The sequence below is a fragment of the Pongo pygmaeus genome, chromosome 19 (genome assembly GCF_028885625.2).
Source record: "Pongo pygmaeus isolate AG05252 chromosome 19, NHGRI_mPonPyg2-v2.0_pri, whole genome shotgun sequence".
NCBI lineage: Eukaryota > Metazoa > Chordata > Mammalia > Primates > Hominidae > Pongo > Pongo pygmaeus.
Window position 1 is genome coordinate 93,549,678 of NC_072392.2, and position 141,194 is coordinate 93,690,871.

General features: G+C 45.6%; 2 protein-coding genes and 1 non-coding gene across 3 annotated transcripts; 1 reads left to right on the forward strand and 2 right to left on the reverse strand.

The window, feature by feature from the left end:
- Positions 1-4,883: 4,883 nt before the first annotated feature.
- GRB2 (growth factor receptor bound protein 2) lies at positions 4,884-92,619 on the reverse strand. Its single transcript, XM_054456364.2, has 6 exons — positions 92,389-92,619; positions 80,340-80,554; positions 19,469-19,566; positions 12,733-12,855; positions 8,476-8,644; positions 4,884-7,356 (listed from the first exon to the last, which is right to left on the reverse strand). The coding sequence occupies exons 2-6, from the start codon at positions 80,415-80,417 to the stop codon at positions 7,171-7,173; spliced, it is 654 nt and encodes a 217-aa protein (XP_054312339.1). The 5' UTR covers positions 80,418-80,554; positions 92,389-92,619; the 3' UTR covers positions 4,884-7,170.
- On the forward strand, positions 25,619-25,948 carry LOC129016726 (large ribosomal subunit protein eL42-like). Its single transcript, XM_054456365.2, has one exon. The coding sequence runs from the start codon at positions 25,619-25,621 to the stop codon at positions 25,937-25,939; it is 321 nt and encodes a 106-aa protein (XP_054312340.1). The 3' UTR covers positions 25,940-25,948.
- Positions 92,620-95,993: 3,374 nt separating the features above from the next.
- LOC129018472 (U6 spliceosomal RNA) lies at positions 95,994-96,096 on the reverse strand. Its single transcript, XR_008495295.2, has one exon. It is a non-coding gene; the product is annotated as a U6 spliceosomal RNA (small nuclear RNA).
- Between the last annotated feature and the right edge of the window lie 45,098 nt (positions 96,097-141,194).

Sequence of the window (141,194 nt, forward strand, 5' to 3'; positions counted from 1 at the left end):
CAAGGCCCCCAACACACCACACCCATGTCAGGACTGGAGCACATGGCTGCTTGGAACTGCAAGGAGGTTGGGCACATGGTCCAGAAAACTGGTCAGGAGAGAGCCGGGTGAGGTCACTGCGCAGGTCTGCCGCAGAACCTGACTTCACTCAGCCAACATGACCCTAGCCTCTTCCAGGCTATCTGGATTCTGGTCTCCGCACCACTGCAAGTCAGGTGTTCCTAAAACTTATCTTTCATCGTACCGCTGATCTATAAGAGCTACAGAAGCAGCCAGGCGTGGTGGCTCACGCTTGTAATCCCAGCACTTTGGGAGGCTGAGGCAGGTGGATCACCTGAGGTCGGGAGTTTGAGACCAGCCTGGCCAACATGGCAAAACCCCATCTCTACTAAAAATACAAAAATTAGCTGGGCATGGTGGCACACACCTGTAATCCAAGCTACTGGGGAGGCTGAGGAGGGAGAATTGCTTGAGCCCAGGAGGCAGAGGTTGCAGTGAGCTGAGATGGTGCCACGGCACTCCAGCCTGGGTGAGAGTGAGGCTCTGTTTAAAAAAAAAAAAAAAAGCTACAGGAGCCTCCTGTGTCAACAGGCAGAATGGGCATCACTCAGCCTGCATTCAAGTCCCCCACAAACCCCACCTGGGCTCTTTCTTCCTCGTTGCAGGAGGCCACTCAGGCTCCCTCAAGACATCTCCAGGCAGGTGCTCGCTCCCACCGCCACGCCTCTACTAGACCACCTGCCCTGGGTGTCTACTGTCCTATTAGTAACTGCCCGAAGTCATTTCACCCAATCCCCAGGGCAAGTCCCATCTGCCTCCAAGCCTCCCTTTGGCCTGTGCTGTCTACATTTCCTCTTTGAACGTCTCTCTCATGCGAGGGCTTGCATAATACAAGAATCAGGACTGAAGAGTGTGTCTGTGTCAAGGACAGAAGGCTCCAGTGGGGCAGTTTCCAGTTTCAGGGTGACTCAGGGCAGCAATGCCACCGTGCAAGAATGGAAAGCGGTGGCTGACGGTGTGGGAAGACACAGGGGCCCTCCTCAGCCTCCAGTTAGAGGGGAGAGAAGTGCCTCCAATTCCACACGCCCCAGGAATGACGTTCACCGTCAATCCCTACAGGTGTGGACAACACATCTGTAACAGAGTAAATGAAAAAGGGTACACCCTCGCCCCTTGCTTCCCTAGCACAGCACAGGATGAGGGGTGGGGTTACAGCAGGAGGCAAACGTCCACCCTTTCACCCCAGGCTCGGGCCCTTCCACAGGCCTGCAGCACGAGGCGAGCACTCAGGACCTGGCAGCTGCTATTTTGGAGGCCAACACTGCTGTCGCCGCAACTCACACTCAGAGAATGGCTGCAATAGCCGTGCTTTCTCAACCCAAATCCAGGAATGTTAAAAAAGAAGGCTGGGGCAGGACCCAGTGGCTCACGCCTGTAATCTGAGCACTTTGGAGGCCGAGGTGGGCAGATCATGAGGTCAGGAGATCAAGACCATCCTGCCCAACATGGTGAAACCCCATCTCTACTAAAAATACAAAAATTAGCTGGGTGTGGTGGCGGGTGCCTGTAGTCCCAGCTAATCGGGAAGCTGAGGCAGCAGAATTGCTTGCACCCAGGAGGCGGAGGTTGCAATGAGCTGAGATGGCGCCACTGTACTCCAGCAACAGTGCCAGACTCCAACTGGAAAAAAAAAAAAAAAAAGAAAAAAAGAAGAAAAAAAGAAGGCTGTCCTTGGAGACCTAAGACCAGTGTTGCTCTTGGATGGCCCAGAGTTGAGACTTAAAATATGTCTTAGTAATTTCTTTTTTGGACGGGGTATAGTATGGCTTTTAGTGTTAGTTTTAAAAGTAGTGTTTGGAATGCACTAAGCAGTAAGTGGCTTAATCAATACCACTATCATGTAATATTGATCTATCAGTGCTGTTGGCACACAGAATTGTACTTTTTTTTGAGACGGAGTCTCACTCTGTTGCCCAGGCTGGAGTGTGATGGCGCGATCTCGGTTCACTATAACCTCTGCCTCCAGGGTTCAAGTGATTCTCCTGCCTCAGCCTGCTGAGTAGCTGTGATTACAGATGCCCGCCACCACGCCCACCTGATTTTTGTATTTTTAGTAGAGACGGGGTTTCACCACATTGGCCAGGCTGGTCTTGAACTCCTGACCCCAGGTACAAAAATTAGCTGGGCATGGTGGCAGGCGCTGGTTATCCCAGCTACTCAGGAGGGTGAGGCAGGAGAATCACTTGAACCCGGGAGGCGGAGGTTGCAGTGAGCCAAGATTGCGCCACTGCATTCCAGCCTGGGGGACAGATGGAGACTCTGTCTCAAAAAAAAAAAAAAAAAAGAAAAAAAAAGTATTTCCAAGACACATAAAACAGGTCCACTGTCATTTTTTCCAGTTATCCAGGAACTTCCATAAAATGAACGTTTTGGGCTGAAGGTCACCCACCCCATGAGCAGTCAGGTGGGACTAGTACCCAGGGAAGGCAGGCAGCCTGCGCCATCATGGTCTTTGGCTCAGAGGCCACCTAAGCAGCCCCGCGCTGTGGGTCACCACCATCTCCTCCACATTCAAGTCTGAAGGTGGGCCTGTCAGGGGCTCCCAGCTCAATGGGTGGAGGGAAGCGTGTCAAGGAGGGGTCGGGGGGGGTGCCTTGAAGAGCAAGGCCATCCGCCCACCTCCAGCTTTTCCTGACACACTGAGCGACTCTGGGCTGCACGCTGGCCAGAGGGCTCCTGAAAGATGCTGGCAGGCTTCCCAAGGTGCCCCGCCCAGATGCCTTCCCAGGAATCCCGGATCCCTGGGGAGGGAGATACAATCACTAAGAAATCTGTGACCAAACTGCTGATCACAGAAAAGCAGTGATTTTCCCATTAATTCTGAAACATAATGCGAGGGAGGGGACAAATTGAGCAAAAAGCCTCAAATGAGGCGAAATGAGTCACCACGCCTGGCCTTTTCAATTACATAGCTCCATTTTGTAAACTTCTGCTCAGCTTCAAGGAGGCCAGCCCAAGTGGACCACAGGACTAGCAGCCTTGACTCTTGCTGGGTCAAGATCCTTCTCATACAGGACTGCTGCAGGGGAGGGTCAAAAACGTCCCAGGCCAGGCACAGGTCACGCCTGGATTCCCAGCACTTTGAAAGGCCAAGGGTGGGGGGATCTCTTGAGCCCAGGAGTCTGAGACCAGCCTGGGCAACACAGACCCCACTGTACAAAAAAATGAAATTAGCCAGGTGCAGTAGCGTATGCCTGTAGTCCCAGCTACTTGGGTGCAGTAGCGTATGCCTGTAGTCCCAGCTACTTGGGTGCAGTAGCGTATGCCTGTAGTCCCAGCTACTTGGGTGCAGTAGCGTATGCCTGTAGTCCCAGCTACTTGGGAGACTGAGGTGATCACTTGAGCCCAGGGGATTGAGTCTGCAGTGAGCTATGATTGCACCACAGCACTCCAGCCTGGGTGGCAGATAAAGACCCTGTCACAAAACAAAACAACCCACAAGCCTCCCCTGCCCAGTGTGGCTACACCAAGAAGAATTCAAGTCGAGATTTCTTGGGTATTTTTTTTTTTTTTTGAGATAGGTCTCACTGTCTCTCAGGCTGGGGTGCAGTGGCACGATCTCAGCTCACTGCAACCTCCACTTCAGTCTCCTCAGTAGCTGGGACCACAGGTGTGCATCACCACACTCAGCTAATTTTTGGTAGAGATGGGGTTTCACTATGTTGCCCAGGCTGGTGTGGCATTCTTGAGCTCAAGCAATCCACCCACCTCAGCCTCTCAAAGTGTTGGGATTACAGGCGTAAGCCACTGAGCCTGGCCCTTATTACCTTTTTTTTTTTTTTGAGAGGGAATCTAGCTCTGTCACCCAGGCTGGAGTGCAGTGGCGCAATCTCGGCTCACTGTAACCTCCACCTCCCGGGTTCAAGCAATTCTCCTGCCTCAGCCTCCCGAGTAGCTGGGACTACAGGCGCCTGCCACCACGCCTGGCTTTTTGTATTTTTAGTAGAGATGGGGTTTCACCATGTTGGACAGGCTGGTCTTGAACTCCTGACCTTGTGATCCACCGGCCTCAGTCTCCCAAAGTGCTGGGATTACAGGCGTGAGCCACCCTGCCTGTCCCCTTTTTATTACTTTTTTGAGACAAGGCCTCTCACCCTGTTGCCCAGGCTGGAATGCAGTGGTGCAACCACAGCTCACTGTATGTAGTCTTGCCCTCCTGGGCTCAAGTGATCCACCTCAGCCTCCCAAGTAATCATAATTACAGGCGTGCGCCACTGCATCTGGCTAATTTGCTTTTTGTAGAGAGGCGGGGTCTCCCTGTGCTGCCCAGACTGGCCTCAAAACTCCTGGGCTCAAGTGATCCCCCACCTGGCCTCTCAAAAGTGCTGGGATTACAGGCATGAGCTACCATGGCCAGCCCTCATTTCTTTTTTGTTCAGTCTTCTTTGCCTCTGTAGCCAATGTGTGTGTAAACATGCCTAGTCTCACCCTAAAAGCAGCCTATTGAGCAAACAAGTATGTTTCAGTTACTTAGCATATTAAAACCGTTTCTTCATAGGTGTTTCTGTCCTCCTTCTTGTTTAACACAGAGAACAGGAGAACCAAATAAGCTGAGCTCTTTATCTTCCCAAAGCCCTTGGTCTAGACCAGAGTTCCCAAAGCGTGGTCAGTGGTTTCTCTACATCAGAAACATCGGGCGTGTCTGTGTCCTCAAACGCAATGTCCGAGGATGTGGGGCGGGGTTTGCGATTCTGTACTGTTAACAGGCTCCCCAAGGGGGATGTAAGCTGGGTGATCACGTCTGAAGTAAGGACCCAAGATTCCTGACTCCCCGATGCGGTTTTTAAATTTTTAAGGCAGGCAAGGGGAAAAAAGATACCAAGTGAAGAATTCATTGTATGTTTATTATTCACAGTTAATCACTACCTACCAAATGCTATCCGCAGAGTTAAAGGATTAAGTACATAGGTCTTTATTTAAACACTGATTTTTTTTTTAAATATATACACACAAAACTTAGTTCAGCAAGGCTTCATGATATACACCAATTCCAAAATAAAACAATCAAATGGTCCAGGTGTAGAATGCCAGATTCCTTTTATCATCAGCGAGGAAAAGAGAAGCAGAATGAGGAAGAGTGAGGAAAGGCGGGGACAGGCTCTGCCCAGAAGAGCTGCCGCCTCCTGGCACAGCAAACGCTCCAGGCCTAGGCCCCGTTCATATCCGGAGTCGGAGGGAGACTCCCATCGGCCACTTTGGGACTGAAAGGCCCAAGGCTGTCACCAACTCCCGGGAGAGAAGGAGGCAGTCTTGTTTTTGTCGTGGGGAGGGGTTTGGGTGGAGAAAAAGATTACAGGCACATCACCACAGGGGACCAGAAGTGGAGAGAAGACAGAGAGCTCTGCTGAGGCCTTGGTCTTCCTGTCTTTCCAATCTTGCCTTCCCCAACTCTCCCTGCTTCCTGGGACCATCGGTAGGGGTGGGGAGCAGCAGTAACACAGCCCACTGGGAAGGGAGGCACAAGCAGCACTCCGGCTTCCCAGTGCTGCCCTCACACTCACCTAGACAGGTCAGGGGACACAGGATGAAAGCCACAGCCCAATCTAAGAGCAAGACAAGTGAAAAGTGAGTACTCTCACTGTGTACCCCAGCATAGGAATACGGTGAAACCTGCTACAACTGGAGGCTGCATTCCCACGACTTCTTCCTCCGCTCTCCTTGTCTGGGACTTGCTGATTGCAGGCGTGCATATAGGGAGGGGGCGGGGGCCACAACCCCCGAGACGGTGAGGACAGGCTTCCGACCCCCTGTAAGCCAGATCCAGTGGGATGTGGGAGAGCTGGGCGGTCACCTTCCCTCTTGCCCCGGTGGCCCGTCACACTCACACTGCACCCTGGGCAAGCAGTTCCCTGAACCCCCAAGGGGCTCACAACCCTTAAAGCTGGAGCTTAAAGCCTCCTGGCTTAGTACAAGCAGGAGAACGCCTCACCTTCCACTCCTGCTTGTCTCCTTTGCTCTACCCTGGCTCCCCTGCCCCGAGGGAAAAATATTTACACAGAGTAGGAGACAAATTGGCTGAAAAGCTCTGGACTGTCTTTAACTTATTTTAAAACAAAACAAATTAAAAAAAAAAACACCACTCAGAAGCAACCCTTGAAATAAGGAAAAAGGCACTATGAAAAAACAACATGCTCGATAATCCCACTGGAAGGGCCAACAAAGTGGAAAGAGACAGGCTTTCAGGTGGGCTTTTTTTTTTTTTGAGACGGAATCTCGCTCTGTCACCCAGGCTGGAATAAAATGGCACGGTCCCGGCTCACTCAACCTCCACTTCCCAGGTTCAAGCGATTCTCCTGCCTCAGGCTCCCGAGTAGCTGGGACTACAGGCGCGTGCCACCACACCCGGCTAATTTTTGTATTTTTAGTAGAGACGGGGTTTCGCCATGTTGGCTAGGTTGGTCTCCAACTCCTGACCTTGTGATCCGCCCACCTTGGCCTCCCAAAGTGCTGGGATTACAGGCGTGAGCCACCGCGCCTGGCCCAGGTGGGCTTTCTCGGGAAGCCACGGAAGCAGAGACATGCTTTCCTTCTACCCCACTCTACTGCCAACTTGGACAAAATACACTGGGGGTCTGGGCTGGAAGGCAGATTCCTACAAGCCCCCTCCTCTGGAGGAAGCTAAACAGCAAAGGCGTCGAGCTGCCCTGCCCGCTCCTTTTTGTGTGTATATACGAAGAACACAGAAACAGCTGTTCTTCTTTCAGTCATTCCAACTAAAACAGACATTTTGCATAGAGAGAATACCAGCCCACTTGGTTTCTTGTCTTTTATTATTGGCGTCAGCTAGGACTATACGTGGCCTTAAACGTCATGCACTGATGGATAGAAGAGAAAAAAGGATGAAAAAAAGGACAAAGGAGGGGAAAGAGGAGCAGCAGTGAAAATTTGTAATAAAAACTCTTCTTAATTTATAGGTAAGTTTTGGCATTTTTAAATCCAACGCCCCCTCCCACCCCCTAAAGTTCCAACCAAAGTGAGAGGGTCACAGGGTGACCCGGCCAGGTGTTCTGCACTCCCTTACAGGCTGCTGTTAAGAGGCAGCTTGTGGGTTTAATTCTTTTGTATGTGTTTTACATTTTTCACTTTCTTTAAATAATTGCTTCTTGACTCTTAGACGTTCCGGTTCACAGGGGTGACGTAATTGCGGGGAAACATGCCGGTCTGCCCGTGGCAAGCTCCTTTCCACCAGTTGGGGTCTGAGTTATCCATGACATGGATAAAATCTCCCCGGCGGAAGCCCAGCTCTCCATCCTCCTGGGGATCAAAGTCAAAGAGGGCCTGGACGTATGTCGGCTGCTGCAAAACAGGAGCAGGAAAAACCAACATTGCATTCCTGGTCTGTGGCCGGCCACCTCCGAGGCCAGATGGGTTCCAGGGGGAAACGAATGCGTGCCAAATTCTCCATGTTTCCTAAACTCACCTCCCATTTCCCAACTCCCCGTTTATTCTTACCTATTCTAAGTTTACAGGCCAAGAGGGTTTAGTGTGATCTTTCCCAGTGCTCAGAAAATATTAGAGTATGTCTCCCAGAGGAGGGTGGCCAACTGTGCCATATTATCAAGTAGAGGGCAGGCAGTGCTTGGAAGGGAAAGTTCTTCGGAAACAGCCATCTGTGTTTAGGCCGCGGGCCCAGAATCTTGCAAATCCCTTCTACGACACCCTTAAGGTATTAGAGCCTGAAGTTCTGGAGCTCAAATAACATAAGGGGCTCTAACATAAGGGCTCTAACCGTAACTTAGACCAGGGCTCGAGGGACAGGAACGGGTGCTGACCCCATTCCCTCACAAGCATAGTTTTCCTCATAATTTGCTTCCAGGGACAGGATCTTTGGGTGGGTGTGTTAAAGACCAACTCCCTAGAGAGGCTGGCAAGCTGGCTACACACTGCCTCTGGAAAAGCAAAAACCTTGTATTTGAAACAACAAATCTTTCTTTCTTTTTTTTTTTTTGAGATGAAGTCTCCCTCTGTCGCCCAGGTTGGAGTGCAGTGGTGCAATCTCAGCTCACTGCAACCTCCACCTCCCAGGTTCAAGCAATTTTTCCATCTCAGCTTCCTGAGTAGCTGGGACTGCAGGTGTGCGCCACCACATCCAGCTAATTTTTGTATTTTTAGTAGAGACAGGGTTTCACCATGTTGGCCAGGCTAGTCTCAAACTCCTGACCTCAAGAGATCTGCCTGCCTCGGCCTCCCAAAGTGCTGGGATTATCGGCAGGAGCTACTACACTGGGCCAGAAACAAGAAATCTTTAGTGTGAATGGAGGGTAACATTTTCAGTAAGGAGCACAGAAACCCCAGCGGCAATCCCTGAAGGGAGCCTGCATGTTGAGGGGCGCCTCCCCTTTCCTACAGGAATGCACACTGAGGAGCTATTCTTAACTGCTAAAAATGATCCCATCTCACCCTGATGAGGCTTACCTGTGGCACCTGTTCTATGTCCCGCAGGAATATCTGCTGGTTTCTGGAGACAGATGTAGATCTGTGATAATCCACCAGCTCATTCAGAGAATTGAACTTCACCACCCAGAGGAAGTACTTCCCGGCTCCATCTCGGAGCACCTTGAAGTGCTGCACATCGTTTCCAAACCTGGGAGGGACAGAGAGCACATGTGACCGGCTAAAGGCTCTAACTTGGCAAATCGAGGGCTATCTGCCCATAAAGGAAATATCTCGAGAGAACCACTGTCCTGGCAGCACTCCTCAGGGACTGCAGAGCAACAAGTTTCCTCACTGTGTGTCCCTGGGACGGACCCCTCCCTATGACTGATGGGCACCAGGACAACATCCAGAAACCAGAGAGGGACAGGCCATCAGTCACTCTCATTCTGAAGATGTTTGTAAGATAAAGAGTCCAGGCCAGGTGCGGTGGCTCACACCACCTGTAATCCCAACACTTTGGAGGCCGAGGTGGGCAGATTACCTGAGGTCGGGAGTTCGAGACCAGCCTGGCCAACATGGAGAAACCCCATCTCTACTAAAAATACGAAAGTAGCTGGGCGTGGTGGTGCATGCCTGTAATCCCAGCTACTCGGGAGGCTGAGGCAGGAGAATCACTTGAACCCGGGAGGCCGAGGTTGTGGTGAGCTGAGATCACGCCATTGCACTCCAACCTGGGTAACAAGAGCGAAACTCCGTCTCAAAAAAAAAAAAAAAAAAAAAAAAAAAGAGTCCATGTGCTCTGAACCCTACCAAATAAAAACAGCCTTACTTAAGACAAAGGAGTGTGACTTAATGTCCTTTGAATCAAAAAATAATTAAAATCTTATATGCAGGAAGAAGGTGAGGAGGGCTGGAAATACTTTCGACAATTCTCTCGTAACTGGGAATAGTTCAAAGTAATGTTTTCCATTCAGGAATTTTAGCTCCACTGATGGGGAAAAGGTCTCCGAACAAAAGGACATACTAGGACAATAAAAGAGGCCCAGACTTCGAAACCCAAAAGCTTCTCCATCACTAGATCACACCCTTTTATACTGGCTAGCAAAACCAGCAACAGCGTGGCTGGCTGGTACTAGCTCACAGGGTCTGTCACAGGATATTTGGCTAGAATACAAGCCCAGCGAGGGCGCTTCTGCCTGTCCTGTTCACCTGGCCGGGCACTCAAAAAGGCATTCTTGGCCGGATGCAGTGGCTCACGCCTGTAATCCCAGCACTTTGGGAGGCTGAGGTGGGCAGATCATAAGGTCAGGATATCGAGACCACCATGGCTAACACGGTGAAACCCCGTCTCTACTAAAAATACAAAAAATTAGCCAGGTGTGGTGGCAGATGCCTGTAGTCACAGCTACTCGAGAGGCTGAGGCAGGAGAATGGTGTGAACCCAGGAGGAGGAGCTTGCAGTGAGCCGAGACTGGGCCACTGTACTCCAGCCTGTGTGACAGAGTGACATTCCATCTTATTTAAAAAAAAAAAAAAAAAAAAAAAAGGCGCTCTCTGAGAGTGCTTGTTCAATGAATGAATGAGTCCCTCCTCTCCTTCAGTCTTTCAGCTGATGGAAACCAAAGGCTTCAGAAAATCAATACGGCAGGTGGCAGCACTGAGCCTCAAGGAAGCCACTCAGCACAAGATGCCTTGCATTTGGAAAAATACTGCTTTACATGTAAGACAAAATGTGGAAGGTGAGAAAGCTTCATTAGCAAGGGTATATTCCACGGCACTTCTGGCCCCACAGAGGCCCACTTCCACCCATGCAATGCAGGTGGTTTCTAAAAAAGCCCAGGGCCCCAATAATGAGCAGTGTTTCAAATCACAGGCTCAAAACATAAAACTAAGAAACATCTGAAGACTGTTGATTCTTGAACGTCTTTTGCAAAGGTGTGTGTGTTGTTAAAGAGAGTCATGTCACCTGCTTTACTTCTAAAACAATAAATGCATTAAATCCTTAAAAGATTCTACTTGAGAAAATGGAAGTTTGAGAGCTTCTGCTGAGCAACAGGCAGCCTCCAGCCGAGCACGTGGCTGCCCCCGTGGTTTTGGCCACCACCCAGTGATTTACTGCTTGTTCCCCTCATCTTATACAGTTTCAGTTACACTTGGGCCAGTATAAAACTAAAGAAAGACAGGTGACACACAAGTTTTTCTTTTCTTTTCTTTTTTTTTTTTTTTTTTAAGATGGAGTCTTACTCTTTCACCCAGGCTGGAATGCAATGCCTCAATCTCGGCTCACTGCAACCTCTGCCTCCTAGGTTCAAGTGATTCTCCTGCCTCAGCCTCCTGAGTAGCTGGGAATACAGGCGTGTGCCACCATGCCCGGCTAATTTTTGTATTTTTTAGTAGAGACAGGGTTTCACCATATTGGTCAGGCTGGTCTCAAACTCCTGGCCTCATGATCGGCCCGCCTCAGCCTCCCAAAGGGCTGGGATTACAGGCGTGAGCCACCATGCCGGGCCACAACTATAAATTTAAAATCTACGTTTCAAAAAAAAAAAAAAAAAAAAATCTACATTTTAATCACACATTAAGTGGTTCTAAAACCAAATAAGATATTCAGTTTTTTTTCTTTTTTTTTTTTTGGGAGACACAGTCTTACTCTGTCACTCAGGCTGGAGCGTAGTGGCGCAATCTCGGCTCATCTGCCTCTCGGGTTCAAGTAATTCTTCTCTCTCAGCCTCCTGAGTAACTGGGATTACAGGTACACGCCACCACGCCCAGGCCACTTTTGTATTTTTTTTTTAGTAGAGACAGGGTTTTACCGTGTTGGCCAGGGTGGTCTCTAACTCCTGACCTCAGGTGATCCGCCTGCCTTGGCCTCCCGAAGTGCTGGGATTACAGGTGTGAGCCACTGCCCCCAGTCTTTTTTTTTTTTTTTTTTTTTTTTGAGACAGAGTTCTGCTCGTCGCCCAGGCTGAAGTGCAATGGCGCCATCTCGCCTCACTACAACCTCCGCCTCCTGGATTCAAATGATTCTCTGGCCTCAGCCTCCCGAGTAGCTGGGACTACAGGTGTGCGCCACTATGCCTGGGTTATTTTCTATTTTTAGTAGAAACAGGGTTTCACCATGTTGGCCAGGCTGGTCAGTTCATTTTTGAAATGGAAAAGTCTCATGCTTTACATCAGTTATAAATGGGAAATGGTGGCTGGAAGCAGTGGCTCCAGCCTATAATCCCAGCACTTTGGGAGGTCAAGGTGGGTGGATCACCTGAGGTCAGGAGTTCAAGACCAGCCTGGCCAATATGGCAAAACCCCATCTCTACTAAAAATACAAAAATAAGCCGGGCGTGGTGTCAGGCACCTGTAATCCCAGGTACTCGGAGGGTAAGGCAGGGAGAACTGCTTGAACCTGGGAGGTGGAGGTTGCAGTGAGCTGAGGCATGCCATTGGACTCCAGCCTGGGGGACAGAGCGAGACTCTGTCTCAAAAATAAATAAATAAAATAAATGGAAAATGGTTTTCTAGCCCCCATTCAAAAACAGAACAATCTTAATGTAATCTAAATTAAGTAGTGATGTGAATGTTGAATCTAATCACTTTATATATAAGTGATGAAGTGATCTGTAGGACTCCTGGGGAGGGTACTACGATAATACATTAACTAGAAAATAACTGAAAGTAAAAAACATACGGAAATAACAATTTAATTCAAAATCCTGACTTCACAGCTGAGGTGTGAATTGTTTAGAATCTTCAAGTGCTGGTTTCTATTCTCCACACTCTCCATGGCGGCAGAACTTCCTGTCTTCTCCATTCCCTGCTTACCCGCTCCCTTTCACACCTGAACTTTCCACCGGGTAAATAAATGCAAGCCCCAAATCCCCTGCAGCAGCCTTCCTAAGTGGCTGTGATGGCCTAGGATAGGGCTGGTGGATTTAAGTCAGTGGACCTGAGCAAGGCAAGCCAAGGCAGCCGACAGGCGCTCCACTATCCCATTAGAGAGAGCTGCGGGAATCCCTCGGAGGACAGAAGCTCAGGAGTGCTGGGCACTAGGGAAAACTGGCAGGCTCCAGCTGGCTGCAGGGAGCTGCTGCTCACCTCCTGAAGGCTGTGTCCACATGGGAATCCAGTGCTTCTAGAACTCATTTTGAGAGGAGCCAGAAATTAGGAATTTAATGTGAAATGAAGATACTGTTTAGGCTAAGCCTCCACCATTTTGTGTGTAGCCAGGTACCTGACCGACGGCTTCACAATTTGGATCAGTCAGAGACAGGATTCCAGGCAACTGCAGCAGGAAATACTTACTTGACAGAGAGGGAGAAGTCCCCAGGAGCGCTCTCACTCTCTCGGATAAGAAAGGCCCCATCGTGCCGCTGTTTGCTAAGCATTTCTTCTGCCTTGGCTCTGGGGATTTTGCCAAAAAACCACCTAAGGAAGGAAGGCAAGCTGGTCAACATCTGCTTCCCCACAAAGAAACGGGATATCCAGCCTTCAAAATGTGAGTAACACAACACTCCTTGCCAGAGGAAGGGGCCTCCCTCCTCATCCTCCAGCCTCACAGTGCCCAAGATCGACACTGGGTCGGGTCCCCAGAGATGGACCTTCAAAGGTCTTTAGCCTACTCCATTTCCCAGAAAGCGACTCACCAAGGCACTAACGGTGGGTCACTCTTTCTATAGAGGAAGACATTTGAAAATGGGCCCCCCAGGCCAAAGCCCACTGGACTCCCTACTGACTCATGACAAAGACGCCTGGGGAAAAGCCCAGGCCTTTGGGTTTGGTGTACGGGATGAACTGACAAGGAGAGACTGGCCCCTTCCTGCAGCCATGTGATAAGATCACAGCTTCACCACAGTGGGACTAAGGGAAAGTCGGGAGGAAACCTGGACGGCCAGGAGCTGGAGGCAGGGTTACTTTTGCTAACAGCCCAAAGGCAAAAGGTTCAGACAGTATGAGGGTGCCCCTACCCGTAACTAAGGTCAGCATTCCTCTCAAGGCGTGCCTCTGTGGCCACTGCTCAGAGTTCAGCTTTCAGAAGCCACCAGGAATATTGTAATTTACCATATGCTCAGCAGCTAGCTGCAAAATTCAGATTTTTGAGGCAAGCTGCAGACTCTTCTGCTCTCAATTGCTGATTCACCTTGGCTAGAAGAAAAAGTGGCTAAATTCATGAAAAACTGTGAAGCAACTGGCTGTGGCTTATCAAGAGGAAGAGGAGAGAACACTTCTACAAGAGCTTAAAGTCAAGCTGCCTCGCTATTTCAAATGAAAACTATAACTAATTAGGAAGAAGAAACTGTGAAAACCATGTTCTCTTCTCAAAATTGTCTTTAGTTATCATTTTTAAAAGCAAAAGTTATTCATAACAAATAAAGACCTATAAACATGGAAACTGGCATTCATTTAATATGCTAATTATAATATCAAAAGTCCTTTTAATGGACCAAATAGTCCATTGAAGTTGTAAATCTAACTTACATATCTTTTTTTTTTGAGTAGTCTCGCTCTGTTGCCGAGGCTGGAGTGCAGTGGCATGATCTCAGCTCACCTCAAGCTCCACCTCCCAGGTTCACCCCATTCTCCTGCCTCAGCCTCTCGAGTAGCTGAGTAGCTGGGACTACAGGCGCCCGCCACCATGCCCGGCCAATATTTTGTATTTTTAGTAAAGATGGGGTTTCACCATGTTAGCCAGGATGGTCTCAATCTCCTGACCTTGTTGATCCGCCTGCCTTGGCCTCCCAAAGTGCTGGGATTACAGGCATGAGCCACCGCGCCCAGCCCTTTTTTTTTCAGACAGAGTCTCACTCTGTCACCCAGGCTGGAGTGCAGTGGCAGGATCTCAGCTCACTGCAACCTTCGCCTCCTGGGTTCAAGCAATTCTCCTGCCTCAGCTTCCCTAGTAGCTGGGATTATAGGCGGCCACCACCACGCCCAGCTAATTTTTGTATTTTTAGTAGAGATGGGGTTTCACCATATTGGCCAGGCTAGTCTTGAACTCCCGACCTTGAGATCTGTCCGCCTCGGTCTCCCAAAGTGCTGGGATTACAGTCGCGAGCCACCGCGCCCGGCTCATTTACATATCTTACTTATAAGCAACCATATTGGAAGATGTCCCTAAAATAATATACTATACTCAAATTCAAACAGAAAGATGTGAACTGCTAGGAAGGATACACTTAGAAGCTGCCCTTAGTAACTCTGTCCTTGTGTGTGTGTGTCAGCCTCTAGGGACTCTTAGTAACTCTGAATAGTCCGACGTCTACCGGCTGGAGTCTTTCTCATTTTGCATACTCTACTGCCAGGCTGCTGAGGAGCTGGGACAATAGATCCTCCTGCTTCTACAAATAACTCAAGGCTAGGGCCTGCAGTGCCTGGAAATCAGGCCACACAAGAGAAATCACGTATCACTAGAATAGAATGCTCTCTAAATATAAAAGGACAGGCTGGGCCCGGTAGCTCATGCCTGTAATCCCAGCACTTTGGGAGGTTGAGGTGGGGTGAATCACTTGAGGTCAGGAGTTTGAGATCAGCCTGGCCAACATGGTGAAACCTAGTCTCTACCAAAAATACAAAAATTAGATGGGCACAGTGGCAGGCACCTGTAATCCCAGCTACTTGGGAAGCTGAGGCAGGAGAATCACTTGAACCCGGGAGGCAGAGGTTGTAGTGAACCAAGACTGTGCCACTGCACTCCAGCCTGGGTGACAGAGTGAGACTCTGTCTCAAAAAATAAATAAATAAATAAATAAAATAAAAAGGAGGCTGGGTGCGGTGGCTCATGCCTGTAATCCCAGCACTTTGGGAGGCCGAGGTGGGCGGATCACCTGAGGTCAGGAGTTCGAGACCAGCCTGACCAACATGGAGAAACTCCGTCTCTACTAAAAAATACAAAATTAGCAGGGCACGGTGGCGCATGCCTGTAATCCCAGCTACTCGGGAGGTTGAGGCAGGAGAATCGCTTGAACCTCCGGGAGGCAGAGGTTGCGGTGAGCCGAGATCATGCCATTGCACTCCAACCTGGGCAACAAGAGTAAAACTCCATCTCAAAAAAATTAAATAAATAGGCCGGGTGTGGTGGCTCACGCCTGTAATCCCAGCACTTTGGGAGGCCAAGGCGGGCAGGTCACAAAGTCAGGAGATCGAGATCAACCTGGCTAACATAGTGAAACCCTGTCTTTACTAAAAATACAAAAAAATTAGCCAGGCATGGTGGCAGATGCCTGTAGTCCCAGTTACCTGGGAGGCTGAGGCAGGAGAATGGCGTGAACCTGGGAGGCGGAGCTAGCAGTGAGCTGATCACGCCACTGCACTCCAGCCTGGGTGACAAAGCGAGACTCAGTCTCAATAAATAAATAAATAAATAAATAAATAAATAAAAAAGGACAGTTAACGGTATTGAGACCATTTAAACCTTCTCATATCGGGTGGCCTTGGGTTTCTAATGTAAGTGTATGCAGCATGCATCTGACTGGGTACAGCAGTGAAAATCCACACATGGCCTCGGCTGGCTCTCCCACACTGCTGGGTGAGGGTGAAGCTTCTCAATCAGCAAGGCTCTCTTTCCTCCTAGGCCCCCAAGATCTCTCCACTAGGGAGGTTTTTTCCCATTTGTAGGTATAAAATAATGAATATAAATTGAAATAGCCTAGAGGTACATGAAGCAAACATAAAAAGTAAGATGCTTCCCTCAAACTTCCCAGAGGCAGCACGTGTTGGCGGTTCTAACACTTAGGTTTCCAGACCTTTCTGTCTGGTGCACATAGATATGGCTGCTGTGTTTTCTTGCCCCCAGCTTAAAATTAACGCAATTTTATTTTCAATTAAAAAAATAAACTGTAGTGAAGTATAAATTATAATATTTAAAAAGTACTCTAACTGGAATTAAAAAAACAAAAAACAAAAAAACCACAACTCTGTTATAAGCACCCAGATCAAGAAATAAAAAATCTGGCACCAGGCGTGGTGGCCCACGCCTGTAATTCCAGCACTTTGGGAGGCTAAGGTGGGAGGATTCCCTAAGCCCAGTAGATCAAGACCAGCCCGGGCAACACAATGAGACCCTGTCTCTACAAAAAATAAAAAATTAGCCAGGCATAGTGGTGCACAGCTGTAGACGCAGCAACTTAGGAGACTAAGGTGGGAGGATAACTTGAGCCCAACCTGGATGACAGAGCAAGACCCTGTGAATAGCTGTCACTACTAAAACACTGAAATACCACCATTCTACATTTCTATAGCATTTTATATCATTTATAAATTTGCTTAACTTTTTAAAATGATGATATGTACATGTGACTACATGCTTACGGGTGAATGTTTTTTTTTTTTATTTTTTGAGACAGAGTCTTGCTTTGTTGAATAGGCTGGAGTGCAGTGGCGTGATCTTGGCTTGCTGCAAGCTCTAACATGCAAATGTTTTGAAAGTCTTTAAAAAGATGGGCTTTGGGCTGGGCGTGGTGGCTCACACCTGTAATCCCAGCACTTTGGGAGGCTGAGGCAGGCGGATCACGAGGTCAGGAGACTGAGACCATCCTGACCAACACAGTGAAACCCCATCTCTACTAAAAATACAAAAATTAGCTGGGCGTGGTGGCACATGCCTGTAATCCCAACTACTCAGGAGGCAGAGGCAGGAGAATCCCTTGAACCAGGGAGTTGGGGGTTGCAGTGAGCCGAGATCGTGCCACAGCACTCTAGCCTGGCGACAGAGCGAGACTCCATCTCAAACAAACAAACAAAAAAAGATGAGCTTTGGCAGGGTGCGGTGGCTCACACCTGTAATCCCAGCACTTTAGGCCAAGAGTTCGAGATCAGCTTGGCCAACACGGTGAAACCCCATCTCTACTAAAAATACAAAAATTCGACAGGAGTGGAGGCACGCACCTGTAGTCCCAGCTACTCAGGAGGCTGAGGCACAAGAATCGCTTGAACCCAGCAGGTGGAGGTTGCAGTGAGCTGAGATAGCACCACTTCACTCCAGCCTGGGCAACAGAGCAGGACTCAGTCTCATAAAAACAACAACAACAACAACAACAAAGAACAAAAAAAAATAAAGGTGGGCTTATACAACAGAAATAGCAAGGGCGAGAGCTAAGGGGGTGGGGGGAGAAGGCTAATTTTCCAATGTAATTCTTTACTACATCCCATGGGCTTCCATCCATATGCATTTAATGTGAAAAGCACATATTTGGATCCACCCCTCAAGCATATACAACTCATGCTGCAGCACTAATGCCAACGATCATTTTGCAGTCTGTGTCTAATTTGTTAACTTGAATGCTGCATTAGCTGACATGGTGCTCCATTTTATGCTTCCCTCTTCCTCCATAACCCCTGCCTCCACCCCCACAAAAAAACAAAAACAAACAAACAAAAAAAACCAGGAGGTGGCAGGATGGGGAGGAGAAGGCCTGGTACTGACCCTGACCCTATATTCATGAACATCCAGCCACAGAGCAGCCCTATACAACAGCAACTACGTCTGCAAGGCCAAACCCCTACATAGGCACAAGCATGGTCTTTGTTAGCAATATGGTAGACCTGAATAAATAAGGGTTATTAAGTTGCTAGTTGCCTTTTCAGAGCTCAGAGTGGCTGAGCACTGCCCACCCTTTGGGCAGAGTCTGCAAATAACAACACAGCTGAGCCTGTGCTGGGTGCTTCTCCATCAACTCTTCTAAAGTTCTTCATAGTGGGGACAAAAGGTCAAGGCAAGGGAGTGGCTGTCCCAGTCAGCCTGGCAGTAACTACAACTTTCCAAGGATGGTAGCCTTTCCTATCTTTCCTCAACAGTCAGACTTAAATGCCTGTGTTACCCGAAACACTGAAGAAAAATAAGAATTTCGAGCCACAGACATGTCATATAAGAAGTGTAGTATGATGTTCTGTTGAATTCCCTTTCAATCTGAAAATATGAAAATAAAAGGGAACTGAAGTCAATGTTGTGTTTGGATCTAATGAAGGAGCCAGCAAACAATAATGGCCTTTGGCCTAAATCTGCCCACAACCTAAGACTGTTTTTAAAATTTCTACTCGATTGTTAAAAGAAAATTTTTACAAGGAATATCTGACAGGATTGTATGCAGCCCACAAAGCTGAAATTACTTGCTATCAGGCTCTTCACAGAAAAAGTTTAGCCAACCCTTGACCTACAGTTTCTTTTGAGGACGACTGAAGGAAACAGAAGTACACAAATTATGTGGCTTATATGGGACCTGGGGAGGATGTGCTATGATCCAACAGGCCCCTCCTACTCAAGATTTGACAAACCACCTGAAAGGCTCCGCCACCAGCTGCTGTAAAAGCAAGGAGACAATGTCCAATGGCATTGTAGTCTGAGCGTGGAAAGCCTCGGCTCCCCTGACATACTTGCAAGGCAAGCCAACAACTGCTTCTGCGCTAGGAACAGGGCCCGTGAATGAGGGGTGGGTGAGGATGGGAGGACAGTGGTCTGCAGGGGCTCTCAGGGTTCCACTATGTTGCGTTATCAATAAAATCGTGGCAGGGGTAGCTTCTGAAAAACATTAAAAATATTCACCGCTCCCAGCAGCCTGGAGGACAGCATATTTTGTTCTCTCGTAAGTAGGAACACTGACATGGAGGGATAAACATTTATTGAGAACTATTAGATGTCAAGCACCATGCTCTGGGGATACAAAGATATTAAGATACTGTCCCACAGGATTAGCACATATAAACACAAAATCATCTAAGTACCTTTTCTAAAACTCAAAAAAAATGCAGAATTATGAAACACATCTGGCCCTGAGACATATTTAACAGAAAAAGAATTAGGGACCTGCACAACTATTGTTTTATTTTTGAAGATCACTGACAGTTATTATCAATCTCAAACATATAATATTATTGACTATGATATATTATTATATACTATTAACATGCACAATCAATATCCTTTGTTAATTCCCTAGAAACGTGAATAAAAAGTATGACATCCATCCCAGTGATCTCAATTTTAAAAAGAGTGTTTGAAAGAAGGAGGTGGGTCCAACCCTTCCAAGACTAATGGAGCTCAACTTACGGATGTGGTTTCATTTCTATGTAGTTCTTGGGAATGAAGCCGTCTTTTCCATTAAGCTCTGCCTTGTACCAGTTCTGATCACATTCTTCGTTCAAAACCTGAAAAGAAATAAGACAACAAAGAAACCCAATCATGTCCTTTTCCCTTTAAAAAGGTAGTTACAAGACAATTATGCTGTCTTTTAGGTCTGTGAACGGTTTCACTCAAAGTATTATCAGTTATACGGATATAAGACTCCTTTTAACTTCAAACAATCAGCATTATGTTAATCTCTGTTAAAATGAAATAGAAATTATCTCTGAAAATGAAAATTCAGGCTCCCAAACATCTAGAATGAAACCCTCAGTAAGGAAGGAGAAAGAAGAATGGCAAGTATTCGTTTTTTTTTTTTTTTTTTTTTTTTTTTTAACGGAGTCTTGCTCTGTCGCCCAGGCTGAAGTGCAGTGGTGCGATCTCGGCTCACTGAAACCTCCACCTCCTGGGTTCAGGCAATTCTCCTGCCACAGCCTCCTGAGTAGCTGGGATTACAGGCGCATGCCACGTTGCCCAGCTAATTTTCGTATTTTTAGTAGAGATGGGGTTTCACCATGTTGGCCAGGCTGGTCTTCAACTCCTGGCCTCAGGTGATCTGCCCCACCTTGGCCTCTCAAATTGCTGGGATTACAGGTGTGAGCCACTGTGCCCGGCCAGTTTTTTTGTTTTGTTTGGTTTTTCTAAGAGAGAAACCTGGAGAAGAGATTCTAGAAAATGGCAAACACATAGGAGAATAAGGGAGCTTGACGAAGACAAAGTCTGCTCTCTGGGAGACAGAGTTGTCACAGCAGAACTGAGCAGCAACAGAACCTTTTATTAGACTCCTCTAGAGATCTTCCAACCGACCTCCAGAATCTACAGTGATAGAGTCCTGGATTCCCTCATGGCTTCTCTGGGTTACCGCAAGTATGGGTCACCCACCAAACGGCTCCAGAACACTGCTGCTTGTGAGGACAACCATATGCCCTCGTATGGGAAAACTATTTTCAGGAAAAAGCATGGCAAATCCTACTCAGTTCAATAACCCAAATGCCACATTGTATTAAAGTTAGATAGTGCTGAAAGCATATCAACCAGCAGAATTCAGGCAGATGCCTTGGAAATCCTGGAACTGAACCACTGCATTCTACAGATGTAAAAAAACAAGACCAATGGCCACCCCAGGTTACGAGGTAGTGACCCCATAGAGCTAACATCACGCCCAGACTTTCATATTCCCAATGACCATTCTTTCCAATGCTGCCTCTTGAACTGCATGTACCAGGCCATGCATAGGCCAGGCCATGACGCTGTAATGTGTAGAGTAATACAGTAGTCCTCCTTATCATGATGGATACGTTTCAAGACCTCCAGTGGGTGCCTGAAACCGTGGATAGTACAGGACTCTAGATATGCTATGCTTTTTCCTATACTATACACATACCTATAAGTTTATTTTTTTTTTAGATTTATTTATTTTTTATTTTTATTTTTTGAGACAGAGTCTCGCTCTGTCGCCCAGGCTGGAGTGCAGTGGCGCGATCTTGCTGACTGCAAGCTCCGCCTCCCGGGTTCACACCATTCTCCTGCCTCAGCCTCCTGAGTGGCTGGGACTACAGGTGCCTGCCACCACGCCCGGCTAATTTTTTGTATTTTTTAGTAGAGATGGAGTTTCACCACATTAGCCAGGATGGTCTCGATCTCCTGACCTTGTAATACACCCGCCTCAGCCTCCCAAAATGCTGGGATTACAGGCGTGAGCCACCATGCCCGGCCGATTTATTTATTTTGCCCAGGCTAGTCTTGAACTCCTGGACTCAAGGGATTCTCCTGCCTCAGCCTCCCAAAGTGCTGAGATTACAGGTGTGAGCCACCATGCCAGTCCTACCGATAAGTTTAATTTGTAAATTAGGCACAGTAAGAGATTAATGATGACTAGTAGTAAAATAGATAAGTTTTAACAGGCCAGGTGTGCTGGCTCAAACCTGTAATCTTGGCAGTTTGGAAGGCTAAAGTGGGAAGACTGCTTTAGCCCAGGAGTTTAGGACCAGCCTGGGCAACATAGTGAGACTCTGTCTTTATATTTAAAAAGTGTAAAAGAAAAGTTATAACAATATACTGTAATAAAAATTTATGTGAATATATTATCTCTCAAAATATCTTTTTTTTTTTTTTTTGAGTCAGGGTCTTGCTCTGCTGCCCAGGCTGGAGTACAGTGACACCATCACGGCTCATGGCATCTCAACTTCCTGGGTTCAAGCAATCCTCCCATTTCAGCCTCCTGAGTACCTGGGACTATAGGCACTTGCCATGTTGCCCAGGCTGGTCTTGAACTCCTGCACTCAAGTATCCTCCTGCCTCAGCTTACCTAAGTGTTGAGATTACAGGTGTGAGCCACTGTGATTGGCCAAAATATGTTATTTATATGTTGGATTGCAACTGGCCGCAGGTAAGGGGGGACTAGTATATATGGAGCAGAACAGAATCAGGTACAGTGTGAAAGCCACCCTATGAATTCTAGACTTACAACAAAAGGCAAAGGGCAGAAGGCATAAAGTTGGTAAAAGATAAAACAAAAATGTGAATACAACCCCAAAATGGTGGGCCCAGGAAAATGTTGGCTAGTACAGTGGTAATCCACACTACATAACAAAGTTCTGAGAGGAAACTGGTAAAATTCTTTACAAAATGATTTATTCAAGATGTTGAACAATGCTGTACTCATAGCCAATCAGAAACTGGATTGCTCTAAAGTGAGTGCTGTCTGTGTACTGCCATTAAAGTGAGATGCAATAGAAAGGGTAGATAAGAATGATAGATAATCAACAACTAGCCAGGCTGCATTAATGACTATGCTTTCTTAACAGAGGGTATGCCCTGCAGAGCTTTGCAATGCTGGTGCTTATCTGCTATGCTTACCAAACTCTGGCTGCAGGTGCCAGACACTGGGTTTCAATGCTTAGGATAAGGTGGTAAATCCTGCAAGAGCCAATAAATATGTGTAGCAAACTCTCAAAAAAAATTAGCTAGTGGTAAAACCCAGTGTATTCAAAGTTTCCAAGAGTCACACAAATATTGACAGAGTATTGATGAAAACTTTCTTCTAGTCATCATTTCATTTCTTGTAAAAAAATCACATTAAAGACTGGAATGAGATAAAACAATATATGCAAGGTACACTCATAATTTTTAAGTCTTCATTTTAAAAACACTGCATTGTGCTGCGGCCAGCAGTGGTGCTGTATTGATAGACAATTATAAAGCACATACCAACGACAAGTTTGAGGAGGGAAAGTGCGCTTGAACCCCGCCGGGCCACCACCACCTGCCCCTGTACTGGCAGCACAGAAAACTCTGAATAGCCTTTGAGAAAAGGAGCTACTTTAAAAGTTATTTAAGGCCAGGATTCTGTTATCTACCAAAACTAAGGTCTAGAAGGAAAACGTGACCTAATAATGATCTTATAAAGCATTATCTTATAGTAATAATAAAAACCCCACAGGCTTATAAACAATATTTATTAGTTTATTTCAGAGACAGAGTCTCACTGTGTTGCTCAGGCTGGAGTAGCTGGGACTACAGGTGCGTGCACCCATACCAGCTATGAAGAGTTTTTGAAAATGTCTTAACTCCTGAAATGGTGAGGTGTGTCTACTTTTACCATATACACTTGTTCTTGGAAGATAGAGAGTCAGACTGACAAAGAGCTGCTTGTAACCTATTTGTGCATCAAAATAGAACAAAGTAATCATTAGAAAGGGACACTTTTGATTTGTGACCAATAACTTTGTAGAAAAAGATAACTCTATTTACCTGCCAGGAGTTCATAGAGCTACACTCTCTTCTTGTCACCTTTACCAAGACAGAGGCAAACTCCCTAAAAAGTGTCCCCTCCCCCAATAAACACAACTCCAGGGCAACTCCTAGATTTGACATCAACTTAGAACTATGGCTGTCTACAGAACAAAAATTATTACTTGGTGTTTAGTATGTTTTTCTCCCCCAGAAAGCAGGAAAATATGGAATTAATGCTTTTAAAAATGTAATTTTTTTTTTGAGAGAGTCTTGCTCTGTTGCTCTGTCACCTAGGCTGGAGTGGAGTGGCATGATCTCGGCTCACTGCAACCTTCACCTCCCGGGTTCAAGTGATTCAAGTGCCTCGGCCTCCCAAGTAGCTGGGATTACAGGCATGCACCACTACACCCAACTGATTTTTGTATTTTTAGCAGACATGGGATTTCACCATGTTGGCTAGGCTGGTCTCATATTCCTGGCCTCAAGCAATCCACCTACCTTGGCCTCTCAAAGTGCTGGGATTATAGGCGTGAGCCACCATGCTGGCCAAAAATGTAACATTTGAGTACATGAATGGTTACGATTTTGGTTATCTGGAAAATTCTAGTATCCAGAATATCACGTTACCAGATAGCCCAGGTATTGCTGCACATACCTCTAAACCTCTTCACTCTAGAATTTCAGAAAAAGCTTGGTTCTGCCGGAGGCAAAACACAGGAGGAACAATGTAGCTGCAACCCTGAGCCAGAGACCAGGCCTTTCAACCCAACTGCTCCACCTGCACTGGGAGCTTGCACACAGAAGCCCTGAAACTGGAGTGATGTAATTAGATGCCTAAAAATTAACTTTTATTCAAATGTTCAAGTATACAAAACAGCCACTGAAGTGTCAGGTTAAAAAAAAAAAAAGAAAAGAAAGAAAAAGAAAACAAAACAGCAAAGAACACAAATGAACGTTGGAGAGCCTCGAGGGGGCAAAGACCAGAAGCATCTGTGGATGAGGCTGCACCTACAAAGACTGTTTCATTTGCTGTGGCTTTAGGTGAAAGCTCACATCCTTCACAAATAATTTTTATTTTATTACTATTACTATTTTTTTTTTTTTGAGATGGAGTCTCGCTCCGTTGCCCAGGCTGGAGTGCAGTGGCGCGATCTCGGCTCACTGCAAGCTCCGCCTCCTGGGTTCAGGCCATTCTCCTGCCTCGGCCTCCCCAGTAGCTGGGACTACAGGCGTCTGCAACCACGCCCAGCTAATTTTTTGTATTTTTAGTAGACACGGGTTTCACTGTGTTAGCCAGGACGGTCTCGATCTCCTGCCTCGTGATCTGCCTGCCTCGGCCTCCCAAAGTGCTGGGATTACAGGCGTGAGCCACCGCGCCCGGTCTACTATTACTACTACTACTACTACTACTACTACTATTATTATTATTATTATTATTATTATTTTTATTGAGACAGAGTCTCACTCTGTTGCCCAGGCTGGAGTGCAGTGGCACAATCTCGGCTCACTGCAACCTCCGCCTCCCAGGTTCAAGTGATTCTCTGCCTCAGCCTCTCGAGTAGCTGGGATTACAGGCACCCGCCACCATGCCTGGCTAGTTTTTGTATTTTTAGCAGAGATGGGGTTTCACCATAGGTTTCACCATATTGGTCAGGCTGGTCTCGAACCTCTGACCTCAGGTGATTTACCTGCCTTGGCCTCCTGAGTAGCTAGGATTACAGGCGCCTATCACCATGCTCAGCTAATTTTTGTATTTTTCGTAGAGACAGGGTTTCACCATGTTGGCCAGGCTGGTCTCGAACTCTTGGCCTCAGCTGATCTGCCCACCTTGGCCTCCCAAAGTGCTGGGATTACAGGCATGAGCCACCTTGCCTGGCCACAAATAATTTTTAAAGGCCTAGTCAGACTCCTGAGCACGAGCAAGCTGCTCCCATCACTGTGTCTTCACTTGCTTATTCACTCCCTCTGCACAAATCCACGGGTGAGCTCACAAAAAAAGTTTCCTTCAGCTTTAAAATCTCCAAGGAATGTTTTTAGCTATTACCCCACAGCTGCATTTTCTATTCCGACCCCCATATTCCCTCGAGTTATGACTTTCTAGCCACACAAGACACTTTGGTTTAACGGAAGCAGATTGATCAAGAGATGAGATTATGAAAGGAGGAAGAGACAAGTTTCAGTGAAGAGAGTTCTTTTTGTTTTTTGGTTTTTTTTGCAAAGAGACTGAAAATAATGTTAAGAGCCCAAATCAGGAAGAAATTTAAGAGATGAGGAATGAGGTGAGCTTTATACAGAAGAATTAAAAATATACAAGTCCTTTCTGTGCCGATAGCACTCACGCAAATGGTCAACGTTCCTAAAACTCGCTGGACTTTCTCTAAGAAGTGCGGCAAGCACCAACCCCACAAAGTGACACAGTACGAGAAGGGTAAGGATTCTCTATATGCCCAGGGAAAGTGGCGTTACGACAGGAAACAGAGTGGCTATGGTGGGCAGACTAAGCCGATTTTCCGGAAAAAGGCTGAAACCACAAAGAAGACTGTGCTAAGGCTTGAGTGCATTGAGCCCAACTGCAGATCTAAGAGAATGCTGGCTATTAAAAGATGCAAGCATTTTGAACTGGGAGGAGATAAGAAGAGAAAGGGCCAAGTGATCCAGTTCTAAGCGTCATCTTTTGTTTTATTATGAAGACAATAAAATCTTGAGTTTATGTTTTCTTTTTCTTTTCTTTTCTTTTTTTTTTTTTTTGAGACAGAGTCTCGCTCTGTTGCCCAGGCTGGAGTGCAGTGGCGCGATCTCGGCTCACTGCAAGCTCCGCCTCCCGGGTACATGCCATTCTCCTGCCTCTGCCTCCTGAGTAGCTGGGACTACAGGCGCCCGCCACCACCCCTGGCTGTTTTTTTTTGTATTTTTAGTAGAGACGGGGTTTCACTATGTTGGCCAGGATGGTCTCGATCACTTGACCTCGTGATCCACCCGCCTCGGCCTCCCAAGAGTTTATGTTTACTTCAAAACACACACACACACACACACATACATATATGTACGAGTCAATGGAAGGGGACATGAAGGAACTCTGGAGGTGCTGTTTATCTCACATTTCCTGACCTGGGTGTGTTCTGTTTGTGAAAATTCACTGACCTATAATGATACATACATTTTTCTTTTCTTTTTTTTTTTTTTTTTTTTGAGACAGTTTCACTCTTGTTACCCAGGCTGGAGTGCAATGGCGCCATCTCAGCTCACTGCCACCTCTGCCTCCTGGGTTCAAGTGATTCTCGTGCCTCAGCCTCCCAAGCAGCTGGGATTACAGGTGTCCACCACCACACCCGGCTAATTGTTTTGTATTTTTAGTAGAGATGGAGTTTCGCCATGTTGGCCAGGGTGGTCTTGAACTCCTGACCTCAGGCAATCCGCCCGCCTCGGCCTCCCAAAGTGCTGGGATTACAGGCGTGAGCCACGGCACCCGGCCCTTGCACTTAATTTTCTATACAAATTATAGAAAAAGGTGTCATTTAGAAAAATGGCAAGTATTTTGTTTATAAATTGCTGCATTTTGAAGTAAGCGGATATTTTCTGGCCTGAACATATTCAGTCATCTGTAAATGAATAAAAAATAGAAATCATAATTTTTTTTAAAAGAAATAAGCTGTACAGTTATGGTCCCATCAAGCCTTTCAACACGCGCTCCAATTCCAACAGCTTGCAGAAAGTTCAACATTTCTTCAGGGAAAAATTATTCAAAGTTTTATCAATCTGTGAAGCAATTTGTGTGAGAACATTTGTGCATGAATGATAGGAAGAATTACATTTTAAAGCTCTTCACACGTAAAAAACCAAAAACACCATTTATAGTTGGTCCCTGCAGTGCAGAAATTCAACATAAGCCAGTGAGGTGTCCCCAGTTCTTCAAAGAACCCAGATAAAACTAGTCTAACTCTTGAGTATCACTCAGGCAATCCCAAACAAGCGATACTGAAATACTGCCATGACTTGAAGACAAATTTCAAGAATTCTAGTGACATCTACTACATAATTTCAAGTTCCTAGAAAAGAGAAAACACACATGCATGCAAGCTTTTAAAAGACTTTAGCTCCTAAGAATAAATTCTAAGCGCCCTGGCTAGGGTAACAGTAGTGGGAGAGCCACTCAAAGTCAGTTATCTTCAGGTGCCCGATTACGTATTTTATTAGACGCTATTAGAATGTTCTTCAACTTCCCTTAGTATGGATAACTGACTCAGTTTCAAGTTATAGTGATTCATTACTAACACTTTAAATAAGTGCTATACAATCACCACCTCCATCTGTTACAGTTTTTCTGCAACATGAAAAACATCTTGGCAATGCTGCCTGCTATGCTGTGTGCCAAATCATGAAAAACACCCACAGTGTAGATAAACTATTAAGAATTTTAGTGATGAGATAACCAGCAAAGGTAGTTCAATAATTAAGGTTCCTGGTCCCACAGAAAGCTTGAATTGCTCACCCAGGAACACAGAGAGAACAGTTCTCACATATGCCGAGCAGATCAGTCTCCATTTGGAATGACTGCAACTACAGCAAGGCCACGGCTCAATAAAAATCTGAAAAGCATCTTCGCCAACCAGGCCAGGTGATACGTACTTGGCTTTTAACAACCAGAAAGTTGAGAAGAAATGAAATGCATTTATGAAGTTTTGAAACTCTCCTGGCCGGGCGCGGTGCCTCACGCCTGTAATCCCAGCACTTTGGCAGGCTGAGGCGAGTGGATCACCTGAGGTCAGGAGTTTGAGATCAGCCTGGTTAACATGGTGAAACCCTGTCTCTACTAAAAATATAAAAAATTAGCTGGGCTTGGTGGCGCATGCCTGTAATCCCAGCTACTCAGGAGGCTGAGGCAGGAGAATCGCTTGGAGGCAGGAGAATCGCTTGAAGCCAGGAGGCAGAGGTTGCAGTGAGCTGAGATCACGCCATTGCACTCTAGCCTGGGTGACAGAGTGACTCCATTTAAAAAAAAAAAAAAAACAAAAAAAAACAGTCAAGTATACCTCCTGACCCCTGGTGATGGAATGGTGAGAGGTTCTGACTTAGCATCTTTCAAACGTTTTTAAAGGAAAAGAAGAAAAAAAAGGGAAGGAGGAAGGAAAGACAGGGAGGAGGACAAAGTCCCCAAACTCCAACTTTCCATGGTAAAAATCATTCATTACTTTATACTTCCCTCTGCCTATGAAGGAAGGAGTCGTGTCCCTTGAATACTGCTTTCTTTCCAACTGCCACCTTTCTGAAAAGTAGCTGCTCAAAGTGGGGATCAGTGTGACAGCGAAACATTGGTGAGTCAGGAGATGGGGACCCACCAAATGTCCAGGCAACAAGGCTTAAGTGCTCCAAAGTTAACCACCACCATTTTTCCGTTAAAAAGCCTTAAGTATCCTTCTGCAAGTGCAAATATAGTCTGGCATTCCAGTTTTCATAATTTGGCCATCACCGACTATCTGCTCTGATCACCCATTGCTTCTCCAAATGAGCCCTGCCGTGCAGTCAGCTAGTCAACTCACCGACCTCTAAACACACTGTACTCCTCCCCACCGCTTGTCTGTACTTTTCCTTGTCTATTGAAGTCTTTCAAAATTCAGTTCAGAGCTTACAACCACCCTGGTCACCTTTCCCTCTGCTTCAATCTTATAGTATTTAATGGAGAATTACTGTCAATAATATAATCCCTTACGGTATCTCGTCTATCACTACTTGTATCATGTGCTGCTATGTCTTGGCCCCCTCCCAAACTAACCCACAAGCAATGAAGCTGGCTCCATACCCAGTTCTCATTTGTCTTCCTCACAGCTCTTAGTATGGTATCTAGCATATTCTGGGGAACTGACTTATATGTGGGGGCTTTGTTCTAAGTGTTTTAAGTAATACATTTAGTGCCCTAGAGCAAGCTGGGTCTACAACAATTTATACATTCTCTCTCTTCTTTTTCAATAAAAAATTGAGACGAGGGTCTTCATATGATGCCCAGGCTGTTCTCTAATTCCTAGGCTCAAGCGATCCTCCCACCTCAGCCTCCCAAAGTGCTAGGAATACAGGCATGAGCCACCGTACCCAGTCAATTTATACATTCTTGGTGATACACAAGAACCTCTTAAATAGATCCTAGAAAGACTGTCATGAGTTTGTTGATCCAAGCAAGGAGAGGTAAAGGAGGTAAGAGAATTAAACAATCAGTCTTCCTGTAACTTAAGCACCCTGCCTGAAGGCTGCATGGAGTACCTTTCCACAAGGCCACCCACTTCTTTGTCTAAGTAGGCTGGGTGCAGTGGCTCACGCCTGTAATTTCAGCACTCCAGGAAGCCAGGGCGGGAGGATGCCTTGAGCCTCGGAGTTTGAGTCCATCCTAGAGGGTACAGGGAGACCCTGTCTCTACAAAATATTCAACAATTAGCCTGGCATGGTGGTGTGCACATATAGTCCCAACTACTCGGGAGGCTGAGGTGGGAGGATTGCTTGAGCCTGGGAGGTCGAGGCCTGCAGTGACCTGTGATTGCACCATTGCACTACAGCCTGGGTGACAGAGAGAAACCTTGTCTCAAAAAAAAAAAAAAAAAAAAAAAGTACAAGATTGCGAAGGAGTGGGGGTGGGTGGGTAGAGCAGGGAACTTTCAGTATGACAGGGATAAAGGGGGCTGGACCAGGGAGAGAGGAGGTGTAAGTCTGTTTCTACACATGTCCTATTAATCCCTCTCAGGATGGGGCGCTTCCTGGCAATGTGAGGTCTAATTCTGTTTCGGTGTGCCTGTCTGACTTGTGACAGGCTTTTGCAGGGTGGTAATTTTAATAGCTACAACTCTGCCAGCAAAATTTTTATAAAACAGTCTGCAAGACCTTGGACTTTTTGATTCACCCACTGACCAGCAACTAGGTTGACGGAGAAAAATGATCACATTAAGAGACCAGGACTATTCATGTATTAAAAAAATTTCTTTATAATGTTCACACATGTTAGAAGATGAACAATTAAGACTAACCAAATTACAGGATATTTCTTTCTCTGAGAAATATTTTAGTTCAAAAGATAACTAGGATACGCTCATCAACCTCTTCAGTTGACCTCTTATCATCAAGAGAAATTGCTCTTGATATTTTTTAACAAAACAGGAAGGTAGTTCACACTTATGTGATATTACTCCACCCAGATAAATCTGGAGGCAGTGAAACCTAAATGTATAGACAATACCCCAAAATAAACTTCTACCAAAGGGGTACAAAAAGTTTCCATTCAAAATAACTGTCTTTCGTTCTGTGACATGTGGAAGTCCTATTTGGTGGAGCTGAAATGCTATTGGAATGTCAGAATTTCAACTGCAGGAGCAGGGAGAAGAAAGGAGAGGAAGGGAGGGGGCAGAAAGAGACCGATGCAGAGATCAAGAAGTTTCAAGAAAAATCTGTGTATTTGAAAAATTCAACAATCATATGATGACCTGTACTAGATAAACACCAAGCCCTGAGCTAGGTGAACTGAGGATAAAATGGATACCCTTCCCAAGGAGCTTAGGGACTATAAAGCTGCTAGGTTCATCACAGTGTGACGGATGTCAGGAGCGGGGAGTTATGGGTACTATGTAGGCATCAATTCAATAGAAAACATCTGACTTCCAAACACCAAAGACGATGACTTAACTCCAGGTTAGGGGGTATCAGGAAAACATCCTAGATGAGTGTGAACTTGGTTATTCCCTGTCTGCATCTTTAGCTCTGCTTAGTCTGTGTGGATTGTGAGTAGAAGGAACATGGCAGACTCTGCAAGTTGCAAATAGAGGGACAGATTGTTCTCTTGGCCAGATTTGGCTGCTATTAACTAAAAGACTGGTTAAGCTTCTTTTAGCTTAGAAGTAAAATATTTATTAACGGTATCAGAACTTCTAACTGGAAATAACCCAAATAACCTCAACTGTAGCTAATTTTTTTTTTTCAGACGGAGTCTTGCTTTTGTTGCCCAGGCTGGAGTGCAATGGCGCGATCTCGGCTCACTGCAACCTCCACCTCCCGGGTTCAAGCGATTCTCCTGCCTCAACCTCCTGAGCAGCTGGGATTACAGGTGCCTGCCACCAAGCTGGCTAATTTCTATATTTTCAGTACAGACAGGGTTTCATCAAGTTGGCCAGGCTGGTGTCGAACTCCTGAGTTCAAGTGATCTGCCCGCCTCGGCCTTCCAAGATGCCATGATTTACAGGTGTTGAGCCACCGCGCTCGGCCTCAACTGTAGCTATTTCTTTACTTTAATGACACATATTTAGCAACTGTCCTTTTCATCCTTTCACTAACAGAAGGAGGCTTTTAATCTTACATGAAATCCTACACTCCTCTCTTCAAAAAATAAAACACAAAGCCCCCCCCCAACCCCCGCCACCGGCCGCTGCCCCCCCCCCCCCACCCCGGCCTGGGGGAGCAGCCGTTACTCATGTTTTGTGATGCTAACAGGTAAACCGGCTCCTGTGTGTCAGTTCCACCCTCTAAGGTCTCTACTCACTTCCCACTGCCTCAGCATAAAGCAGAAAACAGGAGCTCAAACCTCCACCCTGAAAATTAATGATAACAGAGTTTATTTATTTTATTTATTATTATTATTTTTGAGATGGAGTCTCGCTCTGCCCCCCAGGCTGGAGTGCAGTGGCACACTCTCGGCTCACTGCAACCTTCGCTCCTGGGTTCACGCCATTCTCCTGCCTCAGCCTCCCAAGTAGCTGGGACAACAGGCGCCCGCCACCATGCCCGGCTAATTTTTTTTGTATTTTTAGTAGAGATGGGGTTTCACCGTGTTAGCCAGGATGGTCTCGATCTCCTGACCTCGTGATCCGCCAACCTCGGCCTCCCAAAGTTGTGGGATTACAGGCGTGAGCCACCGAGCCCCGCCCGACAACAGAGTTTATTTAATTCCACGTAAGACTATGATTCAAGAGGTCAATGAAAGGACTGATCGATTTTCAGTCGTTCTGTGACCCAAGAGCCACCTCAGAGGATGTTATTGAAAGAAGAAAAAGCAATGTTGGTCACAGAGCTATTCGCCAGCATATGCATCAGGATACAGGACTGAAAAACTCAAGGCTGGGGTCCTCCCACCAGGACGCCGTTAATTTCCAACTCAAAAAGCTAGTTCCAAACGCATTTCTACTTCTGAAGCAGTTAATCTAGTTCCAAATCGGGAAAGGCTTGTTATAATCACATGACAGAGGAAGAGGAACTGGGGTAGAGTGGCAAGTCCCCACCCCCACCCCCACCCCCAGGTTGCAGGCGAATGCAGAGAGTTTAACAGGTAATGACAATACAAACTGCAAATGTGGATTCGAGCTAGTGGACGGGGTCAGGGAGCAGAAAACACAGGGACCTAAACTAGTCTGGGGGTGGGGGCTGTCTGAGAAAGCCTCCCCAAGTCAGTGACATTTGAAGGGAGATCAAAGGCTCTCCTGTGGGTGGTCTGGCAGAAGACCACAGTATGCAAATTAAGAAGCTCAAGCTTATATGTTACAATCATCAGAAGTCGCTGAGAGTGACATTCAGGTTTGCATTTTTCAAAAGCTCCTCTGGCTGACTGTGAGATGAACTGTAAGGAGGTGCAGGTGGTTGGGGCAGTGCGGCAGAGAGGAGAGAGTCGAGGTATTTCTGGAGGTAGAATCAAAAGGACTTGGTGATGAGATGCTGCTCAGTGGTCTTCCTCTCAGCCACTGATTTTTTTTTTCAGGCAGATCACTTGAGGTCAGGAGTTCAAGACCCACCTGGCCAACATAGTGAAACCCTGTCTCTACTACAAAATACAAAAAATTATCCGGGCATGGTGGTGGGCTCAGCTACTCGGGAGGCTGAGGCAGGAGAATCGCTTGAACCTGGGAAGCAGAAGTTGCAGGGAGCCGAGATTGCGCCACTGCATTCCAGCCTGGGCAATAGAGTGAGACTCCGTCTCCAAAAAAACAAAGACAGGTATCAATCTTGTGCTGGTATCCTCCATCTGTCTTTCCAGATCCAGCTGACACCTTGCTTTTCTTGCTTTTTTTTTTTTTTTGGAGACAGAATCACACTCTTCGCCCAGGCAGGAGTGCAGTGGCGCAATCCTGGCTCACTGCAACCTCCACCTCCCGGGTTGTTCAAGTGATTCCCCTGCCTCAGCCTCCCAAGCGGCTGGGATTACCACACCTGGCTAATTTTTGTATTTTTTAGTAGAGACGGGGTTTCATCATGTTGGCCAGGCTAGTCTTGAACTCCTAACCTCAAGTCACCTTGGCCTCTCAAAGTGCTGGGATTACAGGCATGAGCCACTGTGCCCAGCCTGCTCTGACTTTTTGGATCTGTAAGAACCACATCAACAGGCTCCCTCACTCTCTGGCTCCCAGTGCTGTTAATCAATGGGGAGGCCTGCAGAAGGTCAGAGGAAGGGAGGGTCAGGTCAGGGCGTTCATTCTCCCAGCTCCCACCCTGGGAGTGTCTGTGGACAGTCTTGGACTCTCAATTGAAAGTAAGTCCTTTCCTTCTCCAGGTTTGGGCAACTCCTCCCCCTTCCTTCTCCCTGTCGTAGGCCTCATGGTGGTAACCTGATTACCAGCTGTGGACACTGCATTATCCCTGTGGTTTCTAGAGAAACTTCGCCCACACTGATAGTGGCAGGAGGCAGACAAATGCCTCACAGGGGCGGGTCCCCAGTGAAACCCCACCTCTAAGCCAAAGACAATTGAAAGCCTGAAAGCCACATGGACCGGACTGAGAACCCATCTTCCCATTTGGTAGGTTTTCCTCTGATTGATCCCCACTCTTCACCTATTTTACATCTACCTACCCTTTCCTAATTGATTTTCTACACTGCCATGCCCACCTTTGAGTGGTGCCTTTGCTTTAGCCTTTCTTTGCATGCCCACAAACCATTCAGCATGCATGACCCTGTTCTGAGCCCATAAAAGCCCCGACCCAGCCACACTGGGAGAGAAACCACCAGACTTCAGGGGTGGGGAACCACTACCCCCTCCCCTCCTGAAAGCTGTTCACCACTCAGTAGAATTCTTCTCCTTCTCCACCCTCCTCACCCTTAAACTGCCAGTGTAACCTCATTCTTCTCAGACACTGGACAAGACCTTGGGAACTGCTGAACCTGGGTACAAGCCACACAGGCGAGCTGGGGCATACCTGGCCCAGCCATGAGCTGAGCTGGTGCGCAACCAGGACTTAGCCTGAATGGGCTGAGTGTGGAGGTCCCCGGCTGGGGTCAACACCTTGCAAATAGTCTCATTATTAAAATCCTCTCAATTTAAGTGTGTCAGGTGTTCTCTACCAGGACTCAGACTGAAATTAGCCTAAAATCAGTTGTATATGTCTTTTGGAATGCATTAAGGACATGCTCCTTTATATAAAGTGACATTTGTTATGGGGCAGAAAGTATCCAAATTCTACCAACTACTTGGGAGAAGAAAACTATAAAAGAACCAAACAATTCTGTTCTCTTAACTACTTTTTCAAAATTTGAGACAGGGTTCTTGCTCTGTGGCCCAGGCTAGAGTGCAGAGGCACAATCACAGCTCAATGCAGCCTCAACCTCCTGGGCTCAAGTGATCCTCCCACCTCAGATCTTCCCAGAAATAGCTGGGACTACAGATGCGAGCCACTACAGCTGGCTACTTTTAAAATTTTTTGTGGAGGCAGGGTCTCACCATGTTGCCAAGGCTGGTCTGGAACTCCTGGTCTCAAGGTATCCTCCCATCTCAGCCTCCCAAAGTGCTGGGCTATAGGCATGAGCCATAATGCCCAGCCCTATTCTGTTTACTATTAAAAGTTGAGAAAGGGGGTGAAGGTATAAAAACCTGAGATTTGTAATCTGACCATTACTAGACTGGCATAACGACTTGCAGTAGCTGCCCCTTTGAATTGCACTTTAGTTATTGTTCAAGTGTCTACTACACTGAAAGCATTGTGTTAGGAAGCTGAAAAGGGAATAAGAAAAGGCATGGTCCCTGCCCTCAGAAGTGTTTATGAGCTAAGGGAGCTATGTGTGTAAATAAAGAGGAAATAAGTAAAAAAGTGAGATAAGGGAAATTGCTGATTTTGAGTTGGACACAGAATTCACAGCTACATGTTTCTATTTACTTTTTAGTTTTGGAGACAGGGTCTCACTCTGTTACCCAGGCTGGACAGTGCAGTGGCACAATCCCTGCTCACTGCATTCTCTGCCTCCTAGGCCAAGTGAACTTCCCACCTCAGCCTCCTGAGTAGCTGGGACTACGGTGCACGCCGCCACGCCTGGATAATTTTTGTATTTTTTGTAGAGATGGGGTTTTGCCATGTTGTCCACGCTGGTTCAAGCAATCTGCCTGAGTTCAAGCAATCTGCCCACCTCGGCCTCCCAAAATGCTGGGATTTCAGGCATAAGCCACTGCGCCCAACCCAGCAACATGTTTCTAAATTAGCTGCATGGCTGACATGGAAAATTCAACTCATGTATGGACATTCTAGAAAAAAGGACAACTTCAAATAGTCTAGGAATAGGGCAAGAACCTAAAGGCAGAACAGCTTATAACAGGTGAGAGGGTATAGTAAGCAAAGTAATTTTCCCTCTTGTGTTTTCACTGAGTTTAAATAAAAGAAGCCATTCTTGTTTAATCCTACTGTCCTCTGCCAGACTACACATTGCCCTCTTTTGATGGAGCTGTCATATGTTTAAATGATAAATGGTAATTACCTACATTTGGACAGCTGGATGTGGCTCAATCAAGCAAGGTCCTCTCTTACAGGTAACCATGCTGGCCATGTTACTAAAACTACTGCCTAACAGATAAGACAAGCTGTCCACCCTGTTGCCTTTAGCCTGCTAAGGCTGTAAAACCTGAGAGCCCAGAAACCTTCGAGGACACATGTAGGCTTGCCTGGAATAACTAGATCAAGGGGCTTGTTCGAGCCTTCTGTTTTCATAACTCAGACTTTTTTTTTTTTTTTTTTTTTTTTGAGATGGAGTCTTACTCTGTTGCCCAGCCTGGACTGCAGTGGTGCGATCTTGGCCCACCGCAACCCCCGCAACCTCCGCCTCCCGGATTCAAGCGATTCTCCTGCCTCAGCCTCCCAAGTAGCTAGGATTGCAGGCGCCCACCACCACGCCCGGCTAATTTTTGTATTTTAAGTTAAGATGAGGTTTGACCATTTTGGCCAGGCTGGTCTTGAACTCCTGACCTCAGGTGATCCACCCGCCTTGGCCTCCCAAAGTTTGTAATCCTGGAATTACAGGCGTGAGCCACCACGCCCTGCTGACTCAGACATTTGATAGCCACCCACTGCCTCACTTTGGATGATCATATTGGCAAAGATGAAAATAAGTTAATACTCAGTGACAGGGATAGTATCGGTGGGAATATAAAAAGGTATATGGCTTTATGAAAAGTAATTTGACTGTATGTATTAAAGACCTAATGTTCATACCTATTAACCCAGTAATGCCATTCTTAGGACTCTATCCTAATAAAACAACCAAAAAAAAAAAAAAAAAAAAAAAAATAGTCAAGACTAAGGGAGCAGCCGGACACAGTGGCATGTGCCTGCAGTCCCAGCTACCTGGGAGGATCCCTTAAGCCCAGCAGTTTAAGGCTATAGTGTGCTATGATTGCACCCGTGAATAGCCACTGCACTCTGGCCCAGGCAATATAGCAAGATCTCATCTCTGAGGGGGGAAAAAAAAAAAAAAAAAAAAGACTGAGTAAACAAGTATGAGTGAGTGCCTATTTTGAGTTAGGAACTATGCTAGGTCCCGCGGACACAATTTTAAAAATGAGCCTTACTTTCAAACAGCTAACAGCAGGGGAAGCCAAGTTCACTACAACTTCAGGTGTAAGTCCTATGAGTCCAGAGTGCTCTGTATGAAAGCACATCTTGGGGAGACCAAATCTAATCAATGCAAGGAAAGCTCACTTGGGCGGTAATATTTCTTTATTTTTTTTAATTTTTTTTGAGATGGAGTCTCGCTCTGTCGCACAGGCTGGAGTGCAGTGGCGCAATCTCGGCTCACTGCAAGCTCCGCCTCCTGGGTTCATGCCATTCTCCTGCCTCAACCTCCCAAATAGCTGGAACTACAAGCACCCGCCACCACGCCCAGCTAACTTTTTTGTATTTTCAGTAGAGATGGGGTTTCACCGTGTTAGCCAGGATGGTCTTGATCTCCTGACCTTGTGATCCACCCACCTCGGCCTCCCAAAGTGCTGGGATTACAGGCGTGAAGCACCGTGCCTGGCCACTTGGGCGGTAATATTTAAATGGAAACCCTGAGTGTAAGTAGGCCGTACGTAGTGAGGCTTGAGGGCGGGCATGGAGAACACAAATGAGAGCAAGAAACATGCCAGGCAGAGGAAGGGGCAGGTGCAAAAGTTCTCAGGCAGGAAGGGATGTGGCATAGTCTAGGGGAGACAGGGACAGAGAACTGAGCCCGACTGTGCAGGATAGAATAAGGACTTGGGGAATTTGCTCATTAGGATGATGGTTCTGGCTTGTGTGTGGCACACAGCTCTGAGCGGACAAAGAGCAGCAGCAGGAAGATCAGGTGGAGAAGGGGTTACTGCAGGGAGCCAGGAGGGAGCAGACAGGAATTGAGATTAGGGTAGGGGGCTTCTGTTTTGAAGAGAATCTAAAATGAACACTGAAAAACCCATGTGCATTATTTTTAAGAATCTAAGTTTATCCCTCCCTCCCAAAAGATTCCCTCTGTACTTCTGTAGGAACAGGATGCACAGGACCACACAGGATGAGACATCAAATTCCATGTCATATCATAGGCTTCTCAAAGTGAAAAAATTAAAAATTAGAGGAAGACGGCCAAGTGCTGGTGGCTGACACCTGTAATCTAGCACTTTGAGAGGCTGAGGCGGAAGAATCACTTGAACCCAGGAGATCAAGACCAGGCTGAGGGATATAGCCAAGACCTGTCTCTACAAAAAATAGAACAAAAAAATTAGCTGGGTGTAGTGGTGTGCGGCTGTAGTCCCAGCTACTCTGAGGCTACAGTGGGAAGATCAGTTGAGTCTGGAAGGCTGAGGCTGCAGTAAGTTATGATCATGCCACCGCACCCCAATCTGGGTGACAGAGCAAGACCTACCTCCAAAAAAAAAAAAAAAAAAAAAAGTTTAATTATTCTCCACCATAAACAAAGAAAAAGAGAAAGAAAATATACGAAAAGGATAATCCCTCACCTAGAACGAATGATCCCATTCTTCGAGAATATAGATGATATCTTAATTGTTGTACAATTAAAAACAGCTACACCAAACTGCTCATAACCAATTACCAATTCAAATAAATATATAAAAAATCTTTACAATCTATGAAAATTCTAAGTAGTACACTCTGACACATTTTATTCACTTACCACGCATAGTTACTTCACTTCAAAGAGTGACATTAGGGGGCTTACAAGACCCCAAGTACAGGCCTTTGCATTAAGAAAATGGACATCAGGGTTCAGGATATAACAACCTTTTCCTAAGCATCTCTAATGGAATCGGAGGCAAATATAACTATTTTTAACAGGCAGGCTAAATTAACTACCTCCTTTTGTTGCTAGACCAGAGGCTTCTCTAGTAATTAATTACCCGGGTCCTGGCCTCCTTCAGGCAGCTGCACAGCTCAGGAGGAGCAGGTTCAGGTTCACTGTGAGGGCTGCGGGGCAGGGCAGCCGCAGCACAGCCCCTGCTCTTAGCAGGCACTATCACGAAGAGACAAGCCCAGCCTTGCTCCGCCTCTAGTTCTCTCTCTAAGCACCTACATGCTGCTCCATGTGAAAAATCAGCACTTTTGTCCCACAGAACTGTCACAACCTGCAGAGAAGAGAGGGACTAAGATGGCTAAATGATAGGATGTATTAACGCAAACAACAGGCTTGTCAGACCCGCGACTCCACGTTATAAGAACAACTTCCTGATTTCATGTTGCGCTTAAAGGAGAAACGTGTGTACCATCCCATGATTCTGGGTCAGCCCCCAGTACCAACAGAACATCCATGCTCCCTGGAAATGGAAGGGTGACCAGGCATAAACGGTTCACTCTCCTGCTCACAATAACAAGTAGTTGTTTCCCAAAGGAGAAAAGCGATCAGACATATTATGTGACAACTAAGATATCCCTATTGTTTGCAGCTACAGCCTGGTATCATTCAGCCTTTATGATCCCCTCTATGCAGTAGAAGTGTTTTAATGTCATATGTCATGAATGTCTATTATAATGATTAAGGCTGTCAACTCTGAACTGACTAGCACCAAAATTTCCAGTTTTCTCTAGTTGAATTTTCATCAAGCTCACAAGACCGTTCTCTGGGAGAAAAAGTTAACTTGTTTTTTTTTTTAAAAAAGACACAGTTGGCCAGGCACAGTGGCTCAAGCCTGTAATCCCAGCACTTTGGGAGGCCGAGGTGGGTGGACCAGGAGGTCAGGAGATCGAGACCATCCTGGCTAACATAGTGAAACCCCGTCTCTACTAAAAATACAAAAAATTAGCCGGGCGTAGTGGTGGGCACCTGTAGTCCCAGCTACTCGGGAGGCTGAGGCAAGAGAATGGCGTGAACCCGGGAGGCGGAGCTTGCAGTGAGCCGAGATCGCGCCACTGCACTCCAGCCTGGGCGACAGAGCAAGACTCCGTCTCAAAAAACAAACAAAAAAAGACACAGTTGTACCTTGTATTTGTGGGGGACTGGTTCCAGGTCCCCTGCATATACCCAAATCTGTGCATACTCAAGTCGCACAGTTGGCCCTCTGTGTAAGTGGGCTGTGCATCCTATGAATACTGTCTTTTTGACACACATGTAGACTGAAAAAAATCCGTGTATAAGCGGAACCACGCAGCTCAAACCTCTGTTGCTCAAGGGTCAACTGTACTTCCTTTACTGGTTGGCCTTCTGTATTTCCTCGAGTTTCTATGACCTTAAAAAAAACCATTTTTACCAGGCGCGGTGGCTCACACCTCTAATTCCAGCACTTCGGGAGGCTGAGGCAGGCGGATCATGAGGTCAAGGGTTCAAGACCAGCCTGACAAACATGGTGAAACTCCGCCTCTACTAAAAATACAAAAATTAGCCAGGCGTGGTGGCACATGCCTGTAATCCCAGTTACTCAGGAGGCTGAGGCAGGAGAATCACTCGAACCTGGGAGGCAGAGGTTGCGGTGAGCTGAGACTGCGCCACTGCACTCCAGCCTGGGCAACAAGAGCGAACCTCCGTCTCAGAAAAAAAAAAAAAAAAAAAAAAAAAAAAATTCTGGCCAGGTACAGTGGCTCATGCCTATAATCCCAGCACTTTGGGAGGCTGAAGCAGGCAGATCATCTGAGGTCAGGAGTTCAAGACTAGCCTGGCCAACACGGAGAAACCCCATCTCTACTAAAAATACAAAAAATTAGCCAAGCATGGTGGTGCATGCCTGTAATCCCAGCTACTTGGGAGGCTGAGGCAGGAGAATCGCTTGGACCCGGGAGGCGGAGGCTGCAGTGAGCCGAGATCACGCCATCATCATACTCCAGCCTGGGTGACAGAGCGAGACTCTGTCTCAAAAAAAAAAAAAAAACAAGAAACGGTGCTTGAAGGGCAAATGTTTTGAGTCCTTACATGTCTAGAAATGTCTTGATTCTATGTTTATACTTGAAGGCTAGTTCAGCTGGGTATAGATTTCAACAGAATCCTGGGCTGAACAGCATTTTCCCTCAGAACTTGGAAGAGACATTGTTTTCTGGTATTCAGAGTTGTACAAGCAAAGTTTATTTGCGGTCTTTTTTTTTTTGGCAGGGGGAGATGGAGTTTCACTCTTGTCTCCCAGGCTGCAGTGCAATGGCATGATCTCTGCTCACTCCAACAACCTCCACCTCCCAGGTTCAAGCGATTCTCCTGCCTCAGCCTCCTGAGTAGCTGGGATTACAGGCACCTGCCACAACTGGCTAATTTTTCTATTTTTAGTAGAGATGGGGTTTTTCACCACACTGCCAGTGCTTCTCGTAGGAGCACAAACCCTATTGTAAACTGCTCACGTGAGGGATCTAGGTTGCCCGCTCCTTGTAAGAATCTAATGCCTGATGATGTGACGTTGAACAGTCATCCCGAACCATCCCGACCCCCGACTTCCATGGAAAAATTGTCTTCCATGAAACCACTCCCTGGTAGCAAAAAGGTTGGGGACTGCTGGATTCAAGAATTGCTGGAAGAACCCGCTGCAGTCTTCCAAAAGATGTGACAGCTATTATTCAAACTTCCAGAAAGAGAACAGTGAAAATAGAAGAAAAGACACTATGAAATGTTTTTTAAAAAGGAAAAACTTAACTTCTCATAGCTGATGAATATGAATTTTCAGATAGGAAGGGCCCACTGAGAACCCAGCCATAGTGAATAAAAACAGATCTATGGCCGGGCGCAGTTCATGCTTGTAATCTCAGCACTTCGAGAGTCTCCCAAGTAGTTGGGATTACAAGCGCATGCCAAAATGCCTGGCTAATTTTTGTATTTTTAGTAGAGACAGGGTTTCACCATGTTGGCCAGGCTGGTCTCGAACTCCTGACCTCAGGTGATCCACCTGACTTGGCCTCCCAAAGTGCTGGGATTACAGGCGTGAGCCACCGCGCCTGGCCAGGACCTGTACTCGTACTTTTGTCCCTGTTCCTAGCAAAACAAAATTCTATGAAAGTGTTGAATCCCATCTCTTCTTGCCTGCTCAAGGACATTAACTCAGTTATTTTCCTTTCTTCTGCATCATCAATTTTAATTAAAATCTCTACTGGATTTTTCTAATCAACAAATAAAAATGCTGTCATTTCTCTCATCTCTGGGAGTGGGGTGAAAGCAGACTTCTTTTGACTCTACTGCCTCATCTCTCTGTTCCCCTTTAAATCAAAACTTCCTGGAACAGTTGTCTATACTCTCTGTCCCAGTTCTCTCCTCCTCCCCAAACATCTTGTTATAAAAGCTTTCAAGCATAAAGCAAAGTGAAAAGAATTTTACAATGAATAAATTTATCCATCACATAAATCAGAGATGTCCAATCTTTTGGCTTCCCTGGGCCACACTGGAAAAAAAAAAAGGTCTTGAGCCACACATAAAATACACTAACACTAATGATAGCTGATGAGCTTAAAAAAAAAAAAAAAAAAGGAAAAAAAATCTCATAATGTTTTAAGAAAGTACAAATTTGTGTTGGGCCGCCTTCAAAGCCATCCTGGACCACATGTGGCCTGCGGGCTGTGGGGTTGGACAAGTTTGACCTAAATTATTTGCTCTGTCACATATCTATCCATCTATATACATCCCTCTCTCCTATTGATCTATCTTAATTTTCCTTTTGTCTTTTTTTTTTTTTTTTTTTTTTAAAGAGACAGAGTCTTGCTCTGCTGCCTAGGTTGGAGTGTGGAGTACAGTGGCGTGATCTCGGCTCACTGCAACTTCCGCCTCCCGGGTTCAAGCAATTCTCCTGTCTCAGCCTCCCAAGTAGCTGGGACTACAGGCGCACGCTGCCACGCCCGGCTAATTTTTTTTTGTATTTTAGTAGAATCAGGGTGTCACCATGTTGCCCAGGCTGGTGTCGAACTCCTGAGCTCAGGTAATCCACCCGCCTTGGCCTCCCAAAGTGCTAAGATTACAGGCATGAGCCACCGCACCCGGCCCTATCTATCTTAATTTTTAATGCATTTCAAAGTTACAGATATGAGTACATTTCCCCCTAAATACTTCAGTATATATATTATTACCTATATTTAAATATTTGGGCCAGGTACAGCGGATCATGCCTGTAATTCCAACACTTAGGGAAGCCGAGGCAAGAGGTTCGCTGCAGCCCAGGAGCCAAGACCAGCCTAGCAACATGTTGTGAAACCCTGTTCTCTAAAAATTAGTTAGGTGTGGTGGTGTGTGCCTGTGGTCCCAGCTACTTGGGAGGCTGAGGCAGGAGGATCGCTTGAGCCCAGGAGGTCGAGGCTGCAATGAGCCATGATCACACCACTGTACTGCAGCCTAGGTGACAGGGCAAGACCCTATCATTCGTTCTTTCATAAATGCTAGTTTGCATGTATAATTTACATATCCGCTACCTTTGAGATAAAGAACACATCTATCACCACAGCAAGTTTCCTTGTGCAGCTTTCCCTGTGCATACCCATCCTCTCTGAACCAGCTTCCAAGCACGATTCCGCTCGTACCACTCTACGGAAACTACCAAAGGTCACCAACCAGCTCCTGCTGCTAAATCCAAAGGTCAATTCTGCCCTCGTCTGACTTGGCCTATAAGCAGGGTATAACAGAAGTGATCATTTCCTTCACCTTGAAGCACTTTCTTGACTTCCAAGACACATCATTTCCCAGCTTTTCTTCCTATCTAACTGGCCACTTCCTGTTGGGTCTCCTTTGTTAGTTTCTTATCTCACTTTTAAACATTCAAGTGCCCCAAGGGCTCCATCCCTGGAACTCTTTTCTTCTCCATCTATACTCATTCCTTTAGTTTCCCCATCCAGGCTAATGGCTTTTATAACATCCCCAAATGGAACACTTTTCACTTTTACCACCATCACTCTGATCCAGCCTATCATTATCTCTGCCTTGGATTACTGCAGTGGCTTCCTAATCCGTCTCACTGCTTTCACTTTGCCACCATCAGAATCTTCTGAATCCTGCAACCAGAATTAGCATCATTAAAATGTAAGGCAGAAATGTTTGAGGGTTTTTTTTTTCTTTTTAATTTTTATTTCTCACCCTACAATGATGTAGTTATGTCAGAAATGTCACAGCCAAGAGGAGTCTAGAGAGACATGATGACTAGGTATAATGTGGTATCCTGGATGGGACTGTAGAACAGAAAAGGACACTGGGAAAAACTAAGGAAATACTGAATGAAGTATGAACTTTAGTTATAATAACGTATCAATATTGGCTCATTCATAGTAAATATGCCATAATAATAGGTGTATTATAATAGTAATATGTGAAAGTGAATAGTAATAGTAATAGGTGAAAGTGAATGTGGGGCATATGATAACTCTTTGTACAACTTCTCTATCAATCTAAAATTGTTCTTTGAGAAAATAAAGTTGTCTTCTTCTTTTAAAGTTGGACTGTCAGGTCATTTGGCTTAAAAATCCTTCAATGGCCCAAATATTCCATTCCTCAAACATCTGGTGCTCCCTGACGGTCTATTCATGCTTAAAACTGAGGCAGGCCAGGAGCAGTGGGTGCACGCCTGTAATCCTAGCACTTTGGGAGGCCGAGGCGGGTAAATCACCTGAGGTCACAAGTTCGAGACCAGCGTGGCCAACATGGTGAAACTTTGTCTCTACTAAAAATACAAAAATTAGCTGGGCGTGGTGGCAGGCGCCTGTAATCCCAGCTACTCGGGAGGCTGAGGCAAGAGAACTGCTTGAATCTGGGCAGCAGAGGTTGCAGAGAGCCAAGATCGCGCCACTGCACTCCTGCCTAGGCGACACAGTGAGACATTGTCTCAAAAAAAAAAAAAAAAAAAAACACAAAAACAAAAATTAGTTGGGCGTGGTGGCGCATGCCTGTAAGTCCCAGCTACTCAGGAGGCTGAGGCAAGAGACTCACTTGAACCCCAGAGGTGGAGGTTGCAGATGACATGCATGAGCCACCATGTCTAGCCTGAAATTACTACTGATTTAATCTAAATGATGGTCTTTGCTATATTAGTCAAAGGTGAGCTCTCTGGAATTGATTTTTTTTAATCCTTTAACCTAATTATTAGGTACACTGCCCACACAAGTATAGAGGAAGAAAATAGCTAAGTAAATAAATATTTAAACCAAAAATGTGGCCACAAGCCCTGTTAAAATTATTCCAAATTGCATTTTACCTAAATTGTTAGAAAAAAATTCAAATATTTAACATTTTGACTACAGTTTTAAAACTCCAATTCATGTTACTAAATATCTCCTACACTATGGGTGGAGTGTGTTTTTGTTTCTTTTAAATTCCAATTTAAGTTGCATTCTAGCCTCTTTCCATTGTTTATCTGTGGCATGCTCATTCCCCATTACCTTTGAGTGTTTGCCGAGTGGTTAGCTCTATATATTCATGGCATTATCCTAAAACGGAGAAACATGTTAACACTGACAGAGCTGTCATTAAGATCATTAAGAGTAATAGACAGGGCCGGCCGCGGTTGGACATGCCTGTAATCCCAGCACTTTGGGAGGCTGAGGCAGGCGGATCACGAGGTCAGGAGATCAAGACCATCCTGGCCAACATGGCGAAATCCCATCTCTACTAAAAAAAAAAAAAAAAATACAAAAAATTAGCTGGGTATGGTGGCACATACCTGTAATCCCAGCTACTCAGGAGGCTGAGGCATGAGAATCACCTGAATCCAGGAGGCAGAGGTTGCAGTGAGCTGAGATTGCGCCACTGCACTCCAGCATGGCGACAGGGCAAGACTCTGTCTCAAAAAAAAAAAAAAAAAAAAATTACAATAATAGGCCAGTGGCTCACACCTGTAACCCCAGCACTTTGGGAGGCCGAGGTGGGCGGATTACCTGAGGTCAGGAATTCAAGACCAGCTTCACCAACATAGTGAAATTCTGTCTCTATTTAAAAAATGCAGAAATTAGCTGGGTGTGGTGGCACATGCCTGTAATCCCAGCTACTTGGGAGGCTGAGGCAGGAGAATCCCTTAAACCTGCAGAAGTTGCAGTGAGCAAGATTGTGCTACTGCACTCCAGCCTGGGCCACACAGCGAGACTCTATCTCAAAAAAAAAAAAAAAAAAAAGAAAGAAAAAAAAAAGGAATAATAGACAATACAACTTTGGTTAAATTGTCTCCAAATAGCTGATGGCTCATACATGTAATCTAGCACACTGGGAGGCCAAGACAGGAGGACTGCTTGAAGCCAAGGGCTCAAGACCAGCCTGGTCAACAAAAGTGAGACCCATGTCTACAAAAAATACAAAAATCAGCCAGGCACGGTGGCACATGCTTATAATCCTAGCTACTTGGGAGGCTGAGGCAGGAGGATCACTTGAGTCCAGGAGTTCGAGGTTGCAGCTAGCTACGATCGTGCCACTGCACTCCAGCCTGGGTGACAGAGTGAGGCATTGTCTCAAAATAATAATAATAGTAATTTCAGATTGGTGTAAGCACTCTCCATGGCCCAGATCTTGCCTAACTCCCCAGCCTTCACCTGCCAGTCCCTGTCATCTCCTGCCTTCCTGCCTTGAACTCCAAGTTTCAACAACACGAAAGCTACCTGCGGTTTCCCAACTGCCAGAATGTTTTATGATTTTCACACTTGTATATGTTGTTATCTCTGCCTAAAATGGCAAACTCAAGACCTAATTTAAGAATCACTTTCTTTCCACCACTGAACCTTGTATACCTGTCTCAATACACTCTTTACTAAATTGAACTACTCATGGGTAGTAGCCTCCGCTATTAATCTTGGTATATACTCAAGGGCATTCAATAAGTGTTTGACTTGTCTTGGAAAGATAAATGTTGTTGGAAAAAATGGTGTGTTACGAAGTTCTTTCTGTCTTAAAAAAAAAAAGAAAAAAAGACAGACCGGGCATGGTGGCTCATGCCTGTAATCTCAGAAATTTAGGAGGCTGAGGTGGGAGGATTGCTTGAGGCCAGGGGTTAGAGACCAGCCTGGGCAACATGGCGAGACCTTGTCTCTAATATACTTAAACAGTCAAATTAAAAAGAAATGATAAACGATCTCCCAAATGTAAACAAGGAAATGTGATTATGATTTTTTATTGTTTTCTTTTTATTCACAATAAGCAAATGCTTCAATAACTTAAATCTCAAAAATATGTTTTCAACAGATTACAAGTTTAGTCTCCCCATTACTATCTTAGAAACATAATTCTGGACAACAGGAGCTAGTTTTCTGTGTCTGGAACAATTCCTGGTAATTTTAAGCCCTTCACACACAAAAATCAAAGGACCAGATGGGATTTTAGAGTATTTTCCAATCCATATTCCTAACATAAAGCCTGGTAACTGAAGTCACAAATACAAGCAAGGTAATTATCTGATTTTAGAAGGCTTCCACAGAACTCACAGAAATGTAATCCCCTACTGATTCAACTGAGGTCAAACTCAACACTAGTTCACACAGGACAGCAAAACACCACCATTACCACATGTGTCTGTACAGTAAGGAGTGACCTAATACAAAAGCAAGGTTTGTGGGGCAAAAAGGACACACAGGGACCTTGTGGCATGGGCCCAGCTGCTCCTGCTCACCTTGCTCTCTGGCCACTTGGCTTCTCTGGGCCTCAGATAAATCCCCTTGTAAAATAAGAGTCCTACGATGCTATGTTCTTTTTTACTTTAAACTTTTTTCAATTTTTTCTGAGACAGGGTTCTTGCTCTTTCACCCAGGCTGGAGTGCAGTGGCGTGAACACAGCTCACTACAGCCTTGAACTCCCACCTCAGCTTCTAGAGCAGTTAGGACTACAGGCATGTGCTGCCACGCCCAGCTAATTTTTATTTTTATTTTGTAGAGATGGGGTCTTGCTCTATCGAACAGGCTGGTCTCAAACTCCTGGCCTCAAGCGATCCTCCCACCTTAGCCTCCCAAGTGCTGGGATTTCAGGCATCAGCCACTATGCCTGGCCTAAAGTCAAACTTTTAAAAGGTACAATATATTGTGTAACTGTTACACTTCCTTCCTGTATTACAGGCAGCTCTTCCTAGAGATAGTACTTTTATTTTACAGATGAACAAACCAGAGCTCAAAGAGGTCAGGTGTCTTGACCACAAACACAGCTAATAAAAAGAAAAATTGCAATTCAATTCAAATTCTGGTCTGTGTTGTTCTCAAAAACATTTTGCTAACCTGTCTTAAACGAGGACAAGGGAACAAACTAAACTACAGAGTGGCAAAGATCCAAATGCACATCTTTCCTTCAGGCAGTATAAGGACAGAAAAATAGGTCAAGATGGTCTCCTATGCTGTGGGAAAGACAGGGAAATCCTCAGAAAAATGGGTCTAAACACTTGACTCTTAAAAATGTCATCATAAATCCTATCATCTCCTTACCAACTAACTGCGTAATTTATCAGGAAACACTACTTCCCTCATCTATCTAGGCTTATCATATTACAAAGGTACCAAGTTATCTACTTGCAAAATACCAAATATGGTATGAGGGAAATACTCAAACACAGAGTCTGAGGAGCCATCCTTAAAAATTACAGGGTGAGGAGACGGTGATGCACGCAGGGCAATAAACTCCCCACCAAACTAGGGGGAAAAAAGCTTCCCAATTTACTTAGTTTTAATATCCCTGAAAACATTACGATTTCATGAGCAAAATATATTACGCTCATTACATGTCCATTACTAACTGAGCAACTCTATTAAAATGAGAGATGAGAGGCTTGCATGAGGCCAGGAGTTCGAGACCAGCCTGGGCAACATAGTGAGACTGTGTCTTTAAAAAAAAAAAAAAAAAAAAAAAGGGATTATTAAAATATTCATTTCTTCTCATCCTTAGTATTTTTTCAGATTTGTTCCCTCATGTTTAATGCAACCACTAGGCTCTCCAATACAAGGAAAGTATGTAAAGCACTGCTTGTATTCCTGGTAAGTGTCAGAACCACATACATTGTACCATAATAATCCTAAGAGTACCCACTGGCATTCCTGAAGCACTTCAGCTAGTGACACCATTCATCACCCTCAGGCCAGTTTTAGAGATGAGAAAAATAAAGAAGGGGCACTAGCCTCTCCAGGACACAGATACGTAGGTCCTACAGGTCCTCAAAGGGGAGAGCCCCGTATCTCAGTCTTTTTATTAATCATCATCGCCTCCGCCATGTCTTTGTAGACATTTTTTCCTTAATTACAGCTTCTCATGAAATTTCGATACCACAGATGAAATACATATATATTTATGTACTGTACTGTTTATCTGTGCTTTATGCATAAAGAGTTGAGTTTTGTTTTTTCACCCTTCAAGAACCAAATTTCAATCCTTTGAGGGAAAAATCAAGACCTAGCTCATTCACTCCACCAAATCACTCAGAACACATGTAAGTCAGAAACTATTAACAAGTTGGGAGCCAACAGATATTTTTTGATGTGTTGGTTTTACCAGTCAGCAATAGATACAAGGGCTTAATAATTTTCACTTTATCCCTGTTCTTAGCATTTTTATTGCTGGGTGTTAAACAGAAACAAAAGTTCTATCTGTTGTAAAGTTTATTCCACTGGCCTCATTAGGTACATAGCTTTTGTCTTACTTTAAAAATTCTAAAACTACACATGCTCCCACCCACAATATCATGCTTTTGTGTTCAAAATCTAGCCAACTTGCTCTGCTCCTGTGTGGGTACCTAAGTACAATGGCGTGTAGGCCAATCTTAAAAAGGGCAGAACAGCCCCCCACCTCCAGCCAAGCTCACCCAATTACTAATGTGACAAATACTGACAGCCAAATAAAGTACTACAGTTAAATGCTAAAGGCTTTCCCATTTTGGGGATAGAGGAAGGAAGAGGGCTAAGTCTAGGGAATGGAAAGGAAAAAAATTATGACTGAGGTGGGTAATAAAAGGAGACAGAAGGGAGAGTAAGTGCTCTAGGTGCCCAGCCGAAAGTATAAAACCCTTTTAAAAGCCCAGCAGACAGTTTGTTCTGGACACCATATTTCATAATCTATTCCTGTCACAAAGTATGTGTATCTGTTTGATTTGGGGGAAAGGGAAGGCTATTTTCCATCCCATAGATCTCCCGGTTTCTAATTTTAAGAGCCAAAAGTCCCATTCTCAAAGATAGGGTAGCATCTCCCCTAAATTATCTTCTTTGGTCAATGTGTGCCCTGTACCCACTCATAAATAAGGAACTGTCAGGTCACAGGTCACCTCTAAAATCAGTTACAGAGGATAGGCTACTTTTACTTCCACCTACTCTCATTTCATTTTCTGCTTCTAAACTTTCTCCATGGACTATCTTTTCTACTCTGGAAAGCTATGTGGATTGTGGGGAGGACAGTGATAGATATATTGTCTATTATTTCAGGAAACCAAAAGTACAACAAATGCAAGGAATGTTATACTCTATTTACAAAATGCTTTACTAAGTCTCACGCTTATTAAATCACAACTCTGAATTTTTGCTGAGCTTAAGAGCAAACTAGCGGGCCGGGCGCAGTGGCTCACGCCTGTAATCCCAGCACTTTGGGAGGCCGAGGCGGGTGGATCACAAAGTTAAGAGATCGAGACCATCCTGGACAACATGGTGAAACCCCATCTCTACTAAATATACAAAAAAATTAACTGGGCGTGGTGGTGGGCGCCTGTAGTCCCAGCTACTCAGGAGGCTGAGGCAGGAGAATGGCATGAACCCGGGAGGCGAAGCTTGCAGTGAGCCAAGATCGCGCCACTGCACTCCAGCCTGAGCAACAGAGCGACACTCTGTCTCAAAAAAAAAAAAGTTTGGTATTCCTCAAGGTTTGCTTTTTGATATTGTTCTAACTCGACAGTTTCACTTTAGAAAGAGCCAACCTCTGCACAAACTTCATTACTGCCTATATTCTATTTGGATATGCCCAAATCTCTGCAGCCTAAACCAACATATCTAACAGCCCAATACATCTCTTTCCCTCTATGTCTCACAAGAACCACAAACTTAACCATAACCAAATGGAACTCAGTATGTTCCAAAAAATATTCTATCTCCCATATTACCTTGCCCAATTAATAGTACGCACAGCCACCAAGCTGCCTTGTACATTGCCTCTACTAGTGAACTCAAACCAACTGGGCTTAAATAGCCAGCCCATATCCTTCACAGTAGTGGCTGTGGTTTTATTACATACCTATGTAGACACTCAACACATTTGAGAAATGAGTTAGTCTCTCCTTTAATAAGCAGCAGCTTACATTTAGTAAAGATTTATTAAGTACCAGAATTCATGACAAATTAGGCCATTTCATCCTCACAACTCTGTAAGGTGTACAGGTACTATAACCATTTTACAGATGAAGAATCTAAGGTCCACCCAGAAAAACCAGATACCTTGCCCAAGGAGACAGAGCTTACAAGTGGAAGAGGCAGGATTGGAAACCAGGTCTGACCAATTCCAGAGTCCATGTTTGTAACCACTATGTAAACTTCCCTCCCTGTGTTGTTTTATACTGTCTTTAATGGACCCCCAAAGATCACTGTCCATACTATTTCTGACCAGTACTTCCTGTAATCAGTCATCTAATAGGTTTCTATTAGGGTTGCCTATTTTCTGCAGCTGTAGGGGATGGAGGTATTTCAGATTTAAGACTGTTATGGACAATGAACTCAGAATAACAGGATTACTCTAAACTGCTTCACAGACAAGTATCTAGTCCCCAAACTAATCTCTCCATTCTATCCAAACATAAAAACCCAGCCAAGCAGAAAAAGGCAGTGTTTTGAGGTCCACTTAGGAAAAAAATCTACTAACTACTTATTTACTTAGGTCAATTCTCAAAGGGAAAAAGCATCTCTCATTTTTCAGAAGACAGAGCAGTCTGAAAACATCAAAATTGTTTTTATTTGGTAGTTTTGAGCCTAACACCCAAACTTCTAATGGCAGACCATGAAGAGCAAAATCAAATGAATCTTGTACTGGCCATCTTTATTTTTAGGACATTCTCTGGCAGTTCTAGTATCAAATGATTGCTATAATGAGAATATGTGAGCTCCACAAGCTGGCAGGTGTCCGACACCAACCCCACTGCAGCTCCATCTGCTGCCCACCCAGAGGCTTATGTTTACAGTGGGAAAAATCCATCGAGGGGGCAGAAACGAATGGCTCATCTGACACTAGATCTCCCACGGTTAACTTTCTCAAAACAAAACAAACAAAAAACAAAACCCCCGAAACCTCTAAATTAGAACTATTTAAATCTTCCTGGACAGAACTTTATATCCAAGAAATTCTAAATCCTACTTTAATGAATTCTACTTTGCTATAAATAATGGTACAGAAAAGTAAGCTATTCTTTTACTCAGAATAAATCAGTTTTGCATTTTTAATAAAAGTGAAACACAGAAGACTAGATGGGGACAGGTTATTCTGGTAAGAAGATGACTTAAAAGGTTCACCTTATACAACTGTGGTAGTAATGGATTGCTTGGTTTAACTTGAAAAGGAACATCTGGTACAATCTATACCAAAGCGAAAAAGTTCAAATTAAAGTACAACAAAGAAAAAAGAAAGTACAATGGAACTATGAGGGATAGAAAGACAATGAGTGAAAGAAAAAAAACCGCCAGTACAATGAGTCATTAAAAGATAAAACAGAAGTGATTAGAAACAATTAATAACCAGTGGGTGCCCAGGGGTTGCTCAGGAGCACCAAAAAGATGAAAAGAATGGCTAGAGGAATGGACTCAACACTCAGCATGCCCAACGCAACCCATCAGCTGCCCATGTCTCCCTTCTATTGAAATTGCCCATTTCTACCTGTAGAAATACCACTTTTCATACTATTTCTCCTCTTTCCTCTCTTTCATAGTCATACCTAATCACATATCAAGTCTTACTCCTCCTTTAAAACACATGTAAACATAACAAGGATGTTTACCTAAGCATTATTTTAATAGTGGGAGGCAGAAAGGAAACACCCTACAGTGTCCAGTAGTAGAACAGTTAAATAAATTACAGTGCATTCATATAATGAAATACCCTGCAGCCGTTACAAATTTCAGGGCAGAACTTGGAAAAAAAAAATCATGGAGATGCTGAGCTTGAGCCCTGATCAAACCTTATCTGATCTATATACTACCTTTCAACGTTTTGATTATGTGAGCCAAAACACACATAACTCGACTGTGTAGGCTAGTATAACACATTCTGTTAACTGCAAATAACAGTGGCTTAACACAATGGGAAAATGTTTATTTTTCTAAAAGGCAAGTTATATACAGTTTGATCTCTACTTTTAAAATGCCCAGGACAGGCATGGTGGTTCACACCTGTAATCCCAGCAGTTTGGGAGGCTGGCACAGGCAATCATTTGAACCCCTGAACCCAGGAGTTTGAGATCAGCTTCCAAAAATACAAAAAAAAAAAAAAAAAAAAAAAATGGCCGGGTGCAGTGGCTCACACTGTAATCTCAGCACTTTGGGAGGCTGAGGAGGGTGGATCACTTGAGCCCAGGAGTTCAAAACCAGCCTGGGCACCTGGGCAACATGACAAAACCCCACCTCTACAAAAAAACGAACAAAAATTAGCCGGTTGTGGTAGTGCATGCCTGTAGTTTCAGCTACTTAGGAGGCTGAAGTGGGAGGATCACCTCTGAGCCCAGGAGGTGGAGGTTGCAGTGAGCCATGATTGCATCACTGCACTCCAGCCTGGGTGTCGGAGTGAGACCCTGGCTCAAAAAACAAGAAAGTAATCCAACAAAATGTTTTTTTCCCTGAAATAAGCCAAAGAAAATGAAAAATACTTCTTAAATCTCTAATAACTAGATCACCAATAAGCTTAAGGTTCCCAGGTAAAATTTCCTGGGATATATACTAACAAAAATTCAAAAAAGAAAAAAAAGGAAAAAAATAATACGCAAGCCTTCAGTACATGAGGGTCTTACAATTTAGATGTGGGAATTCTCACTTGAATCTATCATTTATAGGGCCACACTATTCTTATGAGGCACAAATAAAATTAAGGCTTACTATAACCAATTCAGAAAGTCTATGGTAATGGGATCTAGTGTTTGTCACAAAGGTCATAATCGGACCCATTGCTCTTTTTTTCCCCCTATTCAGGACAGGGTCTTACTCTGTCACCCAGGCTGAAGTGCTGTAGCGTGATTATGGCTCATTGCAGCCCTGACCTCCCAGACTCAAGCAATCCTCCCACCTCAGCCTCTGGAGTAGTTGGGACTACAGGTGTGCACCACCACACCCAGCTAATTTTTTAAAAATCTTTTTGTAGAGGTAAGAGTTTTGCTGTGTTGCTCAGGCTGGTCTTGAACTCCTGGGCTCAAGTGATCCTCCCATCTCAGCCTCCCAAAGTGGTGGGATTAGAGGCATGAGCCTCTGAGCTGGGCCGTTACCCTCTTTTTAAGGGAGATCATGAGGTAGAAACTGCCTAGAGCAGTAAAGTCTCAGAAGTGACTCATGTTTCTCAAGGTTAAGGCTGCTTCTTGCTGGGAAATATGCATAAAGAAGTTACCTCGTGAGAAATGAGTTCAGCCCTTTATTCTTTACTTGATACAGCAGTGGGCAAAGATTCTAAACTATTCACAGTATTTTTAGTCAAATTTTTTCCTATGGTTTTAGCATTCAGTATCTTCCTTTCTCCAATTAGATAATTCCTAATTTACTCATTTCTGTTAATGACACCAATATTTCCTTGGCCTCAAAGCCCTGGAATCCTCTGGCTAAACAGAATGTCTCATCTAATCATTAAATCCTGTTATTTCTTCTCTTAAAATACCCTTTAGATTTTTTCGTTGTTTTTTGAGATGGAGTCTTGCTCTGTAACTGAGGCTGGAGTGCAGTGGCGCGATGTCAGCTCACTGCAACCCCTGCCTCCCAAGTTCAAGCGATTCTCATGCCTCAGCCTCCCAGGTTCAAACGATTCTCATGCCTCAGCCTCTGGAGCAGCTGGGATTACAGGCACCCGCCACCACGCCTGGCTAATTTTTGTACTTTTTGTAGAGATGGAGTTTTGCCATGTTGGCCAGGCTGGTCTCGAACCCCTGACCTCAAGTGATTCGCTCGCTTTGGCCTCTCAAAGTGCTGGGATTAAAGACAAGAGCTACTGCGCTCTTTTTTTTTTTTTTTTTTTTTTTGAGACAGAGTCTCTCGCTATGTCACCCAGGCTAGAGTGCAGTGATGCGATCTCGGCTCACTGCAAACTCCGCCTCCCATGGTCAAGCGATTCTCCTGCCTCAGCCTCCCAAGTAGGTGGGATTACAGGCGCCCGCCACTGTGCCCGGCTAATTTTTGTTTGTGTGCGTGTTCTTAGTAGAGATGGGGTTTCACCATCTTGGCCAGGCTGATCTCGAACTCTTGACCTCGTGATCCAACCGCCTCAGCCTCCAAAGTGCTGGGATTATAGGTGTGACCCACTGCGTCAGGCGTGTTTTCTTTTTTTTTTTTTTTTTTTTTTAAGATAGGATCTTGCTCTGTTACTCAGGCTGGAGTGCAGTGGTGAGATCATAGCTCACTGCAGTCTCAACCTCCCAGGCTCAAATGATCCTCCCTTAGCCTTCTGAGTAGCAGGAACTACAGGCACATGCCACCATGCCTGGCTCATTTTTTTTTTTTTTTTTTTGTAGAAACCGAGTCTCAGTGTGTTGCCCAGGCTGGTCTTGAACTCAGCTCAAATGATTCTCCTGCCTCGGTCTCCCAAAGTGCTGGGATTATAGGTGTGAGCCACTGCACCCAGATAATATGACTCTTTTCCATTTCCACTAACATACTCCATCAGCTTGCCTGAAACAAAACTGCTTCTTATATACTTGCTGTTTTAAGTGCTTCCATATTTCAGTTAGTTTAATCCTCACAATATCTAATGAGTCAAGGACCATTATTATCCCCATTTTTCCAGTGAGGAAACTGTGACACAAAGAAGTTTAAAAAAAGAACAAAACTTGCCCAACATCATGATCATGGCAAATGGCACAGCCAAAGTTTGAACCCAGATAATTTGGCTCCAGCCTAGGTCCTCTGTATCTGGCCTCTCCCCTACTTCAATCCACACTACTCAAAGTCATCTTTCTAAAACACAGCTTTGGTATATAAAAAGAACATCTTAGAAATTTAATAATTAATGATTATCCTCATTTTGCATCAACTTACCACTAGATATTCCTAACCTAGGAGTTCACGATGGGACATATCAAAAGTAACGTATTTAAATGATTTTAAGCTGGAACAGGAGTAGCAGCACAATGTTACAGGAAAATTGAAGGTTTCTTTACACCACAGTCCATGAGCCAAAGACACGAAAATTTAAGAAGGCAAAATATAAGAAGGCATAGTCAACCTTATATTGAGAAAAACTCCCATTTATTCCTTTGCTGCTCTGAGCTCAGCTGTTAAATCAGAATGTGAGACTGAGACAAGGACTTTGGATGGATGGGTATGAGTTGCACTGGTTAAAAACTGTTTCTGGGCCGGGCGCGGTAGCTCACACCTGTAATCCCAGCACTTTGGGAGGCCGAGGCGGGCTGATCACTTGACGTCAGGGGTTCAAGACCAGTCTGGGCAACACGGTGAAACCGTCTCCACCAAAAAAATATATATATATATAAGCCGGGTGTGGGGGTACGTGCCTGCAGTCCCCAGCTACTCAGGAGGCCGAGGCAGGGTAATTGCTTGAACCAGGGAGGCAGAGGCTGCAGTGAGCTGAGATCGTGCCACTGCACTCCAGCCTGGGCAACAGAGACTCTGTCTCAAAAAAAAAAAAGCTGTTTTTGACTCTGGCTGATGGTATTTAAGAACTTACTGATTCTGATGCAAATGTACCTACCAGTACTAGAAAAACAACTCAAAGCATATATGCTCCTTTGCTTGAAGGATGGCATTACTTACTCAAAACATGGACCATCACAGTACTAACTAAGAGACAGGGACACTCAATGAATGAATGCTTAAAAGTGATGCTCAGACTGACTCTCGAGGTAATGGCTAAAGCCAGGTCCCATGAGAAATGTAAATTCATTATTTTGTGGATATTATATGGTTAGCCGTTAAGAGAGGTTACTGATAAAACGTTCAAGCTCCAAGTTTGCCACTAATATTCATACACCCCAAAAGCTGGCTACTATGGGCAAATTTAAAAAGAGATATTGATGCCTTGTTGACTGAAACCCACTATTCCGGGCCTGGAAGAACTGAAATGTCAGTTGACGAAAAAAATTTTCAGAAGTGTGTCAAATCTGTCCGCATGAATTTCAATACGAAGGCTTTCCAAACTCTGACTAAGAGAGAATTTGTACCACTTGTTCCTTCTGACTTCAATATCTTGTTCGGTTTGGATACCTTCCAGGCTGGCTACAGCTATGTTTGGCACCACAAAGCATGCCAGCCAGCCCTAGCTGTGTTGCTAATAAGAGGTCAGAACGCATCCCTGGAAATACAGAGACACAATTAAGACTTCAAACAGCTGTTTGTTAAGCCAAGTGTTCTGGCAAAGCTTGAAAAAAAAACCTTCCCCTCAATCCAGCTCACTTTTTTAGCAGCAAAGTAAACTCAAGAGAGCCATCTGATACGAAGGGACTCTTCTTCCCAGGAGGACTTCAGTCCTCTGCAAAGCTGTTCTTTGGCACTTTCCCTAGGGCTATGGGTTGTGTAAACTATGTAAATTAGAATGAATCTTCACGGTTCCTTCAAACTCTCCCTGTGAGTTTTATTCTTGTTTTTTATACATCCAAAGAATAAATAACAAATTCAGGTGGGAAAGCCAATGTGTTCGACACCTCCTTTCATAGTTGATCTTTCTTACCCATGTTTGGACAATCTACTAAAATATAATGCCACCATGATGTTGGATGGAACAAATGTCCAAAAACAAAAACTGGTTGAAACTTGGAATGTTTATTGGGCAATGACTTTAAGAAATAAAAGTGAGGCCAAGTGTGGTGGCCCATGCCTGTTATGCCAGCACTTTGGGAGGCCAAGGTGGGAGGATTGCTCGAGTCCAGGAGTCCGAGACCAGTCTGGGCAACATGGTGAGACCTAATCAATACAAAAATAAAACATAAAAATAAAAAATAACACTGATTAGTATTCTTTAGATCATAAGCACAGTAAAGTGTAATTATACTTTACAAAGACTCAAGAAAAAAGTAGTTAAGAAACCTAACCAAGGTGCTGGCAAGGAAAATAAAGGAATAAGAAAAAAAATTCAAGGGTTTCTATTTCTGATCTGTTGCCTAAATAAAGGCAAAAGAGCTGCCGCAACGTAAGAACCAAGCCTGAACTCAGGCAGGACAACACTGAGTGACACAAAGAGGATATCAACTATAGACTCAGTTCACACTGAGTAGGATGAACATGGTGTGAATTTCCTCCCTTCCTGCCTCCAACACATTAAACTATGTTGCTAGGCAACTGTGCAAGATGCTGATAGAGGAACCTACTGTGAAATGGAGAAACAAAAGCACACTGTGGCAAGAGGTACACAATGGTGCTCGGGGCAGCGAAGGGGATCCCGAGGGAAAAGAAGAACACCTAGAAAACCTTCTGGAGATTGGGTCTGTTCTAAGCAACGAGAGGTGGCCAAGGCACGTAAATGCTAAAGGTTACACCAGACAAAAGGAACAACATGACTGAGGACCAGAAATACGAGATAGCCCAGTGGTCAGGGAAAACAAGCAACTAACTGAAAATTGACAAAATTTTGTTTAAATATAGAAACTAAGATCACCCAACCCATTATTTCTGACATTACTGGCAAAAATGTTGACCAATGGAACACTGTAGAGCTTTCTGGAGGAGGATAGTAAATTATGCAAAATTGTGGTGCAAGTTAACACAAAGAATTAAAATGAGTATCTACAATAAGAGTAAGACTTTGCCGAAGATTATTTGCGTAAAACAGAGTTCTGAAAAGAAAGCACAATAATTATGGTTTTGCTGAATTCAAAGAAATGCTGCCTCTGCTCTCTGGATATGTCTCAGATGCTGCTGTCTGCACATTTAGCTCAAGACCACATTACACATCCAATGACACAAGGCACCCAAATTAGAAGAGAAAGCACTAGACTCAAGAACATCTTACAGGCCACCCCCGAGCAGCAAGCCTAAGAGAAGAACTCTTTTATTTCCACTAGTGAAGATGCAGAACAAAGTGCAACAGGTCCCCAGTATCTATCTGCCTCTGCACAGGCTGGAGGTGGAAAAGGTGAAGAAGGGGTTTGGGAAATAAAGGTTGACAAGGAAAGGGAACAGTGCAGACAGGGAAAGGACTCACGAGAACGGGAACACCTCATCCCAATTCTACTTCTAGTCCACAGCAAAGCAGTTTACTTTCCACTCCCATCCCAATTCTGCTCAAAGGCTTCACCTCCAAAGACCACAATAATCACCAAGAGTTTACAATGAGAAGGGAAGACACGATTTCCTAGCATTTCAAAGTGGAGCACAAAATACTTCAAGCACGAAAACAGTGATTCCAGAAACAATGGTGACATTCTACAGCAGGGTTGTCCAATGATACTTTCTGCATATGTCCTATATCTGCACTGTCCAATACAATAGAGCCATTAGCCACTCACAGCCACTGAAAACTTGAAATATGGCTGCACTGGTGAATTTTTAGCCTAATATAAATTTAAATAGCCATATAAGCTAGGGGCTACAGTACTCAACAGTGCAGCTTAGAGTACTATGTAAATATCAGGCACATGGAAGACAAATACTTTGTGGTCTAACCTTAAAACACTATCAATACGCATTCGATGAGAAATAACATCTTCCACAGAAACACCAATTTATAAGCTTTTAGAAAATAATTTGTCACTACATAGGAACTATCAAAGAGCTAAAAGAACAGATATTTGGCTGGGCGCAGTATCTCATGCCCGTAATCCCAGCACTTTGGGAGGCCGAGGTGGGCGGATCACTTGCGGTCAGGAGTTTGAGACCAGCCTGGCCAACATGGCGTAACCAAATCCCCATCTCTACTAAAAGAACAAAAATTAGCCAGGCGTGGTGGTGGGCACCTGTAATCCCAGCTACTCGGGAGGCTGAGGAAGGAGAATCGGTTGAACCCAGGAGGTGGAGCCTGCAGTGAACCAAGATCATGCCACTGCACTCCAGCCTGGGAGACAGAGAGACTGTCTCAAAAAAGAAAGAAAATCTACTTTCAGAGTATTTCCTTAAGCAAGAGTGAGGCTGGAGGCATGAAGTTTGGAGGTACTTATCTACAGCCTTTCACAGAATGTCAAAGAAGTGTCATAAGTATTCTGAAGCTCTTCATATGCCGTGCCGCTATCAATATGGCTCATATCTACTTTTATAACTCTGCCAAACACACTGAAAGGCAATTTAACTTCCAAGTTTAAGTGTTCTAGGACAACTCCAACATCTCTTCAGAGTTGACAGTAAGCTTGGCTAATGTTAGAAACAAAAGTCCCCAGTAAGTCAGCCATATCTGCATGGACAAAGCAGTCCTGAGTGCTGCTAAATTAGCTAAGAAAACTTTTCAACACTCATGTCTTACTAAGTCTGTTTCATTCAGAACATTCTATACACGTCTTTAGCAAAGCTCTTAAAACAGGGTATTTATTAAATTTCACATCTTTAATTCTGCTCTTAGTATCAACCTTAGCACTAAACACAGAACCCTTTGCTTAGGAGACACTCAATAATTTGTTGCTATAATTCATCAAGGTACCGGTATTTTTTTTTTTTTTGAGACAGAGTCTCACTCTATCGCCCAGGCGCAATCTCGGCTCACTGCAAGCTCCGCCTCCCGGGTTCACACCATTCTCCTGCATCAGCCTCCCAAGTAGCTGGGACTACAGGCGCCCGCCACCATGCCTGGCTAATTTTTTTTTGCATTTTTAGTAGAGACAGGGTTTCACTGTGTTAGCCAGGATGGTCTCAATCTCCTGACCTCATGATCCGCCCACCTCAGCCTCCCAAAGTGCTGGGATTACAGGAGTGAGCCACCGTGCCCTGCCAGGTACTGATATTCTTAAGAATTCATCAAGGCCAGGCACAGAGGCTCATGCTTGTAATCCTAGCACTTTGGGAGGCCGAGGCAGGCGGATCATCTAAGGTCAGGAGTTTGAGACCAGCCTGGCCATTATGGTGAAACCTTCTCTACTAAAAATACAAAAATTAGCCAGGCATAGTGGCGGGCGCCTGTAATTCCAGCTAGTCAGGAGGCTGAGGCAAGAGAATCGCTGGAACCCGTGAGGCGGAGGTTGCAGTGAGCTGAGATTGCACCACTGCACCCCAGCCTGGGAGACAGAGTAAGACTCCATCCCAAAAAAAAAAAAAAGAATTCCTCAAAATGCTACATTTGGCTGGGTACAGTAGCTGATACCTGTAATCCCAGCATTCTGGGAGGCCAAGGTAGGTGGATCACTTTAGTTCAGGAGTTTGAGATTAGCCTGGCAACATGGAAAAAATCCTACACACACACACACACACACACACACACACACACACACACACACACACACACACACAAAATAGCCAAGTGTGGTGGCACATGCCTGTAGTCCCAGCTACTCGGGAGGCTGATATGGGAAGATCGCTGGAGCCCAGGAGATTGAGGCTGCAGTGAGCCATGATCAATCATGCCACTGTACTCCCAACCTGGGCAACAGAGCAAGACTCTGTCTCAAGAAAAGAAGAAAAAAAAAGCTACTACTATCATGACATTCTCATATAACTCTATATGGCATATACTCTCTGCACGGCATTCAGATTCACGCATTTAAATAATTCTGTTTCTTTTTTTTGAGATAAGGGGTCTCATTCAGTCGCTCAAGTTTACAGTACAGTCGCTCAGGTTTACAGTACAGTGGCGAGATCATGGCTTACTGCAGCCTCAAACTCCTGAACTCAAGTCATTCTCCTGCCTGAGCCTCCTGAGTAGCTGGGACTGCAGATGTGTGCCACCACGATTGGCTGATTTAAACATTTTTTTTTTTTTTTTTTTTGTAGACGGGGGGTCTCACTGTGTTGCCCAGGCTGGTCTCAAACTGCTGGCTTTAAGGGGCATTCCCGCCTCAGCCTCCCGAAGTGCTGGGAATACAGATGTGAGCCAGCTAGCCTGATCTACATAATTCTATCACTATACTTCTTATGCCAATCATCACATCACATTCTATGTCTAATCTTTCATGTTTTCAACTGGATACAAGTCCACAAAAGCTCACATTATTCTTTCCTATAATTGCTGATTATGAATTATGATGAATTTCATGGTAGTTAAATCCATTTGAACACAATCTTCAGAAAAAAAAAAGAGAAAGTAATTAACCAATAGATCTAACAACATCTATAAAAGACTCTACCCAACAACAGCAGAATAAAAATCTATCTCAAGCGCACAGGAGAACATTCTCAGGACAAACCAGATGGTAGGCCATAAAACAAGCCCCAATAAATCTGAAAGGATTAAAATCATACAAAGTATGTTCTACAACTACAATGAAAATAGAAATCAGCCGGGCACAGTGGCTCACACCTGTAAATCTCAACACTTTGGGAGGCCGAGGCAGGTAGATTAACTGAGGCTAGGAGTTTGAGACCATCTTGGCAAATATGGTGAAACCTCATCTCTACAAAAAATACAAAAATTATTGGGGACTGGCCGGGCACGGCTGCTCAAGCCTGTAATCCCAGCACTTCGGGAGGCCGAGGCGGGCGGATAACGAGGTCAGGAGATCGAGACCATCCTGGCTAACACGGTGAAACCCTGTATCTACTAAAAATACAAAAATTTAGCCGGGCGTGGTGGCGGGCGCCTGTAGTCCCAGCTACTCGGGAGGCTGAGGCAGGAGAATGGCGTGAACCCGGGAGGCGGAGGTTGCAGCAAGCCAAGATTGCGCCACTGCACTCCAGCCTGGGAGACAGAGCAAGACTCCGTCTCAAAAAAAAAAATTACTGGGGCCTGGATGAGCGCAGTGGCTCATGCCTGTAATCCCAGCACTTTGGGAGGCCAAGACAGGCGGATTGGCTGAGCTCAGGAGTTCGAGACCAGCCTGGGCAACACGGTTAAACCCCGTCTCTACTGAAATACAAGAATTTAGCCAGGTGTGTTGGCATGCGCCTGTAGTTCCAGCTACTTGGGAGGCTGAGGCAGGAGAACTGCTTGAACCTGGGAGGCGGAGGTTGCAGTGAGCCGAGATTGTGCCACTGCACTCCAGCCTGGGTGACAGACAGAGACTCCGTCTCAAAAAAAAAAAAAAAAAAAAAATTACCCCGGCCTGGTGGCATGCCCCTGTAATCCCAGCTACTCAGGAGGCTGAGGCAAGAAAATCTCTTGAATGCGGGAGGTGGAGGCTGCAGTGAGCTGAGACTGCACTGCTGCATTTCAGCCTGGGCAACAGAGCAAGCGAGACTCTGTCTCACAAAAAAAAAAAAAAAAAAAAAAAGATTAGCCAAAGCATGAACTTCTACTGATTGTCTTGCACATAGATATTTTTAGCCTGTATAACATAAATCTGCAACCAACGATTATAACTTATATATTGTACCATCCAATGAAAAGAAGACAACTCTGGTATGAGGAGTACCCCCTCCCTTCTTTTAAACTTTCCTAAAAACCTTTCACAGGCCAGGCAAGGTGGCTCACACCTGTAATCTATAAACCCAGCACTTTGGGAGGCCAAGGTGAGAGGATCGCTTAAGCCCAGAAGTTTGAGACAAGCCTGGGCAACATAATGAGACTCCATCCCTACAAAACAAAACAAAACAAAACAAACAAACAAACAAAAACTAGTTGGGCATGGTGGTGGATACCTGTAGTTCCAGAGACCAGGGTAGGAGGATCAACTGGGCCTGGAATGTTGGGGCTGTACTGAGCCATGATTGTACCACTGCACTCCAGCCTGGGTAAGAGAGAGACCCTGTCTCAAAAACATAAAGACAGACCTTCACAGCTGGGTCCAGTGACTCACATCTATAATCCCAGCTACTTGGGAGGCTGAGATGGGAGGATCACTCGAGACCAGCCTGGGCAACATAGTGACCCCCACCTCTACAAAAAAAAAAAAAAAAATTAAAAGTTACATTTTTAAATATAATACAGGGTGTGGTGGTGCACATCTGTAGTCCTCAGCTACTGAGGAGGCTGAGATGAGATGATCACTTGAGCCCAGGAGTTCAAGGCTGCAATGAACTATGGTGGGGCCACTGCACTCCAGCCTGGGGTGACAGAATGAGACCCCATGTCTATTCCAAACAAAAAGTGGCCAGGCACAGTGGTTCATGCCTGTAATCCCAACACTTTGGGAGGTCAAGGCGGGAGGACTGCTTGAGGCCATGAGTTTAAGACCAGCCTGGGCAACATGGAGGGATCTTGTTTCTACAAAATACAAAAAGTTAGCTGGGCATGGTGGTGCTTACCTGTTGTCCCAGCTACTCAAGAGGCTGAAGTGGATGAAGTGCTTGAGCCTAGGAAGCTGAGGCTGCACTCCAGCCTAGGCAACAGAGCGATACCCTGTCTCAGAAAAAAAAAAAGGCCGGGTGTGGTGGTTCACGCCTGTAATCCCAGTACTTTGGGAGGCCGAGGCAGGTGGATCACTTCAGGTCAGGAGTTAAGAGACCAGCCTGGCCAACATGGCGAAACCCTGTCTCTACTAAAAGTACAAAAATTAGCCGGGTATGGTGGCACACGTCTGTAGTCCCAGCTACTAGGGAGGCTGAGGTGTTAGAACTGCTTGAACCTGGGAGGCAGAGGTTGCAGTGAGCCAAGATCACGCCATTACACTCTAGGCTGGGCGAGAGAGCAAGACTCTAAAAAAGAAAACAACCCACGAAGAAACAAACAGCAAAACAAAAACATCTTTCACCTTGTGACAGACTTCAGAACAACCCCCAAGTCTGCTGGTGTGTCTTCCCAGGTCAATTCTCATTTGCCAGGCCTTCCAATAAACCTTTATGAAATAATTTCTGCCTCAATAGTCTTTAGTTTCAGTTGACAATATAAATCCCAAACCCAGGCCAGGTGCAGTGGCTCACGCCTGTAATTCCAGCACTTTGGGAGGCCGAGGTGTGCGGGGAGAGGATCACCTGCAGTCAGGAGTTCAAGACCAGCCTGGCCAACATGGTGAAACACCGTCTCTACTAAAAATAAAAGAATTAGCTGAGCATGGTGGTGGGCACCTGTAATCCTAGCTACTTGGGAGGCTGAGACAGGAGAATCACAGGAGGGCGGAGGTTGTAGTGAGCTGAGATCTCACCACTGCATTTCAGCCTGGGCAACAGAGTGAGACTGTCTCAAAAAACAAACAAACAAACAAACAAACACCCAAACCCAAAAGCAAGTTACACAAGAATAATTTCTCATGAGGTCACCTGAGGATATGCGGGTGAGAGGCATGTCCTTTTTGCCAGGCCTTTAATATCTAACAGGGAAGGGATGAAGTGAGAGAAAAACATATAGAAATTTCACACATGAACGTACAACACTAACAAACTCACAGCTAAATATGAAAATTACTACTAAGAAATTTAAAGGTAACAACTGTTCAGGTGGGTGTAGTTCTATTACAAGTTTAAACACGGCAGATGACAGGCCTCTGAGCAGATACAGTGTGACTTTTTCCAAGTTTACGAACAACTAAAGTATTAGTTCTTCTGTACTGGTAACCTAAGTATAGAAGGAGACCAACCAATTAATTAAGGGAAGGCTTGTAGGGTCTACCAGTTCTCACTTCTAGCATTAAATGAGGCCATTAGTTACAAATTCACTGGGATATATGACATGGACTACTTCAGCACAATGTTTTGAAAAATTCACACAAATTTCGGTTCACAATCTATTCTGACTTAGCTTTAATATGATTTTGAGAAAAGTCTTAATCATTGTATCTTTTCTAAGAGTCTGGCACAGAAATCCTCTGAGCTACTGCCATTTTCTAAAGAGGTACACTTTAACAGAAATGCCATTCGTCTCTCCAAAGATGAAGTACCTGCTTACTTTCATTATAAAATTTTGAATATGGTTTCATTGTTATGTTTTATGGTACCCAGGAACTGCAATAAAAGTAACTATGGCTATATGCATTAAACGTTTTTTCTGAAAGGTTATAGAAAACCTGAATAGTGATTTTCTTTGAGAAGGTTTGTCATATAAATTTTCTAATGATGAGTGAGACATTTATTTATTTGCTTATTTAATTTCAAAATTGTTATATGGGCATCAGGAGGGAAGTATGATCTAATTTCTTCTATGCTTTTTCTATTAAATGATTCTAATAAAAATTTTAAAAGAATTAAATAAAGAAGACACTTGATTTCTTAAAAAAAACAAAAAAAAAGAAAGAAAGACAGGGTCACACACTGTCACCCAGGCTGGAGTACAGTGGGGCAAACATAGCTCACTGTAGTCTCCACCTCCTGGGCTCAAGCAGTCTTCCCACCTTAGCCTCCCAAGTACCTGGAACTACAGGCATGCACCACCACATCTGGCTTATTTTTTTTTATTTTTAGTAGAAACAAGGTCTTGCTATGTTGCCCAGGCTGGTCTCGAACTCCTGAGCTCAAGTGGTCCTCCCACTTCAGCCTCCCAAAGTGCTAGGATTACAGGCCACCTCACCTGGTCACTTGATTTCTTAATGCATGATAGATAGCTAAAACCCACTATTAATTTCAGATCTTTGTCTTTTAATTATACTTTTCAAAGCCAAGCATTTTATAAAAGTTGATACATAATAAATAGAATTTTGACTGGAGCTAAAAATGCAGGAAAGCCAAGGAAGGAGAAATGGAAACATGAACCTCTGGAAAACTGCAATTTGTCTCATTAGTAATTTTAATGCAGTGTGGAGACTGACCTAAGTCAAAAGCACATACATAAGAAAGCATATAACATTACTTTCACATCCCACGTGGGGAAAAGATAATTGAGATATAACTAGAAATCTAGATAGCAAGACCAGTTTTAGGGCCAATCTGTTTATTCATAGAGAAAACAGCTTAACATGTCATGTTTCTAGTTTATCATATTAGATTCTACAAAATTTCTATGTAATAGTCTTATACAGTGTGGAAGATGATGTACTGCCTACACCAAGAAGAGTTTTAATAGGAAACGAATTTGCTCCTTGAAGCTGTGCACAGTGATTTTTTCTTTCCTTATTAGACAGCAAAACGGCCCTAGAATATTTGTTGACCTGCAAACAGACATCTGGAAAACTACTGTAGTGTTTTTTTTACTGCTTTTTCTGATTACAAAACTAACAGCTTGTAGTAAAAAAAAAAAAAAATCTATTATAGAAATGCACCATATAGAAAGTTAAAGTTCTCCATAATCCCTACATCCAGAGAAAACCAACTGTTACCCAACATCACACTCTTCTTTTTTCTTTATATTGCAGTATATGTGAGTAAGGATGTTTCATTAAGTTACAATACTTTTTTCTCAAAAGCTCTCAGCAGAGCCTCCTGGCTTAAAGCTAAACATTTGCAGCATAAACTAAACAAAGACTGGTTTGTCTGTCTTCCCATCTTGTTCCAAGCATGAGTTAAGATGGATGGTCTCCCTCTAGAAAATATTCATTTAGTTCACAGACAAATTAAATTATGAATACATGCCATATTTCTCTAACATAATCACTTATTAATTTAACCTGACAAAGCTAAAAAAAAAGGAAATTAACCACTTAAAAAAATAGTACAAAATAAAATGTGCGGCCGAAAAACTGTGTCAAGCATCTTACATGCTGAGGGAAAGATGTTTAATCATCTCAGAAATCTGGTTAACATAGTCCTATAAAACACTGTTAAACTTTGAAATAATGTTCTATTGTTAAAGGAGACTAGAGAATGAAGCAAACATTAGCTATTATTATGTATTCTGGTTAGGGATTATGGGCCATTCTTATTTAAGGTCATCTTAAGTAGGTAACCATTTGTTCAGCCATTCAGGCAATAGGACAATACATACATCAAAACCTTCCTTGAGATTACGAACTAAATTATTAACAGAAACAAGTGAAATATACAGCAATAGGGAAATAATTAAGTCAATTACAGAACATTAACTTGATATATTATACAACCACTGAAAATAATTAGTAAAACTAATATGGAAAATGGTAACATTTTAAATTCACTACAATTACAGGATTATAAAAATGTATACATAATGATAATGCTTAAGAGAGATCTGAAATAGTAAAAATACTGGAATAGAGGGACTTATTGACTTTCCTATCTATTAATGTAAGCTAAAGTAATTCAAATGTTACAGTAAAGTGGAAATATTGCTAATAAAATAATCTAAATATATTCTTTTTCCTCAGCATTCCTTTTCAAACTCCTCTTCATAGTTATGCATGAAAATAAAGATACGGCTGGGTACAGTGGCTCATCCCAGCACTTTGGGGGGCCGAGGCGGGCGGATCATGAGGTCAGGAGTTCAAGACCAGCCTGGCCAACATAGTGAAACCCTCGTCTCTACTAAAAATAAAAAAAAATTAGCCAGGCATGGTGACGGGCACCTGTAATCCCAGCTACTCGGGAGGCTGAGGCAGGAGAATTGCTTGAACCCGGGAGGCAGAGGTTGCAATGAGCCGAGATCACGCCACTGCACTCCAGCCTGGGTGATGGTGCAAGACTCCATCTCAAAAAAAAAATAAAAAGAAAAAAAGAAAATAAAGATATGAAATAATGACATGAAATGATCAACACTTCCCAAAACACATACCCCTTTCTTGTTCTCAGTGAATCCTACAGTTTTAGGGTCCAAAATACATTTTTTCTCACTTTATAACTGAACTAATGCTCTTGCATTTTTCAAAAGAAAAATGTTACCAAGGGCTTTTGCCATTTTGTTAAACCTAGATTTTAAAAGTCCTGGGTTCCTGTAATCCCAGCACTTTGGGAGGCTGAGGCGGGTAGATCACTGGGTCAAGAGATCGAGACCACCCTGGCCAACATGGTGACACCTCGTCTCTACTAAAAATATAAAAATTAGCTGGGCGTGGAGGTGCGTGCCTGGAGTCCCAGTTATTTGGAAGGCTGAGGCAGTAAAATCACTTGAACTCCGGAGGCAGAGGTTGTGGTGAGCCGAGATCGCGCCACTGTACTCCAGCCTGATGACAGAGTGAGACTCCGTCTCCAAAAAAAAAAAAGTCCTGGGTAATGTATCGAGACCTTGTCTCAAAAAAAAGGAATAAAAAGTCCACTATTAAACTAAAGAATAAATTAGTTGAAAATAAAAGCCACTGTTAAAACGAAGAAAAAAACTTTCACTATTTTACTGCTAATAATTAATACAGGTTGTACATCTCTTAACTGAAATAAGTGATCAGAGGCATTTCAAGGTTTCTGGATTTTGGAATATTTGCATTTATACAGGTTCAGCATCCCTAAATCTCAAAATCCAAAATGCTCCAATAGGCGCTTCCTTTGAGTGCCATGCTGGCGCTCAAAAAAGTTTCAGATTTCAGATCTTTGGATTAGGGATACTCAATATGTAGTTCTTTTGATAAAAATGTTAGGACAGAAAGTAAAAGAACTACTGCTAGAAACCGGACCAAGGTGGGCTAAACTTTCTAGTAAAGAAGGAAATACTAAGCATTATCTATGGCATCCTTAAGATTTTTATTTTTTTATTTATTTTTTTTAGACGGAGTCTCGTGCTGTTGCCCAGGCTGGAGTGCGGTGGCGCTATCCGGGCTCACTGCAAGCTCTGCCTCCCGGGTTCACGCCATTCTCCTGCCTTAGCCTCCTGAGTAGCTGGGATTACAGGCGCCCGCCACCACACTCGGCTAATTTTTTGTATTTTTAGTAGAGACGGGGTTATCACCACGTTAGCCAGGATGGTCTCGATCTCCTGACCTCATGATCCGCCCGCCTCGGCCTCCCAAAGTGCTGGGATTACAGGCGTGAGCCACCGCGCCCAGCCGGCATCCTTAAGATTTTTAAAAGTTGTTTGGGAAAAATACGCCTATTCTCATTATTGAGACTAGAGAGAATGTTTACCCATGGCTTCTCACTGAGGGCAATTAAGAGATAATGAAATCGTCCTTAATATCCTTACAGTAAATACTATGAGTTTTTCCCAAGGCTGTTTTTTCAAACTTTCCTTACTGTGAGCCAACTGCACAATCCCAAAGCTTCAGTAAACTATAGAAACTTACAAAAGAGGCCCCCAATAGGACACAGCATAGGTATCCATCTATTTGCTATAGATGTGTAAGAATGGAGAAAAACTCTCCATCAATACTGTGCTTTCAGCTGAGCTCTGGGACAGGGCTGGAACAGTTCTGAGTCTGAGGTAATAGCAGATAACCTTTGACCAGTTTTATGGGTAGAGTCATGTGACTCAATAGTTTCCTGAACCCGGGATCTGGACTAATCACCTCTTATCAATGCTGTGTACTGAATAGATTAATAAAACTAAAAGCTAGCAATTACTGTCTACTTTATGCTAGTTACTGCTTTAAAAACACCAACATAGGCTGGGCGGGTGGCTCACGCCTGTAATCCCAGCACTTTGGGAGGCTGAGGTGGGCGGATCACAAGGTCAGGAGTTTGAGACCAGCCTGGCCAATATGGTGAAATCCCATCTCTACTAAAAATAAAAAATTAGCTGGGTGTGGTGGCGCGCTCCTGTAGTCCCAGCTACTCAAGAGGCTGAGGCAGAAGACTCGCTTGAACCCAGGAAGCAGAGGTTGCAGTCAGCCGAGATAGCGCCACTACACTACACTGCACTACAGCCTGGGTGACAGAGCGAGACTCCTTTCCAGAAAGAAAACAACAACAACAACAAAAAACACCAACATATTGGCTCTTTTAATCTTCACTATGACCCCAGGAAGGTAGGAAACTATTGTTCCCATTTTACAGATGTCAGAACCAAAACACAAAGCCATCCCGTAAATTGCCCAAGATCGCAATGCCAGATCTGTCTGTGACAGAGCTAGGATTCCAAACAGGCAGGTCTCGTCTAGAGCCAGTATTCTTTACAATACTTCAGATGTCTCTCATTCCACATCCAGAAGGAGGTAAAATTAAGGGAGTAGCTGCCAAAAGGACAAAGGTTTTCCTCAAAAAGTCATTTTGGGTCACTTTTTCAAATGTCTCAAAGTTTTATGATACTGAGCACAGTCACAGTGAACTTCAGCCTAAGATTTAAAATCAGGTTAAACCTCAATGCTTAAGAAACAAAACCACTCCTCAGCAGAGCACTTCACCTTCCTAGAATATCCTTCAAGGTAAACTAGATGGAGAATGTAAACTGCTTACTATCTGAATGTAACTTTTTTCTTTTAATAAAACTGATAGCTGGGCACGGTGGCTCACCCCTGTAATCCCAGCACTTTGGGAGGCCGAGGCGGGTGGATCACCTGAGGTCGGGAGTTTGAGACCAGCCTGGCCGACATGGTGAAACCCTGTCTCTACTAAAAATACAAAAAATTAGCCGGGCGTGGTGGCACACGCCTGTAATCCCAGCTACTCAAGAGGCTGAGGCAGGAGAATCGCTTGAACCCGGGAGGTGGAGGTTGCAGTGAGGTGAGATCACACCACTGTACTCCAGCCTGGGCGACAGAGACTCTTGTCTCAAAATAACATAACATAAAATAAAATAAAATAAATAATAAAACTGATACATATGGTAAGTAATTCAAAAGAGTATAAAGAGTAAAAGTCACCTGAAATTCAGTTACTTGGAGACAACAATTACAACTTGGGAGACCATTCAGAAAGAGATCCATGTATGTGATAAAAAAAGAGGAAAAGACAGCAATTTTTTCTAAATGGCCTCTCTCTCTAGTTTGACCTCATTTGTGTACAGAAAGGCTTTGTTTACAGAGGCCAGGCGTGGTAGCTCATGTCAGTAATCCCAGCACTTTGGGAGGCAGGCGGATAGCTTGAGCCCAGGAGTTCGAGACCAGCGTGGGCAACAGTGAGACCTCCTGGCTCTACCAAAAAAAAAAAAAAAAAAAAAAAGCAAACAAACAAACAAACCAACCCTTAAATTATCCAGGTGTGGTAGTGCACAGCTGTAGTCCCAACTATTCAGGAGGTTGAGGTAGGAGGATTCCTTGAGCCTGAGAGGTCAAGGTTGCAGTGAGTCAAAATCATGCCACTGCATCCCAGCCTGGGTGACAGAGCAAGACTCTGTTTCAAAAATGAAAATAAGGCTGACCGTGGTGGCTCACATCTATAATCCCAGCACTTTGGGAGGCTGAGGCAGGCAGATCACCTGAGGTCAGGATTTCGAGATCAGCCCGGCCAACATGGTGAAACACTGTCTCTACTAAAAATACAAAAATTAGCTGGGCATGGTGGTAGATGCTTGTAATCCCAGCTATTCAGGAGGCTGAGGCAGGAGAATCACTTGAACCACGGAGGTGGAGGTTGCAGTGAGCTGAGATTGTGCCACTGCACTCCAGCCTGAGCAACAAGAGTGAAACTCCATCTCGAAAATAAAAACTAAAAATAAAAAAAAGGAAAAGAAAAAAAGAACATAAAATCAGGACTAAACCAGATTGGATCTGAATCCTAACTTGTGAATTTGGGCAAATTAAGCCTCAGATTTTTTGTCAGTAAAATGGGGATAACAGCATCTGCCTTTACAGGATTTGTGTGAGATTAAAAGAGAAGGGAAGTTGAATACTTAGCTTAGTGCAAAGGCATGCTAAGTATTTAATATGTTAGTTATATTATTACTTATTAAAACAGGATCCATTTAAACATTTCTCTGTGCAAGTGTAGGCATTATTCTGTGTTGATATAGATCAACGTTAACACCTTCATTGTATTCCACTTAATAGGTGCCATAATCTACCTCTGTAAACCCCACTAATTGGTTTTGCTTTTTGGCTAGCATGGCAATTTCATGAACTGGAAGGTGCATGCCACTTTTATGTGTTTTAACATCTCTAAAATGCATCTTACAATTGACAGTATTGGCAGAAAAAAATTTTTCTAGGTGGTATATACATAATTGAAATAAACATCCTTATGTCTACATCTTTAAAAAACTTGTTTAAGAGTTTCTTAGAATAAATTCTTTTTTTTTTTTTTTTTTGGAGACAGAGTCTCACTCTGTCGCCCAGGCTGGAGTGCAGTGGCATGATCTCGGCTCACTGCAACCTCTGCCTCCCGAGTTCAAGCGATTCTCATGCCTCAGCCTCCTGAGTAGCTGGGACTAGAGGCACACACCACCACGCCCAGCTAATTTTTGTATTTTTAGTAGAGACGGGATTTCACCATGTTGGCCAGGCTGGTCTCAAACTCTGACCTCAAGTGATCTACCCGCTTTGGCCTCCCAAAGTGCTGGGATTATAGGCATGAGCCACTGCGCTCGGCCTTAGAACAAATTCTTAAAATGTTACTTGCTGGATCATTTTATGTTCTGATACCTATTACCAAGCCACCAGTGAGTAAGACAATATTGGTAAAAATCTCCAGAGACATGGGAAAGTGGTACCCATTTCTTCACACTGTAGCCAGCAGAGGATGGGGTCAATCTTTGTTATCTTTGGTAATCTGACATACAAAATGACAAACTTACTCTTGACAGGAAGTCCAATAAATCACTCATGGAAGCAATGCCGCGCAGTTGAACAAAGCAAGACTACTGATACCCTAACATTTCTGGTTTACTCATACCTGGACAGTTAAGAGGGGTATCCATGTACTGTGATGGGTACACCCAGTACACCACAGCAAGACCTAAGATCAAACTCCATCTCTGTCACTTGCTAGATGTGTGAATCTGAGCAAGTTTCTTAAGCTTTGAGCCTGTTTCTGCACCCATAAAATGGGGTTAAGAATGCCGATCTTGGCCAGGCGCGGTGGCTCACGCCTGTAATCCCAGCACTTTGGGAGGCTGAGAGGGGCGGATCACGAGGTCAGGGGATCGAGACCATCCTGGCTAACACAGTGAAACCCCGTCTCTACTAAAAACACACACACACACAAAAATTAGCTGGGTGTGGTGGCGGGTGCCCGTAGTCCCAACTAATCGGGAGGCTGAGGCAGGAGAATAGCATGAATCCGGGAGGCGGAGCTTGCAGTGAGCTGAGATCCTGCCACTGCACTCGAGCGAGACTCCATCTCAAAAAAAAAAAAAAGAGTGCCAATCTTGCCCAGCATGGTGGCTCAAGCCTGTAATCCTAGCCAAGGTGGGTGGATATTTTGAGGCCAGGAGTTCGAGATCAACCTGGCCAACATGGTGAAACTCATCTCTACTAGAAGTATAAAAATTAGCAGAGTGTGGCAGCATGTGCCTGTAGTCCCAGCTATAGGCTGAGGTGGGAGGATCGTTTGAGCCTGGGAAGCAGAGGTTGCAGTGAGCTATGATGGTACCTCTGCATTCCAGCCTTGGTGACAGGGGGAGACCCTGTCTTTAAAAACAAAAAAAAACAAAAAAAAAAAAAAAAAAAAAGGCCAATATTTCAGCACTCAAGATTAGAAATGATCTATAATTTAGTAGGCCGGGCATGGTGGCTCACACCTGTAATCCCAGCACTTTGGAAGGCCGAGGCAGGTGGATCACTTGAGGTCAGGAGTTTAAGACCAGCCTGGCCAACATGATAAAACCACATCTCTACTAAAAATACAAAAAATTAGTCGGGCTTGGTGGCGGGCGCCTATAATCCCATCTACTCGGGAGGCTGAGACAGGACGATCACTTGAACTCAGGAGGTAGAGGTTGCAGCAAGCCGAGATCGTGCGATTGCACTCCAGCCTCGGCGACAGAGTGAGACTTCGCCTCAAAAAAGAAAAAAAAAAACCCAACAACTTAGAAGCTATACTACCATATGGTTTAGAGGTGAAACTGAAAGATTCTGAAAGAATACTACATTTCCTTACTCATTTCTTTCTCCAAACGGGGAAGAATCATCTTCAGCCAGTCTCCCAAAAAGAGTCTTATATAGGAAATGAAAGTTCATTCTCAGCACCTATTTGGAAATAGTCCATTCAGCTGACAAAATGAATATAATAAAAAGCAAGCAGATTATTTGCTTTAAGAGCACTCAAACAACAAACTGCTACCTTCCTTTTTTGTTTTTGTTTTTTGTTTTTTTGAGATGGAGTCTCTCTCGGTTGCCCAGGCTGGAGTGGAGTGGCACAATCTTGGCTCACTGGAACCTTCACATCCTGGGTTCAAGCAATTCTCCTCCCTCAGCCTCCCAAGTAGCTGGGATTACAGGTACGCACGCGCACCACCGGGCCGGCTGTTTTTTGTATTTTTAGTAGAGATGGGGTTTCACCATGTTAGCCAGGCTGGTCTCGAACTCCTGACCTCAAATGATCCATGCGCCTCGGCCTCCCCAAAGTGTTGAGATTCAGGTGTGAGCCACCACGCCTGACCACAAACTAACCTCCTTCTTAAAGATTAAATGCAATATTCTGGTTTAGTCAACAAGATTGATAAGAATTCTTACCAAAAGGCAAAGGCTGGGTGCAATGGCTCACACCTGTAATCCCAGCACTTTGGGAGGAAAAAATAAATGCTTCTACAGAGTATACTGATACTAGGACTTTAAAATAGTGGAAAAAAAAACAACAATACTTTTTTCTTTTTTTAATTTGGAGATGGGGTCTCGCTTTGTTGCCCAGGTTGGGCTCCAACTCCTGGGCTCAAGCAATCTTCCTCTCTCAGCTTCATGAGCAGGTGGGGCCTTCAGGCTTGCACTAGCATACCTGGCTTTTTATTTAGATTAGGTAATTTGAACCTCTGAAATGGGACTTGTGCACTGAAACTCAGGACTTATAACTTGTGAAAACTCTAACCAACCAAACTAGGAATTGGCTCTCCACTGATCTTCTCCATTGAGGATCATAATCAAAGGGCATTCCTTTCTTAGGAGACTTATTAAAATGCCCCTATCTGACAGGCAGAAATCCCATGATTCTTCCTTTCAGTATCTTTCAAACCACTCCCCTCCTTCATTTCTAGTATCCTAGGGTTGATACAGACACTTGACACACAACCCGATTACTTGCCACCATCCAGGCTTGGGGCCCCAGCCTTGTCCCCTTGCAATTCTTTATACACACATACACAATGCTCTTCATCGCTAAAAACCTTCTGAGGCTTCTTAAGGACCAGATCAAACTCTTACTGGGCTTTTCTCACCTCGCTCCAACTCTACCTTATTTTCCACTATGTCAGTCTAGATTCTTATTCCAGCCTTCCTATCTCAAACACAACAAGCACAACTTCCGACTCCCTTGAAATGTCCTCCTTCTCTTAACCTACACGTCCTGTTCTCCTTACAAGGTTCAGTTCAAGTCACAACTCTGCACACACCTGACTGATGTCAGCGCCTGCCAGTTTCATCCTTCCTGAATGACTCTAGCAGTTACAGTGTGCAACCCGACTCAAGTATACCATCAAATACTACTAAGAATCACTACTACAAATCACTACCAAGAATGATAGTTGTGTGATCTTGGATAGGTCATTTAACCTATATGGGCCACCATTTCCTCATCTGTAAAGTAGTAAGTCTAACTTAAGAAATTTTAAAAGATCTTGCCGGGCGCGGTGGCTCACACCTGTAATCCCAGCACTTTGGGAGGTCAAGGCAGGCGGATCACAATGTCAGGAGATCGAGACCATCCTGGCTAACACAGTGAAACCCCGTCTCTACTAAAAATACAAAAAATTAGCCGGGCTTCCTGGTGGGCGCCTGTAGTCCCAGCTACTGGGAGGCTGAGGCAGGAGAATGGCGTGAACCCGGAGGCAGAGCTTGCAGTGAGCCGAGATCGCGCCACTGCACTCCAGCCTGGGTGACAGCGCGAGACTCCATCTCAAAAAAAAAATAAATAAATAAAAATAAATTTTAAGAGATCTTTTCCTGTTCTAAAAAAATTTTTATATACCATCTTGTACTGTTTCACATATTAATCTCAATTCTCTTACTTGAGATTCTGGAGCTTCTGAAGGGAGAAAGTACATCTTATATTTCTCTCCCAACTCTCAAAGCAACTTATCCCAGTATCTGGCTCAAGAGATGCTCAGTCAGTGTGACACTGAAATAGGCCAGGCAGTGCTGAGACAGAATGCTTTTAAGATCTCAATGTGAACTCAAGACCTGTTTCTAAAGTAGTTTAAGAAACTGGTAAAGGTAGTGCCAGAGAGGGTAGAATACACCTAGATGATCCAGGCTGGCTCTCCACTAGAGCTGAAGAAAGCAAGAAGCTGGCTCTAGAATGGAATGAGCACAGATTTGAGAGCTCAAAATGGTCTCTTAATTCCTATGCAGCACAATTTGAAGTACGTATACGTAAGCCCCTAAATGGCAGCTGTAACTCCTAGGTGAGCTCATCCAGTTTTATGTGCTCTAGTGTAGACTATTTAGGGGTCTTGTCAGTGGAGAACCTCTGGGACTGTCTCAAGCCTGCCCTACAATGGTGGGAGGAATTCTGATTTATTCCAACCACACCAGGCCTGAAACCTGCAGTGGAAGGGCAATTCCTTCTATTTTACATCCCAGTGTCTTCTCCCTCCCCCAGCCAAGAAAAACACAAGCTTTTATAAGAGAGAGAAACAAAGGCAGACATATTGAACCATTCAACTCTATTTTAGGCTTCCAGTAGTGCTTTTATTTTTTCCTCTTTTTCTCAGGACAGTAACAGGTCAATGTGTAGACAGAAAGTAGGGAAGGGGTCTGCTGGAGGAGAGGAGTCACGATTTTTAACTAAAAGTTAACCAAGAACTCCAAGACAGGAGAAGATGTGATCCTTCTGAACTATAGACAGAGGGTGAACGCTAAGTGCCATTCATTATCTTGAAATGAAACTTATTCAATATCCATATGCACGTTTCCTTTATCAAGAGAGGGCATATATATGCCTATTTCAATGAAAGTTAAATTGGTCAATGCTATTCCAGCAACTTTTAAAACGTGTTTTGGCTTACAACTAATACCCTCAAGACTTCCCAAATCAAAGCAATTCAAATGAAGCCAGTTTACTCCTTGAAGAATCAAATGAGGAAAACTCCGTTTTTTTAACTAACAGCTTTTAAGAAAGCATGTTCCTCCTCTTCACCCAGCCATTTCACACAGTTATGAGACAAAGGGCAACTACTGTATCGTCACTCTTTTTCTTTTGGAGTAAAGCCACAACATTACCAACAAACAGCTAATGGCCACCGTTCAAAAGCAATAATGGCATTATGACTTCATATCTCAGTTATCTACCAAATTGAAAAGAACCACATATATGTATTTTTCTCTCTCTTCAAAGAAAATCTGAAAGTGAATGTGAGTATTCTGATTTACTTTCTCCTCCATAATAAAAATTTCTGCGGGACTGTTAAACAGGATCTTCTTCCCTAATAATAGGATAGGAAAGAAGGTTTTTACACTTGCTCCAGAGTTTACTAATTTAAGTTAAAGAATTCATAAAATGTTCATGGTCTAGGTCTAGGACAAACTTCAAAGACAGAAATCAGGGAAAGTTCTTGTTTAAAAATTCTTAAAAAGAAGCTGGGCGCAGTAGCTCACGCCTGTAATCCCAGCACTTTGGGAGGCCGAGGTGGGCAGATCACGAGGTCAGGAGATTGAGACCATCCTGGCTAACACGGTGAAACCCCATCTCCACTAAAAATACAAAAAATTAGCCGGGCATGGTGGTGGGCACCTGTAGTCCCAGCTACTCAGGAGGCTGAGGCAGGAGAATGGTGTGAACCTGGGAGGTGCAGCTTGCAGTGAGCCCAGATTGCACCACTGCACTCCAGCCTGGGTGACAGAGCGAGACTCCATCTCAAAAAAAAAAAAAAAAAATTCTTAAAAAGAGACTGCATGCCCCTGGTTTTGTTTTAATTTGTTGCTTCAGTGCTTAATGTGCAATGGGACAGATTTAGAGAAAAATATGAACCACCAGCCTTCTAGGTTCAAGTTTCTAAGATAAACTTATGAAGAAATCTAAGTTTGTATCAAAAACAAAAAATACTAGCCCAAAAGGGCTTTTGTACAGGCTATAGATGGGCATTTGAGTAGCCCATCTTATACCATCACAAGTGGGTTATCTGCGGAAAACAGTAATCACCTACAGAAACATCAAATTACCTCTCCCATACACCAATGAAAACTAAGCAATTTTGGAGTTTAAGTTAACTTTGCCCTGATCTCTAGCTGGGCATATTTTCTCTAGTCCAAGAAAATAGAAACCTATAGCTGGTTCCGTCTGCTTTCTGACAATTTATGTTGACTTTGAGAATACCCTCAAAAAGTGTGGTGTCACAAACACAGCTTTGAAATGAACACACAGACACAAAGTTTTCTTCTCTTTAAAGGGCTCTGCAGCATCATCTTCTATGAGGCTCAACCTACATTTCTAACATTAAAAAATTACTGGGCAGTTAACTTCAGAGTAGAACTCTACGCCTTGGGCAATGAGGGCAAAATAGAGACTATCAATAAGTCCACATAACTTAAAAGTAAAAAAACTGCACGTCCTTTTATAAAGAACCATATTTCTACATCTCCACTTGCTTTCTCTTTATAAAATTCTAAGAATTTCATTCAGGGGTAGTAAACAAATGAGGTAGCAAATTCCAACAATCAGTCTAAGGCTCAGAAGGAAAAATGTCAAAACTTGAGACACAGGGAACACTCAAACATTAAGCTTCAGCCTTTCCTCCTTTAAAGTTAACATACTCTTTGATAACACTCATCCTCGTTAAAATAAATTACACATCCAAAAGGACAAACTGCTACAGTCAATTGGGTAAACAACATAATTAACATGTGCTGGGGGAGAGCGAATTCTCACATAAATAGTGGGGCTCAAAATAAGCTGCACATGGTATAGAAGCTGATTTTTAAACTGTCAGCAGGTTTCTTTTCGTGCAATTAGAGTTTAATATGGGGTAATTGCTCCTCAAGTTTCTTTTAAGAAAGTCGAAATCTGACTTGTACAATAGCAGGTTGCACCTTATTATTTAGAACTCCATTTGTTTTTTCACAAAGAATAAAAACACACTGAGGTTCTTTAATGAGTCTTGGTATGTACTTCTAACAACCTCTCTAAACTGGGAAAATTAATTTCTAACCTACCAAAATCATATTCCAGAATGCAAAATCCTTTGGCTATATAAAATAAGACTAACTGAATGCTTTTACATAAATACTTCAGGTCTAGGTCTTTTTAAAAAATGCTATTTTTAAAATAAAACTCTACAGGGCAAATCAATCTACTGATATACTTCCTTTCTACAATCACATTACTTTGACTTTACTTGAAATATTACCAGTATCAACAGACAAATGAAGCATTCACACAAAGGCAGTTAAACACCACACATCACACCAACTCACTTAAGTCATATTTAATATTCTACTCAGCATCTATCTCAAGCTCTCCAGAACAAATATGATGGTAAATGTTAAAAGTGTACAATGAAAAACACAGCTTCTTTGTGTGTAATCAGGGCGAAAGAAGGTGGGTGAGCACGAGGAGAGCGATCTCAGCATTGTGCTCGGCATCAGCACTTACCTTGAGGATGTCCCCCCTTTTGAAGCTCAGCTCGTCGTCTGCAGTAGCTTTGAAGTCATATTTGGCGATGGCTTCCATTCTGAGCGCTGCTCAGTGCTCAGCAGCCTGAAGCAGGGGGAAGGGAGTCTTCCCTGCTGAAGCAACCCAGCGCTCTGGGCTTAGCCTCGCCTCTCTTCTGGGACTCGCTCCGGCACTCTGGGACACACAATGCCACCCTGAAGCAGGAGAGGGACGATTAAGAGCAGTGGCCAGGATTGAAGGCAACCCCGCCCTGCCAATCGGCCTGCTGTCCCAGCCCCCACGCCCCCTGGCTCGGCCTGGCTCAGCCCTCCTCCCTCCCTTCCAGGCAACAGCCCCCCCCACTTCTTCCTCTTTTCAGCCTCAGCCCCCAGGCGACTGACAGGCCTGCCGGCCAATGGCACAGCTGCCTGAGCTATTCCTGAACACACTTCCTCTTCCTTCCCGCTGGGTGTGCACTGCGTGCAGGAACCGGCTGGAGTCCCACTCAGTCTCCGCCTTTCCTCCTTTACTCCTCACAGGCTGTTCTCCAGCACCAAATACGGTCCACTGAAAGGAAGGCCTCACCCTGGGGATGGCACCTGTCTCTTCTCGGTTAAACAGGCCTGTCTCCCTCCCTTCCCCCCCGCCATCCTTTCTGGTCTTCTGAGAATGCTGGCTTCCCTACTCCACAGTCAAGAGCAAGCAAAGCAAGACTCTTTGCTCTGGAGCTGCTGCACTCTTCTCGAAACTAAACCATGATCTGCTCCCAGGAGAGCAGGAGAAAGTAAATGTAGGAACTGCTTTTTCAATCCATTTACTGCTGCAAGCACCGGCGGCTTTCCCCTGCACTTCCATGCTGTGATCGGCAAGCTCAGGTAACCAGAGAAAGATCACAGCTCCGAGCTGTGTACCGGTGGAAATGGTGGGGATGACGCTCTTGCATAAGGCTCCCTTTCCCCTGCAGATCCCCAAGACTCTGGGGTCCCCACCAGGAATGAAATAAATGACCAAGGCTCAGCACTCCATAAATAGCTCCACATTATTTCTAACTAACCTAAGGAGCAGAGCTGAAGTCCTAATCTACACTTGAAAGGAATCCCTTTTTCAGAATCTGAGCTGCCAAGTATCTTGTTTGGGAAAGAAAGTGCAGGGAGATGGTGCCCGAAGAAGGTCAAAGAGAAGTCTCTCTCACAGTCTCCCTGTGCACAGCTTCTTAGAGCAAGCAGAGTATAAAACTGATGCAAACTGCATTTTGCAGGTAAAAGGTTCTGTGAGAACCCTGAGATACTGTATCAGATGATGATGAACTGGCAGTAGTACAATCACCGGTGTAGTGAAGCATCTCCAGCCATGAATATAGGACACAACCTAGATCTGTGGATAACTAAATAAAAATAAAGCCCCGTTCTGGTTAGCTCGGTCACTGTTTTCATACTTGCTAAACAAAAGCAGAAAACAACAGAACTGGGACAGATTATTTATAGTGACACCTTTCTTGGATAACTACAACCCAGCAGCTCATTTGAGGGGCACAAGTGATTATTATTCCTTTGTTCTAAAGTTGACAATTGGGGCACTAATTAAGCATAGCTGCAAATGGACCAAGTAGTAAACCAGTGGGGAATATTAAGATTAGACTGAGATAAGTATTATCAAAAAGAAAATAAATCGTCTGACAATGAGTCCTTCAGTCAAATTCTGAAAGCCAAACATTCTGCTGCAGGTAACTAATAAACCAAACCAATGTTTGTTCCTTCAGGCCATACCTAAGATATTCCATGTGGTGCTGGCTGTAACAGGGAAAGTAAAGAAAGAGTCCCAGCAAATATTAAAAAATACGGAGGTTGATCTGAGAATATTTATTTTTGTGTATCCTTAAATGCCCTTCACTTACACTCTCTGTAGTTATTTTGATCAAACTAATCCATGTACATAATTTTAAAAGTCAGAGTATTAAAAGGCTTATGAAAAAGAGCAGCTCCCTACCAACAACCCACAGGCGATCACTCTCAATTTTGTTTTTTGCTTTCTCTTTGTATTTACTTAGAGTATTTTTCTTTTTTTTAATTTTGTGGTCAATGCACAAAATGGATAGAGTGTTTCTAAAGAATGTGCTTTTACTGCTTTCTTAGTTTATTCCAGCCATTATCTATTGTCCGAAAGGTGAAGATTTAGTTTCCCCTGACCTATACCAGTAATATCACATATTCTGGTTTAATCAGTAGTATATTATGAAATACTACTCACTGATAATTTAAATAATGCATTAAAACCAATAATACTTTTTTTTTCTTTTTTGAGATAGAGTTCTCTCTCTAAGATTGCCCAGGCTGGAGTGCAGTGGCATGATCTCGGCTCATTGCAACCTCCACATCCCAGATTCAAGTAATCCTCCTACCTCGGCCTGTAGCTGGGACTGCAGGCACGTGCCAACAAGCCTGGCTACTTTTTATATTTTTAGTAGAGACGGGTTTCGCCATGTTGGCCAGGCTGGTCTTGAACTCCTGGCCTCAAGTGATCCGCCCACCTTGGCCTCCCCAAGTGCTGGGATTACAGACATCAGCCGCTGTGCCTGACCCAAACATACTTTTTTGTACAATCCTTCAATTTTCCCCAGCATTAGCAACTGCTTAATGTTCTATTTTTTACTTGCCTAGTTCCCTGTGTATCTACTTTTACTTTTTCTTTTCTCTTTTTTGAGACAGGTTCTTGCTCTGTTGTCCAGGCACGAGTGCAGTGGCATGGTCATGGCTTACTGCACCCTTGACCTCCTTGGCTCAAGTAATCCTCATGCCTCAGCTTCCCAAGTAGCTGGAACTACAGGTGTGGGCCACTATGCCCGGCTACTTTTTCTACTTTTGTAGAGACAGGGTCTCACTATGTGAGACCAGTCCAGTATAGCTTAGTGTTGAATTTGCATGGTCTCTAGAGGCAGGCCCCTCACGCTAACTGCTACGATTTTGGGCAAACTTTTGAAACAAGCTCCAGTTTCCTCATCTGTAGAATGAGAATAATATCTACCTTTTAAGACCCAGGCTGGTCTCAAAACTCCTGGCCTTAAGCAATCTGCCTGCCTCGGCCTCCCAAAGTGCTAGGAATACAGGGGAGAGTGAGCCACCACGCCCAGCCCTATTTTTACTTTTAACGAATGCTCCAAAATCTCTCCTACTATCAAGATTTTCCTCAGCCTATTTATTTTAACTGGTCTCTATTGCTGAGACTATGTATTAGTGATAGCAAGCTGAAGAATACTTAAAATGATAGGAAAAGAATAAGGAGTTTTATTTTTGAAAAACAGATATCAGATAGAAATGAAAAGCCCTGTCACTTTCAAGGTGCTATGTAGTAAGACCAGCCATAAGCTTCTGTGTCATTCAGGATTTAAGACAACTGCAATGTTACTCAACAGCAGTACAAAAACCAAGACAGTTCTCAATACCTGCTTTCCTGCTGCTACTCAACTCATCTGCTGAAAGCTTAAAAAGAATAACTTTCTTGAAAGTCATGTTTTGAGTAACTATTGCTTTGTGAGATGCAGAGTTTGACAGAAAATTAAATCCCTACGTCCATGGCTGTGCTGAGTAAAAAAACAGAAAACTCAAAGAGGAAAGCTTATTAGGTTATCCACCCAAAAGAGCATATTCGCTAAAGGAATTCAAAAGGGTGTGTTTCAGTAAAGACAGAAAAAAAATCTAACACATACACAACACTAATTACTAAAAGGAAGAAATCTGAAAGCAGACACAATGTGTAATGATTTTAACAGAGTAGATGTTGCTGTTCACTTCCCAAGAATGTACTAAACACTGAAGCCTAACGAGAGTAACCTCGAAACTGTTACCAGCCCATTCCAAGCAGTGAATTTTAAGAAAGGTAAGTACAGTTTTAATCATTCATTTCAAACAATGTCAACTGTATCCAAAAAACTACTATCCTAAAGGTATTTGTAAGACTTTTTTCTTTCTTCCATTTAACTCTCTTCTTCCCAAAATTCACAGAAAATAAAATACATGACACCAGTCCAGTATAGCTTAGTGTTGAATCTTCATGGTCTCTAGAGGCAGGCCCCTCACACTTACAGCTACAGTTTTGGGCAAAGTTGTGAAACAAACTCCAGTTTTCTCATCTGTAAAATGAGAATAATATCTACCTTATAAGATCCACTGAGGATTAAATTAGACAACATAGGTAACACATTAAGTGCTTTGGATAGAGCCTGACATGTAATAATCACTCAAAATTAATTAATTAATTTTTTTTTTTTGAGACAGCATCTAGCTCTGTCGCCCAGGCTGGACTGCAGTGTCACGATCTCAGCTCACTGCAACCTCCGCCTCCCAGGCTCAAGCAATTCTTCTGCCTCAGCCTCCCAAGTAGCTGGGACTACAGGTGCGCACCACCAAGCCTGGCTAACTTTTGCATTTTTAGTAGAGATGGGGTTTCGCCATGTTGGCCAGGCTGGTCTCAAACTCCCACCTCAGCCTCCCAAAGTGCTGGGATTACAGGCATGAGCCACTGCACCCAGCCTTCAAAAGAAATTTAAAATGTTACTCTATTTAAAACATATGAAAAGAAATGCAAATTAAAACAATCAGTTCTTTCATATACTAATTGGCAAATTTTAAAAATATTTATAATAGCTAATCTGCAATACTTTGAGTAAACACACTTTTATTTATTTATTTATTTATTTTTCAGAAAGGGTCTCACTCTGTAGCAAAGGCTGGAGGGCAGTGGCGTGATCGTGGCTCACTACAACCTCCGCCTCCTGGGCTCAAGGGATCCTCCCACCTCAGCCTCCTTAGTGGGGACTACAGGCACCAGCCACCATACCCTGCTCATTTTTTTTTTTTTTTTGTAGAGATGGGGTCTCCCTATGCTGCCCAGGCTGGTCTCAAACTCCTAAGCTCAACAGATCTGCCTGCCTTGGCCTCCCAAAGTGCTGGGATTACAGGTATGAACCACCACACCAGGCACAAACAGACTTTTTACCCTACCCGGTGTCCATTGATTCAACATTTTGAGAAGTTACTAACTGACAATGTGGCTTGGTGTTACATAATAATAATAAAATCACCACAGAACCCACACTACAGCAAGGAATTAATGAGCTCAGCTCAATCTTTTTGGTGAGCTCTTTGGTAATCTATTGATAACTTTTATTTACTTTTATTTATTTTTTAGAGACAAGAGTCTTGCTCTATCCCCCAGGCTGGAGTGCAGTGGCGTGATCTCCGCTCACTGCAACCTCCACCTCCTGGGTTCAAGCGATTCTCCTGCCTCAGCCTCCCAGGTAGCTGGGATTACAGGTGCCTGCAACCATGACCAGCTAATTTTTGTATTTTTAGTAGAGACAGGATTTCGCCATGTTGCCCAAGATGGTCTTGAACTCCTGACCTCAGGTGATCCGCCCACCTTGCCCTCCCAAAGTGCTGGGATTACAGGCGTGAGCCACTGCGCCCGGCCTATTTACTTTTATTATTTGAGACAGAGTCTCGCTCTATTGCCCAGGCTGAAGTGCAGTGGAGCAATCATGGTTCGCTTCAGCCTCAAACTCCTTGGCTCAAGCCATCCTTCTGCCTTAGCCTCCCAAGTAGCTGGGACTACAGGTGCACACCACCATGCCTGGCTTTTTTTTTTTTTTTTTTTTGTGGTGACCAGGTCTCACCATGTTGCCCAAGCTGATCTCAAACTCCTGGACTCAAGTGATCCTCTCCATCTCAGCCTCTCCAAGTGCTGGGATTACAGGGGTGAGCCACCACACCTGGCCTTGACAATCTTGTTTTTCTTTTTTTTTGAGATGGAGTCTCGCTTTGTCACCCAGGCTAGAATGCAGTGGCGCGATCTTGGCTCACCACAACCTCCGTCTCCTGGGTTCAAGCTATTCTCCTGCCTCAGCCTCCTGAGTAGCTGGGATTACAGGCCCCCACCACCACGACTGGCTAACTTTTGTATTTTTAGTAGAGACGGGGTTTCACCATGTTGGTCAGGCTGGTCTTGAACTCCTGACCTCGTGATCCACCCGCCTTGGCCTCCCAAAGTGCTGGGATTACAGGCCGGGAGCCACCACGCCCGACCAACAATTACTTATTTATTTTTTTGAGACGGAGTCTCGCTCTGTCGCCCAGGCTGGTGTAGTGGCGCAATCTTGGCTCACTGCAAGCTCCACCTCCCAGGTTCACGCCATTCTCCTGCCTCAGCCTCCCAAGTGGCTGGGACTATAGGTGCCCGCCACCACGCCCGGCTAATTTTTTTGTACTTTTAGTAGAGATGGGGTTTCACCGTGTTAGCCAGGATGGTCTCGATCTCCTGACCTCGTGATCTGCCCACCTCGGCCTCCCAAAGTGCTGGGGTTACAGGTGTGAGCCACCGTGCCCTGCCCTGACCGACAATTTTGAAATATTAATACGTCCTCTTTTTTTTTGAGACAGGGTCTTGCTCTGTCACCCAGTCTGGAGTGCAGTGGGTGCCATCTTGGCTCACTGCAGCCTTGACCTCCCAGGCTCATGCCATCCTCCCGCCTCAGCTTCCCAAGTAGCTGGGACTACAGGTGTGTGCCACCACACCTGGCTAATTTTTGTAAATACATACTCCTTTTTTTGAGATGGAGTCTTGCTCTGTCACCCAGGCTGAAGTGCAATGGCACGATCTCAGCTTACTGCAATCTCTGCCTCCTGAGTTCCAGCAATTCCCCTGCCTCAGCCTCCCAAGTAGCTGGGACTATAGGCGTGCACCACCATGCCTGGCTAACTTTTGTATTGTTAGTAGAGACGGGCTTTCACTATGTTGGCCAGGCTGGTCTCGAACCCCTGACTTCAGGCGATCCACCGGCCTTGGCCTCCCAAAGTGCTGGGATTACATGCGTACCACCATACCCAGCCTCATGCTCCTTTTTTCTTTTTGAGACAGAGTCTCGCTCTGTTGCCCAGGCTGGAATGCAGTGGTGTGATCTCATCTCACTGTAACCTCCGCCTCCTGGGTTCAAGCGATTCTCCTTGCCTCAGCCTCCCAAGTAGCTGAGATTCCAGGCGTGCCACCACCACCTAATTTTTGAATTTTCTCTGTGTGTTTGTGTGTGTTTTTAATGTTTGTATTTTCAAATAGAGACGAGGTTTCACCATGTTGGTCAGGCTGGTCTCGAACCTCAAGTGATCCGCCCACCTCAGCCTCCCAAAGTTCTGGGGTGACAGGTGTGAGCTACTGTGCCCAACCAATATATACTCTTGACCAAGCAATTCCACTTCCCAGATTTATCTCACTGAAACAATGAGACAAAACACAATGTGCAACATACACATATACACCCACACCCTTGATCAATATCCATGAGCTTGTGTATGGAGTATCTACATAAATACCAGGATATGTTATCAATTTTTTTTTTTTTTTTTTGAGACGGAGTCTTGCTCTGTCGCCCAGGCTAGAGTGCAGTGGTGTGATCTCTGCTCAAAGCAACTTCGACCTCCCAGGTTCAAGCCATTCACCTCAAATTTTTAAAGCTGCAGAAAAATTATAGTTTATCCTATTTCTGTAAGGCAAAATAATACACCAGTATGTGCTTTAAAAAAAAGGCTAACAATGGTTATCTCTGCTAGCGAGATCACAGAACACTTTTACTTTCTGCATGATACACCTCAATTGTATTTTCATTATTTTTACAACAGGCATGTGTTACTTTTGCAGTTACAACACAAACCAAAAAGCTTACTGATGCTCTGGAGTTAGACTTGGATTCAAATGTCACTTTCCACTTACTATTGAGGGGACACTGGAGAAGTAACTTATATTCTGTAATCTCTAGTATCCCTTAACTGGAAAATGGGAATAACAACAGCAACTACCTTACAAAGTCATTCCGATAATTAAAAGAGATAATGGTTGTAAACTGCCTGGCAGAAGTCTCTGGCTCTCTCCAAAAGACTGAGCTAACTAATTATCCACTATAGTGTGGGCTTGTGATGATTTTATTATTATAATCTAGTATAAACCAGAGACCTTAACTAGTATTTTCAGTCTCTTTTCAAATACTAGCCTACATGTTCTAAGATTAAATGTGGAGTTTCCATCTGCATAGGCAGATATCCTGATGAAACCATCATCAGTTGAAAATACTGTTACAATGAAAATGCATTTTAGGCCGGGCGCGGTGGCTCACGCCTGTAATCCCAGCACTTTGGGAGGCCGAGGAGTGTGGATCACGAGGTCAGGAGATAGAGACCATCCTGGCTAACATGGTGAAACCCCGTTTCTACTAAAAATACAAAAAATTAGCCGGGCGTAGTGGCGGGTGCCTGTAGTCCCAGCTACTCGGGAGGCTGAGGCAGGAGAATGGCGTGAACCCGGGAGGCGGAGCTTGCAGTGAGCCAAGATTGCGCCACTGCACTCCAGCCTGGGCGACAGAGCCAGACTCCATCTCAAAAAAAAAAAAAAAAAACCAAAAAAAACGAAAATGCATTTTAATACACCTAACCTACCAAACACCACTGCTTAGCCTAGCTTACCTTACCTTAAACGTGCTCCAAACACATTAGCCTACAGTTGAGCAAAATCATCTAACACAAAGCCCATTTTATAACAAAGTGATGAATATCTCCTGTAATTTACTGACTAGTGTACTGAGAGTGAAAAACAAAACAGTTATATGGGTAGTGGAAGTATAGTTTTTACTGAGTGCTGTTGCTTTCACACCACTGTAAAGCTGAAAAATCTTTAGTCTGAGTCTACAGAATTAGAAGAATTCTCTGGTAGGCAAATTAATGACCCTACTAAGTATAAATTTTAAGTTAAATCACTCCACATCACAGTATTAAGAATGCTAAAAAATTTACACACATAAAAATGAATCACGCTTATAGTCACTCATTCCATTAGGCTATTCTAAATACTGACTTTGTGTATACACAGAAAAATGTAATTTTAAGTTGAATTACTTAAAGCCACACATCAGTCTTATTATGTATGGCTGCATTCGGTAACAACAGTTTTGATCCTTAGACCATCTGTATCAAAATCCACCCATTCAGAGACTGATTCACTGTGGGGTACATCCTGGAGTTCTACCAGAACCTAATTTTAAAGAGATCTCCCAGTGATTTTTATGGATACTAAATTTTAAATCACTGCTATACCATAAGGATGCCTTAACCAGATTTTAAAATGTGCATTCCAGATAATGCACTACAATGTCCTTGCATGAAATGAAAATAACGCATATTGGCCGGGCGCGGTGACTCACGCCTGTAATCCCAGCACTTTGGGAGGCTGAGGTGAGTGGATCACCTGAGGTCGGGAATTCCAGACCAGCCTGACCAACATGGAGAAACCCTGTCTCTACTAAAAACACACAATTAGCCAGGCGTGGTGGTGCATGCCTGTAATCCCAGCTACTAGGGAGGCTGAGGCAGAAGAATTGCCTGAACCCAGGAGAAGGAAGTTGCGGTGACCCGAGATCATGCCATTGCACTCTAGCCTGGGCAACAAGAGCGAGAATCTGTCTCAAAAAAAAAAAAGAAAATAATGCATATTCACTTGGCCCAACTAGGAAAAAGGCAACTTTGACCAAAAAAAAAAAAAAAAAAAATATATATATATATATATATATATACAGACTGTCAACAAGAGCGAGAATCTGTCTCAAAAAAAAAAAAGGAAATAATGCATATTCACTTGGCACAACTAGGAAAAAGGCAACTTTGACAAAAAAAAAAAAAAATATATATATATATATATATACAGACTCTCAAAAGCCATTCAGTAATGGTGGAGAGTTCCTCTGAATTAAGCAAGTATTAATTTCTCTCTGGAGGGCATGGTGACTCTCTATTCTGTATTACTTCATTTCTCCAAAATCCGTTCCTCTTCTGTTGTATGTGTAACAATTAGAACTCTGATGGACAACATGCAACATGATAACAGCAATTACTGAGAAGAATCTCTAAGTACCATCAACTAGTAGTATTTAAAACCTAGCAAGCCTCTCAAATCTGAATAACTTGTTGACGAAGTAAAGTGCCTCAAACATTTAAACGTTTAAGTTTAGGCCGGGCGCAGTGGCTCATGTCTGTAATCCCAAGGCTGAGATGGGCAGATCACTTGAGGTCAGGAGTTCGAGACCAGCCTGGCCAACATGGTGAAACTCTGTCTTTACAAAAATACAAAAATTAGCCAGGCGTGGTGGTGAGCACCTGTAATCCCAGCTACTCGGGAGGGCGATGCAGGAGAATCGCTTGAACCCAGGAAGTGGAGGCTGCAGTGGGCCGAGATCGCACCACTGCACTCCAGCCTGGGCGACAGAGCGAGACTCCGTCTCAAAAAAATAAAATAAATAAATAAATGCTTGTGTTTAGTAGAAGAAAGCTGATTATAAGAATTAACTCTGGCCGGGCGCGGTGGCTCACGCCTGTAATCCCAAGACTTCGGGAGGCCGAGGCGGGTGGATCACCTGAGGTCAGGAGTTCAAGACCAGCCTGGGCAACACAGGGAAACCCCATCTCTACTAAAAATACAAAATTAGCTGGGCATGGTGGTGGGCGCCTGGGATCCCAGCTACTCGGGAGGCTGAGGCAGGAGAATCGCTTGAACCCAGGAGGCAGAGTTGCAGTGAGCCGAGATCGCACCATTGCACTCCAGCCTGGGCAAAAAGAGCAAAACTCTGCCTAAAAAAAAAAGTCATGTAAGCCCTGAGCTGACCCAATCTTCCTTACTATTATAAAGACATACTAGAAGAAAGCATAAGTAGGCATAGAAGCATAATCTTAAAAGAAAAAGACTAAAAGACAAAAATAATACAAGCAAACCACACTTGTGACCTAGTGGCAGGACTGATTTCTTAGGGATGAATTCAATCTTTTGAGCCTTCCCGTTCTCAGAGAGGGTACTTCAGCCTCCCACGGCTCTCTAGCAACCCTTCTGGCTGACTGCAGGGAACGCAGGGGACGCGCAAAAGTAAAGGAACGAAAGCAAGGAAAGAGGGTCTCTTCCCGAGAAAAAAGACAGAATCTTGAAATGAGAGAAAACGAACAGCACGAAAGGGAAGAAACCTCGAAAAATTACGCCAGAGTGGGGACTACAAGGAGGAAGGGGAAGTAGATTAGAAAAAAAGGGGGGGTGGGGGGAGGAAGGGGCAAATGACTTGCACTACACAAGCATTTCGTGTCCCTAGTGGAATGGACAGAAGTAGATAGAGAGGGAAGGAAATAAGTGGAGAAAGAGGGGTAAGAAAGCCAAAATAGACGAATGCTAATTTCTCTCATGTGTCTGACATTTCTGAAAGTCAACAGCATCAAGAAGAGACAGACCTCAAGTGCACTTCAGTCCCCTGCAAACTGCACTTTCAGAGCGTTTGAAGCCAGCCTTGAAAAACTTTCTAAACAAGCCATAACTCATGTGTGGCTTACAATCATAGAGAGGGCGCGCCGCAAATGAAAATTACCAGCGCCGGCTCTCGCCGCAATCCTTCCTCGGTGCAGTCCAACCTGCTACTGCTGAATTTTTCTTGACAAATATTTTTCAAATAGTTTTTTTTAAGTGTCAGAATAAAGGTATCTCCCCCGGCTCCAGCAGCAAACATTCTGCCCCAAGCTGGATTCCCGCACAAAATTAAGCCCAAAGACGCCAAGAGATGGTGACGTGGTTGCCGTGCAGGTCGAAGGCACATCAATCACCGCAGCTGCAGCCCACAGCAGTCCCCAGCCGCCAGGCTCGGGCAGACTGACTCAGTCGGCGTTCGGCCCGCCTGGGCTTCCCGGGCCCCTTCCGTGCAAACCCTCCCGATGAAGGCAGGGGACTTCGCCAGGGAACCCCGACCTCTTCCCCCGGACTCCCGGACTGCCCAGAGCCGACAGCCGGAGGAGGACGGTCCCCAGGAAGGAAGCGCCCCAAAAGGGGAAACGTAGAGTCCGGAGCCCCCGGGATTCCGCTCCACGTCCAAAGCCTCGCCGCCCCGACGCGAACCCCGGGGCCGGTCCCGGTTCCCCCGGGGCCCACTCCCGCTGTAGAGCCGAGAGGAAAAATCACCAGAGAGGCGCTGAGCGCAGCCTCCCATACTCACCGTGGCGCAGCTACTCCGCTCAGCGTCCGGCCCGCCCCTCCACAACGCTGCGAGCGGCCGGCGACCCCAAGGCTCCTCTGCGAGGGCAGCGCTTGCTCCCGCCGCCGTCACCGCCACAGGCACAGGCTCTGCCACAGACGCCGCCGCCGCCGCCGCCCGGTCGCCGAAGCAGCAATGCCTCCTCGCTTCCGCTCCCCGTCGGTGTCCCGCGAGAACTCTCCACGAGGCCCCGCCCCGCCCCGCCCCCGCGAGACTTCCCTCGGCGGAAAAGGCCCAGAGCGCAAGCGCTCCTCCTCAGCCGGGCCCCTGCAGGTAGGGAACCAGCTAGGTGTCAGGGCGCATGCGCCAGACCGCCCCGCAGCAGGTGGCCTCGGCACGGCTCCGCCCCCGGGTCGCCGTAACCCTCTCGGTGCCAGAGCGGGTAAATGACAGCTTAGCCCTGAAGGACTCTTTCCCCGTCTAATCACTTTCTTTTCCTCTTCTACCAAACCTAGGCAGTTGGATGGGTAGGGGCTGGGGGGAGGAAGAGATCTTCCAGAATGAAGCACTCCAAATAGAGGACCAGGTCTTAAAATGTTTGAGAATCCGGTCCGTACAAACTCTGCAGTGTTGAATGATTGGTGAGTTTGTTTGCTCATTGATTGAATCACCGCAGAGTTTGTACCGACCGGATTCTCAAATATAGGCCGAACACTGTGCTGGGTATAGAACAGAAATCTTGGCCCTTAAGGAATTCACGGTCTAGGAAGTAGAAGAAAAATAAACAAATAATGCCATAAGTACTGTTATAATTATTTGGAGTTTGCTGAGGAAGCTAAAAAAATGGAGGGGGGACTGCCACACTGCCCATTGCAGAAGAGCCTTCACAGACGTGATGCGGCGATGTCTGAGCTGAGTCTTGGAGGATGAGTAGGAATTTGCCAGGCAGAGAAGCCAGAGTAAGGGCATTTCAGGGAAAGGGAATGGCACGTAAGTACAGAGGCTAAGTACAGAGGAACGGAGGCGTGAGAGAGAAAGTCGTGTTCTGTGCAGTGCTAAGTAGTTCAATTCCTGTATGAGGCCGGTGAGTACGGGGGAGTGGCAGAAGATGAGGCTTGGAGAAATAATTCTTATTTTTCAGTTTCCAAAGCTCTTCCAATTAAAGGATAGAACAGAACACACCTAGTGTTAATGTGCCTTCTGGAAGCCAACAAAATAGCGCTGAGGTGAGAATAGCCAAGCATCTGATTTTATAGAGAAAACAAGCCCATTGAAACACAGAAAATGAATTGTTCTTTCACCAAGTATTTATTGAGCATCACCTGTGTGCAAGGGGCTCTGCAGGGTCAAAGATCAACCAGATGAAGCCCCTGCTTTCAGTGCTTTGTAATCTAGAGTTGCCTAATCTGTAAGACAAGCAGTTGGCCCCAAGTGCCACTGAACTACACATAGGGATGGCTGAGGAGGGAGCCAGTACTTGGTGCTGAGCTAATCAAGAAGGATTTGGTTTGAACGGCAAAGTGAAAGCAGGGAGGAAAGAGGAAAGAGTAATGGAATCAGCCATTTTTTTTAATTTTTTTTTGAGACGGAGTTTCGCTCTTGTTGCCCAGGCTGGAGTGCAATGGCATGCAATCTTGGCTTACCGCAAGCTCCGCCTCCTGGGTTCAAGGGATTCTCCTGCCTCAGCCTCCCGAGTAGCTGGGATTACAGGCACGTGCCACCACATCTGGCTAATTTTGTATTTTTAGTAGAGATGGGTTTTCTCCATGTTGGTCAGGCTGGTCTCGAACTCCTGACCTCAGGTGATCCACCCACCTTGGCCTCCCAAAGTGCTGGGATTACAGGCGTCAGCCACGGCGCCTGGCTTTGTTTTTTTTTTTTTTTTTTTTTTTTTTTTTTTGAGACTTGCACTGTTGCCCAGGCTGGAGTGGAGTGCAGTGGCATGATTTTGGCTCACTGCAACCTCCGCCTCCTGGGTTCAAGCATTCTCTCACCTCAGCCTCTCAAGTAGCTGAGATTACAGCAGCCTGCCACCACACCCAGCTAATTTTTGTATTTTTAGTAGAGACAGGGTTTCGCCATGTTGGCCAGGCTGGTCTCGAACTCCTGACCTCAGGTGATCCACCTGCCTCGGCCTCTCAAAGCGCTGGGATAACAGATGTGAGCCACCACTCCTGGCCATCAACCAATGTTTTTGATTAGTCCAAGCCCCAGGAATTGGGGGGAAGAGTGATGAGAGAGATGGGCCAAAATGCAAAATGCAAAATGCATGGCTTAGGTGTCATAGTCAAGTGATGGGCAACCTCTGAAGGTTTCTGAGCAGGAGGTGTCTGATATGAGGTGAAAATAACAAAAGGACCCTCTATTTACCACTTGATGCATACTTAAGTCATAGCGCCTCCACAGGGTGGGTAATATCCCCATTTTACAGACTTGGAAACTAAGCCTTAGAGAGGTTAGTAATTTACCCAAGGAAGCCAAAATATAGTAGACCTAAGATCTGGACTAAGGCCTGTCTTGTTCTAAAATCCACATTTTTTCCCCGCACTATGCCACTTTGTTCTAAAATAGCAGCCAGAAAAAAATAGAAATGGAAGGGAGGGACTTGGCTGCTAAGCAGAGAGGAAGACGTGAGGGAAGAGTTGCAGTTTTTTGTTTTGAGTGGGCCTGGATAATGGGGAGAACACAGAAATTTGCCAGTCAAGAGGCATAGCTGACTGGAGGGGGCGGGCACAGAGAACAGGGAAGGGCAGGTGAGAAGACAATTGTAGGGGTGAAGGGAATTTTTCCCTTCCACTCTGACAGTTTGAGTCTGCTGAAATAAACTGGCAATAGATTAACAGGAGAAAGCACATACAAATTTACTGACATGCAGTGTGCATGGTTACCATACAGAATATGAGACTCAGAGAAGAGCCAGTTGGCTGAAGCTTAAAGAGCACCATCTTTACAGAGGAGAGGGAGATGAGGGGAGGTCGGCAATATTGAGAGGTAGTCAATGATTTTTAGGGGAAAGGAATGAGCCCAAACAATGCCTGGGACAAAGTTCCTCTGAGCTCTGGGAGCTGGAGGTTGTGACAAATTTCAGGAAGGTGAGGTGCAGGACTTCACTGTAAATAAAGGTTGTCTTACTATGCAGATAAAGTCTCCTAGATAATCTCAGCTGTCCTCAGAATAGATGAAAAGTCTGTTTGGATGTGGTGACAACTTTTAGTCTTTTCTCTTCTCTGGTAGTTAATATTTCCTGGTTATTTGACGAGGGTCCTAGGGAGGAAATTTTAAGACAATTGCATCTATTTTTTTCTTTCTTTCTTTTTTTTTTTTGAGATGTAGTTTCGCTCTTGTTGCCCAGGTTGGAGTGCAATGGCGTGATCTCAGCTCACCGAAACCTCCACCTCCCAGGTTCAAGTGATGCTCCTGCCTCAGCCTCCCGAGTAGCTGGGATTACAGGCATGCACCACCACGCCCAGCTAATTTTGTATGTTTAGCAGAGATGGGGCTTCTCCCTGTTGGTCAGGCTGGTCTCGAACTCCTGACCTCAGGTGATCCACCTGCCTCGGCCTCCCAAAATGCTGGGATTACAGGTGTGAGCCACCACACCTGCTCTTTTTCTTTCTTTCTTTCTTTTTTTAATAGATCCCTTCAAAAATTTGCATGTCTTCTTGCTCAGGGGCTATGCTAATCTCTATATCATTCAAATTTTAGTATATGTGCTGCCAAAGCAAGTACACAATTGAATTTCTTTTAGTTTCTCAGTCAGCTAAGGGAACTTTCAGACAGCCCCTGCATGCACGTGGGGTGGTGAAACAAGACTTTAAAAAGTCCTTGGTTCTGAGGCAGCTTGTAAGTCCTTCCAATTTCCTTTCATTCAAAAGTGCTCAGAATGCCAGGGGAGCATACTTTGGGGTATCATTCTCTGAACCCCAACATGATGATGACTCATTTTTGGAAATGCAGAATTCAGCATTCCGGGAGACATGCAGGTGGAAATATCCAGTATGCTGTTGAAAAGCTAGACAAACTGGGCGCAACATTCTCTCCTGTAATCCCAGCACTTTGGGAGGCTGAGGCAGGTGAATCACTTGAAGTCAGAAGTTTGAGACCAGCCTAGCCAACATGGTGAAACCTCATCTCTACTAAAAATGCAAAAATTAGCTGGGCGTGGTGGCACATGCCTGTAATCCCAGCTACTCGGGAGGCTGAGGCAGGAGAATTGCTTGAACCCAGGAGGCAGAGGTTGCAGTAAGCCAAGATCATGCCATTGCGCTCCAACCTGGGGGACAGAACCAGACTCCGTCTCAAAAAAAAAAAAGAAAAGAAAAGAAAAGCTTGACGTATTCATTCATTTTCTTTGCCAACATTAACTAAGCATCTATTCTCTTTGTTTTTTTTTTTGTTTTTGAGACAGGGTCTCACTCTTGTCACCCAGGCTGAAGTGCAGTTGTACAACCTCAGTTCACTGCAGCCTTGACTTCCCAGGCTCAGGTAATTCTCCCATCTGAGTCTCCCAAGTAGCCAGAACTACAGGTATGTGCTGCCACGCCCAGCTAATTTTTTGTGTTATGTATGTATGTATGTAAGTATGTATGTATGTATTTATTGAGACAGGGTCTCACTCTGTTGCCCAGGTGGAGTGCAGTGGCACGATCAGGGCTCACTGCAGCCTCAACCTCCTGGGCAAGAGATCCTCCTACCTCAGCCCCCCAGTACCTGGGACAACAGGCATGCACCACGCTTGGCTAAGTTTTTGTGTTTTTAGTAGAGACGGGTATCACCATGTTAGGTTGGTCTCAAACTCCTGGGCTCAGGCAATCTGCCTGCCTTGGCCTCCGAAAGTGCTAAGATTACAAGCGTGAGCCACCATGCCCAGCCTAGAGCATCTACTCTCTAGAGAGGAGGACAACCCTTCACAGAGTCTGCAGCCTGAAGGGGAAGACATGTCTCTGAGAATTTGACCAGGATAGTGCTGGTGGCTTTGGAAGCATACAGCAGGGCACCTGACCTCATCCACTATGAGGGAAGGCAGAGGAAGTGGGCTTTAAGCTGAGACCCTGGTTAGCCTGAGAGGAAGAAAGGATACAGCAAGTGTGAAGGCCAGACAGTAGGCAAGGATGTAAGGAAGCCAATAGCTGGGACAAGGAAGGATGTGTGGCATATGGGTGAAGCAGCTGAAGAAGCTCGTGAAGGGCCTTTGCTTTTCTTTCTCTCTCTCTCTCTCTTTTTTTTTTTTGAGACAGGGTCTTGCTGTATTGCCCAGGCTGAAGTACAGTGGTGTGATCACAACTCACTGCAGCCTCAACCTCATGAACTCAAACAATCCTCCTGCCACATAGCTGGGATCATAGGCATGCGCCACCACCATGCCTGACGAATTTTTTTTTTTTTTTTTTTTTTTTGAGACAGAGTCTTGCTCTGTCAGCCAGGCTGGAGTGAAGTGGCACCATCTTGGCTCACTGCAACCTCTGCCTCCCAGGTTGAAGCAATTCTCCTGCCTCAGCCTCCCCAATAGCTGGGACTACAGGCGCGTGCCACCATGCCCTGGTAATTTTCGTATTTTTAGTAGAGATGAGGTATTACCATGTTGGCCAGGCTGGTCTCGAACTCCTGACCTCAAGTGATCCACACACCTCGGCCTCCCAAAGTGCTGGGATTACAGGCGTGAGCCACTGTGCCCGGACTAATTTTTTTATTTTTTGTAGAGAAGAGGAGTCTCACTTTGTTGCTAGCCTGGTCTTGAACTCTTGGTCCTCCCACCTCAGCATCCTAAAGTGCTGGGGTTACAGGCATGAGCCACTGCACCCACTTTTTCGTTATTGCTAAACACTTGAGACTCGACTCTATGGAATACTGAAGCAGGAGTGGGCCATGGTCAAATTTTTATCTTCCAAATATTTTGTCACTCTGGCTGCAGAGTAGAAAACCAATTGGAACTAAGACATTTATCATCTACTGTCTCAAGTCCCTTACAAAGCTCTTAAAGATATGGCCCTTCCAGCCAGTGCCACCTTCTCAGTCTCCAGCAACACATACTCCACCAATACTAACCCACTTGTGGTTTCCGGAAGGTGTCATGGTCCTTTGAGTGTCCATATCTTTACACATGCAATTTCCTCTGTTCAGTTGGCTTTCTACCCTGCGTCTAAGTCCCCAAGTCAGTTTTCTTCTTCAAAATTTCCATGGTAGGTTGGGCACGGTGGCTCACATCTCACTTTAGGAGGTGGAGGTGGGTGGATCTGTTGAGCCCAGGAGTTCAAGACCAACCTGGGCAACATGGTAAAACCCCACCTCTACTAAAAATGCAAAAATTAGCTGGGCAGGGTGGCAAACACCTCTAGCTGGGAGCTACTCAGGAGGCTGAGGTAGGAGGATCATCTGAGCCCAGGAGATGGAGGCTACAGTGAGGCATGATCGTGTCACTGTATTCAGCCTGGGCGACAGAGCAAGACCCTGTCTCAAAAAAAAAAAAAAAAAAAAAAATTTCCACCATACCTCCAATCTCATTGCATCATGAATCATTACTCATTCTCCCCTAGCCCTCCCCCCTCAGTGGTCTACAAGCTCCCAAACAGACAGGGTCACCTTTTCACATTTGTATTCCCAGTACCCAGCACAGTACATGCAGTGAATAAATGGATGGATGGATGGATGGATGAATAATAAAGGCTGACCAGAGACTGAAATGTGGCTGCTCTTCTGTGCCGTGGTGGTATTTAAAGCTAAGGAAGTGGGTGAGATCTCAGAAAAGAGTAGATGCCTAAGAGAACAGGAAAAAAAAGAGTTACGTATTTCCTTTTAAAATACACCATTGATAAAAACAGACATCGAGTATGTCCATGTAAAAGTATATGCATGGGAACCAGATTTGGAAGGGAACATTGAAAAGTAAAAATAATATGTGTTAAAATGGTACGCTCGTGGGTGACATTTTTTTAAGTCAACATTTGTTATATTGTCTTTTCGATAAATTTTTTTTTCTCACAGACACAGACTCAGAAACTTGAGACAACGTTGCCCAAGATCATTCCACACTGAGAAAAAGCACATTAGAGGCAGCAGTGTTTTGAATAGGTGCATGGCTAGTGTTAAATAATGAAAAGAAATTGGAACAAGAGGCAAGTTGTAAAGTAAAAGTCACACCCTGCTATGAAAACCTGTTGTCACTGTAGCAAAACTTGCTAATTACAAACTGTCTCCATCAGTAGCTTCAGAATGCACAAAATCACCAAAAAAGTCTCTGTTTTCCTTGGGAGTTTTTAGTCGTCGGAAAGGGCTTCAGGCTTTGTTTTCTGTGAGTTACGGGGCTGCCACCTGCAGGTAAAATCTGGACATTGCCCTGAAATTTACCGAACCCTGGATACAAACCTGGCCTGACAGTGAGCCTCTTTCCCTTAGGATCTGGCTCAAGACCCTCTCAGGGTCATCCTGAGCCCATATTTCCAAGCTTCTCTTTAGTGGGAAAGCACTAGATACCCAGTAACAGCCAGTGACAGCCTAAAATTCGGCATTTGAAATTTTATGCTGCCTTTCCCAATTGATCTTGGAAGTTCTCATCTAGAATTTCCTTCACTTAAGTTGTGAGCCAAGGCTGTGTACTCCTCTCAAGCTTCCAGTGTTCCCTCTGATGCTGAGTTTAGCAGTGAGACCAAGTGCTGTGACCCCTCTCCAACATCCTTGCCACCTTTTCCTTCCTTCCTTCCTTCCTTCCTTCCCTCCCTCCCTCTTTCTTTCCTTCCTTCTTTTTGTCTTTCTTTCTTTCCTTTTTCCTTTCCTTTTATTTCTTTCTTGTTTTCCTTCTTTCTTTCTTCATTTTCTTTCTTTCTTTCGCTCTTCCTTTCTTTACCTTCTTTCCTTCCTCTCTCTTTATCTCTCCCTCTTTCTCTCTTTCTCCCTCTTTCTCTCTTTCCCTCTCCCTCTTTCTCTCTTTCTCTCTCTCTCTCTGAGACAGAGTCCTGCTCTGTTGCCCAGGCTAGAGTACAGTGGCACGATCTTGACTCACTGCAAACTCTGCCTCTTGGGTTCAAGTGATTCTCCTGCCTCAGCCTCCCAAGTAGCTGGGATTACAGGCGCCCGCCATCACGCCCAGCTAATTTGTGTATTTTTAGTAGAGGCGGGGCTTCACCGTCTTGGCCAGGCTGGTCTCGAACTCCTGACCTCAGGTGATCCACCTGCCTCGGGCTCTCAAAGTGCTGGGATTACAGGCATGAGCCACCGCACCTGGCCTTCTTTCTTCCTCTTTTTTCTTTTCTTTTTTCTTCTTTCTCTCTCTCTCTTTCTTTCTTTCTTTTCCTTCCTTCCTTCCTCCTTTCCCCCCTCCCTCCTTCCCTCCCTTCTTTCTTTTCCTTCCTTCTCTTCCTCCCTTCCCCCTTCTTCCTTTCCTCTTTTTTCTTTCTCCTTCCTTCCTCCCTCCCTCCCTCCCTCTCTCTCTCTTTCTCTTTCTTTCTTTCTTTCTTTCCTTCTCTTCTTTCTTTTCTCATGGTCTCACTCTGTTTCCCAGGCAGGATTGCAGTGGCATAATTTTGCCTCACTGCAGCCTCAACCTTCCCTGGGCTCAGGTGATCCTCCCACCTAAGTCCCCAAGAATAGCTGGGACTACAGGTGTGTACCATCACACCTGGCTAATTTTTGTATTTTTTGTAGAGATGGGGCTTCCCAGGTTGGTCTTGAATTCCTGGGCTCAGGCAGCCTTCCCACCTCAGGCTCCCAAAGTGCTGGGATTACAGGAACCACTGTGCCCGGCCTCCTGGCCCCATTTCTGTCACCTGACCTGACCCATGCCACCATCCTTCCTGGGTGGCTGCTTTAACCTGCTAACTAATCATCCTGGTCCCCTCCAAGACATTATCTATATTGGAACCAGAATGGACTTCCTAAAACACAAATACAATGGGTGTGGGGATCACAGATAAGGTCCCAAATTCCTCAGCATGCCCCATATGTCCCTCCATGGCTGGCCCCTGATGAAAACTCCAGCCTCAACCCCTTTTTTAAAAAGTTGTAAATATCTTCTACAAATGGCCTCAACTCTTTGCCTAACCTCCTTTTGAATTTTTTGTCCCCACTCTTTTGAACTATTTACAGTTTCTCGAATAGCTCCATAACTTTTACCTTGTGCAGACTACTCCTTTGGGCTCAAATGCCTCCTCTCCTTGCCTTCCCCATCTTTAGCTGGCTCCTGTCTGTCCTTCACCACTTAACTCAGGAGCCACCTGCTACAGGAAGCCTTCCCAGATGATCTGGTTCCTCCAGTGTATTCTGGTAACACTCCATCTTTGCTCTTTTCATAGCAGTATATGTTGGTATTATGGCTGAATTGTATCCTTTTCCCCAAAATCCATATGTTGAAGCCCCAGCCCCAGTACCTAAGAATGTGACTGTATTTGAGGCTAGGACCTTTAAACAGGTGACTGAATTAAAAGAAGGCTATTGAGGCCAGGCACGGTGGCTCACGCCTGTAATCCCAGCACTTTGGGAGGCTGAGGTGGGCGGATCACGAGGTCAGGAGATCGAGACCATCCTGGCTAACCCAGTGAAACCCCGTCTCCACTAAAAATACAAAAAAATCAGCCAGGTATGGTGGCAGGCGCCTGTAGTCCCAGCTGCTTGAGAGGCTGAGGCAGGAGAATCGTTTGAATCCGGAGGCGGAGGTTGCAGTGAGCCGAGATCATGCCACTGCACTCCAGTCTGGGCAACAGAGACAGACTCCATCTCAAAAAAAAAAAAAAAAAAAAAAAGAAAAAAAAGAAAAAGAAAAAAAGAAAGGCTGTTAGGCTGAATCCTAACCCAATCTGACTGGTGTCCACTTAAGAAGAGACTGGGGCCGGGCGCGGTGGCTCAAGCCTGTAATCCCAGCACTTTGGGAGGCCGAGGCGGGCGAATCACGAGGTCAGGAGATCAAGACCATCCTGGCTAACATGGTGAAACCCCGTCTCTACTAAAAAAAAAAATACAAAAAATTAGCTGGGCACGGTGGCGGGCGCCTGTAGTCCCAGCTACTCAGGAGGCTGAGGCAGGAGAATGGCGTGAACCTAGGCGGCGGAGCCACAGCCATAAGGCCTCAGAAAAAAACAAACCTGGCCAGGTGTGGTGACTCATGCCTGTAATCCCAGCACCTTGGGAGGCCAGGGTGGGCAGATCGCTTGAGGTCAGGAGTTCAAGATCAGCCTGGCCAATATGATGAAACCCCATCTCTACTAAAAATACAAAAATTAGCCAGGCGTGGTGGTGGGTGCCTGTAATCCGAGTTACTCAGGAGGCTGAGGCAGGAGAATCACTCGAACCCGGGAGGCGGAGGTTGCAGTGAGTCAAGATCGTGCAACTGCACTCCAGCCTGGGCAACAGAGCAAGACTGTCTTGAAAAGAAAAAAAGAAGAAGGAGGAGGAAGAAGGAGGAGAAGGAGGAGAAGGAGAAGAAGAAGAGGAAGAGGAAGAAGAAGAGGAAGGAGAAGGAGAAGGAGGAGAAGAAGAAAGAAGAAGAGGAAGAGGAAGAAGAGGAAGAGGAAGAAGAAGAAGAGGAAGAGGAAGAAGAAGAGGAAGGAGAAGGAGAAGGAGGAGAAGAAGAAAGAAGAAGAGGAAGAGGAAGAAGAGGAAGAGGAAGAAGAAGAAGAGGAAGAGGAAGAAGAAGAAGAAGAGGAAGAGGAAGAAACCAAACCTGCCAACATCTTGATCTTGGACTTGATTTTAAGGATTTTAAAACACTCAAAATTGTGAATTTTGTTATGGCAGCCCTAGGAAACTATCATCTACTCACTTGTCCCTCTCCCCTTTAGACTATGAGTTCCTCAAGCGCAGGGACCATGTCTTGTTTTTCTTGGCTCGCCACATCTAGCCTAATGCCTGGCAAGAGCACACTCCAATAAAAACCAAATGACTGGCTGGCTTAGTCATGGCAGGAGGACAGAAGGAACCATGAAGAAAAGTAAATGGGCCAGGTGTGGCGATTACACCTTTAAGCCCAGCACGTTGGGAGGCTGGGGTGAGTGGATCACTTGAGCCTTGGAGTTTTGAGACCAGCCTGGGCAATATAGCAAGACCTCATCTCTACAAAAAGTAAAAAAGTGAGTCAGGTGTGGTGTTGCATGCCTGTAGTCCCAACTACTCGGGGGGTTGAGGTGGGAGAATCACCTGAGTCTGGGAGGTTGGGGATACAGTGAACCATGATCGCACGACTGCACTATAGCCTGGGTAACAAAGCGAGACTCTGAAAGAAAGAAGGGGCTGGGCATGGTGGCTCATGCCTGTAATCCCAGCACTTTAGGAGGCCGAGGCAGGTGAATCACCTGAGGTCAGGAGTTGGAGACCAGTCTGACTGACATGATGAAACCCTATCTCTACTAAAAATACAAAAATTATCCAGGGGTGGTGGCGCATGGCTGTAATCCCAGCTACTGGGGAGGCTGAGGCAGGATAATTTCTTGAACCCGGGAGGCGGAGCTTTCTTTCAGTGAGCCGAGATCACACCACTGCACTCCAGCATGGGCAACAAGAGCGAGACTCCATCTCAAAAAAAAAAAAAAAGGAAGGAAGGAGGGAGGGAGGGAGAGAAGGAAGGAAAGAAAGAAAGAAAGGTGAGAGAGAGACAGAGGAGATGAAAATGGTTCAAAGGGGGCCAGGCATGGTGGCTCACGCCTGTAATCCCAGCACTTGGGAGGCCAAGGTGGGCGGATCACCTGAAGTCAGAAGTTTGTGACCAGCCGGCCAACATGATAAAACCTTGTCTCTACTACAATTACAAAAAAATTAGCCGGGCATGGTGGTACATGCCTGTAATCCCAGCTACTCAGGAGGCTGAGGCAGGAGAATCACTTGAATCCGGCAGGCGGAGGTTGCAGCAGTGAGCCAAGATTGCGCCACTGCACTCCAGCCTGGGCGATAGGGGGAGACTCTACCTCAAAATAAATAAATTAATTAAATTAAATTAAGAAAAAAAGAGGCCAGGCGCGGTGGCTCTCACCTGTAATTCCAGCAGTTTGGGAGGCCCAGATGGGCGGATCGCCTGAGGTCGGGAGTTCAAGATCAGCCTGGCCAGCATGGTGAAACCCTTTCGCTACTAAAAATAAAATAAAATAATTAGCCCAGCGTGGTGGCAGGTGCCTGTAATCCCAGCTACTCAGGAAGCTGAGGCAGGAGAATTGCTTGAACCCGGGAGTCAGAGGTTGCAGTGAGCTGAGATCGTGCCATTACACTCCATCCTGAGCGACGGAACGAAACTCTGTCTCAAAAAAGAAAAAAAAAAAAAACTTCAGATAAGCAAATGGACTCTGGTCCTGACAGCTCCCTGTAGCGATGCCAGGGTCAGTTCAGAGGAGCCTGGCCTTTCTCATTTCCTTCTGTTTCAGTTTGCACATCTCTTTTTCCTTAGCACACACTCTGCCCATTAAGGAGATGAAGTCAGTTCCATTTTGGCCATGAGCTAAAATGCAAGTGATGCGTCCAAAGGGTGGAAATTTCCTCGTGTTCCTACGCCTACAAGAAAGAAGCATTAGCAACTTTAGCAACTTAATACTAGGAAGTCTCTCCAATGTTGGTTTTTATAAAATTAAAAATATTTCAGGCCAGAAGCGGTGTGGCTCACGCCTGTAATCCCAGCAATTTGGGAGGCTGAAGTGGGAGGATTGCTTGAGGCCAAGAGTTCCAGACCAACCTAGGCAACCTAGCAAGGCCCTTGTCGCTACAAAAATTCAAAAAAATTAGCCGGGGTATGGTGGCATGCACCTGTGGTCCCAGCTACTCAGGAAACTAAGGTGGGAGGATTGCTTAAGTCTGGGAGGTTAAGGCTGCAGTGAACTGTGATCATGGCACTGCCTGGGTGACAGATCAAGACCCTGTCTCAAAAATAAATAAATAAATAAATAAATAAATAAAAATTTCAGTAGCCATGCATGGTGGCACATGCCTGTAGTCCCAGCTACTCAGGAGGCTGAAGTGGGAGGATCACTTGAGTCCAGGAGTTCAAGGCTGCAATGTGCTATGATCATGCCTGTGAACAACCATTGCACTCCAGCCTGGGTAACATAACAAGACTCCATCTCTACACCAAGTTTAAAAACTAATGCAAAATAAAAATATTTCACTGAGAAAGTTTGTTTATATTCAAGGTGTACATTGTGATGATCTATGTATATGTTGTGAATGATTATCACAAATTAACACATTCACCACCACCTATGCTGTACATTAGATCCCCACAACTTGTTTATTTTAAAATAGTAAAATATTATCCCTATGAGATTCTCCCTTTTCTTCTCCTTAACATCTCCCGTTAAAAAAAAAATTCGGGCCGGGCGCGGTGGCTCACACCAGTAATCCCAGCACTTCGGGAGGTGGAGGCAGGCAGATCACCTGAGGTCGGGAGTTTGAGACCAGTCTGACCAACATGGAGAAACCCTGTCTCTACTAAAAATACAAAATTAGCCGGGCATGGTGGCGCATGCCTGTAATCCCAGCTACTTGGGAGGCTGAGGCAGAGGAATCAGTTGAACCTGGGAGGCGGAGGTTGCAGTGAGCTGAGATCGTGCCATTGCACTCCAGCCTGGGTGACAGAGCAGGACTCCATCTCCAAAAAAAAAAAAGAAAGCATGGGAGAAAGAGGAACAATGAGCAGCGAGGATAAGCTATTCTTTTTCAGAGTTTTGCTATAAAACAGAGCAGAGCAAAGAGTGGGAGTTGGAGGGCCAAGGAAGGGATTTTAAATATGGGGCCAACTACAGCATGTTTTGTGTGCTGAGGGGAATATCTAGAAGAGGAGAAACTCAGCTATGAGAGACAGGAGAGAATTGAGGAACAAAATGTTTGCACTTCCTACATTTCCATGGGCAAGAAGTCGCATCTCAGGCCAGGCACTGGGGCTCATGCCTGTAATCCCATCACTTTAGGAGTCTGAGGCGGGAGGATGGCTTGAGCCCAGGAGTTCAAGACCAGCCTGGGCAACATTGTGAGACCCCATCTCTATAAAATGTAAAAAAATAATTAGCCAGCCATGGTGGCATGCGCCTGTGGTCCCAGTTACTTGGGAGGCTGAGGTGGGAGGATTGCTTGAGCCCAGGAGTTTGAGGCTGCAGTGAGCTGACATCATGCCACTATACTCCAGCTTCGGCAACAGAATGAGACCCTGTCCCAAAAAAGAAAAAAAAAAAGGAACCATTTCTGAGAACAGAGCTAGGTCGGTGGGTAGCAGTGGTGGCAGGAAGATGTAATCTTTTTAGATATTTCTGTTCTGATGGCTTCCATTCTCTCAGCTGAATTAATGAGAACACTTGTGGTGGGGATGGCAAAGCCTGGAGGAGTTGTGAAAAGACCAGGAGGCTTGAAACTATCCTTTTGGACAGTGGGGGAACAATAGATTCAGGAGACATTGCAGGCAGTGCTAAAGTCCAACTCAGACTTATGGTTGTAAATTTCTTTTCTTTTTTTTTTTTTTTTTTGAGACGGAGTCTCACTCTGTTGCCCAGGCTGGAGTGCAGTGGCGCCATCTCGGCTCACTGCAAGCTCCGCCTCCCGGGTTCATGCCATTCTCCTGCCTCAGCCTCCCGAATAGCTGGGACTACAGGCGCCCGCCACCACGCCCGGCTAATTTTTGTATTTTTAGTAGAGACAGGGTTTCACCTTGTTAGCCAGGATGGTCTCGGTCTCCTGACCTCGTGATCCACCTGCCTCGGCCTCTCAAAGTGCTGGGATTACAGGCGTGAGCCACCGCGCCAGGCCTCGGTGGTTGTAAATTTCAAAAGGCTGCTCAGACTAGTTGAGTGTGGTTTTTTTTTTTTTTTTAGATGGAGTCTCGCTCTGTCGCCCAGGCTGGAGTGCAGTGGTGCGATCTCGGTTCATTGCAAGCTCTGCCTCCCAGGTTCACGCTATTCTCCTGCCTCAGCCTCCCAATGTGCTGGGATTACACGCATGAGCCACCGCGCCCAGACAGTTGAGTGTGTTTTTAACCTAGTTGGTGTGTGTTTTTTTTTTTTTTTCTGTTTTATTTTACCTGATGTCTACAACAACAACTAGTTGTGTGTGTGTTTTTTTGTAGTTTTTGTGTTTTGTTTTGTTTTGTTTTTTTGAGACGAGGTCTTGCTCTGTTGCCCAGGCTGGAGTGCAGGGGCATGATCTCAGCTCACTGCAACCTCTGCCTCCTGGGTTCAAGCAATTTTCCTGCCTCAGCCTCCTGAGTAGCTGCGATTACAGATGCCTGCCACCACGCCCGGCTAATTTTTGTATTTCTAGTAGAGACAGGGTTTCGCCATGTTGGCCAGGCTGGTCTCGAACTCCTGACCTCAGGTCACCCTCCCACCTTGAGCTCCCAAAGTGTTGGGATTACAGGCATGAGCCACCATGCCTGGCCTAGTTGTATTCTTTTTTTTTTTTTTTGGTATAAGGGAGACGCAGTCTGGCTGTGTTGCCAGGCTGGCTGGAGTGCAGAAGCGCTATCTCAGCTCACTGCAACCTCTGCCTCCTGGGTTCAAGCAATTCTCCTGCCTTAGCCTCCTGAGTAGCTGGGACTACAGGCACATGCCACCACGCCCGGCTAAATTTTTTCTTGTATTTTAGTAGGGATGGGGTTTCACCATGTTGCCCAGGCTGGTCTTGAACTCCTGAGCTCAGGCAATACCCCCACCTTGGCCTCCCAAAGTGCTGAGATTACAAGTGTGAGCCACTGCGCCCGGCCTGTGTTCTTAACCAGTCAAATTCAGCGGCCTGGTTGCAGACACGGAGCAGGCATAGATTCTGATTTAACCAGGTTAGGGTTTTGCCAACTCGATATGGAGAGAGGGCTCAGAGTGTTGAGGATGTGTGCGCAAGGCAGCAGGTACAGCACTGGAGCATGAAACCCAAGCCCAGTGAAAAACAGAAAGGGAGGATTTGGGTGTGTTTAATGGCTATGGAGTTTCAATGTGAGATGAAGAAAAAGTTCTGGAGTTGGACAATGGTGATGGTTGCATAATGATGTGAAGTTAACTGACATTAACTTAATGTCAGTTAATTGTACACTTAAAAAGGTTAAAATGGCAAATTTTATGTACATTATACCATAATAAGTTTTTCAAATATTAAAATTGGTCGGGCACAGTGATTCATGCCTGTAATCTCAGCACTTTGGGAGGCCAAGGTGGGCAGATCACTTCAGCCCAGGAGTTTGAGACCAGCCTGGCCAACATAGTGAAACCCCATCTCTACTAACAATACAAAAAATAGCCAGCGTAGTGGCGCATGCCTGTAATCCCAGCTACTCAGGAGGCTGAGGCAGGAGAATCTCCTGAACCCGGGAGGTGACATTTGCAGTGAGTGGAGATCGTGTCACTGCACTCAGCCTGGGTGACACAGCAAGGCTCTGTCTCAAAAAAATCCCCAAAATATTAAAATTAAAAAAAATTTGTTTTTGATGGCCAGGTGCAGTGGCTCATGCCTGTAATCCCAGCACTTTGGGAGGCCAAAGCAGGTGGATCACCTGAGGTTAAGAGTTCAAGACCAGCTTGGCCAACATGATGAAACCCTGTCTCTACCAAAAATACAAAAAATTAGCTGGGCATGGTGGCAGGTGACGTAATCCCAGCTACTTGGGAGGCTGAGGCAGGAGAATCGCTTGAATGAAGGAGGTGGAGGTTGCAGTGAGCCGAGATCGCATCACTGCACTCCAGCCTGGGCAACAAGAGCAAAACTCTGCCTCAAAAACAAAACAAAACAAAACCAAAAAAAAACCCCCCAAGAATTGTTTTTGAGACAGGGCCTCATTCTATTTCATGTGCTGGAGTTTAGTGCTGCAATCATGGCTCACTGCAGCCTGGAACTCCTGGGCTCAGGTGATCCTCCCATTTTAGCCTTCTAAGTAGCTGGGACTACAAGCTCACGCCATCATGCTTCGCTCATCATTTTGTAATTTTTGTAGAAATGAGGTTTTGCCATGTTGCCCAGGCTGGTCTTGAACTCCTGAGCCCAAGCAATCCACCTACCTTGGCCTCCCAATGTTCTGGGATTCCAGGTATGAGGCACCATAACCAGCCAATATTAAAATTTAAAAAAATATTGATGTCTGGCCCCATCTCAGATAAATCAGAATCTCTGGGGTTGGAGCCTAAACATCAGTATTTTATTTTTTATTTTTGGAGACAATGTCTCACTCTGTAGCCCAAGCTGGAGTGCAGTGGTGTAATCATAGCTCACTGAAGCCTCGAACTCCTGGGCTCAAATGATCCTCCCACCTTAACCTCCCGAGTAGCTAGGGACTACAAGAGTGCACCATCACACCCAACTAATTCATCTTTTTTTTTTTATTTTTAGAAACAGGGTCTTACTATGTTGGTCAGTCTGGTCTTGCAATCCTCCCATCTCAGCTTCCTGTGTAGCTGGAATTACAGGCATGAGCTACCACACCCTCAACATCAGTATTTTAATAGACTATGGAATTGCTGAATTTGTACATTTTCTTTCACTCATTCATTCAACAAACACATACTGAATGTGCATTATGAGCCAGGCACATCACCAGGCACTAGGGATGCATGAGTGAATTAAAAAGGACAGGGTTGGGCCAGGGCGCAGTGACTCACGCCTGTAATATCAGCACTTTGGGAGGCCGAGGTGGGTGGATGCCTTGAGCTCAAGAGTTTGGGACCAGCCTTGGCAACATGGGGAAACCCCGTCTCTACCAAAAATACAAAAATTAGCCAAGTATGGTGGTGCGTACCTGTAGTTGTAGCTACTCAGGAGACCAAGGTAGGAGGACTGCCTGAGCCTTGGAGGTCAAGGCTGCAGTGAGCCAAAATTGCACCACTGAACTCCAGCCTGGGCAACAGAGTGAGACCCTGTCTAATAAATAAATAAATAAAAGGACAGGGTTCCTGCCCTCTTGGAGCTTACAATCATATGAGGAAAGGTGAACAACAAGCAACAAGCCAGTAAACAAATATGATTTAATTACAATTTTTTTTTTTTTTTGAGATGGAGTCTTGCTCTGTGGCCCAGGCTGCAGTGCAATGGCGCAATCTCAGCTCACTGCAACCTCTGCCTCCTGGGTTCAAGTGATTCCCCTGCCTCAGCCTCCTGAGTAGCTGGGACTACAGGCACCCGGCACCATACCCAGCTAATTTTGTAATTTTTGTATTTTTAGTAGAGACGGGGTTTCACCAGCTTGGCCAGGCTGGTCTCAAACTCCTGACTTCAGGTGATCCACCCACCATGGCCTCCCAAAGTGCTGGGATTACAGGGGTGAGCCACCACACTTGGCCTAATTACAAATTTAGAAGCCTGTTTTAACCATCTAAGTGGACTTGAACGAAGAAGAGGGATTAGAGATCCATCTTGATCTCTGTTGGAGGCATTGGAGATGCCGTGGGATGGGTGGACTTGAGATATTACTGTAGAGAGAAAACACAGGTGGCAGGGTTGGAAATGAGCGGTGAGTGAGAGTGAGAAGCAGGACGACATCCAGGTTTACAGCTTGAGCGCTGGAGGACCGACCCGAGAGACACAGTGAAATAAGAATAGGATTTAATGTAGGAGAGATGGTTCCAATGCCAGCCAGCCAGTTCCCAGTGCTGAGTGAGGAATCTGTGACATGTCTTGTCACTTGTTTGTGACTTAATTTCTTCATCTGGAAAAGTGTTGATAATAATATATCTCAAAACAGGCCAGGCATGGTGTCTCATGCCTGTAATCCCAGCACTTTGGGAGGCTGAGGAGGGTGGATCACTTGAGGTCAGGAGTTTGACACCAGCCTGGCCAACATGGTGCCAACATGGTGAAACCCCGTCTCTACTACAAATACAAAAAAATTAGCCAGGCGTGGTGGTCAGTGCCTGTAATTTCAGCTACTTGGGAGGTTGAGGCAGGAGAATCCCTTGAACCTAGGAGGCGGAGGTTACAGTGGGCTGAGATCACGCCAATGCACTCCAGCCTAGGCAACAGAGTGAGACTTCATCTCAAAATAATAATAATAATAATAATATATCTCAAAACAGGGTTGACATGAAAATGAAACAAAATAAGACAATGCGTATTGGCTGGGTGTGGTGACTCACACCTGTAATCCCAGCACTTTGGGAGGTCAAAGCAGGAGGATCTCTTGAGCCCAGAAATTTGAGACCAGTCTGGGCAACACAGTGAGATCCCGTTTCTCCAAAAAAAAAAAAAAAAAAAGATTATTTCTTTTTCTTTTTTTTTTTTTTTTGAGACGGAGTCTCGCCCTGTGGCCCAGGCTGGAGTGCAGTGGCGCAATCTTGGCTCACTGCAAGCTCCACCTCCCGGGTTCACGCCATTCTCCTGCTTCAGCCTCCTGAGTAGCTGGGACTACAGGCGCCCGCCACCACGCCTGGCTAATTTTTTTGTATTTTTAGTAGAGACGGGGTTTCACCATGTTAGCCAGGATGGTCTCGATCTCCTGACTTCGTGATCTGCCCGCCTCAGCCTCCCAAAATGCTGGGAATATAGGTGTGAGCCACAGCGCCCGGCCAAGTGTTGTAAAATGTTTCTTAATTGACTGGGCATGGTGGCTCACACCTGTAATCCCAGCACTTTGGGAGGCTGAAGTGGGCAGATCATCTGAGTTTGGGAGTTTGAGACCAGCTTGACCAATATGGAGAAACCCTGTCTCGACTAAAAATACAAAATTAGCCAGGCGTGGTGGTGCATGCCTGTAATCCCAGCTACTTGGGAGGCTGAGGCAGGAGAGTCAGTTGAACCAGGGAGGCAGAGGTTGCGGTGAGCTGAGATCGCGCCATTGCATCCCAGCCTGGGCAACAAGAGCGAAACTCCATCTCAAAAAAAAATTTTTTTTTCTTAATTATTACCTTTTAGACATTCTCCTCTCAATTTTCCCTTTCTTCGTCTTAATGATTCCACTTGGATCCACCACTGTCATAGTTATTAAAAGCTTCTCAGACTGTATCTTTTAGCTGTTCTCTCCTGAGCATACCTATATTCTCAGTCACCCAATGATCTCAAAACACTTTGTAGATTATGACCATTATTTATTTTATTCTTATTATTTTTTTTGAGACAGGGTCTCCCTCTGTCACCTGCCTTACCCTCCTTAGTAGCTGGGACTACAGATGCGCACCACCACACCACACCCTGCTAATTTTTGTATTTTTAGTAGAGACTGGGTTTCTCCATGTTGCCCAGACTGGTCTTGAACTCCTGGGCTCAAGGGATCTGCCCACCTCGGCTTCCCAAAGTGTTGGGATTACAGGTGTGAGCCACTGTGCCCAGTGCCTTAAAGCTTTATAGAAAAAATAATGGCAGGCCGGGCGCAGTGGCTCACACCTGTAATCCCAGCACTTTGGGAGGCCAAGGCAGGCAGATCACCTGCGGTCAGGAGTTGGAGACCAGCCTGGCCAACATGGAGAAACCCCATCTCTACTAAAAATACAAAATTAGCCGGGCGTGGTGGCACATGCCTGTAATCCCAGCTACTCGGGAGGCTGAAGCAGGAGAATCACTTGAACCCAGGATGTGGAGATTGCGGTGAGCCGAGATGGTGCCACTGCACTCCAGCCTGGGCAACAAGAGTGAAACTCTGTCTCAAAAAAAAAAAAGAAAAGAAAAGAAAAAATAATGGTCCAGAGCAGTGGCTGACACCTGTAATCCTAGCACTTTGGGAGGCCGAAGTGGGTGGATCACAAGGTCAGGAGTTCGAGATCAGCCTGGCCAACATGGTAAAACCCCGTCTCTACTAAAAATACAAAAATTAGCCGGATATGGTGGCGGGCCCCTGTAATCCCAGCTACTCCGGAGGCTGAGGCAGGAGAATCACTTGAACCTGGGAGGCGGAGCTTGCAGTGAGCCGAGATTGCACCACTGCACTCCAGCCTGGACGAACAGAGTGAGACTACGTCTCAAAAAAAAAAAAAAAAAAAAATGTTTTAAGGCCCCTTTACAGAGAAAACATGCCACTCCAGCCTATAGCTAAGCAGATGTACCCCTGGTGGACAAGTGACTTACTCAGGACAATCACTGCCGAGGCCGGGATTTGGGAGCATTCAAATGTAAGTCGGTGGTTTCCCATTTTACATGAAAGCATACTTGAAGGTTTTAATTAGCAAGTGGAACAACTTCTACTTGCTCATGTTGTCAGCCCTACGTGTCGTCATCAACCACAGGGTAATTAGTGAGGGAAAGGATCAAGCGTCTTCTGTTGTGACAAACAGTACAGCATTTCTAGGTGATCCTTACGCAGGCTGGAAAATCGGGCACTTCCCTTGGTTGCCATTAGATGTCACTCGAGACAGGCAGGCGCTTCCTCAGAGGCGGTTGTAGAACTAACTGTAAAGGAATGCAGTCCTTTGGCTCCAAAAATGGATTCGACCTCGCTGCCCGGACTCGCCGCACTAGAAGTGCCAGGAAACGTTGTTTGATGGAGCGTGGAGGAAATATCCTGTTGCACCATATGCAATGGAAACCCTATTTCCCTGGAACCAAAACAGAATTCACGACCCAACAAGACTGCTCTCTCCCTCCCCCGCCAACCCCTAAATCTTTGTTAACCACAAGCTTCTTTTTTTTTTTTTTTTTTTTGAGATCGAGTCTCGCTCTGTCGCCCTGGCTGGAGTGCAGTGGCGCCATCTCGGCTCACTGCAAGCTCCGCCTCCCGGGTTCAAGCCATTCTCCTGCCTCAGCCTCCCGAGTAGCTGGGATTACAGGCGTCCGCCACCACGCCCGGCTAATTTTTTGTATTTTTAGTAGAGACGGGGTTTCACCGTGTTAGCCAGGATGGTCTCGATCTCCCGTCCTCGTGATCTGCCCACCTCGGTCTCCCAAAGCGCTGGGATTACAGGCGTGAGCCACTGCGCCCGGCCAACCAGAAGTTTCAATTCTTTGTGGTTACGAAAGAACAGAAATAATGTTTTCCCATTTACTTGATAAACTCAGAAGCTGTATTTTCTCTGCCTTCTATGAAACATATCTTCCCTTTCTGCTAGACTGTTTTTTGGTTTTATGGCTCAAGGGCAGAAAGTTGTGGAATTTATTCTCTTTTCACTTCTAAAACGTTTTCAGACTTAGATTGCTCAGTGGCAAAGTCTGATGTCTTCCTCTCCGGTTAGGATCCTGAATGTATGGACATTTTGTCTTAGGAGCAAAAGTGAAATAATGCACACAGTGTGTTTAGCTCAGAGTCTAACCCTCAGCAAGCTCTTAAATGTAAGCTACAGCTGGGCACAGTGGCTCATGCCTGTAATCCCAGCACTTTGGGAGGCCGAGGTGGGTGGATCACTTGAGGGCAGGAGTTCGAGACCAGCCTGGCCAACATGATGAAACCCCGTCTCTACTAAAAATACAAAAATTAGCCATGCGTGGTGGCAGGCACCTGTAATCCCAGCTACTTGGGAGGCTGAGGCAGGAGAATCTCTTGAACCCGGGAGGTGGAGATTGCAGTGAGCCGAGATTGCACCATTGCACTACAGCCTGGGCAACAGAGCAAGGCTCCGTCTCAAACAAAAAAAAAGTTAGCTACTACTACTACTGCTATTATTATTGTATGTCTGGATCATGACACTAAGATAATTGCCAGTTAGAACCTAGAGGAACAAGATTGGTTGCAAGGATGCAAGCCTGCCCCAAGCCCCTACCCCCAAGGCATCTGGGCACCCTGAACCAGGCTGTCACCGGGAACAACCCCCTCCCCGAGCAGTCTGACCACAGGATAAGGTGAAGTAGCGTGGCATAATGAAAACCAATAGTTTTGGTGGTAACAGACACTGTTTCCTGGCTGTGTTTTATATGACAATACAGCTAAGGGTTTTTTTTTTTTTTTTTTTTGAGATAGAGTCTTGCTGTGTCACCCAGGCTGGAGTGCAATGGCGCAATCTCAGCTCACTGCAAGCTCCGCCTCCCAGGTTCAGGCCATTCTCCTGCCTCAGCCTCCAGATTAGCTGGGACTACAGGCACCCGCCACCACGCCCGGCTAATTTTTTGTATTTTTAGTAGAGACGGGGTTTCACCGTGTTAGCCAGGATGGTCTCGATCTCCTGACCTCGTGATCCGCCCACCTCGGCCTCCCAAAGTGCTGGGATTACAGGCGTGAGCCACCGTGCCTGGCCTGGGTTTTAACTGGCAACTAGAATGTCCACTCTATTAAGCCTGTCTTTAACCCTTCTTATTACAACCAATTAGATTAGGAGGAGAACTAACTCGTACAGAATACTGACTATGTTTTCGGGCCCTGTGCTGGACACTTGGCATAGTTTCTCAACTAACTTCCGCAAACCTCAGAGTCCTCGTCTATAGTAACGTAAGGTGTATGAGAAATAATTGATGATGTCCATTTTCCTGCTTTCTAGAGGCTTGTTTCATTTGCAAACAGGATAGGAGTGCTTGCATATCAATTCTAATGCTTTCTGCTTTTCCAATCCTTTCTCTTTTTTGGCCTAGCTGAGTGTTTTATGAGACTTTACTCAGTCACAAAGCCCCCGGAAGTTTACCAATACTCCCTCTGTTCTGAGCTCCAAAGAAATCAAGCAACTTGCTTCAAAGTTCTGCTGGCAGCTTCTCTGAGGCTAACAATCAACCCGTTCCTGAATCTTTGGCCCTGCTCAAGAAATCAAGTCTCCATCCTCTCCCAAATTAACATGAGCGTTTGGTCTTTAGGAAAATTAAATCTCTATAAGTATCCTGAGCTAAGATCAATATAAATACCAGAACTGCCTAGCAACCAGAACGGATTACTCATTCTCTCTGATATTTAGCTGTGTCAGATGGGGAAAACCTTTTGCTTTATATAGCTGCGCTTACATACACCCAGGCTGAAGATGAATCAGGGAAGCCGCTCCAAATGCCTGTAGGATGCAAGGGAAGTGAAAATAGAGTGAAAGACAGGAGGGATCCTTCCTGATATTCTGTGCAGAGAAAATTCTTCACCAGATTCCGTCCTGGTTTGGAGGCCATGAAAGGAGGGGCCTGAACCACAGGCCTCTGTGTAACTGAGGAGTTAGAAATTGAACACAAATAGAGGCCGGCGCGGTGGCTCACGCCTGTAATCCCAGCACTTTGGGAGGCTGAGGTGGGCGGATCACTTGAGGCCAGGAGTTTGAGATCAGCCTGGCCAACATGGCAAAACCCCGAATCTACTAAAAATACAAAAATTAGCCAGGTGTGGTGGTGCGCGCGTGTAATCCCAGCTACTTGGGAGGCTGAGGCATGAGAATTGCTTGGACCCGGGAGGTGGAGGTTGCAGTGAGCTGAGACCATGCCACTGCACTCCAGCCTGGGTGACACAGCGAGACTCTGTCTCAAAAAAAAAAAAGAAAGAAATTAAACACAAATAGAAGATGAAAGAACTTGAACGTGCTTTCATTTAGTATTAAAGGGACAAAGGCTTAGTGAACATCTTAAAGTACAAACTGTCATGAAAGACAACCACTGTTGCTTTCCCTATTTATTGGAAACCAGACAAATTCTAGCTTAGCAAATTCAGGTTAGATCAAGTGGGACCTTTTTGACATAAGAGTTAAATACTGGAATGTGTTACTGAGGTTGCAGAATGTCTTTCAGTTGAGGTGATTAGGTACCTGTTTTTTTGGCATAAGGTCGGAGCCAAGGCAGTGAACTCTCTAAGCTCTCTAAATATATTTAATATATCTAAGCTCTGTAAATCTATAATAATACATAGTGGCCAGATGTGGTGGCTCATGCCTGTAATCCCAGCACTTTGGGAGGCTGAGGCAGGAGGATCGCTTGAGCCCGGGAGTTTGAGACCAGCCTGGGCAACATGGCGAAACCCTGTCTCTACAAAAAGTAGAAAAATTAGCCAGGCATGGTGGTGCCTGTGGTCCTAGCTACTTGGGAGACTAAAGTAGGAGGATCATTTGAGCCCGGGAGGTGGAGGTTTCAGTGAGTCGAGATCATGTCACTGGACTCCAGCCTGGGCGACAAAGTGAGACCCTGTCTCAAAAAATAAAAAAATAAATAAATATAGTTACCCTATTAACAGTATGGCACAAATAGCCCTGTTTATCCAATAAACAGGTGTGCCTAGGACTTCAACAAGTTTAAATTTGTCAAGTTGATCATAGATAAATATAAGATCTGTACATTTTACAAAACAGAAGCTGGACTCCAGCAGCCAGGGGGAGAATGCAGGAAGGAATCCTTGCTCTTTTCACATAGCCTCTGATCATCGTCTCTTCCACCCTGTCCTTGGGACTCTCTAGCAGCTGAAGGCAAAGCTATGTGACCCCAAGTATGTCTGTCCAGGAGGGAAGAAAAGCATCTAAACCCTAGGGGAATGTCGGCAATGTGGGCTCGGCAAATGGGGAATGCCGGGAATGAGACCACAGTCCACGGTTCAGATAGCCCGGTGTGGCTCGCCCCGCCCTGATATCCTTCATGAAAATGAAGCGAGGCGGCTCCTGGAGAGGGGCTCTCTGCTTTGGAAGCTGTAAATTCTGCTTCTGAATCATATTGCTTTTCTGAGCCCATGTGTCTTAATATAGCTAGAAAGACTTCATCCAGTCTGGCTCAGGCTACAGAGAACTAAATATGTTGTCAAAATACTCCCTAAACTCGGGGTCCAACAAGACCACACAGGCAGCTGTCTTTATTATCACACTGTTCTGCCTAATACTTAGCAAAATATTTGTGAGAATGCTCCCATCGCGGTGCTCTTCAACATGAATTTCCCTTGGAGGTAGTTTTTTAAGTTAAAGAGAATTTCTGGGAGGATACTCATATATTAGTTGCCTCAGAGTAGGAAACCTAAGAGGTAGGGGACAGGGGTGGGAGAGTGACATATTTTTCACTGTATAGCTCTTTATGTCTTTTGATTTTTTTTTTTTTTTTTTTTTGAGACGGAGACTTGCTCTGTCATCCAGGCTAGAGTGCAGTGGCGCTATCTCAGCTCACTGCAACCTCCGCCTCCCGGATTCTCCTGCCTCAGCCTCCCCAGTAGCTGGGATTACAGGCGCCCACCACCATGCCTCGCTAATTTTTGTATTTTTGTAGAGACGGGGTTTCACCATGTTGGCCAGGCTGGTCTCAAAATTCCTGACCTCATGATCCGCCCACTTTAGCCTCCCAAAGTGCTGGGATTACAGGCGTGAGCCACCGCACCTGGCCTTCCAAAATAAATTTTAAACATAGGCCAGGTGCAGTGGCTCACGCCTGTAGTCCCAGCACTTTGGAAGGCCAAGGTGGGTGGATCACGAGGTCAGGAGTTCGAGACCAGCCTGGCCAACATGGTGAAACCCCGTCTCTACTAAAAATACAAAAATTAGCTGGGTATGGAGGTGCGTGCCTCTAATCTCAGCTACTCGGGAGGCTGAGGCAGGAGAATAGCTTGAATGCCGGAGGCGGAAGTTGCAGTGAGCCAAGATCGGGCCATTGTACTCCAGCCTGGGCGACAGGGCAAGACTCCATCTCAAAAAAAAAAAAAAAAAGAAGAAAAAAAAGTTTAAACATAAGGCTTGTAAAATACTGTGTGGAATTTAACTTAGCTCCTTCTCTTCCAATTCAGGAATTCAGGAGTTTTTTTCCCTTTTTTTTTTTTTTTTTTTTTTTTTTTTGAGACGGAGTCTCACTCTGTCACTCAGGCAGGAGTGCAGTGGCGCCATCGCGGCTCACTGCAAGCTCCGCCTTCCGGGTTCACGCCATTCTCCTGCCTCAGCCTCCCGAGTAGCTGGGACTACAGGCGCCCGCCACCACGCCCGGCTAATTTTTTGTATTTTCAGTAGAGACGGGATTTCACTGTGTTAGCCAGTATGGTCTCTATCTCCTGACCTTGGGATCCGCCCGCCTTGGCCTCCCAAAGTGCTGGGATTACAGGTGTGAGCCACCGCGCCCGGCCATTTCCCTGTCTTTTTTAGCTCTGGATTTAACTAATCATCACAACAACCTCATCTACCTTTTGCTGACCACTTCCTCCACATCTTGTGTTCATTATCTCATTTAACAAGCCAACGAGAAAGTTCCATTATTATTCAAATTCTACAGACAAGGAAACTGAGGCTTAGAAAGAAGTCCCTTTGTCAGTTAAGTATCAGATCTACAATTCAAACTTGGGTCTGTCTGACTAGTCACAGCTTGTAACCCCCACACCTACTGCCTCAGTAGCTGTAAGAACACTGAAGTATTAAACTGCATCAAACACATTAGAAACTTTCTCGGCCCGGCGCGGTGGCTCACGCCTGTAATCCCAGCACTTTGGGAGGCCGAGGCGGGCAGATCACGAGGTCAGGAGATCGAGACCGTCCTGGCTAACATGGTGAAACCCCGTCTCTACTAAAAATACAAAAAATTAGCCGGGCGTAGTGGCGGGCGCCTGTAATCCTAGCTACTCTGGAGGCTGAGGCAGGAGAATGGCGTGAACCCGGGAGGTGGAGCTTGTAGTGAGCCGAGATGGCGCCACTGCACTCCAGCCTGGGTGACAGAGCAAGACTCCGTCTCAAAAAAAAAAAAAAAAACAACTTTCTAACACGTTTCAACCAATTTCCTGGCTGGTCCCAGTGCAGTGGTGTTTACGGCTAGTTGATCACAACCAGTTACAGATTTTTATGTTCCTTCTCCAATCCCACTGCTTCACTTGACTAGCCTTTAAAAATAAATAAATAGGCTGGGCATGGTGGCTCACACCGGTAATCCTAGCACTTTGGGAGGCCGAGGCGGACAGATCACCTAAGGTCAGGAGTTTGAGACCAGCGTGGCCAACATGGCAAAACCCCACCTCTACTAAAAGTACAAAAATTAGCCGGGCATTGTGGCATGTGCCTGTAATCCCAGCTACTCAGGAGGCTGTGGCAGGAAAAGCTTGAACCCAGGAGGCCAAGGTTGCAGTGAGCCGAGATCGCACCACTGCACTCCAGCCTGGGCAACAAGAGCAAGACTCCGTCTCAACGTGCGATGCGATGCGATGCGATGCGACTCTAAAAGACACTAAAGTGGCCGGGCGCAGTGGCTCACGCCTGTAATCCCAGCACTTTGGGAGGCCGAGGCAGGCGGATCAAGAGGTCAGGAGATCCAGACCATCCTAGCTAACATGGTGAAACCTCATCTCTACTAAAAATACAAAAATTAGCCGGGCGTGGTGGCAGGCACCTGTAGTCTTAGCTACTTGGGAGGCTGAGGCAGGAGAATGGCGTGAATCCGGGAGGCGGAGCTTGCAGTGAGCTGAGATCCTGCCACTGCACTCCAGTCTGGGCAACAGCACTCCAGCCTCGGCAACAGAGCGAGACTCCATCTCAAATAAATAAATAAATAAATAAAAATAAAAAATAAAAGACACTAAAGTAATGAAGCACATTTAATGCATGCTCTTTGACAGCAAAGCTGGGTTTTCAGTACATGTCTTTTCATGTTGGAGACAAACTATTTCTGCATGATTACTGGCTAGCCGGTTTACCAAAGTATGAGGCCTCTGGTCCCCTACAACCAAATCCTGGGCAAGGTCCCTCTTAGTGGGACACATCGTAAAGAGCATTCAAATGGAAAGGGAAACCTCGGCCGGGCGCAGTGGCTTATTATGCCTTTAATCCCGGCACTTTGGGAGGCCAAGGCAGGCGGATCACCTGAGGTCAGGAGTTCAAGACCAGCCTGACCAACATGGTGAAACCCCATCTCTACTAAAAATACAAAACTAGTCAGGCATGGTGGAGGGTATCTGTAATCCCAGCTACTTGGGAGGCTGAGGCAGGAGAATTGCCTGAACCTGGGAGGCGGAGGTTGCAATGAGCTGAGATCGCACCACTGCACTCCAGCCTGGACAACAAGAGCGAAACTCCGTCTCAAAAAAAAAAAAAAAAAAAAGAAAGGGAAACATTTTGGTTTGAGTTAGAAGACATCACCAACAGACACATCAGCCCTATTTCTTGGTTTAAGGGGAAATGCTCTTGGGTTCAGAGCAAAGCTGTGAGAATCTTAGCAGCCCCATGAAAGGACAAACCCCTGCATTACTAGTAGTTTCTATGGACACAAGAAGAAAGGACAGGATTGCAATGAAAACTAACCAAGCAGCCCGCAATTCAAGAGGAGGCTGCAGAAGGCCAGGTGGAATAACAGCTGATAATATATCACACGCTCGCACAAAGCCTCTGTCATCCAAAGATAGAAAAGGGGTTTTACAAACAGCCATCAATTACTCCAACTTTTTGTGGTGAAAATCAAGGCAAGGATCTGGTAATCATCTTTAAATATAGCTGCCTTCCTTACGGAGCTTATTCCTGCTGTTAGAGGAAGGCTTTATAAGCGTATTCTTGATAGTCTTTGCAGTTCAAAAGTATCTCCACGTGCATGATTTCATCTGAGGGAGCAAGTGTCCTGTCTTCCTCTAGTGCTGGTATCCAATACCCTCTCTCTCTATATGCCCCAACAAATAACCAAGTGAGGTGGGCTGCCTTGGAATAGCAGCCCCTGGAAGGCAGCAGCAAGCAGGGTTCCAAGTCTGCAGGCTCTGACCAGGGTAGAACATCTGGGGAAACAGACTTGATTTCAAACAATGAGGGTCATGGTGATTCAGTATTGGCACTAGAACAAAATGTAGGAGAGATTTCTCCCACCTTCAAAGTTTGCATCCATGATGCCTTTTTTTTTTTTTTTTTGATATGGAGTTTCACTCTGCTGTCTGGGCTAGAGTATAGTGGCGCAATCTCAGCTCACTGCAACCTCCGCCTCCAGGGTTCAAGCGATTCTCGTGCCTCAGCCTCCAGAATAGCTGGGATTACAGGCATGTGTCGCCACGCCCAGCTAATTTTTGTGTTTTTAGTAGAGACAGGGTTTCACCATGTTGGCCAGGCTGGTCTCAAACTCCTGACCTCAAGTGATCGCCTGCCTCAGTCTCCCTAAGTGTTGGGATTACAGGTGAGAGCCACCGTGCCTGGCCTATTTAATTAATTAATTAATTTATTTATTTATTTTTGAGATAGAGTCTCACTCTGTTGCCAGGTTGGAGTGCAGTGGCATGATCTCGACTCACTGCAACCTCCACTTTCAGGGTTCAAGCAATTATCCTGCCTCAGCCTCCCAAGTAGCTGGGACTACAAGTGCACGCCACCACACCCAGCTAATTTTTGTATTTTTAGTAGAGACAGGATTTCACCATGTTGGCCAGGATGGTCTCAATCTGTTGACCTCGTGATCCACCCACCTCAGCCTCCCAAAGTTCTGGGATTGCCGGCATGAGCCACCGCACCCGGCCTTATTTTTAAAATAAATAGAGATGTCCAACTCCTGGGCTCCAGTGATCCTCCTGCCTCAGCCTCTCAAAATGCTGGAATTATAGGCATGAGCCACTGCACCCGGCCAAATGTTTATTTTTTAGGAAGATAATTTTTTTCCTAGGTGCAGCTGGTATTACAATGCTAAGAAGGAAGGAAAGTCTGTTGTGTATGTTTTTATATTTTAAAAATTTGGGTTTTTTTTTCAAATTAGATAAATTTGGTCGTTATTATCTGCTGAATGCTCATGCTTGTGCCCGGCTCATTTCAAGAGCATGATGAATGAAAACTTTAAAGAGGAGGGCGGGAGAAATCTCTCTGACATTTTGTTTCAGCGCCGACACTGAGTCACCATTACCCTCATTTGTGGACCACAGATTTTAAAACATCTTTGACCAAGTTGTTCCTCTGCAACCCTTGAATAGCCTGGTTTTATTTATTTATTTATTTATTTATTTGAGATGGAGTCTCGCTCTGTCACCCAGGCTGGAGTGCAGTGGCACAATCTCAGCTCACTGCAACCTCCGCCTCCCAGGTTCAAGCAATTCTCTGCCTCAGCCTCCAGAGTAGCTGGGAATACAGGTGCCCACCACCATGCCCAGCTAATTTTCGTATTTTTAGTAGAGACGGAATTTCACCATCTTCCAGGCTGGTCTTGAACTCCTGACCTCATGATCCACCCGCCTCAGCCTCCCAAAGTGCCGGATTACAGGCATGAGCCACCAGGCCTGGCTAACCAGGTTGTTTATTAAGGACAAAGAAAACAAGGTTGCATGCTGTACCTTCAAGTTAAGGTCGAATTTTCCCTTTTGGTCTAGAAGCTGGAATGGCATGTTCACATTGGCTGGGGTCACCAGGGGTGTGTGAAGCAAGCATCTGCTCCCTAAATAATGTGCCCTAGCCTCTTGCAAACTCAGACAGCAATGGCAAGTCAGCCTAATGTTTCCCACTGTGGAAAGGGTGTGATGAATGACAAGCTTAGGGTTTATTTTCAGTGTCCACCCACAGTCCGTTTATTGTGTGATCCTGAATAAAACTACTTATCCTGGTTGTCCGACATTTCTGCCTTCCAGGACATGGATACGGTGTTGACACATCTGCAGGGATGTCTTAATACGAAGAGAGGTCAGTGGTAGAAAGCCCTGTGAGTACTCAAAAAAAATGTGTGGGAATTCAATGGTTTAGTACTAGAAAGGCAAATAGAGCTGAACTTCAGTCTAATAAAGACATCCAAGGAGTTCTATTTTTTTCTTTTTTTGTTTTTGTTTTTGTTTTTTCTTTGAAATGGACTCTCACTCTGTTGCCCAGGCTGGAGTGTCGTGGCATGATCTCGGCTCACTGCAACCTCCACCTCCCAGGTTCAAGCGGTTCTCCTGCCTCAGCCTCCTGAGTAGCTGGGATGACAGGCGCCTGCCACCATGCCTGGCTAATTTTTGTATTTTTAGTAGAGACGGGGGGGTTTCACCATGTTGGTCAGTCTGGTCTTGAACTCCTGACCTTGTGATCTGCCCACCTAAGCCTCCCAAACTGCTGGGATTACAGGCGTGAGCCACTGAGCCCAGCTTTTTTTTTTTCTTTTTTTTTTTTTGAGACTGAGTCTCCCAGGCTGGAGTGCAGTGGTGCGATCTCAGCTCCCTGCAACCTCCACTTCCCAGGTTCAAGCAATTCTCCTGCCTCAGCCTTCTGAGTAGCCAGGATTACAGGAGTGTGCCACCACGGCCGGATAATGTTTGTATTTTTTTTTAGTAGAGACGGGTTTTCGCCATGTTGGCCAGGCTGGTCTCGAACTCCTGACCTCAGATGATCCGCCCACCTTGGCCACCCAAAGTGTTGGGATTACAGGCATGAGCCGCTGTGCCCAGCCTGTAAGCCACCACGCCTGGCCCCAAGGAGTTATAAAGTTCATTCGCTTCTAAACCACACGCTAACCACACCCCATGATAAAATCAAAACAAAACCAAGGCAACAACTTGTGTCCCTTGACCTTCTCTTCCTAGACAAACTGCTCAGCCACAGGGTTGTCTCTTCCTGAGCACAAGAGGACTGCTTTCCCAGAGAGAGAGCATCTGCATTTATTAGCTGACATCGCTCACAGTCATTGCTGTGCCAACTCACCCCTGACCCCATCCCCTCACCTGGAGAAAGTGGCAAAAAGGAATAGTGACAACTTGGACATCTGACACCACCAACCTGGCAAGGGACTGTCAAAAGCTAAGCAGAGGCCAGGTGTGGTGGCTCACACCTGTAATCCCAACACTTTGTGAGGCTAACATGGGCGGATCACCTGAGATCAGGAGTTGGAGACCAACCTGGCCAAAATGGCGAAATCTCATCTCTACTGAAAATACAAAAATTAGCCAGGCATGGTGATGAACGCCTGTAGTCCCAGCTGCTGGGGAGGCTGAGGCAGGAGAATCACTTGAACCCAGGAGGTGGAGGTTGCAGTGAGCCGAGAGAGAACCACTGCATACCAGCCTGGGCAACAGAGCAAGACTCTGTCTCAAAAAACAAACAAACAAACAAAAACTACTAAATCTCTACTGAAAAAAAAAATTTATTTATTTATTTTTTGAGACAGAGTTTTGCTCTTTTTGCCCAGGCTGGAGTACAACGGCACGATCTCCGCTCACTGCAACCTCTGACTCTCGGGTTCAAGTGATTCTCCTGCCTCAGCCTCCCAAAGTGCTGGGATTATGGGCATGAGCCACCGCACCCGGCCTAAAAAAATTTTTTAGTAGAGACGGGGTTTCACCATGTTGGCCAGGCTGGTCTTGAACTTCTGACCTCAGGTGATCCACAGGTGTCAGCCACCGCGCCCGGCCTGACCAATTGTTTTGAATAGGAATATTATATTCCCAGGTATTGACAGCACCTCCAGACACCAACCAGTCATACTGCAAATTCCTGCCCTTGATCAGAAAGGATCCTGGGCAAAAAGCTGCAGGTGAGCTGATACAAACACATCACTCCCCTTACACAAGGAGGAATAACCATATGGGGAAATGACCTTCCATAAGGAAGTGCAACAGGCAACAGTTATTCCTCTGGGGGCATCTTCCTTCTCGGGGCAACTCATCACCTCTCAGCTTTGAGTGTACTCAGAAGTGATCAGGCCATTGGGTCAGGCAGGTGCTAACTGTGCTAACCAGGAATCTTAAGACTGCATGAGGCTGGGCACAAGGGCTCATGCCTGTAATCCCAGCACTTCGGGAGGCTAAGGAGGGCATATGGCTTGAGGCCAGGAGTTTGAGACCAGCCTGGGCAACATGGCGAAACCCCACCTCTTACAAAAACTAAAAAAAGAGTTAGTCAAGTGTGGTGGCTTGCACCTGTAATCCCAGCTACTTGGGAGGCTGAGGTAGGAGGATCACTTGAGCCTGGAAGGTTGAGGCTGCAGTGAGCCATAATTGTGCCACTGCACTCCAGCCTGGGCAACAGAGCAAGACCTTGTCTCAAAATAAATAAATAATAAAAGAATAAAAAAAATTAGCTGGGCGTGGTGGCACCTGCCCGTAGTCCCAGTTACTGGGGAGGCTGAGGTGGGAGGATTGCTTGAGCCCAGGAGCTGGAGGCTGCCGTGGAGCCGCAATTGTGCCACTACACTCCAGCCTGAGTGACAGAGCCAAAACCCTGTCTCAAAAACAAAACAAAATAAAACAAAAATATGTCGGGCGTGATGGTTCACGCCTGTAATCTCAACACTTTGGGAGGCCGAGGAGGGCAGATCACTTGAGGTCAGGAGTTCAAGCCAGCCTGGCCAACATGGTGAAACCCCCATCTCTACTAAAAATACAAAAATTAGCTGGACATGGTGGTGCACACTTGTAATCCCAGCTACTTGGGAAGCTGAGGCGGGAGGATCACTTGAACCAGGAGGTGGAGATTGCAGTGAGCCAAGATTGTGCTCCTGCATTCCAGTCTGGGTGACACAGCGAGACTCCGTCTCTAAATAAGTAAATAAAGACCAATGTATGAACACATTGGAGCCACAATTGTGCCACTGCATTCTAGCCTGAGCCACAGAGCAAAACTCTGTCTCTAAAAAAATTAAAAAGGCCAGGTGTGGAGGCTCACTCCTGTAATCCCACCACTTTGGGAGGCCGAGGCAGGCAAATCACCTGAGGTCAGGAATTCAAGACCAGCCTGGCCAACATGGTGAAACCCTGTCTCTACTAAAAATACAAAAATTAGCTGGGTGTGGTGGCGGGCGCCTGTAATCCCAGCTACTCGGGAGGCTGAGGCGGGCAAATCGCCTGAGGTCAAGAGTTCGAGACCAGCCTGGCCAACATGGCGAAACCCCGTCTCTACTAAAAATACAAAAATTAGCCGGGCATTGTGGCATATGTCTGTAATCCCAGCTACTCAGGAGGCCGAGACAGGAGAATCGCTTGAACCTGGGAGGCAGAGGTTGCAGTGGGCAGGGATTGTGCCGTTGCACTCCAGCCTGGGCAACAGAACGAGACTGCCTCTCAATAAATAAAATAAATAAATACTGATGTATGAACCGAATGGATGACGAATTCCCTCACTACAGGAGGACGTATAGCAAAGCAGTTAAGAACCTCCCTCTTTACCCACGTGACCCAGTAGTGCCACTCCTAGGCATCTACCCAGGAAAATGGAAAATACACGTCCACACAAAAACTCTTACATGAATGTTCATAGCAGCATTACTCATAATAGCAAAAAAAAAAAAAAAAAAAGGAAACAATCTAAATGTTCATCAACTAACTGATGAACAGGAAAACAAGTGTGATATATCCATATGCTAGAATAGTATTCAGCCCTAAAGAGGACTGGAATGCTGATACATGTTATGACATGGATTAACCTTGAAAGCATCATGCTAAGTGACAGAAGCCAGGTGCAAAAGTCCACATAGTATATTATTCCATTTATATGCAATGTCCTAAATAGAAAAATCCACGGCCGGGCATGGTATCTCACACCTGTAATCCCAGCACTTTGCGAGGCCGAGGTAGGCGAATCACCTGAGGTCAGGGGTTCAAGACCAGCCTCACCAACATGGTGAAACCCTGTCTCTACTGAATACAAAAAATTAGCCAGGCATGGTAGCGGGTGCCTGTAATCCCAGCTACTTGGGAGGCTGAGGCAGGAGGATTGCTTGAACCTGGGAGGCAGAGGTTGCAGTGAGCTGAGATTGCGCCATTGCACTCCAGCATGGGCAAGAAGAGTGAAACTCTGTCTCAAAATAAATAAATAAATAAATAATCGATAGAAATATCCACAAAGACAGAAAGTAGACTAGTGATGGCCTGGGCTGGGGGAGGCAGTGACAGGGAAACAGAAATGACTGCTCAGGGGTGCAGGGTTTCTTTTTTGAGGTGATACAAACATTCTAAAATCGGTTGTGGTGATGGTTACGCAACTTTGTGAATATACTAAGTGTCATTGACTGGTATACTTTATTTTATTTTATTTGAGACAGGGGGTGCAGTGGCACAACCTTGGCTCACTGCAACCTCTGCCTCCCAGGCTCAAGCGATCCTCCCACCTCAGCCTCCTGATAGCCGGGACTTCACGCGTGTACCACCATGCCTGGCTAGTTTTTTGGTGTTTTTGGTAGAGACGGGATTTTGCCATGTTGCTCAGGCTGGTCTCGAACCCCTGAGTTCATGCGATCCACTCACCTTGGCCTACTGAAGTGCTAGGATTACAGGTGTGAGCCACTGCACCTGGCCAGACTGGCACACTTTAAATGGGTGAGTTGTATGGTATGTGGATTGTATTTCAACAAAGCTGTTTAACCCTTTTCCTGTTTGCCCAGAGAATACTTGGTAATGCTTGCGGCTGTAGTGTTTACCCTGAGATAATGTTGCAATGAAATATCTCACTTTTATTATTATTTTCATATCACTCTAGTATATTGACATTAGAAACAAAAGACATCATTCTATTTACAGCATTCTGGTTTTAGTAGTGGTATTTCCATTTACAAAATATAGAAATCTTTGGCCGGGTGCGGTGGCTCATGCCTGTAATCCCAGCACTTTGGGAGGCCGAGGAGGGAGGATCACCTGAGGTCGGGAGTTCGAGACCAGCCTGATCAACATGGAGAAACCCCGTCTCTACTAAAAATACAAAATTAGCCGGGCGTGGTGGCGCATGCCTGTAATCCCAGCTACTCCTGAGGCTGAGGCAGGAGAATCGCTTGAACCTGGGAGGCGGAGGTTGCGGTGAGCCGAGATGGCACCATTGCACTCCAGCCTGGGCAACAAGAGCGAAACTCCATCTCAAAAAAAAAAAGTAATCCTCGACCGCTGAAAATGTCAAATCCTAGAAAACATAGCATTCCTACAAGTGATGTTAACATGTTCGCGAACAGTTGTTGGCCAAAGATTCATTTGATGAATTTGATTTTTCTGAAATAGATGATTTGGATGATTCAGACAGTTCTGATGTTAGTTCTGTTTAGAAATAAATCCAAGAACAGTTTTTATATTTTATTTTCACATTGAAAATCAATCAGATGGCTGGGCACGGTGGCTCATGCTTGTAATCCCAGCACTTTGGGAGGCCGAGGCAGGCGGATCACAAGTTCAGAAGTTCGAGACCAGCCTGGCCAACATAGTGAAACCCCCTCTCTATTAAAAATACGAAAATCAGCTGAGGATGGTGGCAGGTGCCTGTAATCCCAGCTACTCAGGAGGCTGAGGCAGGAGAATCACTTGAACCTGGCAGGCGGAGGTTGCAGTGAGCCGAGATTGCGCCACTGCACTCCAGCCTCGACGACAGAGCGAGACTCCATCTCAAAAAAAAAAAAAAAAAAAAAATCAATCAGATTTCCTTCAGCCTCAAAGAGCACGTTTATGTAAAATTAAATGAGCGCTGGCAGCGAGCTGCACTTTTTTCTGCTAAACAGGAAAAGGGTTAAAAAAAAGACTCTGGTCTCAGTTTTTTCATCTCTGAAATGGAGATGATCGTTATTATGTAAAGCACTTAGAACAGTGTGTAGTACATAGTAAGCCCTACGTAAGGGTTAAGTATTACTGATATTATTATTATTACTGATATGTGTCTCCTAGGACACCCCTTAGCTGGTTTTAAGGCACTCAAGAAGCTGAGTCAAAAGAATGCTTAGAAAGCACAAAGTCAGAAGTATGTGGACGTCCTTGTGGGATACTGCATCAGACCTTGGAAAGCCCTTCATTCTCTCATCCGTCAGTTATATGAATATGTGCCCAGGCGCTGCTCTCAGTGCTGGGAAAACAACAATGACCAAAATAGACACAATTTCCTGCTCGTATGAAGCTTTTATCTTAGTAGAGGAAGACTGGAAATGAACAAATAAACAAAAAAATGGAGCAGGCAGAGATCAGTATTCTGAAAAAACAAAAAGTTAGCATGATGGAAACCGGGGAGCATGTTAGGTTGAGAGTCGAAGGAGTGCCCTCAGAGAAGGGGACATTCTGATCCTGAAAATGTCCTGGAGAAGGGCATTCTGGCTGTGGGAATAGCTGCTGCAAAGGTCCTGAAGCAGGAACACACCAGGTATGTGGCAGGAAAAGAGAGAAGGCCAGTGTGGCTGGAATGTGTTGAGCTTGGAGGCAAGGAGTGGTGGGAAGCAAGGATGAAAACATAGGAAAGGCCTGCAGTCATATGTGACAGCTGACTCCACGAGGGCCTCTGGTGAGCCCTGCCTTATTTTATTTATTTATTTGTTTTTTGAAGACGGAATCTCACTCTGTCACCCAGGCTGGAGTGCAGTGGAGCGATCTCGGCTCACTGCAACCTCTGCCTCCCAGATTCAAGCGATTCTCCCGCCTCAGCTTCCCAAGCAGCTGGGAATACAGGCGCGCGCCACTACCGCCCCGCTAATTTTTGTATTTTTAGTAGAGACGGGGTTTCACTATGTTGGCCAGGCTGGTCTCGAACTCCTGATCTCAAGTGATCCACCTGCCTCGGCCTCCCAAAGTGCTGGGATTACAGGCATGAGCCACCATGTCCAGCCAATCCCTGTCTCTTGGTGTTAACTCCCTGTGTGGTCCCCCTCCACATTGAACAGGGCTATCCTGTGTCCGATAGGATATTAGAGAAATGGTGGGGTGTGGCCGGGCGTGGTGGCTCACGCCTATAATCCCAGCACTTTGGGAGGCCAAGGTGGGCAGATCACGAGGTCAGGAGATCGAGACCATCCTGGCTAACAGTGAAACCCCATCTTTATTAAAAATACAAAAAAATTGGCCAGGCGTGGTGGCAGGCGCCTGTAGTCCCAGCTACTTGGGAGGCTGAGGCAGAAGAATGGCATGAACCCAGGAGGCGGAGCTTGCAGTGAGCTGAGAACTCCAACCTCGGTGACAGAGCGAGACTCCGTCTCCAAAAAAAAAAAAAAAAAAAGAGAAATGATGGAGTGTGACTTCCAGGGATAGATCCTAAGAGACATTGAGGCCTCCTCCTTGTTCTTGCTTGCATCGTTTGCTCTGGGGGAAGCCAGAAGCCATGTCCTGAGGACACTCAAACAGCCCAGTGGAGAGTCCACATCATCGGGAACTGAGGCCTCCTGTCAACACCCAGCATTAACTTTTCATGTGAGGGAGGCACCTTGGGTGTCCTAGCCCCAGCCAAGCCTTCCAATGACTGCAGCCCTGGCTGACATCTTGACTTTAACCTCATGACCCCAGAGCCAGGATTAGCCATCAGAGCTGCTCCCAGATACCTGACCCACAGAAACTGTCTGAGATAATAGATGTGTATTGTTTTTTTTTTAAACTCTGTCTCTTTAAATTTTTTTTTTCCTTTGCTTTTCCTGTAAGTCAGGAAACAAAGATACAGGTATTTATTTATTTATTTATTTTGAGACAGGGTCTCCCTCTGTCACCCAGGCTGGAATGCAGTGGCGCAATCTAGGTTCACTGTAACTTCTACCTCCTGGGCCCAAATGATCCTCCAACTTCAACCTCCCAAGTAGCTGGGACTACAGGCATGTGCCACCATGCCCGGCTAATTGTTGTAGTTTTTGTAGAGACGGGGTTTCATCATGTTTGCCAAGGTGGTCTGGAACTCCTGACCTCAGATAATCCATCTGCCTCAGCCTCCCAAAGTGCTGGGATTACAGGCATGAGCCATCACACCTGGCCCAGATTTGTATTGTTTACAGCACCAAATTCCAGGCCAGTTTATTATGCAGTAATAGACTACCAATATACCATAAGGACTTGGGATTTTAGTCTAAGTATGATGGAATGCCATTTAAGGAGTTCATGCAGAGGAGGGTCATGACCTGACTTCTGGTGTGGAAAGACCCTCTGGCGTGGAAAGACCTTCTGGCTACTGGGTAGAATCTGGATAATAGGGAGCTAGAGAAGAAGCAGGGGTCTAGCTGGGACTACAGGCGCCCGTGACCACGCCCGGCTAATTTTTTGTATTTTTAGTAGAGACAGCGTTTCACCGTGTTAGCCAGCATAGTCTCGATCTCCTGACCTCGTGATCCACCCGCCTCGGCCTCCCAAAGTGCTGAGATTACAGGTGTGAGCAACCGCGCCCAGCTGGAGCTTTTTTTTTTTTTTTTTTTTTTTTTTTGAGATGGAGTCTTGCTCTGTCTCCCAGGCTGGAGTGCAGTGGCACGATCTCGGCTCACTGCAACCTCCAGCTCCTGGGTTCAAGTGATTCTCCTGCCTCAGCCTCCCGAGTAGCTGGGATTACAGGAGCCCACCATCACGCCTGGCTAATTTTTGTATTTTTAGTAGAGATGGGGTTTCACCATCTCAGCCAGGCTGGTCTTGAACTCTTAACCTCATGATCTACCCGCCTTGGCCTACCAAAGTGCTGGGATTACAGACATGAGCCACTGCGCTCAGCCTTTGTTTTTTTTTTGTTTTTGTTTTTGTTTTTGAGACAGAGTCTCGCTCTGTCGCCAGGCTGGAGTGCAGTGGCATGATCTCGGCTCACTGCAACCTCTGCCTCCCGGGTTCAAGTGATTCTCCTGCCTCAGCTTCCTGAGTAGCTGGGACTACAGGCACATGCCACCACGCCCAGCTAATTTTTGTATTTTTAGTAGAGACAGGGTTTCACCATGTTGGCCAGGATGCTCTCGATCTCTTGGCCTCGTGATCCGCCCACTTTGGCTTCCCAAAGTGCTGGGATTACAGGTGTGAGCCACCATACCTGGTGTTAGGAGCTATTAAACTAGTACGGCAGGTGTCGATGATGGCCTGGACCCAGGTTGTAGAGTTGGAAATGACAGAAGCAGACATATTAGGGTTGTGATTGGAGTTAGAACCCACAGAACTTGCTGACAGATGTATATGGTAAGGGAGGCAAGGGAAGAAATCAAACATGCCAGGTTTTGGCTGAAGCAACTGGGTATTCGGCAGTGCCATTTCCTGCCAAGGGGAGGCGGCTAGGATTACAGGCACCCGCCACCACGCCCGGCTGTTTTTTATTTTTAAAGACAGGGTCTTACTCTGTTGTCTGGGCTGGAGTGTATTGAAGCTGTCATAGCTCACAGAGGCCTCCAACTCCTGCCCTCAAGCAATCTTCCTGCCTCAGCCTCTCAGAAAAAAGTATTTCTAAGACGGAGAAGGGTGGGCCAAAAATAGCTGTAATTGTTTCAGGAAGCATGTCTTGTTACCCTACAAGGCCCTGACCATTCACTGACAAAGAGTGCTTCTCTGCACGATGTTTGACTGCCTCTCGAATACTCCCCATCCTGTTTCAAACAATGTGTCTCCCTCTGTAGATGAGCCAGTGTTCTACTGGACTGGGAGGAACCCAGCTACCTCCTCCCATTAGCGTACCTCCCAGATTGAAGCAACTCAGTTTTTTTTGTTTTTGTTTTTTTTTTTTGAGACGGAGTCTCGCTTTGTTGCCCAGGCTGGAGTGTAGCGGCGCGATCTCGGCTCACTGCAAGCTCCGCCTCCCGGGTTCATGCCATTCTCCTGCCTCAGCCTCCGGAGTAGCTGGGACTACAGGCACCCGCCACAAAGCCCGGCCAATTTTTTTGTATTTTTAGTAGAGACGGGGTTTCACTGTGATAGCCAGGATGGTCTTGATCTCCTGACTTCGTGATCCGCCGGCCTCGGCCTCCCAAAGTGCTGGGATTACAGGCGTGAGCTACCTCGCCCGGCCCCAGCTCAGTTTTAGAGAACCCCAGAGGCAGCTATATAAATATTGTTTAGGTACAGCAGGGGGCTTCTTTGGCCCTTATAGATCTAGATGCTGTTACTTAAACCCTGTTCGAAAGACTTCTTTGAGGCCGGACGCAGTGGCTCACGCCTGTAATTCCAGAACTTTTGTAGGACAAGGTGGGTGGATCACCTGAGGTCAGGAGTTCGAGATCAGCCTGACCAACGTGGTGAAACCCCATCTTTACTAAAAATACAAAAATTAGCCAGGCGTGGTGGCAGGCGCCTGTAATGCCCCCTATTCAGGAAGCTGAGGCAGGAGAATTGCTTGAACCTGGGAGGCGGAGGTTGCAGTGAGCCGAGATCGCATCATTGCACTCCAACCTGGGCAACAGAGCGAGACTCTGTCTCAGGAAAAAAAAAAAAAAAAAAGAAGACTTCTTTGCAGGATCATAGGATCATACGTTCTCATGGTTGCTTCTGGTTCCCATGAACTGGTGTACTTGAAGGACTCTCCCACCATCCCACGGGTGTAGTTCCTTATCCAAGAGCACAGACTGAGATGTGAAACATACCCTTGCCACTTGTCACTAAACCAACTGCTCACCCAAGGTTTCTATACATGTAGAGATCTCTGTAGAACAGTTGGGAAGATGCAGGGATTTACATCGTAGAAACGTGAGCAGCTTTCAATTCAGTGTCAGTGTTTTTTCTCCAAAAGTCCTCTGCCATTTCCACCATTCAGGCTCCAGCTTCCTTACACATGGCTCAGCCTTCCTCTCTGCTCTCTCCTCTCTTTCTCTTCCAATTCTAAATTTTTGGTTCATTTTTTAAATGCATGCTGGGTGTGGTGGCTCACTCCTGTAATCCCAGCACTTTGGGAGGTCGAGGCGGGAGGATCACTCGAGGTCAGGAGTTTTAGACCAGCCTGGCCAACACAGCAAATTGGAGTTAGAACCCACAGAACTTGCTCTACTAAAAATACAAAATTAGCCAGGCGTGGTGGTGCACGCCTGTGATCGCTACTTGGGAGATTGAGGTGGGATGATTGCTTGAACCAGGAAGGCAGAGATTGCAGTGAGCCTAGATCACACCACTGCACTCCAGCCTGGGCAACAGAGCAAGACTCCATTTCAAAAAAAAAAAAAAAAGCAGCTGGGCGTGGTGACTCACGCCTGTAATCCCAGCACTTTGGGAGGCTGAGGTGGGTGGATCACCTGAGGTCAGGAGTTCAAGACCATCCTGGGCAACATAGTGAAACCCTGTCTCTACTAAAAATACAAAAAATTAGCTGGGAGTGCTGGTGGGCGCCTGTAATCCCAGCTACTAGGGAGGCTGAGGCAGGAGAATCGCTTGAACCCAGGAGGCAAAGGTTGCAGTGAGCCGAGATTGTGCCATTGCACTCCAGCCTGGGCAACAAGAGCGAAACTCCATCTCAAAAAAAAAAAAAAGCAGTCACTCCTCATTCTTCTCCCCACACCCCAACACCCCAGCCTCTGGCAACCATTTATGGCTGCGCATGGTGGCTGTCGCCTGTAATGCCAGCACTTTGGGAGGCCGAGGTGGGCAGATCACCTGAGGTCAGGAGTTCAAGACCAGCCTATCCAACATGATGAAACCCTGTCTCTACTAAAAACATAAAAATTAGCCACGTGTGGTAGCGCATGCCTGTAATCCCAGATACCAGGGAGGCTGAGGCAGGAGAATCACTAGAACCTGGGACATGGAGGCTGCAGTGAGCCAAGATCATGCCACTGTACTCCAGCCTGGGCAACAAAGTGAGACTCTGTCTCAAAAAATAAAAAATAAAAATAGGCCAGGAGCAGTGGCTCACACCTGTAATCCCAGCACTTTGGGAGGCTGAGGCAGGCGGATCACGAGGTCAGGAGATTGAGACCATCCTGGCTAACATGGTGAAACCCTGTCTCTATTAAAAATACAAAAAACTAGCTGGGCGTGGTGGCAGGCGCCTGTAGTCCCAGCTACTTGGGAGTCTGAGAATGGCGTGACCCCGGGAGGCAGAGCTTGCAGTGAGCCGAGATCGCGCCACTGCACTCCAGCCTGGGTGACAGAGCGAGACTCCATCCCAAAATAAATAAATAAATAAATAAATAAATAATAAATAAATAAATAATAAAATAAAATAAAAATAAACAGGCCAGGCATGGTAGCTCATGCCTGTAATCCCAGCACTTTGGGAGGCCAAGGGCGGTGGATCATTTGAGGTCAGGAGTTTGAGACCAGCCTGGCCAACATAATGAAACCCTGTCTCTACTAAAAATACAAAAATTAGCTGGGCATGGTGGCAGGTACCTATAGTTCCAGCTACTCAGGAGGCTGAGGCAGGAGAATCACTCAAACCCGGGAGGCAGAGGTTGCAGTGAGCCAAGATCGTGCCACTGCACTCCAACCTGGATGACAAAGCGAGACTCCATCTCAAAAAAATATATAAAATAAAATAAAAATAAATAAATAAAATGCAGAGCATTTGGGCTCATTCTCTTACTGCTTTGATGCAGGCTGACCTGGGCTCTGGGTCTCATCTTTTCTTAAAACATTTACCAGTGATTTTCCTATGCAAAGACAGTTTCCTCGCCAGGAGGAATTTTGGTGTCACTGTTAGGACACAAATGTACATGTCAACAATCCCTCTGATAATCTGAGAGAAATTAAAAAGTAGTAAGGCACTATCCATGCTCTCAAAGAGCTTAAAATTTAGTGAATGAAGTGATATTTACACCTTAAATGCTAAGAAGCCGTTCAAAAATAGTCCAGAATGCGAGGCAGAGATGACTGGGATTGGTATTTGGGAAATAAAGTGCCAGATAAGGTTCCTGGGATGAGAGTAGGGCTGGGTATCTCGTCAGCTAGTGCCTGGACCACCATGGCTGGCTTCCTGTCCCCACTGGCTCCCGTCTCTCTCTCTCTCTCTTTTTTTTTTTTTTTTTGAGAGAGTCTTGCTCTCTTGACCAGGCTGGAGTGCAGTGGTGTGATCTCGACTCACTGCAACCTCTGCCTCCCGGGTAAAAGCGATTCTCCTGCTTCAGCCTCCCGAGTAGCTGGTATTACAGATGTGCACCACCACTCCTGGCTAATTTGTATGTTTAGTAGAGACGTGGTTTCACCATGTTGGCCAGGCTGGTCTTGAACTCCTGACCTCAGGTGATCTGCCGGCCTCGGCTTCCCAAAGTGCTAGGATTACAGGCATCAGCCGCTGTGCCTGGCCCTTATTTTTCTTTTCTTTTCTTTCTTTTGAGACAATCTTCCTGTGTCACCCAGGCTGGAGTACAGAGGCATGAACACAGCTGACCCTAGCCTTGACCTCCTGGGCTCAACGGATCCTCCCATGTACTATAGCTGGGACCACAGGCATGCATCGCTACGCCTGGCTAATTTTTTTAAATCTTGTAAAGACAAGGTCTCACTTTGTTGCCCAGGCTGGTCTCCAACTCCTGGCCTCAAGCAATCCTCCTGCCTTGGCCTCCCAAAGTGCTGGGATTAAACAGACGTGAACTACTACACCTGACCCAAAACTGCTATTTCTAGTTTATCTTCTACAAACTCATCTTCCTCTTAAGCTTGACTGTCTCATTTCTCTACTTAAAAATGTTGGAGGAGGAAATGTTCTCCTCCAGCATTTATCTTCTGGTGATTCATAACTTCCCGGGCTCCTTAGAAAATAGTCGCAATCTCTTCTAGCTTTATCTTCTGCTGCACTCCCTCTGACCATACCCCAAACTATCCAAGCACAACAGGCAACGAAGATTAGTCTCAGTTTCCTCTAATGTGCAGTGAAATACAGATTCTGCTCTGGAAGTCAAGATGGCTGCTTTGCAGCACACGGAAGACCTTGGTGTCTGTGAGCATAGACTAAGGCTACTGATTTCATTATTCCTGGAAAGCAAACAAAAAGAGGCTTCTAGTACAGGGAATATCAAAGATCGGTAAGATGATACATGCATGATGCTAAACTTATGGCTAGGCAACCTCTGCTCCATTGCTTTTTTTTTTTTGAGACAGTCTCACTTACTCTGTCACCCAGGCTGGAGTGCAATGGCATGATCTTGGCTCACTGCAACCTCCACCTCCGGGTTCAAGTGATTCTCTTGCCTCAGCCTCCCAAGTAGCTAGGATTTCAGGTGCACACCACCATGCTTGGCTAATTTTTGTATTTTTTGTAGAGATGGGGTTTCACCGTGCTGGCCAGGCTGGTCTTGAACTCCTGACCTCAAGTGAACTGCCCACCTCGGCCTCCCAAAGTGTTGGGATTACAGGCGTGAGCCACTGCTCCGTTGACATTTTGAACCAGATGATTCTTTGTTGTGGGTTGTACTGTAAGTTGTAGGATATTTAGCAACATTCCTGGCCTCTACACATTAGATGTCAGTAGCAGCCCTCTCCCAACCCCTGTAGTGACAACCAAAAATGTCTCCAGACATTGCCAAATGTCCCTAGGAGGCAAAATCATCCCCTGACTGAAAGTCTACATAGGCTCACACCTAGAATCCTAGCACTTTTTTTTTTTTTTTTGAAACAGAGTCTTGCTCTGTCGCCAGGCTGGAGTGTAGTGGTGCGATCTCGGCTCACTGCAATCTCTGTCTCCCGGGTTCAAGCGATTCCCTTGCCTCAGCCTCCCAAGTAGCTGGGAGTACAGGCACCCAAGACCATGCCCGGCTAGTTTTTTGTATTTTAGTAGAGACGGGGTTTCACCATGTTGGCCAGGCTGGTCTCAATCTCCTGACCTTGTGATCCACCCGCCTCAGCCTCCCAAAGTGCTGGGATTACAAGCGTGAGCCACCACACCTGGCTGAATCCTAGCACTTTGGGAGGCCAAGGCAAGAGGACTGCTTGAGTCCAGGAGTTTGAGACAATCCTGGCCAACATAGTGAGACCCTATCTCTACCAAAAAAAAAAAAAAAATTAAAAACAGATTCTGTGTGTGTGTGTGTGTGTGTGTGTGTGTATACTTTTTTTTTTTTTTTTGAGCTGGCATCTCGCTCTGTTGCCCAGGCTGAAGTGCAGTGGTGCAATCCAGGCTCACCGCAACCTCTGCCTCCTGGGTTCAAGCAATTCTCCTGCCCCAACCTCCCAAGTAGCTGGGATTACAGGTGCCCACCTGCATGCCTGGCTAATTTGGTATTTTAGTAGAGATGAGGTTTTGCCAGGCTGGTCTTGACCTCCTGACCTCAGGTGATCCGCCCGCCTTGGCCTCCCAAAGTGCTGGGATTATAGGCATGGGCCACCTCATCCGGCCACATACATTTAAAAAATTGAGATATAATTTAAATACACTAAAACCTACAGATTTTAAGTACATAGTTGAATGAGTTTTGATAAATATATAAACCTACATAACTCTCACCCTAATCAAGATATGGGGCATTTCCTTCACCTCTCAAAAGTTCCCTTCTGCCCTTTTGCAGTCTGTCCTTGCCTCTCCTCCAGATTCCCATCTTAGGAGTTGATACGAATGGAATTGCAGGGTACATAACCTGTTATGTCTGGCTTCTTCCCTTCCTCATGCCATTTGTGTGATTCTTTCAGATTGGGATGTGTATCAGTGGCCTCATTCACTTACTTACTTATGTATTTATGTATTTATTTATTTGAGAGACAGATTCTTGCTCTGTCACCCAGGCTGGAGTGCAGTAGCACGATCTTGGCTCTCTGCCTGCCAATTTCAAGCAATTCTCCTGCCTCAGCCTCCTGGGTAGCTGGGATTACAGGCACACGCCACCACGCCCAGCTAGCTTTGTATTTTTTGTAGAGATAGAGTTTCACCATGTTGACCAGGCTGGTCTTGAACTCCTGACCTCGTGGTCCGCCCACCTCAGCCTCCCAAAGTGCTGGGATTACAGGAGTGAGCCACCATGTCCAGCCTCATTCAATTATGTGTATGGCTGAGTAGTATTCCCTTGTTCAGATCCACCACCATTTGTGTACCTGTTCCCCAGCTGATGGATATTCAGTTTGTTTCCCATTTGGGGTGCTTATGAACAATGTCTTTGGGTGGCCATTTATTGTTACCCAGAGATCTAACTTTTGCAGACTGTGAATGCAGTGTAGGACTGGGGACCGTGGTGTGGCCAGTGCTCATGTTGTGTTGTAAAGTTGTGCCATCTATTTCTGGACCACTCTTGTTTTTTTGTTTTGTTTTGTTTTTTGTTTTTTTTGAGACGGAGTCTCGCTCTGTCACCCAGGCTGGAGTGCAGTGGCGCGATCTCGGCTCACTGCAAGCTCCACCTCCCTGGTTCACGCCATTCTCCTGACTCAGCCTCCCGAGTAGCTGGGACCACAGGCGCCCGCCACCACGTCAGGCTAATTTTTTGTATTTTTAGTAGAGACGGGGTTTCACCGTGTTAGCCAGGATGGTCTCCATCTCCTGACCTCGTGATCCGCCCGCCTCGGCCTCCCAAAGTGCTGGGATTACAGGCATGAGCCACCACACCTGGCCTTTTTTTGTTTTTTTGAGGCAGGTCTCACTCTGTTGCCCAGGCTGGAGTGCAGTGTCACAGTCACAGCTCACTGCAGGCTCAACTTCCTGGGCTCAAATGATCCTTGCACGTCAGTCTCCTGAGTAGCTGGCACCACAGTTGTGCACCATGCCTGGCTAATTATTTTTATTTTTAAATTTTTTGTAGAAATGGAGGCTCCCTGTGTTTCCCTGGCTGCTCTCAAACTCCTGGGCTCAAGTGACTCTCCCACCTTGGCCTCCCAAAGTGTTGGGATTACAGGCTTGGCCCAGACGACTCTTTAGGGGTACAAGGACGTGTCAGAATTGTCTCACTGGCAGTATTTACAACAAAGTTCTTCAGTGGGACCTCCTGGTTGAATCAAAGGGCCCAAGAGGAGCCTATTGTCAGTGAGATATAACTACTACATGATGTAGGGATTAAAGGAGCAGCTTCTCCTAAAAATATCACTCACAACTTAGAGGCAAAAGGCTCTTTTTTTTTGAGACGGAGTCTTGCTCTGTCACCCAGGCTGGAGTGCAGTGGCATGACCTTGGCTCACTGCAAGCTCTGCCTCCCGGGTTGACGCCATTCTCCTGCCTCAGCCTCCTGAGTAGCTAGGACTACAGGCACTCGTCACCACGCCCGGCTAATTTTTTTTTGTATTTTTAGTAGAGACGAGGTTTCACCGTGTTAGCCAGGATGGTCTCAATCTCCTGACCTTGTGATCCACCCATCTCGGCCTCCCAAAGTGCTGGGATTACAGGCGTGAGCCACCGTGCCTGGCCTAGGCAAAAGGCTCTTGCCGATGGAGCAAGCTGAACATGGGAACTGCCTGTTCAAGAATCAACGGTTCAGATAATTTCACCAGGCCTCACATTGCAAGTATCCTCAGTCCCGACCCTGAATGCCAGCCTCTGTCTTCATCCATTGCTATCTCCCTCCAAACCTTTCCCCTGTGTTATTCGAAGCCCATTATTTCTTTTTTATTATTTACTTTTTTCTCTTTTGAAAAAATTTTTAATATAGAAGGCATCTTGCTATGTTCCCCAGGTGGGTCTTGAACTCCTAGGCTCAAGCAATCTGCCCACCTCTGCCTCCCAAAGTGCGGGAATTACAGGCATGCAGGCGTAAGTCACCGGACCCAACTCCCTTTTTTTCTTTTCTTTTTT

Bases quoted from the DNA above. Each gene is read 5' to 3' on its own strand.
- LOC129016726 (XM_054456365.2), top strand. From the start codon at position 25,619: ATGGTCAACGTTCCTAAAACTCGCTGGACTTTCTCTAAGAAGTGCGGC.
- GRB2 (XM_054456364.2), bottom strand. From the start codon at position 80,417: ATGGAAGCCATCGCCAAATATGACTTCAAAGCTACTGCAGACGACGAG. The intron at 12,856-19,468 runs GTAAGTTGAGCT...TTCCTTCCTTAG, and splicing joins ATAGAAATGAAACCACATCC to GTGGTTTTTTGGCAAAATCC. The intron at 7,357-8,475 runs GTAAGCCTCATC...CCTGTTTTGCAG, and splicing joins ACATAGAACAGGTGCCACAG to CAGCCGACATACGTCCAGGC.